Source organism: Vipera berus (genome assembly GCF_964194415.1).
Source record: "Vipera berus genome assembly, chromosome: 1".
Taxonomy (NCBI): Eukaryota; Metazoa; Chordata; class Lepidosauria; order Squamata; family Viperidae; genus Vipera; species Vipera berus.
Genome location: NC_138202.1, coordinates 338,995,064 through 339,139,242, shown reverse-complemented (window position 1 = coordinate 339,139,242; position 144,179 = coordinate 338,995,064). Strand labels below are relative to the sequence as shown.

The 144,179-nt window shown below is 40.9% G+C and overlaps 3 protein-coding genes and 1 long non-coding RNA gene across 4 annotated transcripts in view; 2 read left to right on the top strand and 2 right to left on the bottom strand.

Annotated features, from left to right (window-relative positions):
• Window positions 1-13,497, top strand: part of MKS1 (MKS transition zone complex subunit 1) — an 18,620-nt gene extending 5,123 nt beyond the window's left edge. The window contains exons 2-18 of the mRNA XM_081313561.1: window positions 490-608; window positions 1,141-1,205; window positions 2,565-2,720; window positions 3,302-3,399; window positions 3,552-3,680; window positions 3,880-3,984; window positions 4,101-4,209; window positions 4,302-4,358; window positions 5,707-5,749; window positions 6,207-6,269; window positions 6,999-7,069; window positions 8,002-8,071; window positions 8,774-8,881; window positions 9,850-9,983; window positions 10,117-10,199; window positions 11,617-11,714; window positions 12,975-13,497. Of these exons, the coding sequence (XP_081169687.1) occupies window positions 490-608; window positions 1,141-1,205; window positions 2,565-2,720; window positions 3,302-3,399; window positions 3,552-3,680; window positions 3,880-3,984; window positions 4,101-4,209; window positions 4,302-4,358; window positions 5,707-5,749; window positions 6,207-6,269; window positions 6,999-7,069; window positions 8,002-8,071; window positions 8,774-8,881; window positions 9,850-9,983; window positions 10,117-10,199; window positions 11,617-11,714; window positions 12,975-13,102 (1,636 nt within the window). The 3' untranslated portion in view covers window positions 13,103-13,497. The remainder of the gene's footprint in view (window positions 1-489; window positions 609-1,140; window positions 1,206-2,564; window positions 2,721-3,301; window positions 3,400-3,551; window positions 3,681-3,879; window positions 3,985-4,100; window positions 4,210-4,301; window positions 4,359-5,706; window positions 5,750-6,206; window positions 6,270-6,998; window positions 7,070-8,001; window positions 8,072-8,773; window positions 8,882-9,849; window positions 9,984-10,116; window positions 10,200-11,616; window positions 11,715-12,974) is intronic.
• Window positions 13,498-25,131: 11,634 nt separating this feature from the next.
• Window positions 25,132-66,419, top strand: LOC308659467 (maestro heat-like repeat-containing protein family member 2A; the record flags this gene model as incomplete). The annotated part of the gene is made up of 36 exons (XM_081313084.1): window positions 25,132-25,155; window positions 25,729-25,854; window positions 26,936-27,098; window positions 27,485-27,583; window positions 28,242-28,393; window positions 29,218-29,364; window positions 31,695-31,709; window positions 32,994-33,075; window positions 33,614-33,727; window positions 37,983-38,056; window positions 39,427-39,546; window positions 40,016-40,023; window positions 40,965-41,121; window positions 41,829-41,967; window positions 42,740-42,747; window positions 43,362-43,503; window positions 45,160-45,212; window positions 45,298-45,405; window positions 45,671-45,790; window positions 47,169-47,291; window positions 47,839-47,997; window positions 49,152-49,283; window positions 50,148-50,231; window positions 51,184-51,288; window positions 51,401-51,508; window positions 51,761-51,865; window positions 52,082-52,199; window positions 53,590-53,711; window positions 55,132-55,284; window positions 56,610-56,764; window positions 62,133-62,331; window positions 63,305-63,460; window positions 63,676-63,816; window positions 64,557-64,659; window positions 64,956-65,021; window positions 66,211-66,419. The coding sequence occupies 36 exons, from the start codon at window positions 25,132-25,134 to the stop codon at window positions 66,408-66,410; spliced, it is 4,080 nt and encodes a 1,359-aa protein (XP_081169210.1). The 3' UTR covers window positions 66,411-66,419.
• LOC308663790 lies at window positions 56,870-59,031 on the bottom strand. Its single transcript, XR_014025493.1, has 3 exons — window positions 58,846-59,031; window positions 58,262-58,690; window positions 56,870-57,035 (listed from the first exon to the last, which is right to left on the bottom strand). It is a non-coding gene; the product is annotated as an uncharacterized lncRNA (long non-coding RNA).
• A 2,828-nt stretch (window positions 66,420-69,247) lies between the features above and the next one.
• Window positions 69,248-136,628, bottom strand: FSIP2 (fibrous sheath interacting protein 2; the record flags this gene model as incomplete). The annotated part of the gene is made up of 23 exons (XM_081313074.1): window positions 69,248-69,443; window positions 69,898-69,961; window positions 72,684-72,739; window positions 73,457-73,485; window positions 78,308-78,408; window positions 79,621-79,776; window positions 80,955-81,209; window positions 83,364-91,606; window positions 92,016-98,955; window positions 102,396-102,432; window positions 102,718-102,799; window positions 106,051-106,602; window positions 111,753-111,810; window positions 117,010-117,125; window positions 118,165-118,263; window positions 120,232-120,373; window positions 121,993-122,103; window positions 123,846-123,990; window positions 127,818-127,957; window positions 129,117-129,206; window positions 131,486-131,647; window positions 132,480-132,605; window positions 136,521-136,628. The coding sequence occupies 23 exons, from the start codon at window positions 136,626-136,628 to the stop codon at window positions 69,259-69,261; spliced, it is 17,997 nt and encodes a 5,998-aa protein (XP_081169200.1). The 3' UTR covers window positions 69,248-69,258.
• Between the last annotated feature and the right edge of the window lie 7,551 nt (window positions 136,629-144,179).

Here is a 144,179-nt window from a genome sequence, read left to right as displayed (position 1 = left end):
TCTGCCACAACTGAAGTTTGAATTTCTCTTAAGATGTTAAAATACTGAGTTCTTATCTCAGATTAGCTAGAAATTTTTATCCTACGATTTTGACTGAAAATTCTTATTATTGTAGTTGCCATTGTTAATTTCTGACTTCACCCTATTGATAATTTGAAATTCATTTGTGATTATCTCCATGTATTCTCTTAGTTTAGTGTTACTAGTGGAATATTAAATGAATGGTTTTCTTAACATTTTATCATTTTTGTAAATCCATTTTTTGCTTTGCTCTTGTTACACATCTATATTATTTTCTTAAATATTTTTAAAAGAAAAAATAATTTTTTAAAAATCAGATATTTCTCAACTGATAATGATCAGTAGGGACAAGAATCTAGATATAACAGTCATTTGCTGCTTTGCTGCTTTCCTTTTTTGTTCTTCAAGCAACTGGCTTTGAATGACACATTCCAGATGTCCAAAAATAATATATATTTTTTCTTGCAGGGTTAAAATTCAGCGGGTTACTTCTACTAGTCTTCTACTACAGCAATTACAGCAGTCATTTTGCCAATCAGGCCAACAGCTCATCCGCTTGTCAACTTTTGAGCCTTACAACTCAGCATGTGAGTGCTCTTGGCTGGGCTTTAAGAAGAATGATTTCTGAAAGTCTGGAAAGGTTTTAAGACTATTAAAACTGCAAAGTCTGATCAGTATAAAACCAAATAATTGAAATATCCTTTTTACAGACTATGACCAGGGAACCAAGAAATGTTTCTGTACAATTTTGTTTCATTTTTAAGCTAATTTTTATTTTGGTGGTCAGGGATATCATTTACCTTAACAAAACTAATGACGTTAGTGAGATTGTCTGCTTTCCGCACAGTAATTTTCTCATTTCCTGCATTGCTTTTCTTGTTAAGTTGCCAAAATGCCCCATGATTGGTGCAGTGATTTAGTGTGGCTAACTCCTAAGTTTTTCTTGACTTTAGCATTGATTCTGAATATAAAGACATTCAAAGCCATAAAATAATTATTAGGCCTGCCCAGATGTTCTGTATATTAGTAACAAAGAGAGAAAACAAATTCTGGGAGATTTAGAGCATCTTAAGCCATTATTCTTGTCAAGCACACTTTGGAGACTTGTCTGTATTTCAGGTGGGCATTGTCCTGAAGAAAAAGAGGAGGCTGTTATTGGCTGGCAAGAAAAACTCTTCAGTCAAGTAAGTAGATGGTGTGATTGTCCTACTAATGATTCTAGCAGTTTTTACCGCTTCTGGCAGTGCTTAATCAATTTATTTGTACTTAAACCAGATATCAGGCTAAGCAGTGATTGGAATCTAGTTCTCTTTCAACCAAGCATAATGTTCTAGCCCAGTGGTGGCAAACCTATGGCACACATGCCAGAGGTGGCACTCAGAGCTCTCTCCGTTGGCACACATGCCACTGCCGCCAGCAGCAGGTCCATCAGGCCACCATCGCTGCCCGGAGCAGGAGCCCCGCCCGGCCTTGTATCTGCACCCCACGGCACGGTAGCAGCCGTTTTTGTGCCTTGCAGCATGGTGTCCCATTTTTGCGCTCCCATTTTTTACGTGCCAGAGGTGGCACTCAGAAGCGCCTCCCTGCCCCCCAAGGGTACCACAATGCTGATGTGGCCCTGGCATTTTGCAATAAATAAGTGGGTTTTGGGTTGCGGTTTGGGCACTCGGTCTCTAAAAGGTTCGCCATCACTGTTCTAGCCTCTTGTCAAGCCTGATCATGTGCTGTTCCTGCAAATTTCACATGGATATCTCATGAAATGTTTAAAAGTACAGACTTCTAGGTTGAAAAATATGAAGCCATAAGTCATTTGGATTTCAATAGTAGGCCTACATTTTTTTTCTCAGTCACTCAGGTAAAGGTGCAAAACATTTTGTTTCAAGCCTTCTCAAGCACCAAACTATTGTGAACATTTGGGAGTTTCAATGCTTCTAAAATATTTGAAAGGGCCTATTCTGCTTTTAAAACAATTATTTCATGTTCAGAAGGAATTTTGTATACCTTCACACTTCAAATAATTCAAAAGAAAACATTTTGATTATCACTTTGAATATCACAGGAATTTTTCTTGCCTAATTGAACAAGGCCTTGAATAGGAAGTCAGTTTAACTGTACTGTACATTATGCTCACAAGAGCTTTTGCCATTTCATGTTAAATGAAGAAGACAAGGCTTCCTTTGTATACTTTCTCATTCGGGTTTTTAGAGACTAAATGGCTCAGTCTAATAGGTAGAAATATTCGACCTATTTTTTTGAATTGTAACCTTGGTGGAACACTCTCCAAACTATCCCTTTGCTTCTCCCCCATTCTTCACCTTCATTGCACCTATTTATATATGAGAAATCCAATTAGATATGAGTCCTACAGAAGTTAGTGGCTCTTTTTGTGATTTGCTCATGTACCAAATCCAATTAATTGTCTGCTTTTTTGCTGTGACTTCTGCTTTGCTGTTACTGCCGTTCCATGGGTTGAAGATTTTGCAAAAGGGGGGGGGGCTTTGTGACTGTATACAAGCAACAATGGTTTTCTCTACTCCATTTAGTTTGAGGTTGATCTTTACCAGAATGTGTCTGCCTGCCAGAGCCCACTTGACCGACAATACCACCAGGATATCCTAAAGTTGGAAGAGTTGGGGGGTCGAAAGAATAAGCGGATCTTCACCTACACAGACCATGATCGCTTCACCAACCTAGAAGAGGTGCCAGCTTTTTAACAGAGATGGAAATGGGTTGGAGACTGGATGGCTGACCCAGAGTCTATTCTTTATGTCAACATGAATGATAGGAAGAGATGAATTGTTCCTACCAGAGAATATGTAAAAATATGTTTATAATCCTCAAGTAATAATCATTAATTACAAATATAATTACAAATATAATTTCTGGTTTAGGGAGTAAAGTTCAGATCCCTCCAAAGCTAGACAGGTTTAGATCGTTGTGATGCTTGGATGGAAGATCACCAGGAAAGTCCAGAGCAATCAGTTAGAGTTGGAAGTTGGAAAACTATACTGAAAGATTGCAATATCAAATCACTTTCATATTACTGCCAAGAAAGCATGTAATCAGCAGGTGTTCAGTTCAGTTCAGTTCCTGAGCAGTGTTTCTCAACCTTGGAAACTTTAAAATGCTTTCCCTTGATGGGCTGTCACTCTGGAGCCTTGCTATCTGTTTTTTACCAAACGTACTGCTAAAAAAGATATTTCCGTGGGTTGAATGCAACCTCTTAGGTCACATTTTTCCTGTGTAAATGAGAATAACAAGCTCTCTCCTTACATTCCAGCATGGTCAGAAAGTGACCACTTCTGACAAGGAAGTGCCTTCGTATTTGGCAGAAATGATGGCTAATGTGAGGAGGAGAAGACAAGAACGCAAGCCAGTGTGAGTGCAGCCATGGACACTGCTTTTGTTGTACAAATCTCTTGGGCTTGAGGGATGGGGGAATGCATTCTTCGGCTCTTCTATATGTTCTGCCAAAGCAGAAAGAAACCTGCTTCGCTATAGGCAACAAACTCCTTTGCCTCTCTTGGCAGAGAAGGAAACATCCTGAAGTCCCAAATTATTTCCTGGCAGCCCTCAGAAGAATTCATCAAGAACAACCATGTCATTAATACTCCTGTGCAGACCATGTATATTATGGGGGACCTAGGACCCCAAGGCAAGTAAGTTTGTGTGTTTATGCACCAAAGCTTTCCAGACCATCTTCTGTGGCTGAGGGTTCTCCTTCAGTCATCAGAGTCCTGAATCTGGGCTTTGCATATAATTGTTCTATATGTTCAGAAACATCTGAATGTGTCTTGGACTGCCAGTATTTTAAGACCTAAGAAGCAGGTCATGTTTTTTTTAATGATCTCTCCGTAGACTTGGTTGCAAGGAGTATGAGTATGTTCTCTGCATGATCAAGGTGGATGGCAATGGAGTCATTACAGTTAAGCCAGACTTTACAGGCACAAAAGGGCCTTACAGGTGAGCAGCATTTAGAGCCCTTTGATCTTTGAAGATGAATTGAGTCAAGGGGCACTTACATATCAATTATACAGATCTTTCATCTGAGTTGGGCTGTGTTGTTTGGCACTCTGAAGGATTGAGCTGGAAGGGGAGAAGCGGGAAATGTGGAAATTCACTCTGGAGAATGCCTCTGCTACAGTGGGAGAGAAGGAGGAGGCACGGGAGCAGCGTGTCTTCAAGGATGTAAGAACTCTTTACCTTTTGTTCCTAAGTGGGAACTAAGTTTTTAGAAGGGATATATGTGTTATTTTCTGACCAGATATTTCATTCTTTAGTTGTACAGCCGACATAAAGAGTACCTCAATGGACTTGTTGGATCTGACTTTGAGATGGTAAGTGACTTATTTTTGCACCAGATACGTCTGCTTTACCTGGTAGCTGTTGACCCTAATCCTAACTTGTTTAAGATAGAACCTCAAAACCTCAAATCTGGTTCAATTTTTAGTGAAGAGTGTAAGGTTGGTGGAATTTGGAATTCTGCTTTGTAATGCATTACCACAGCATTCATGATTAGTTTATCATTGTTGGAAACAAATTTTTATATGATTTGAGCAAATAATAAAATTCCTGCAATTCGCAGGTTGTCTTATCAGAATTCTAATAGCGGCTTTTTCATGGAGAGGGAAAAATGGTGCTGCAGTTTTCTTCTTACTCCTTTTCTCTCCCTGCAAATTTTCCATACTAGTTAAATGAGAAGCCCATTTTAAAAAAAAAATTGTGCCTTGGATGATATAAGAAGGTAGCAGGGTTCCATGCTGGCTTGTTCTTGGATGGAGAACCACACAGAAATTCTAGAGCCATTGAGAAAGTGAAAACAAAATATTTCAAAAGACAAAGGCAAGCCACTTCTATAACATTGTTAAAAATTACATAGATTAGCCATCAGGAGCCAAGCTCAACCAAGGATATTTTTACCTTTGAATCCGAAGCACACTGACAATTGAATCTCAAGTCCTGAACTGACCTGCCACCTCTGTCATATATTCATCACATAACCTTTGATATATCTTCTGTTTCATTGATTATCAAAAAAACCCCTCCATCCCTGTGTTCATAAAATCAAGTAGTAGGTAAAGAGGCAAAATGAGAACTTTCTTCCACAAAGTGGTTAACTGTTGCTTGTAAACTACTCTTTATGCAACAAAGTTGTCAAGATGTGTATTAAAAGGCACCAAGCTAGAAACCGGGAGACCGTGAGTTCTAGTTTTACCTTAGGCATGAAAGCCAGCTGGGTGACTTTGGACCAGTCAACCTGTCAGGGTTGTTGTTGGGAAAATAGGAGGAGGAAGGTATACCAGCTTTGCTCACTGCCTTGAATTGTTTATAAAAATAATAAAAGTGGGATATAAATAAATATCTCTGACTTGGGGGGGTTGCATCTGATGTTCCCCTTCTATTATAAAAATATAATTGCTTTATATCTAAGCTACCCTTTGATCCCCCCAGTCTAGATTTATCAAGTCTGATTAGTCAGCAGCTCTCGGTCAGTGGAAAGCTTTTCACGTAACCTTTTAGCTGAAATCCTTTAACTGGCCAGACCAAGTATGTTTTCTAAGTTGCCTAGAGTCACTGATGAGTAGGCGGCCATATAAATTTTCTTTAAAAAACCCCAACCAACAGAAATATTAATGTAGAGCTGCAGTTTTTCTGCTGGGTAATATTCATTCTTTCCTCTTGCAGACTGCCCCTGGTATTTTCCGACTCTTTGTTAATGGTGAAATAGGTAAGATAGCCTTTTATTCTTGGCGTAGTTTTTGTTTCTCCTCCTTCTACATTAAACCCAGGACTGATCCCCAGGACACCTAGGGTCAAACTGTAACTGGAAGCCTGTGCTTGCCCTATGAAACAGCATAGAGGAAAAGTACATTGTGATCCTGTTAACTGATTTATACTTCTTGAGGTTCTGTAATTAGTTTTGATGTTTCCCTAATATTGATTTAGGTGCCTTTTTGCTATTAGGAAAAATGACTAATTTTTTCAGTTTGTAAGCAATTCAGAGCTGTGATTGTAACTAAAATATCCTTCAAGTTTGATTAGCCAACTCACTCAGGTTTTGTTTTAATCTCAGAGTCTCTTTAGCAATGTGTGTGCACCTTCATAGGGTTGGGCAGCTTGGTTAAGAATAAGAGAAAAGATCCAAAGAATAAGACTTTATTACTGTGTTTCCTTTTCTTTCCCAGTTTCAGCCCAGGGTTATGAATATGGCAATCTGTACATACATTTCTTCTTGGAACTGCCCAGCTGTGAGTAGTATAAATTAGACCCTTAAGATTGGGAGCAAGATACGATATGGCATCTACCACATACAGTTTTTGTAGAAATGTGAAGAAAAGAAAAAGGAGCAAATAATTTTATGCCATCTACATATTTTTCCATATTGTTTCATATTAGTATATTTGAAAGAAATTCTTATGGTTTTGAAAAAAAAAGCACTACAAGTAGTCCTTGCTTAATGACCAGTTGCTTAATGACCAGTCATAGTTACAATAGTAACAACCCGATTCCACAGTTCCAACTGCAGCTCGCACGCGCGCGCACACACACACCTGATTTCATTTGGTAGCTAGGCTACTGGCTCACATTTATGGCTGTTTTCAGTATGACCATGATTTTTAGCATTTTTGCTATATTCTGTTTACTTTCTGTTTGGGGCAAAAAATGCCAGCTGGATAAATGGATTCATTTAATCACCAGTGCATTCGCTTAACAACTGTCACATCCAACAAATGTGGCATTTGCTTAATGGCCACCGTAAATAAGGTCACAAAATTAGACCTGGTCATATTGTGACCAGTTTAGCAACCACCATGACATAAGACCGTAATTCCAGGCTTAATTAAAGTCATTAGTCAGGAACTACCAGGTATGCAATGAAAGGATGTCTGGTTTTGGAGCAGAGGTTTCATTCTTTTATCTGCTAATTAATTTTGCTGTCTTTTCTGCAGTGCTAAAAAAAATTATTTTCTTTCTAGGCTGGTCATGTCCCCCATCTCAGCTACTCTCTGGAGTGACACAGACTTGCACTAGCAAAGTACATGGCAAAGTATGTTTAAGGTGGTTCGTTTGTGAGGGAGGGGGACTATTTGCAGAGTCACAGCTTAATGCCACTTTTGGGGTACATTTTTCTTCCATACTTTGAGAAATAGCAGCCTTACATGACTCTGGAATGCAATTCTTGCTATACATTTTAGTTTTCTGATACTCCTAATATTTCAAAGCTAAATTCTAATAGAGCCTTCTTCAACTTACTCCTTTAACTCTTAAATGTATTTTGCTGCCAATTATTTGGATTTCTTAATGATTTACATTAATTTTTGTTGAACCTCAGTTGGCCCACAAATTCTCAGTTTAGATTGGAATGCCCTGGGGATAAGAATTATGGGATTTTTTAATCTAGGATGGCCACCAGAATCACAACTGCAAGATAGGCAACTATACAGAATGATATAATTTTAAAAAGGATAAAAATTAAATCTGGAGAATATCAGATTGGAGAAGATCTTGAGCATATAGACAAACATTTGGGGGAAAAATCTCCCTTGCTTTAGAGTCTATTTGAATTCTTCATTGTTGGTACAAAACCAGTAGAGTGATTCTATTGGTTTAAAGCCTGGATTAGACTTCTCTATCGTCAGGGAATGTATGCCTCTGTTGTCTGGAGGCGGTTGCCTAGCTGTTGCAATTATACCTCTGAAAATCCTACATTTACCCATCAACCCCTTCACAGCATGATCATGCAGCGATGCCTAGGCACAATTGGGGGCAACTCTAAATCAAGCTTAAAGCATATCCATCTTGACAGTAGGTTTGCCTGTTATATCAATTGTTCTGTCTCCCATCATACACACACACACACACACAGAGGGAGGGAGGGAGGGAGGGAGGGAGGGAGGGAGAGAGAGAGAGAGAGAATGAATGTTGTTCTGTTTCCTGCTGCCCCGTGTAGGAGCTGATGCTACTATTTTTCATTCCCAGGACAGGGTGGCTTTTTTTTCCTTCCCATTTACCCTGGAGATGTTCTTTGCCCAAGAGGATGACTCAGAAGGTGAGTCATGCCATTGAAAGTCAGACTTGTGTGTGAGAAAGTAGTTCAGAAATGGTTCTACTCTAATGGATATGAGCTGTTTGTCTCCATCTTTGAGAATTGATTGGACTGTCACATGAAAGATAGAGGGATTTTATTTATGGAGTGTAATTCTTTGGGACATTCTCTAGGTTATGAATGCACAATTTTGTCTAGACTGAAGTTGATAGCCCTAAAATTCTTAGAGACAAACACAAAATTCTATTTAAAAATTGAACACACATTACAAATTAATTACAGCTAAATGTAATTAATGTGATCACTCTCCACTTGTATTTTCACTCACCTTCTCCATTATTAAAAATTACAAATTGCTTACAACTTTTGGAGATTTCTCAGAACTGAAGCCATGGTTTCAGGGGACTATAGACAGCCTTGAAGCCTCCAATTGTACACTTCTGCTCTAGAAAAAAACTGTACAGTAATGGGCGGGATCTGCAGAAGAGCAGGATGTGTTGCATAGCTTGTATTCATTTCAGCGAACACTTGCAACTATGTCAGAGGATTGTTCCTCTGAGCAATGGTTTATTCTGATTCTAGTGGAAAGTTGCATTTCAACATCCCTCCATCAGCAGAATTGCCCTTCTGTTTATGCTGGAATAAAACATGACATTGATGCGAGACTGGCTGGTGTCTTACTCACTGTCTTCCTTCCTCTAATAGGCTCCCTCCCTGAGTGGCCTGTCCTATACTTTGAGGTTCTTTCCTTGGATTTCTGGCATAGGTACCGTATTGAAGGCTATGGGTTTGTAGTGCTGCCAGCAACGCCAGGTAAAAGACAGTGCTGGAACTGAACTCTGCATTGGTGCAACTCATAAGGCAAATTTGTTTATTAATTTATTTATTTGTTTGATTTACTGTATATAGCCACTTTTATGTGACTGAGTGACTTACATAAAACAAAAATCAAAATACATTTTTTACTTGCCTCTAGTAGTGTATATTCATCATGTTTCAGTACTAGATGTTCTTCTGATAACTGTAGTTCTTATTTTCTTTAACTGCTGGAATTCTGGAAAGTCTTTTTAAGATGGCATCTCTTAGCATTTAAGATGGCATGCTTACAATAGATACTCTCTTCATGCATTTCTGTCGTTCTCCTAGCAGACTCGCATTCCTCCTGATTGGTGAAATTTCCTGGGTGGTTTTGAGGATTTGTCATTTGCTGTTGTTCAATTTAACACATTAGGGGAAGATTAAGATACAACAGTTTTGAAATAAAAGGCAGAAGATTCAAGGTTTTGAAAGGATTGCCCTCCTCCCATTCAAATGGGATAGTATATCCTGATGTGAACATCTCCTATGGTCACTGCCAAGAGATGGACAAATTTGCTGAGTTTGTACATTGTGCTAAGCTGTAATGTGGTTGTTTGAGTTCGTCATAGTGTGATACAAACATAGTCACTGTGGTATGTAAACATGGTTTATAGTTCATAAGCCATCTACAGTTACTCTAAGCCTAAGATGTCACAAAATCCAGTAAATATATAAATAAAACTTCACGTGTGAATGGATTATTATGGTATCTTTTACAAGCCATGAAAATGCAGCTTCTCTCTATTGTAGAGTATTTTCCTTGGCTTGTAGTAAACAGTTTCCAGGTCTTGTATTTCACTGGAACTTTTATATTGTGATCTCAGTGGCTAACATACTGGTAGTGGACATGCATGTTCTGAGTAGGCTTTTGATTTTTTCCCCACATATCTCTGGCATCGATCCTGTTCAACCTGATGATTCAGGGGTTCACACTTTGTCTGTTTCTACATGGCGTCCTGTGGAGTTGGGCACCATTTCAGAACTACGGAGGTTTTTCATTGGGGGATCTCCAGAGCTTGAGGATATAACCTACACCAAAGTGCCAAGTACTTTCACAGTGAGTGCCTGCCTCCCCATGCCCACCCACCATGTGCAAAGCATTTTGGTTCAGAGTTTGGCAGATTTCTTGAGAAAGAAGGATGAAAACTCAGCTAGGACTTCCCCTAATCTGATGCTTATCTTCTGTGCAGGGTGATCGTCTCAGCCGTTTTGGTTTTCGTTCTGAAACAACAGGGAGTGTCACTTTCCGGCTGAACTGCCTGCAGCAGTCCAAGTAAGATTTTTCTCTCCACTAGAGAGAGAGAATTTCTGAAAATTCTGAACATGCACAGGAAAGAGATTTGTATTGAAAGAGATTTCAGCAAAAAGCAGCTTCTGTTATCAGCTTGGTTATCTGCCTTTGGATTCAAATGCCTAATGTCAGTATTCTCATTGATATAGACGCAGGCATAAGGAAGCACATACAAGTAGTCCTTGCTTATTGATCACTTATTTAAAGTTGCAATAGCACTGAACAATAGTACTTATGACTGGTCCTCAAAGTTCCATCCATTGCAGTGCTGTGGTCACGTGGTCACAATTCAGGAGCTTGGCAACCAGCTCACACTTAAAACAGCTCCTGCAATCATGTGTTCACTAATTGCAACCTTCCCTGCCAGATACCTGCAAGCAAAGTCTTTGGGGAAACTGGTAGAAAAGGTTGTAAGTCACTTGAGTAAACCCACCCACCACCCCATTTGTTCTGTACCAGCCTGCTACCGGCCCTGCAGAAAAGGCAGGGACAACCCCTTTACAAACGGCAAGAGGCTGGAATTAAGCCTGCCAAATTTATTAACATAAAACAGAGCAAAACAAGACACGAACCATGAAACAGGAGCTATGAAACAGGAACTATTCAAGCGGTTGCCTTCAGCAAACCAGCCCTCCCACGCATTCCCCTTTTATACAGTTCAGGGCGTGGCTTCTCTGCCTCCTTCCGAGGTGCCCCATTGCCTTCCTCTGTTTACTCCTGATTGACTGCCTCCTGCGTCGGGCGTCCTTGAACAGGGCCAGCTGTGGGTCATCTTCATCCACGCTGTCAGGCTCACACAGCTGGGTCTCCGTCGTGACCAGGTGGGAGGGGCCTGGCTGAGGGCTCTCATCAGCAAGATCTCCAACCCCCTCAGCAAGCTCTCCAACCCCCTCAGCAAGCTCTTCAACACCCCCCTCCTCCTCTGAGTCGTCCGACCCAACTGCCGAACCCACAGGCTGACCCTGAATCACAACACCATTTTCCTGCACAACAGGCCATGCTCCCCTTCCTCAGGCTGAGAACCTTAACTTGGTAGTTGCTATTGGATTCATTTCAAGGAATCAGCAACAGTGGCTGCTGAATTTCCTGATTCTTCCTAATTTCCCCTCAAATATTACAGAAGGAATGTGCTAAAAGAAGGTGAGTCCTGAACACTTGATTATAAATGCATTTTTAGAATTGCAACTAACTCTTGTGAAAACATTAGCACTGTCCTTTAAGACCAAGAATTTAATGTGTAGCCCTTTTTCAACAAAGAAGAACATCAAAAATCAGAACATCGTTTGATGGGGATAAAGCAAATTTCTTTTATCATTTGAGAAAAAGCAACTTCCTCTTCCAGGAATCTACAACATATTATAGCATATTGTTGCTAGTTTTAAAACTTGTTTCTTGGCAGAGCTTTTCTGGAGTCCAGCTCCATGAAGAAACGCATGCAGAGTGTTCTGGATCGACTAGGAAACTTCAGTCAGCAAAGTTCCGTTTATAATGTCTTAGGTAAGGCTTTTGACACAAAATCAGGTGGGAATTTTTTTGCGGAAAATAGAATTGTTTGGATCTTGGGCATTACAATTTCCCTATCAGGAAAGGTTGTAATATTTGAGCTTCTTTTGTCTAGAAAGAAGGCAAATGAGAGCGGATATGTCTGAGATGTACACAAGTATGCATGGTGCGGTTAAAGTGGACAAGAAACTATTTTCCCCTTCCCAAAATACTAGAACCAGATTAAATTAAATTGGATTCTGGAAGAATCAGGATAGATAAAAGGAAATATTGATGCATAATTAAATTTTGGAATTTGCTACTATGAGATATGGTGTTGGCTACCAACTAAGGTGTCTTCAAAAATGGGTTGGATCAATTGATGGGAGTCCAAGGGGCTAATGATTATTAGCCTTGATGACAGTATAACTGCTTTAAAGGCCATCTGCTGGGAAACTACTGGGCTTCCTTGTGTCCTGAATTGGCTACTGTGATAATAGATTGATGGATTAGGAGTCCAATCCAGCAGGGCATTTTGTTCTTATGGCCATTTTAGGCATTTTAATTCTAAATTGTTTCATCATTTAGTTCAATGTATGGTAGTGGTTTCTTTAAAAAGCCCAAATTAGAAGGTGGTTATTTTTTTTATTAAAGATGAACATATCTTCTAATTAAATATTATTTTAAATTATCTTGGAACATCAGGATCATTTAAAGAGGATAGTATTTTTTATCTATTTAATGAAAAACATGTCGTATTCTGTTTCTTACTTGAAAAACTCAAATTTGCCAGAAGAGTAATGTTCTATATTCTTTTTTAAAAAACTTTGTAGCTCCTAGGCCTTTAAAAAAATATAGAATAAAATATGTTATTCTGGATGGTGTGTCAGAACAAGAGAATAAAGGGAATTCAAAATCCTTGTTTTGCTTTTGCACAATACATTTTCTGTCTCCCACAGAGCTACTAGAAGTTAGACATACTTTCTAGCCTGCATAATGTATTCAACTCATCACATGCTTTCAATATTTCAGCATGGGATTTTGGTTAAAAGGTCTAGAACAGGGGTGTCAAACTGCCGGCCCACGGGTCAGATGCGTCACACCAAAACTGCGCCCACCCCATTGCCGGCAATGGGAAAAAAGTCGCGACACGTCACGTGACATCGCAAGTTTGACACCCGTGGTCTAGAAGGATGGAATGAGCAGGCAGGGGAACTAGTTGGCTGCGCAGGTTGAACCACCCCCTAACTACCATATTGGTTCTCTTTGTTGCAGAGGCTTTTCAACGGGCTCGTCAACGGATGCAGGAAGCCCGGGAAAGCCTTCCTCAAGATTTGATTCGCACTTCAGCCTCTGAAGCTCATCATGATGAAAGTATCATCAAGCAGCCTGCTGTCTTCTAAGATGTTCTCCACCAGTGCTTCTCAATCCCAGCCACCGGAAGACTTCAACACTCAGGATTCCCCAGTCAGCTCTACGCCTTGGGTTCTCAACTCTGCTTCTGCATTTTATGAGAAACTCCTGAAGCTCAGTTTGAATCTGGAGGTGGGCCACGTGGTCCTGGACATAGGTGCTTGGACTGCTGTTTTTTCAAAGGATGTGACAGAAATCGCAGTTTTCCTCCCTTTCTTCACACAAGATCATGAGATTACAAAAACATTCTATGCCTTAGGAAGGCAATCATGTTGTGCGGTATTTTATTTTGTGTGCATGAATTTGGGTATATTTATATGTACATAGGGATATATATACACATAAACATTTGAAATCAGTAAAAATAAAAACGATGAACTCCCGGATATAAGAAAAAAGCCTTCTTTATTGCTGAGCTTTCGTCAGCTAGCTGTTGACATCATCAGAGCAAGGGCTGAATGATAAGGGAGCAAGTACATACGCTTACATGGTAGTTATAACGGTCAAGTTGTGGAATGTGGGTGTGACATGTTCGTGACACGCTCGCATATAACCACGGTGGTTCCGGCTTCGCTGTAAAAGCCGGTCTCTGGTTGATATTTAAAAGTCGCGCCTATCAGTTGTTTGGCCCATAAGCCTCTTTGCGCCGTGCGCAGTGATGCGCTGGTTGGCAGGTTCCTCGTTCGAAGCAGAGCCAAGGAGGTCGTCTCGTTCCCTCACGTGCGGTCGCCGTGGGTCTGATTCTGTTGTGGAAGAAAGCAGATGTCCTCGTGGGACATGTAAGCAATTCGCTCTCCCTCATGCCTCCTTATGCGGTTGCCGTAAGATCGGCTCTGTTGTGTGACTTGGTTTACCGAATCTCAAAATTCTTTTGGTGTGTGGTTGCTGTGCGTGTCCGTCTTATTGGGCACGATCGCTTGGTGTGTTTGAATGAAGGCAAGTGTCATGTTTGTCAGCTGTGAGTGATTCTGTGGGATGTTTAATCTGGACTGTCATTCCTTGTTTCATTGTATATGGTGAGACAGGTTTCAGTTTTGGTCGTGGTCTCAATACTTTGTTGTTGTTTGGGTGTTGTGTGTGGTTGTTTAGTGATGTAGGATTTGTTTCTTGGGTGTTGTGGTCAGGAGTGGTGTTTTTACATGCAGGAGTGTCAGAGGGTATGTTGGTTATGCAAACCATCATGGTTGTGTTAGAATTCTGTTTGTTGTTTAGCTCAATTGGAGTGATTGTGTTGATATGGTGTTTAACAGGTGGGTGGGGTAGTGTGTTTGATTGTGTTGAAACGTTTGGATGTTTTGTGTTGTAAATGTCTCCTCAGAGTTTGAGATGGTGGTAATAAGTCGATATGCCTATATTAATTGAGTGAGGGTCAGACAACCAAGCCTCTTTTAATAGACAACCACCTTTAGTGGGGTCTTGAGAGATGACTTTTGCACCTTTGAAATCAAAGGTGTGGCCATGTGCAGCCATGTGGACCCACACTTGGGAGCGTTGTTCTTGTCTTTTGACAGCTAATATGTGTTCATGTATCCTGGTTTTTAGTGTTTTGGATGTTTCCCCGACAGTTGCAACAGCGTTTGTTACAGCTGATTTTGTAGACAACAGATGATAAGTTGTCCATGGATAATGGTTCTTTGAAGCGCATTAATTTGGAACGTAAGGTTTGGTTGGGTCTGTGCGCAACGTTGATGTTATATGGTGCCAGGATTCTAGTGGTTGCCTCAGAAACTCCATTAATATATGGGGTGGTTGCTCAAGTTGTGGTAGTCTGTGAATCACGGTTCGAATGTAGTGCATTATCTTTGCAACATCGTTGGATAAATCTAAGTGGATAGCCGTTTTGCCTGCATACATGGTGGAGATATGCTTTCTCCTTGGATTTAGCTATCTCTGTGCTGCAGTGTGTTTTGACCCTCTTAAATAGTATTCTTATGCAGCTAGTTTTGTGGGAAGTTGGATGGTTGCTCAGATAGTGCAAGATGCGATCAGTGTGTGTGGTTTTACGGTAAACCGTGGTTGAAAGATTGCCATCTGGATGGCAGTGGACCATTACATCTAGGAAAGGTAAGGCATTGTTGCTCTCCTCCTCTGCTGTAAACTGGATGCTCGGATGGACTGAGTTAAGCTTTTATAAAAATTTGGTGGTGTCACATCGTTTGATGACTGCAAAGGTGTCATCGACATATCTAACCCAAAACCTGGGTTGGTAATCAGACATGACCATCTATTCAAGGTTCTGTAAAACAGCCTCAGCAATGATGCTTGATATGGGTGATCCCATGGGTGTTCATATATGGTGTTATTCAAAGTAAAATAAGTTTTTTTTAATCCCATTTATATCCCGCCCTTCTCCGAAGACTCAGGGCGACTTACAATATAAGCACAAATCAATGTGCTTAGCAAGTTTGAAGGCAAAAACCTAGTAACTGGATGTAGTCATCTGTATTGGGGGAACTAGGTTGTCTTGGTTCTTCTCTTTGTAATAAATTTCTAAGAACAGAGATGGCTAGGTTCTGAGGGATAGAGGTGAATAAAGATACTACGTCAAATGAGACCATGATCTCATCATCGTTCACTCTTAATGTATGTAATTTTGTTAGAAAATCTTCAGAGGATTTTACAGAGGTCGTAGACTCATCAACTAAGTGTTGGAATTTTAGACTTAGCCATTTTGTCAGGCCAAATGTGGGTGTACCCCTGAAGGACACAATGGGTCTTAAAGGGACTCCTACCTTATGGATTTTGGGGAGTCTATAAAAACGTGCCATGGCTGTATCTCTGGGTCGAGTGGCTCTGTGGTCTTCATCATTTATTTTGTTTTGTTTCTTGAGCCTGTTTAAAGTCCTGTTAAGTCGGTTGGTGAGTGATGTCATGGGAGAGTAGTCTTACATAGTGAAGACAGACCTTGGGACCCAGCCTGGCTCTGACCTACCACTTTTGGCCTCATTGAGCACTTCTTTTTGCAACCATAGATCAGAGGCCTATCAAGCTGAATCTCCATTTCTGAGAGCAGTTTTCTTGATCTTCCCTCAAAATAGAGACATCTGGGGTGACTCCCCAGGACCATAAAGGTGTCCTACAAACACATACACATATATACATACATACACACATACATACATACGGTATCTGTACTCAGTTTATAACAAGGGACAAGAGATAATTAAAACAATGATATTTCAATATTACTAATTGTAAAGAGCTTTATTTCTTTAATATCAAGTACTGAAATTAAAACACAGTAAGTTGTCCCACACAACTTTTTCTTTCCAGTAAGCTAGAGAGCAAAGTTGCTACTGCTATATTGCATCTTTTGTCTCTACCCTTTATCCAAAACTTCTGCGCAAAACTAATATTGCCTTGATTTCAAGCAAAAGGTGCAAAATAGTTGGGAAGCTGTGGGCTCAGTTTCAAGTGGTTTTGCCACTTGTGAATCTCCTAATGACTCATGCAGGGATTGGGGCTGTAAAATTCCTGCTACCAGCTTCCCCTAGGATTCTTGTGAAAGTGATCCCAAGTTGCTTTCCTGATTTGCTGCTAATCCCTTGATTGCTTGGACTCCCATCCCTTTTTTTCATTCAATTTTTTTAATTAGTTTATCAAAATATAAAATACAGGGGGGCGGAGCCAACTGTCAGAGCGGGCGGCTGTGTGAACGGAGCTCTCTCCACGCACAACCTCTCACCCAGTGTTCGCGGGGGCTTTTCGGAGCTTCAGGAGGTCCTGTAGGGACATCCGAAGTTGCAGGCAGCCCGGAGAACCTTCATGAACGGCGGTTCGTGTTGAAGATCCGGAGAAAGTCTGATGCGAGCGAACCGGGGAGAAGGAGGCCAGTAATGGCCGACATGAAGATCTGACAGAGGGACGGAGCTAGCACGTAAGCAGCGGGACAACGGTAGAGCGGAGCTGACGGAGAGTGTATCCGAATATTAAATAGGAAGCGCTTGTAAAAGAGGTACTGGTTCGAAGTGGGAGCCTCACGGAGAGGGAATAAGCGGCGATAGAAGTCTTGAGGGAGGCGTTTGGCAAAAACAGCAAGGGAAAGAAAGCCGAAGACTATATGACTGTATTCTAGCTGGAGATAAGCTACAACAGGTCAAAGTTTGAGCTTTGGAGCCTTAGAGACTGAACTCTGGATTGTCGGGCGTGGAAAGCGATCAGCTTGGTCTAGTCTGGTCTATCCTGGTAAATTTTGAATTTGTGAACTTTTGAAACTTTTGAAATTCTACTCTACTTGTCACGGGCGGCCATTTGATATAGCAATTTAGTAACTGGAGGTTTGCTTAGTGGGACACCTACTGGTCTTTGACAGCAGAGGAAGACGGAAAAGGTGCCAATTTCTGCGCCGGAAACGGGGGGGGGAAAAAAAGAAAAGAAGAAGAACGTGACTTTGATTATATTCATACTATAGAATTCTATTATATAAATTGCTTAGTTGGTAATAAGTATCTGGTGGTAACTGTTTTATATATCTCTTTGTCATAGAGTTAAAAGGTTTATATAAGACTCAGGGTATTATATATTGATAAAACGTTGTTATAATTGGGGAAACATGACAAGTATCTCGGGAGCAACTAAGCCTAGCGCTGGCAAAAAGGCAGCAGCACAGGGACAGGGGATGGCCTCAAGTCCCTCCAATCAGAAATCTATAGAGGATATGCTGCAAAGGGAAAGATCTAACTCGAATTCCTTTAAAGATTTACATGCCCTTTTGCAAAACCTACACGAGGCAATGGCCAAAAACCACGAGGAGATGAAGAGAGAAATAGGCCAAATAAGAAACGACACTGGTGAATTAAAGGGGAAAATCCAAGCGATAGATGATAAATTTGAAGGGATTCAACAGCAATTAGTCAAAAATGAACAAAGACTTCAAGATATGGAAGCTAGAATGGAAAAAGAGGAAAAGAGAGTAGATGATTTAAATGAAACACTCCTTCAGGCTAATAAGGAGTTAGAAACAACAGTCATTTTTCTGGAAGCAGAAAAGGCTGCTCATTATCTACGCTTCCAGAACGTTCAAGAAAAAAGAGGGGAAGATCTGTTGGTCATGATGGCAGAACTGATGGCAAAGGCACTCGGTGTAGGGAAGGAGGAAATGCTGGCGGAAATTGATGAAACATACAGGGTCCAAACTAATTATGCGAGAAGGCACAACCTCCCAAAAGAAGTACATGTAAGGTTAGTTAAAAAATCAATTCGGGATGAGCTTCTGCATAGATCTAGAGAGGAACCATTAGAATTTCGGGGCCAACCAATCACCATCCTTAAACAGATACCTAAAAGGATGAGGGATCTGAGACGCGGCTATCAATTCTTAACATCCAAACTAATAAGAGAAAATGTAAACTTTAGATGGCTAACTCCAGAGGGTATTCTAGTTACGTGGCAGGATAGAAGGCATAGACTGGACACGATAGAGAAGGCAGAAGATTTTTACAAACGCCACTTCCATAGCCAAGAGGAAGTAGATTTAGAAGATCAAGATGGAAGGGAGGTAAGAGAAAGAGATACAATACGTGTGGCAACGGATGGGAAGATCTTAGCTACAGAGGATAGAAGGAACAAATCCGGTGAGTTAACAGAGAAACATGGAACTAGAGACAAGGAAGAGAGAGAGCCCCGAATCACGAGATCCACAAAAACCAGAAATAAGTAAGATGAAGGGAGGTGAGTGTAGTATTATGTCTGTGAATATTAATGGATTGAATTCGCCAGTGAAAAGGCGGAAATTTTTTAATAGGCTTATTCACCAACAATTGGATATCGTGGCAATACAAGAAGTCCATATAAAGGAACAACAAAAATATTTGTTAGTACAACCAAGAATAGGGAACCTATTCGTTTCCTTAGACCGACACAAGAAAAAGAGAGGAGTGGCACTATATGTAAACCCAACATTGACTGCAAAACAAATTTATAACGATAAAGAGGGTAGAATACTGATAGTCGAGGTTATAATAAATCACAGGAAGGTCATGATGGTAGAGATATATGCCCCAAACCATAACCAAGAACAATTTTTCAAAACACTTCACAATAAGATATGTAGCATTGATTATGAGGAGATTTGTTTAATAGGAGATTTTAATGCTATCCTAGATATAAATTTGGATTATATGGGTAAGACGCTTAGGAAAAAGAAGAGAAGAACTCTACCGAGATCTTTTCTTAACTTGGCTGAGGAACTAAATATCCAAGATGTCTGGAGGGAAAGAAATCGTAAGGCTAGACAATATACACATTACTCCAATCGACATAACTCATGGTCTAGAATAGACATGGTATGGATGACGAAAGAAATTAGTTCAGAAATAGACGAGGTACATATAGCGACAGGTACTTGGGCAGATCACAATCCTATTAAACTTATCTGGAAAGGTTCCAAAAAAATACCCAGATGGACGCTTCAAAGAGCAATTTTAAAAGAAGACGAATTCAAATCTAAGATGGAGAGAGAACTAAGTTTTTTCTTTAAGGAAAATAAAGCTATAGACACCTCAGTACAAAACAATTGGGATACAGCTAAGGCAATGATGAGAGGGGTAGCGAGGGCATATATGGTATATAAAAACAAGGGGAAAAGACAACAATGGGAAAGATTAGAAGAGGAATATAAGAGCTTAGAAGTTACACTCCAACAAGATCCACAAAAAGAGAATATCAAGCAATCTATGGATCTGATTAAACACAAACTTAACATTCTAGACAAAGAGAAATTAGCACAACAATTGAGAAACACGAAACAAAATTTTTTTGAAAATGCAAATAAACCGGGCCGGTGGCTCGCATATAAATTGGGAAAACAAAAGGGGAAAAACTGGATTCACGAACTACGAGATGAGGAAGGGAGAATATTCCACCAGGAGGAAAAAAAAAAAATTATAGCCCAGGAATTTTATGAACGTTTATACAAAGAAGATAGTCAGGCAAGTGTGGAGAAAATGGAGGAATATTTTCAAAGAGCCAAACTACCTAAGGTCACAGAAGATACCAGAAATATGTTAAACGAGGAAATTCGACTATCTGAGGTGATAAAAGCTATTAATGCACAAAAGAATAATAAAGCATCGGGACCCGACGGTCTTCCATCAGAAATTTATAAAGAATTACAAAATACCCTAGCTCAACCCCTAGTGGAGGTATTTAACGCAGTATTAGAAGGCGCAAGGACGCCTAAATCTTGGCTAGAGGCAAACATAACCCTTATCCCGAAGGATAACACAGACCATACATTAATCCAAAATTACAGACCCATATCACTTCTTAACTCGGACTACAAGATATTTACATCAATTGTAGCGGAACGATTGAAACGATTTCTGAATGATTTCATACACGCAGATCAAAATGGTTTTCTCGCTAAGAGACACACTAAGCACAACATTAGAATAATATTAGATACATTGGAGTACTATGAATTACATAGCGAACAACAGATGGCATTACTTTTCTTAGACGCCCAAAAGGCATTTGACAATGTTAAATGGTCTTTTTTGTGCCAACAGCTTAGCTTTATGAATATGGGTGAAAAATTTATAAATATAATTAGGGCAATTTATGACAATCAGGAAGCAAAAATAATTATTAATGGGGAAGCATCTAGCAAGTTTCAAATTCAAAAGGGAACACGGCAAGGCTGCCCCTTATCACCATTGCTGTTTATATTGACTCTTGAAGTATTAACGAGAACTATAAGAAACGACCCAAAGATAAAAGGATTAACCATTAAAAAGGAAACCTTTAAATTGCAAGCTTTCGCGGACGATTTGGTTTTTATTATGGAGGATCCATGTCAGACGGGACCAAAGCTATTGGAAGAATTATCTAAATATGGTGAGGTTGCCGGACTGCGAATAAATAGAAATAAGACCAAGATGATTGTTAAAAATATGACCAATAAACAAAAAGGTAATTTGGCCGGAATCATGGATATAGAAATAGTCAAGAAAATAAAATATCTAGGGATTAACATTACGGCTAGATGCACTTCACTCAAAAAGGATAATTATGATAATGTAGTGAACCAAATAAAAGGTGATCTGGAAAGATGGGGAAACCTAAAACTCTCATTATTGGGAAGAATCGCTGTCATTAAGATGAATATTCTGCCTAAAATCCTGTTTCTGTTTCAGAATATCCCAATTCAACTCGACTCTAAATTTTTTCGAAATTTGGATAAATTATCACTAAATTTTATTTGGCAGGGGAAAAAACCAAGAATTAAATTGAAATATTTACAAGACACGAAGGAAAATGGGGGTTTTGGATTGCCAGACTGGGAATTATATTACCACGCCGCGGCCCTGAGCTGGATTAGAGAATGGGTAATCTTGAGAAATAGAAGACTATTAACTTTAGAGGGTCACGATTTGCAATATGGCTGGCATGCTTTCCTATGGACGGAGAAACAAGGTCTTTTCTCGCATTTTCAAAGACACCGGATCAGGCAAGCGCTACTCAATACTTGGAAAAAAATTAGATCTCACAATTACACCAAAATACCGGTCTGGCTATCCACCCTTGAAGCGATAGTTTACCCAAATCTGTTTGACTTGGGTAACATAATCTCATACAAGGATATTCTGAATGAGGAGGGGGAATTGAAACTTAGGAATGAACTAGAATTACAAGGTATAAAACTCGATTGGTGGGCCTACTTACAAATCCAATCGAGATTTAGGAAGGATAAAAATGAATGGGGGATATATACCTCTGAAACAGCATTGGACAAAATATTATTGGGACCGGACTCTAAACAAATAAGGAATTTTTATAAATTACTTTTGGGATATAAGCTGTTTGAAGAGCAAGTGAAAGACCCCATGTTGACCTGGGCTAACAATTTAGGACATAACATCGACCTAGATACTTGGCAAACAATTTGGGATAGGAATAAAAGGATAACACTGGCCTCATCGTATAAAGAAAATTTATTTAAAATGTTTTACCGATGGCATCTTCCCCCAGCCCGCTTAGCAAAAATGTACACAACAGCATCTCCCAAATGTTGGAAGTGTTCTGAAGAGATAGGCACATACTTCCACACGTGGTGGTCTTGCAGTAAAACACAAAAATTCTGGAGAATGATTTGGATTTGGCTGAAAGAAATATTGAAACAAGATCTGGAGTTTAGTCCAGAACTTTTCTTGTTGGGAATCACGAAAGAGAAATATCCTAAAGATGTGCTATACTTAACAATCCATATTATCACAGCAGCTAGAATATCATTTGCGCAAAAATGGAAAAAGAATGAGATCCCAGGACAAAAAGAGGTTATTAGGAAAATTTGGGATTGCGCTGAAATGGACAAATTAACTTTGGAATTAAAGAATAAAGATCAATCAGACTATTATAGAATTTGGAACAAATTGTATCTTTGGATGGATAAAAAGAAAGGTCTTTATTAGGTTTTTTACAGACTAGCTTACTGTTTTAAATATTGTGGTATTTCACCGATTTGTAATCTAAGTGTATTTAAGTGTATTTTTGATGTACATATATACATGTATATATATATATTTAAACATCGTAGACAAAAAGGTTTGTCAGCTCGCTGGTACTGTGTCCAATGTTTTTAAATAATAAATTTAATAAAAAATTTAAAAAAAAAATATAAAATACAGAAATACAAAGAAAAATGAAAATAATGGGGAAATGGAGGGAAAAGGAAAGATAAGGAAGTGTAAGGTAAAGGGGAAAAGAAAAAGAAAAAACATTGACTTAAGACTTTTTGGCACAGTACAATAACGTAACAACATGCAACCTCAACTTTTTTCTTTTACATTAATAGTGTATACATTTCCATAACAACAAACCTGTGATCAACAAAACCCAAAATCGAAGTTTCATTTTTTTTCTACCGGGAGCACAAAGTCTAAAAGCGGTTTCCAAGTTAATTGTGTTCTTTTCTCTAATCAAAGTAGTCAATTTAGCTATCTCAGCTAATGCCATTAACTTTTGTAGCCATTTGTCCAATGTGGGAATCAAAGTATCCTTTCATTTTTGTGCATAAGGTATTCTTGTCAGCACATATAACATCAAGTTCCCTTTTTTTCCAAGTTGTTTATCCGTTAAGCCCAAAAGAAAACACTCCGGTTTTATCTTTATATTCACTTTAAGAATCTTCTGTATTAAGATATTAATCTTGCTCAATATTTCTCTGCTGGACTCTCTTGCTTGACTTGGTTCATATGAATGAGCCAAGGGCTCGCCAGGTTTTCAGTGATGTCACAGTGCTCTGTGAAGGTTGCTGTTCCATTAACCAAGGTCAACTGGAACTTGTCTCTGGGTCACACTGTTCCTGGCCCATCTCAGTCATCAGCTGCTCTTTAGGACTTTGGGAATGATCAAGACAACATTCAACCCAGAACAAAGTGAGCTGGATGGGGGACCCCTGCAAGAACCTTATCAGGTGGGTGGGAGGTCTCTGCTATTTTTCTGCCCAGTCATCTGCCATTTTTGAAAGTTAATTCTTTGAGATATGACAGCCTATTCAGACTACTGCTTGGCTTACTTTATATACCACGATCAAGGCTAATTCCAAGTTGTCAAAATGCAGCAGCATGCACAATTCTATACCCAACAAAGAAGCCATTATTGTTTGTTATGAAGGTCTGGTTCACATGTGTTAAGACAATGACAGGGATACCATAAACACTTGTCCTATTCTACAAGAGAAAGATAATTTCATCTCCACCATAAAAATGGGAAGTGAGATGGGGAGGGTAAATGGAAACCATAATCACTGCTTTTTTCACCATTGACAGAAAACACGAAACAGAAGCAGTATGAGCATATGGCTGATGAGGGAGAACCATCAAATGGAGGTAAGACATTTACACGTTCAGGGCAATGTAAATAAATGCAATAAATACTAAATATTGCAGCAGGACATCAAACATAAAGGATCTTTCCTGCCCCTATTTGCTTTTGCCCTTCTTCTACACAAATGGGCATAGTTATGCTGCAGCTGTCTGCCTTTTTTCCCCTAACATTTGTGAACCAAATTTGTGGTCTAGAAGCACTTTGGAATATTTTGGATTTTTATTTTTGCATACCAATTTCCTGTGTGTGTATGCGTGCACGTGTGAGTCAGTGTTGATTCCTAGTGACTGCCTAAACTAGTCCCTGCAGTTTTCTTGGCAAGATTTCCGAAGTGGTTTCCCATTGCTTGGTACTTAATGACTGGCCCAAAGTCATCCAGTTGGGTTGGTACTTAAGACAAAACTAGAACTCATAGTCTCCCAGTTTCTAACCTAGTTCCTTAACCACTACTCGTAACTGACTTCCTTTTACTTTTCAAATTTCAATTAAGTTTTTAATTAAATGTCAATCAATCAGAATAGAGCTGGAAATGACCTTGGAGGTCTTCTAGTCCAACCCCCTGCTCAAGCAGAAGACCCAATACCATTTCAGATAGGTGGCTTTCCAGTCTTTTCTTAAAAATCTCTAGTGATGAAGCACCTAAAACTTCTGAAGTCAAGCTGTTCCACTGGTTAATTATTCTCATTGTTAGGAATTTTCTCCTTAATTCCAGGTTGCTTCTCTCCTTGATTAGTTTCCATCCGTTGTTTCTTGTCTTGCCTTCTGGTGCTCTGGAAAATAAGTTGACGCCCCTCTTCTTTGTGGCAGCCCCTCAAATACTGGAATACTGCTATCATGTCTCCCCAGTCCTTCTTTTCTCTGGACTAGCCAAACCCAAATCCTGCAGCCTTCTTCATATGTTTTTGTCTCCAGCCCCTTAATCATGTTAGGAAGTTTACTTTTTAATTAAAATACATATTTAAAAATTCAAAGAAGTCCAGTTGCACAGGTATCAAACTGCACCCAGCACTTCCCCCATGAAACCAAGGGCATGTTTATTGTTTTACCTACTTAATTTTGGGACTTTTGCCCAGGACATCTCTGTTCCATCCGTCAACTGCTGCAATTCCCAGAAGAAAAAAACCAGAAGGAACTAGTATTTCATATTATACATGCAGCTCGTAGCCAGCCAGCTGTTGTGATGCCAGCACTCATGACGATCCTTCAACAGGACAAGGTATGGAAAATTGCTCTTTACAACTGTGGAGTGTGTTCAGTGAAGGCTCCACCAAGGCCTATAACTTTCTGCAGCCTAGTCTATTCAGCCTAGTCCAGGGATCAGCAACGTGAAACAGTGAAAAAGCCACTCGGAACCGGTTCCCTCACAAAAGGAAAAACTGGGAGCCGTAAAAAATGTGTGCACATGCACGTACATGTACGGATGTGCAGAACAGGGTTTGACTGAAGAGTGGAGCCAAGGCGAGATATGCACCTACCCTGCATATTTGAATGAATTGGTTGAAATTCTTTAGTCCTACTTTTTTTTTTTGGACTGCACATGGCAGAGGACTGGGAGCCACAGGACACGGCTGAAAGAGCCGCATGCGGCTCCGGAGCCGCGGGTTGCAGACCTGTGGCCTAGTCTATTCAGAAACAGCACTGCAGGGCCAGTAGAAAAGTGACTCCCTTTTTTATCACAGAGATGCCAGCTTCTGAACCTGCAATTTGCTATGTTCTGACTTTTGGTTCTGTCAGCAAAACATGGCTTTGTCTCACACCAAAGCAGAAACGATCTTTCTCCCACCTGCAGGGCTCTATCTGGGAGAAAGTGACCATTTACCGCAGCCTTCGGGCTATGCTGGAGCGAGGCCTGGAAGTGGAGCCTGCCGGCACCTTTGTTCTTACAGCCTTGAAGCAAGTGAGAGCATCTCTGTTGGTAAGCAGGAACAATAATTTCTAGCTAAACCAGGGGTAGGCAACCTTGGCTCTTTTATGACTCGTGGACTTCAACTCCCAGAATTCCTGAGCCGGCTGGCTCAGGAATTCTGGGAGTTGAAGTCCACGAGTCATAAAAGAGCCAAGGTTGCCTACCCCTGAGCTAAACGTTCTTCTCCACCCCACTCCACAGAACTTAATATCTACTTTGTTAGGATATCACATTTGGTAGCAACAGTGAAGTGTACACAATGGGCCAGAAAAGACACAGTTGTAACTGATTGATTGGAGAATGCTGGCTCCTGCATGAGGCAATCTACGCTATGATTGGTTGCTGTGGGTGTAAAGGGGGAGTTTTCCTCCCCCCCTTTTTTTTCTTTTTTGTGCTCTGTATCCTATTTGATTTACCTCATGAAGTTTCTGTTCTGTTCCTGATAATCTGTCTGCTGTAAATATAAGTGTTAAATATATTTATTTATATAAAACTGCAAGTTTGTGTCAGTGTCTCTGACTTCACTTGGACAGTTGCTGCTCAATTCCCTGACATACTTTAACTTCCAACCATCTGAGCAGTGTGTAGCAATCATTCAGAGAAAAGAGGTGAAAACATTGTTCAGATGGCCCAGAACATCTGCTAAATAATTAAATTTGTGTTCTTGGATTCAAACATGGCTGAATTAAGCTGCCTTTCTATAATTTATCCTGCACTGTGAAAACTTTTTACAAGTGATAAATCTGCTCCCTTTCCTGAATATGTGGATGCTGACAGAAGCTATTTGTTTAGTAAGAGTGATGCGTAATTTCTGCTCTTAAGTTTTGGATAAAATCAAGAGCCATCTATATATTTGGCTGTTCATTTGCTGCCATCCCAGCAAGTGGCTGAAACTAGGATTCAGGAGGCCTTGTTTCAAATTCATCCTGAGCTATGAAAATTTGGGGCCAATTGCCTTTCTTCAGCCCAGCCTATTTAACAAAGTTGTTGTGGAGATGAAATGAAGTGAGATCTTCAGTGTAAGCTACTTTAAATAAGCTGCATTGTTTTAATACATAAATTTTTTATTTCATTCTTTTTTTTTTGACAGGAAGTGCCTCGAGAGCTGCAGGTGGCTGTCAGCAATGCACTGGCTAGTTTTGCTCGTCAACATTTCAATGTCATCATGAACGAGCTTCAGCAGCACCTCAGGCCTTTTGTCCAGCCTGATGAGTTCACTCTTCTCACTTTGGGCAAGATCACAGCCATGAATGGTAGGTTGTAACTCAGAGTGAATGAGAATGACTGTCCTCAGTCCAAATACATCAGGACCAAAGAAGGATGTCCAGTTCTTGTCTTAGAGGGACATACGGTAATTTAGACTTTTAAAAATTGTACTGAAGGGATTTTATTGTGCTTATGATTTTATTATGCACAATAAAATCCCTTCAGTACTTTGCTCTTGCCCTTGAGATGGAAATAGTCTGTAATGTAGAAGTCAAAAGTAGCTCATGACTGTTCCCAAAGAGCTACTCAAAGTTCTTTGTTTCTTGATTAATTCCCATTTCAGAGTTGCAGATTTCCAAGATGATCAGAGCAACGCGTCTCTTTTGACAAGCTCTCTCTCTCCCTCTCTTCCTTTCTTTTTTCCTCCCCTTAGTGTACAACTGTGTCCCCTTCTTTGGCATCACCCTAACCACCATGCAGACAGTCACACGTAGAATTGAGGATACCAGGAGACGCTGGGCCCTCTGCACAGGTGAAGCTTCCAGAACTGATTCGTATTTCCCCATCACAAACCTGCAAACTCTTTGGCTGGCAGCTCTGGGAATCACACGAAGACTGAGACCCCCTCACTACAAGATTTAAACTAATCAAGTCAAGCACTTTAAATTTTATTTTATTTTATAAAGATTTTATTAGTTTTTCTCTTGCATACATATTTTAATTTTTCAACCAGCGTGCTGTGCTGTCTGGATTCAAAAGTGCTAATACATAGTCAATTCCTAATCCTTGGTTCTTTTCTCTAGCCATTTGTAGAATGACTCCCAGATTTGGTAGTAAGCACTTTGAATTTTAATTGAGCTATTTAAATGTATTGTGTGAATGAAGCCTGTAAGAAATGAAAAACAGAAAAATATGAATTGAGTGATTGACAAATAACAATTTGTTCATAAAACACGCTAAGCCAAATTCAAACAAACCAGTTATGGCTAAGGAGAGATGGACCCAAATCGGATCCTGCAAGCAGAAGTATCTTTGCAGCTTTTCAGAACTGGACTAGCAATAGTTCTGAAGACTTTGAAGGAAGAGTTAGTTGAGCTTCCCCATAGGCCACACTGAGTAGCGCTCTATCAGAAGCAGAATAGCTGTCTTCCACCAAAATCCTCACTTTCTCTGTTTCCCCTACATACAAGCCCTGAAACAGATATGCAAAGCAATTCAAATTTATCTTCGGACCTGGGAAAAGAGTTCCTATCCCCGTATCAGTGTCCAGCAATTCTCCATCTACCTTCTTCCACTTTATGCTTGTATCACTCGGACCTGGTTACCTGGAAGTCACTCCAAGGTAAGTTGTCAACTCAGATATCCTCATGACCCTGTCCCAGAATGCCTTCAATTCTATGTAGCAAGGCAAGGTGGCAAAGCTCTCTGAATGGTATTCATGTCAAAGGGACATATTAATCGGAATAGTGCTGGAAGCGGCCTTGGAGGTCTTCTACGTCTAGCCCCTTGTCCAAGCAAGAGACCCTATACCATTTCAGACAAGTGACTGTTCAGTCTCTTTTTTAAAAACTCCAGTGATGAAGCACCCAAAACTTCTGAAGGCAAGCTGTTCCACTGCTTAATTGTCCTCACTGTTAGGAAGTTTTTCCTTAAATCCAGGTTATTTGTCTCCTTGATTAGTTTCCATCTATTGTTTCTTGTCCTGCCCTCTGGTGCTTTGGAAAATAAGTTGACCCCCCTCCTCTTTGTGGCAACCTCTCAAATACTAGAATACTGCTATCATGTCACCACTATTCCTTCTTTTCTCTAGACTAGCCAAACCCAAATCCTGCAGCCCTTCTTCATATGTTTTAGTCTCCAGACCTTTAATCATCTTATTTACTGTTCTTTGCACTTTTTCCAAAATTTCAACATCTTTTTTTGTAATGCAGTGACCAAACTGGACACAGTATTCCAGGTTTGGCCTTACTAAGGCTTTATAAAGTGGTACTAATATTTCACGTGATTTTGATTCTGTGCCTCTGTTTATGCAACCAAGGATTGTATTAGCCTTTTTGGCGGCGGCTGCACACTCTGGCTCATATTTAATTTTACTTGAAGAAAAAATTAGGGGGAGGGGGAATTTACAATCACCATTAACCATTCCTATTCTATCCATCTTGGTAGGTCAGGCTAGCAGTTCTGAAGGCCTTAAGCCCCATGCTGAGCATCCTGCTTCCCAGGAAGGAATTCCAGACTCAGATCTATGATGACATCATTTTGCTCTCATTGCAGTATGACAACAGCAGCACTGAAGCTTTTTATATCTCTAAGGTAAGGAGATTTGAGATTCCCACTGCCTGCCATACAGATGGCAGTCATTCCTTGAAGGAGTCAGCAAGCTAAGATGCTAACTGTTTATTTAACTACGGTATATTCCCACCCACACATCACTTTAATCAGAGATTCAAATTCTGTAAGCAATCTCCAACCCTTATCAATATAGTACAGGTAATCCTCGATTTATGGCTACAATTGAGCCCAAAATTTGTGTTGTTAAGTGAGACAGTTAAGTGAGTTTTGTTCCATTTTATGTCCTTCCTTGCCACAATAGTTAAGTGAATTTCTGCAGTTGATAAGTTTATAACCCAGTTATTAAGTGAGTCTGGCTTCCCCATTGACTTTGCTTGTCAGAAGGTCGCAAAAGGTGATCACGTGACTTTGGGAAAGAGCAACAGTCATAAATATGAGCCAGTTGCCAAGGTTCTGAACTTTGATCACATGATCATGGGGTTGCTGCAAAGGTTGTAACTGAAAAATGGTGATAAGTCACTTTCAGTGCCATTGTAACTTTGGACGGTCACTAAATGAACTGTTGTAAGTCAAGGACTACCTGTACAACTAAACAAAAGATCAAATATATGAAATACCTCTCTGGAACAAAAAGGCAGCCCTGCCCTATCCTTTTCTGAAGATTCAAATATGGTAGGGAGGGAATCTTAGAAAGGGTGTCTTAGAGAGTTAATTCAGAAAGTTGGAAGCCATCACAAGAATGGACCTGGATCTGCCAGACTTCTGAGGGACCTTCTTATGTCAACGGGAGCAAAATCAAGTTCCTTCCAGTGCTACATTTGAGGAAAAAGTGAGCTTTTTCTTTCATCAAATATTAATAATTAATGTTCCATTTCACGATGCTGGGTTTGTCACAGCTACATACCGTTTTTAATACAGACATATCCAGTACCACAAATGTTAAGCCATCATGGTCCCACCATAGTTCCATGGTCTGTAAAATTCATAAGGACTGGAGCATAGTTGTAACTGTTGCAGCATTCAAACTAAATGATATTCTCATGTCACTCAAGACTTGTTTTTGTTTAACTTATTGCATTCACACCCTGCCTTTCCTTCAAGAGCTCAAATGTTTATGCAGTGGGGGAGGGGCAGAAGTGGTTTTTTTCCTCCAGCAGTGTTGGGATGTATATTGGCTTGGAGAGAATTGGCCTAGAACAGGGATTTTTCAACCTTTTCACCCACTGTACCACTTTTAGGATATGGCAACATCCGAGTACCACCAGTCGCCTAGCAAGGTGTCAAAAACTTGATGACAAAAAAAGGAAAAAAGTGATGAAATACAGGTAGTCCTTGACTTATAACAGTTTGCTTAGTGACTGTTTGAAGTTACAATAGCACTGAAAAAAGTGCCCCCCAAGCCACAACCAAGCAAGACACCTGCCTGCCTGCCCGATGGCACTCTTTCTCCTCTCCGAGGTTTTCATTGTTGTGAGCATTTTGTTGAGGATTCGCAGCGGGGGTGAGGTTTTTATTTCCCGCCTCTGCTGGGTGGTTGCAGCAGGTTTGGTCACTTCACATGACCCTGGGACACTGACCATCATAAATATGAATCAGTTGCCAAGCATCTGAATGTAAATCACAAGACCCTGGGGATGCTGCAACATTCCAGCTGATCGGCGCTTCTTCTGGGCTCAGCAGAAGCACCGAGATCAGCGCCAAGGTCCAGCTGGAGCCTGGTGCTGATCCTGGTGCTTCCGCTGAGCCCTGATGGCCCCAAAGAAGCAGTGATCTTGGCGCTTCTGCTGAGCCCTGACAGACTTGCAGCTCCAGCCGTTTCTTGCTCAGGTTTGTGCGGTGCTGCCACCAGTTCAGCTCATTCCCCTCCCCCGCTACCACTTTTCTAGGATGGTCACGTACCACCTGTCAGGTGCCAATGTACCACAGGTGTTACCCGTACCACTGGTTGAAAAGCACTGGCCTAGAATCTCCTCATGAGCTTTGTGGTTGAGCGGAGACTTCAAAATGGTCTTCCGGATCGATACCTATCAGTTTGAATCTGGTATTGCTCAACTTTGGCTATGTGGACATCAATTCCCAGAATTGCCCAGCCAGTACGCTGGCTGGGGAATTCTAGAAGTCCATGCAGCTTAAATTTGCTAAGATTCAGAAACATTGGGTTAACCATTATATAACATTAGCTGTCACTTGTCCATTCCTTTCTTCATCCTAATTTCTTTGGAGTACAAGAAAAAAAGAAAATAAAATATATATTAGTTTGATATTTATTACAGATCCTGGGCCAGATTCTGGAAGCTTCTCTAGTGAACAAAAACCCAATGCCAAATATGTATGTGGTGCCCCTTGCACAGAATCTGATCCTGCAGGTAAGAATGAACAAATTACAGATTGTAATTTTGTAGGTGGGTGACATTTTTCTTGTTATAGCCATGAACACCAGTGAGATTTCAGAAGGGTTCACATTAAATCAAGGTTTCATTTCTTTGGAAAAATGTTAGACTTAGAACAGTTCTGCAATGTAAAGAATATTCATAAAGAAAGGTTGATATTAAACTAGGCAATCAGGATGTTCCATTCCAACTGATTTCTATTCCCTGCCCAATTCCATTGATTTTTCTCACAAACAGTGTGCATGGATGGCTACTACAATATTTGTTGCCCTGAACAAATTGATGGAGAAGCCAAATATACACACACACGTGCATGCCCACACATACACACACACTTAACACTTTTATCAAATTCATATAGCTACCATCTCATCAAAAGTGACCCTAGGCATGTACACAATCAAACAAAACAATAATATACAGATAGTCCTTGACTTATGACCACAAAAGTCCAAAATTTCTATTGCTAAGCAACACAGTTAAGTGAGTTTTCTCCCATTTGATGACCTTTCTTGCCACAATTGTTAAGTGAGTCATTACAGTTGTTAAGTTAGTAACACTTAAATGAACCTGGCTTCCCCCTTGACTTTGCTTGGCAGAAGGTTACAAAAGTCGATCACATGACTCCAGGACACTGCAACCGTCATAAAAACTTACCAATGGCAAAATGTCTGAATTTTGATCACGTGACCATCGGGATGCGTGGTCATAAGTTTGAAAAACAGTCATGTCACTTTTTTCAATACCATTGTAACGTCAAATGTTCACCAAACAAATGGTTGTAAGTGGAGGACTACCTGTAAAAGCAGTCATAGTCAAAACACTCAATATTAATATATGAGTAATCATTTCTTAAAATTAAATATTATTAAAAATAAAGAATACAAACCACAGAGTAAGTATATCAATCGCATCCACCACAATAAGGGAGCCACCTTAAAATTTCATCAGTACTCCGGGAACTCCAAGCCTGATGACATAACCAGGTCTTGAGGGCCTTCCTAAAAAACATCAATGTTCCCCTAAGCCAGGGGTAGGCAACCTCGGCTCTTTTATGACTTCAACTCCCAGAATTCCTGAGCCAGCCAAGCTGGCTCAGGAATTCTGGGAGTTGAAGTCCATGAGTCATAAAAGAGCCAAGGTTGCCTACCCCTGCCCTAAGCCCATCAATCTTTAGCCAACCAAGGCAGCTGAAGGGCAAAAGGAGTTTCGTCCTCCCAGTTCACAAGAACAGGGACTTCTGACCTCTCCTTTTTCTAGATCTGCAGCAGAGAGCAAAAGGAGCATCTTCAATGGCAGAGCCACCACTCTGTTGAAATCAGACAGCTCTTCCTAAAGCTAGGTACAAGCAAGAGCCACTTATTTGATGTTTATTTAAACTTAATTTAAATGAAGTAATGTTAGAAAGATTCCTTCTACCCATTTATTTGACAATATTCCTGCCGCGTTAAAATTTACATTTTGATAACTCTGTGGGAGGTCTGCAGGCTCTACCAGAGGCTTCTGAGCCCTGAAGACCCCAGCTCACTCTGAAGAATGAGTATGGAGAAATAGTTAAGTTCTTAGGAGTGGGGAAATCAATAAAATATATTACAAAAAAATGGTTTTAGGAGTGGTAAGTCTGTATTCCAAGGCAAAGTTGGGAAGTTATTCCTCCCAGATTTTAAACCCATGAATCAGAAACAAAACAAGCTTGTTAATGCTCCAGTTGTTTTAATGCACCTCTTTTTTTTAAAAAAAAAGTCTGCTAATCTCCCAACAGCCAAAAGATTAGATCAGATTTTTGTGGCATTGCTATCTTATACAACTCCCCCTAAAACAGAAAAAATGATAGAAAGCCACCACCATGATATAACTGTTATATTTTTGCTTTCACTCAGCACGTTTGCATCCTTCAGAGCTGCTGGGTTTTTTCCTGAGGAAGCAGGAAGAAAGCCAAGAAGATGTGCGTGTGGTGGTACTGTTGCTGCTGTCTGAAATTGTTGAAGCCCAATGTAAGGATTGGGATAGGAAGGTGGTTATGCTCAGGACAGGTAGTCTTGAGTCCGTTCGTTCAGTGACTGTTCTAAGTCACAACTGCATTTAAAAAAAAAATCAGGCCCGTGGCTTAGGCGGCTCCTTCAGCTGACGGGGCTGTAACTTCTGAGGGGCACCAGAGGACATCTAGTCCACCCCGCTCTGCTTTCAATGCGCTACCTTGAGACAGAGCTTGCATTTTTTCCCCCAAAATTGACTTGATTTAAATGGTCTTGGTGCCTTTGCCGGGTTGAATGGGAAGCTTGGCTTCCTTTTCTGCTTTAATGGAGTTGGGCAGCCAATGAATGGTGAATAAATAAATAAATAAATAAATAAATGATCTTCCAACCCCGCAAAAAAAAACAACAACCACCTTACAACTAGTCCTTGCACTTATCCCAATGGTCCTGTGATTAAAATGGTCCTGTGTACCTTTGCAACTCTTTTTTTTTAATTGAAAAGTTTTTCAATACATTTTATCTTTAACAAAACAACCCCTCCCAACCCACCCACCCCCTTCCCAACCCAACCCAACCTTCCCCCCCTCCCCTTCCCCCCTCCCCGACTTCCCAGAGCTAAATACAAGGTATAAAAGTAGAAACAATCATAATCTACCATATGCTAACAACAATGAATTATTAAGTCTACCGCACTTTAACTCTTGTAAAATGACTACAAGCAATATAAATATCACATCAATACTTATTCAAATGCTAAATGAAACTTTTTAGTCCCATATTTATTCTGGATATAATCAATCCATTTTTTCCACTCCACAATATATCTCTGTTGCGAATGGTCCTTCAAATACGCCGAAATCTTTGCCATTTCCGCCAGGTTGGAAACTTTTAGAGTCCATTCTTCTATAGTCGGCAGTTCTTCCTTCTTCCAATATTGCCCTACTAAAAGTCTTGCTGCCGTAATTAAATTCAACATCAATTTAATGTCCACAACAGTAGTATCAGTAATAATACCCAGTAAGAACAATTGCGGAGAAAACTTTATCCTTCTCTTAAATATCTTCTGCATATTCCACCAAATTTTAATCCAAAAAGCTTTAACCTTTTTACAGGTCCACCATATATGAAAATACGTTGCATCTTCACCACCACACCTCCAACATTTAGGCTGGTAGTTTGGATACATACTTGCTAATTTTTTGGGATCTAAATGCCATCTATAAAACATTTTATAAAAATTCTCTCTTAAATTTTGGGCTTGCGTAAATTTTACATTTCTCACCCAAATCTTTTCCCAAGTATCCATTGTAATAACTTCTTGAATATTCTGAGCCCACTTTATCATGCAATCTTTAACAAGTTCTGTCTCTGAATCAGTTTCTATCAATGCAAGATATATCCGTTTGATATGTGCTTGACCCTGATTTCTAATTTGCTTTACCAAATTTTCATCAGTCATTGAAAAACCAATTTTCTGATCTTCTTTCCACCTGGCCTGTAGTTGCCCATACTGAAACCAGGTTTGAACAATCTTTTCTCCTCGTAAAAGGTTAGGTAAGGTAAAGGTAAAGGTTCCCCCGCACATGCGTGCTAGTCGTTTCTGACTCTAGGGGCCGGTGCTCATCTCTGTTTCAAAGCCGAAGAGCCAGCGCTTGTCCAAGGACATCTCCGTGGTCATGTGGCCGGCATGACTGGACACCAAAGGCGCACGGAACGCTGTTACCTTCCCACCGGAGTGGTCCCTATTTTTCTACTTGCATTTTTACGTGCTTTCGAACTGCTAGGTTGGCAGAAGCTGGGACGAGTAACAGGTGCTCAACTCTGTTACGCGGCACTCGGGATTCGACCCGCCAAACTGCCGACCTTCCGATCGACAAGCTCAGCGTCCTAACCCACCGAGCCACCGTGTCCCTTGTAAAAGGTTATACGGCTTCAAATGCCATACATTCCTTTCCAAACTTAAAATTTCCTTATATGTAGTCACATCATGTTTAAACCCAACATTTATATTTTCTATTGTGTGTTTCGGTATTGCCCATAGAGGTATCTTATAATTTAACTTGTGTCTATACTTTTTCCAAACTCCCAACAGAGCATGTCTTAAAATATGCACCTTAAACACATTATCCACCTTCTTATCATACAATAGATATGCATGCCAACCAAATAACAAATCATGACCTTCAAGATTTAATAATCTTCCTTGTGTTAAATTAATCGAATCACTTATCGCTGACAAAGCAGCAGCTTCATAGTATAATTTAAAGTTGGGCATTTTGAGACCACCTCTTTCACGCGTGTCCTGCATGATCTTAAATTTAACTCGTGGCCTTTTCCCTCCCCAAACAAATTTATTAATATCCTTTTGCCATTCCTCCAAGTTTGAATCCTTTTTAAGAATAGGTATCATTTGAAATAAAAATAGAAATTTCGGCAAGACATTCATTTTCACTGCTGCAATTCTTCCCAATAAAGACAATTGTAATTTTTTTCAGCTATCCAATTCTTTTTGAACTTTTCCCCATAGCTTTTCATAATTATTTTTATATAACTTTGCATTTGAGGGTGACAAATATACCCCCAAATATTTAACCCTTTTAACAATTTCAAATCCAGTTAACGCTTCTAAAACAGCCTTTTGTGATACTGTCATGTTCTTAGACAGCATTTTAGTTTTTTGTATATTAACCTTGAATCCAGAAACTTTCCCATATTGCATTATTATCTCCATCAGTTCTACAACAGACTTTTCTGGCTGGGTCACCGTAACAACCAGATCATCTGCAAACGCCCTCAATCTGTAATCCTGATCTCTTATTTGAATTCCCTTAATTTTTTCCGAATCCCGTATTTTAATCAATAATATCTCCAATGTTAAAACAAATAATAGAGGTGATAAAGGACACCCCTGCCTTGTGCCCTTTTCAATATTACATGCTTCGGTCAAACTATTATTTACTATTATATGGGCTGTTTGCTTTTGATATAATGCCCTGATTGGTTGTAGAAATTTATCCCCAAAATTCATTTTATCTAATACTTTCATCAAGAATTGCCAATCCAATTGATCAAAAGCTTTTTCAGCTTCCAAAAAGATCAGCGCAGCAGGGATCTGGTTGTTTCTTTCCAGAAATTCCAACAAATCAACTATATGCCTCACGTTATTTTTCATTTGTCTTTGCAACTCTGAGACATGGACTTCAACTCCCAGAATTCCCCAGCCAGCTCTGCTGGGAGTTGAAGTCTTCACGTCTTAAAGTCTCCAAGGTTGGGAAATCCTACTCTAGGCCGAAGATTGTAGTAGGCATTTGATATTACCCTGAAGTGAATTAAATTTGATTTTGTTTAACTCATCTGGGGATCTAACTAGAATTAACAGACTTACAGTAATATATTCTCCAGTTATGCATTTAATGATTTTCTCCCTCTGCCTTTCCTTCTGAATTGAATAATTACTTTTCAGAGTCTATAGTGGCAGCCTCTAAGGCTTTCAAGGGCCACAAACAGGCAGGGATTTCAAGTTGTACTGTCACGGTTCCGATAGATGAAACCCATCAAAAGAACTTCAAGGCAAAATTCTTCCTTAAAGGACATTTTATTTGGGAAACAAAGTATCAGTACTAATAGTTGAACCCAAAAACAAAATTCCCTTCCCCCAGATACATAATAACAAAGTGCAATTCCCACCCCCAATAAGGTGTCATAAATCACATTCTCCAATTAGCCTAAAACTTGGGCTTTCTCCCCAGCTCCTCAGCCCACCAAAACGTTATCAGCTTGTCCTTGAGTTTCCACAAAGCAGAGTTGTTATTATTATGGTTAGTCGAGCTCGAGTTCTCATCCCAACCCCCCTTACTGTACCTAATTTCTAAATACCAGAAAAAGCGTGTTAAATGAAAAGAGAAAATGGCTGCATTTTCATCCATTGTCAGAGCGGGAACATCCAATGTTAGCAGCCTTGACATCCAGCCCCCCTTACAAAAAGGATAAATCCTGTAATTCAAACAAAAGTATAGGTGAGGGGTTGGTCCTTGGCTTATTTGGGTATTTCTCATAAAATTTACTAATAAGTCTGCCAGCTTTTACATCACTAGATTTTACCCATGTGGCCTCAGACAATGGATTCCCCTTCCACTGCACTAAGTACTGTAACTTTCCCTTAAAAAGAGAAAATGGCTGCATATTCATCAGTTGTCAGAGCAGGAACATCCAAAGTTATCAGCGTTGACAGTACATCTTGTATTAAGCTTTCCTTTGCCCTCATCTTTTTCAGTGCCTGAGGTATGGAACAGGAGGCTGCTGTGTGTAAAGGTGGTGAAGGCTGTCCTGGTTGATGATAGCACCCTGGTGAGAGGCTTGTATCTCAGCAGTTCTAAAACCTAATGTGTGCCAATAGCAATTTTCTGGTGAAAAACATTGTAATTATTTCTCAGTGGAATATGGGAGAAAACAATAGCAGCAACAAATAGAACATAATGAGATGAAATTAAATAGAATGAGATGTTTTTGTGGAGATAGAAAATAATCTGCTGGTTGGTCTGGGGACATTCAGGGGAGGTGACTGCTGGATTGATGGCAGACTTCATCTCCTCCCCACCCCACCCTGGCTCTCTGCTCTCCACCCATCCATCTTTTTGTTATCATATTGATGTACTCTGCTTATTTTATTTTTAATTGTTTATTGTATTGTTCTATTATTTTACTTTTGTTTTGTTTACCCTCTTTTCTTTTTATTGTTGTAAGACGCCTAGAGTAGCCCGACCTTGAGAAAGGCGGCAAATAAATTTAACAAATAAATAAATGAATAAATAAATAAAGTTGTCAGATAAAAATAATACAATTTATTTATTATTTTATTTTATTAATTTTATTTATATACCGCCCTTCTCCCGAAGGACTCAGGGCGGTGAACAGGGCAGTACATGTTAAAAAACAAAATACAAAAATTAAAAGAGATTAAACAAAATAAAACACATTAAAAGTAATAAAAACCCAACCCCATCCCATCAGGCCAGGCCAGCTTGTTCGAAGAGATACGTCTTTAGATCGCGCCGGAAGGAGCGCAGGTCGGGCGCCATCCGGAGCTCAACCGGAAGATGGTTCCATAAATCCGGCGCGCCCACAGAGAACGCCCTCCCCCTGGGGGCCACCAGTCGGCATTCTTTGACCGGTGGCACCCTGAGGAGGCCCTCTCTGTGGGAGGCCCTCTCAATTAGGCATCACAATATGCCTAGAAAATATTATAAATATTATAATCATCAAAGAATATTATAATCATCAAAGAATGGCATAAAATCATTGATTAAACAACATAGGAAGAGAAAAGGTTGTTGAACAATCTCTCCCTTACGATTTTTGAATACAATTCAAAAATTCAATACAATTCATTTTCATAAGATTCTTTTGCTTTTTTTAACATAGAATGGGTGCATTAAACATCCCTTAGCACACTTTGCCTTTAATTGCACAAATAGAGGGGGGGGGGAATAAAATTTTTGCAGTAGCTATTTTTAATTTTTATTGCAATTCTTTAAAATGAAATACAGAAAAAATATGAAAAATTGAAACCAAACCAAACCGATATGTTCAGGAAGATATTAGAACTGCAATAATACAACTGTAGGAGTGAGGACAGGACTGCATGTTTTCCATCTTGACAACATAGCATTTTTTTTTCTCTCACTACCATCCCCTACCATCAAATCTCTGGCTGCTAGGTCTGTCTTGCAACACTCCAGGCTATTAGAAAACTGCTGTCTGTCGGTTATTTGGAGAAAATTGAAGGATGGCCTTTGAATTATATTGCTCTGCAGCTGGCCAAGTCAGCCCATCAGCTGGTAAGACTAATCTGAAATTTCAGCAGTGGAGCCATTGCATTTGGGGGTGGGAATAAAGTGGATGAGCCCAGTGACATTATATTCTGGACAGGTTGTTCTCTCTTAAAAGCAGCCACTATTACTTTTCAGGTTGTTGTTTTTTTTCCTTCAAAACAAGAGAAGACTCCCTGGCCTGAAGAATGTGGAGCAGCAATAAGACTGAGGAGCGGGGGGGGGGGGGGGGAGGTGAACAAAGGAAAGAATAAGAGATGAACTCACACTCATGTAATATATGTTTATTTTATTTATTTAGGAGCGTTATTCTTCCATGGCTTCTGGATGTGCATCATATGGGCTTCTTTTCCTTCATTCTTTCCTTGCCCAAATTCAGAATTTGAAATAGAGATTAACAAACAGGCCTGCTGCTGTTGCATAACACACTAGGCTCCATCACAAAAACTCACTAGCTTGACATAATATCCATATTCAGATGTTAGGGCAAGGGCTACCTTCCCACAACCGTCTGTCTTTACCAACTACCCAACTCCATTTAATGTAACACAGCAGACCCCAAACTTTTCATCTCATTGACTGACCCCTTCACAAAGTTTCAGATTGTTCATCAATCCCCAAATATTTATTATGTAATAATAATTTAATGAATACTGATTTTAAAAAAAACTATGAATAATAATAAGCAAAGCTAATACCAATGGTAATAGGTGCCTTGAGTGCAATCCCAAAACAACTGGAGTGCTATTTGAACACCATCGCTATTGACAAAATTACTATCAATCAATTGCTAAAGGCAGCTATACTCAGAACAACTTATATCCTGTGACGATACCTTTAACTGTGTCAAACATCAACATTTGGCTATTCCAGATCCTTGGGAAGAACTCAGTAGGTCGATAAAAATGCCAAATTCAGTCTAATCTAGCTGACTATGCAATAGACCATAATAATAATAATTGGAGCACCACACGAACACCTTTGGCATAGACAAAATCACCACCAGTTAATTGCAAAAGACAGCTTTACTCAGAACAGCTTACATCCTGTGACAATACCTCTAACACCATCAAACATCCACACCTGCCTATCCCAGATCATTGGGAAGGATTCCATGCTTGGATAAAAATGCCACATCCAATTTAACATCTGGCTAGATGTATGACGGACCATAATAGAAATAACTCAAGGCTGTCCCTGCTGGCAGCTGACCTGGGTAGCACTCTCTCATCACTAGCCACCTCTTCTTCAGGCATAGAGACCGACATGGAGCTCTACAGAGAACCCCAAAGATGAATTGACTCCAATCAACCAGCTATAATTTATCAGCCATCTACTGATCTCCAGACATTTATCAAGTCCCTAGGATTGTCCTTTTGACCTTTGGGGGTTGATATTGACCACTTTGGGGAACCCTGATCTAGCAGGATGTGCAAACCCTGGTATGGCTGGATATCCCATTTTCTCTTTCAGACATACCCAACATGGAGTCTTCCTTTGGGTGGTTTAAACGAGAAGGCCATGGAGAGAGTCAGTGTGGATCTTCTTCATTTTGCTGTAACTTCAGGAAGAGGTGCAAGTCAGGTCAGAAGCCCCTTAAGACTAAGCTAGCTATGTTTAATTTCTTTGCAATCATTTATCTTAGCTTTTGCTTCATTCATGACGTGGTGGTGTTCATGTAAATTCATTCCTACAAATGGTCTTTATTTGCCTTGATATTTTGTTCCTTTTTTTGTATTATCATATAAATTGAAACATCTTGTAGGGGAACCTGAAACAAAATGCAGGGAAAAATTGGCACAGAGGGAAAGATAGAATGAGACACAGTAACAAACCTCATGTAAAAATGCTCTTAGTACAAGGAAAAGGAAATCTTCTGAGAATAATATGTGCAGATTCACTTCAGAAAACTTAAAAAGCCATCCATGCTTCTTTTAGTTCAGAGTTTCTCAATCTCGGCAACTTTAAGATAAATGGACTTCAACTCCCAGAAATCCCCAGCCAACCAAAGTTTCAGGAAGGAAGAGACATACTGAGTGATTCTTTTAATCTGATGCAACATAGTATCATTTTAGCCACTTTAAACCTTTTATTTATTAGGAAAAAAAGCATCTTCACAGTAGGTAAAATAAATACCTGTGAGCATTTATGATGTGCATTGTTCGTTTTATTGAATAAGTCATATACTGTGAGGATGGACGGACGGTCAGACAGACATACTGTACATATATAGAGATTTGATAGAGCTAGAGAAGAAGCAGACTGTTTAACTATTCTTTCCCTTCTGGTAGGAATTATGGAAAAAGTTACTCAATTATCTAATGCAGCCACATTACACCAGCTTGGCTACACCTCTGTGCCAAGCCTTGCGGCTCCTGGCTGAACACCGCCTGAGGTGGATTGTTCCAACACAGGCTACATTGGAGCCAGGTGAGTATCACAGGTCTAACACTCAGCTGGGTTCCTTCATTCCTTGTAGGGAGAGATGGTAGAAGCAACCTACCTCAGGCATCTGCACTTTTCTAAGAGATTCAGGAAAACCTTGCAGATCTCCCTGGCTATGAAGCAATTAGCCACCTATCAATGTCTCAGGCTATCATATTATGAACTAATGCTGTCCATTAGCCTGCCCATTGGTCAGCTGATGTCTAGATACAAGTAGATAAATGCCACATTGTCATTAGACCTAGGAAATCAGTTTCCATCACTTCATAATATACTGAAGTTTTGTACTTGTCTTGCTCATCCACATTTCTCTCTCTCTCTTTCTCTCTCCACCTCCCAGTAGATTCACCAACTCCCCAGGGATTGATGGCTCGCCTTATAGTAAGTGATGTAGCTGCAGGGTCCAGGTTTATCTCTCCTGCAACTTCACATGCCTTGTTTTAGGAATTTTGTCCCCTTTGATGCAGGAAGTCCATCAGTTTCCCAGGTCCCTAAGTCTTCCTAAAATAGACTAATGACAGACAAGATGGGCTCACAGGAGGAATTTTCATAACACATCTAACCAATAATGGCCAGAAAGGCCATGCCTAGACTATACTGACAAAAAGCATTCCTATTTATATTCCAATATATTATCTCCAATGTAGATATTTGAAGGTGCACGGAGGAAGAACCTTGGCAATCTCCTGGACTTCAGCCTGTCCAGCCGGTCTGCCAAGTTATCCAATTACTGGATTCTTCTCTATTGTCACGTTAGCTGTGACTGTGAGAGAGACCAGATACCTAGCTTCTTCAACCTATTTCTTCTTTTTTGTGGAGGCAGAGGGGATACGGACATGGGATTATTGACCTCATGGAAAACCAAATAAGGGTCTTCCAGGAGATTGATATTCCTATAGGTAAGTGAAAATACAACTTAAATGTATTTTTCCCTTACAAGTTTCTTAATGACTAGGCCAAACTGGCTTTCACTTGCTCTCCTGAAAGTACTTGCATTATAATATGTGAAGAAAGCAACATTACCAGTTTCATTGTTGAAGTGTCACTGTGGGGCAATGTTTTTTACATCCCCATTTATGTCCACATATTTTCATACATCTCAAGGACAGAAAGACAACACATTCATGTGGCTATGGAAGAGCCTATTGGTAGATGGATGGTAATGAACTCAACAAAGAGTTTGGGTGGAAGAATCTGAGAGGGAAATCCCTCAATTATACATAACCTGAAAGCAGAAGTTAGCGGGTTACATTTTGCCTTGGTTGGAAATTCCAACTGCTTTTAAAAGTAGTCTCAAATATAATTAGGGCAGCATTGGGAAAGGTTTTGAAAATTTGGATATAAAATCATGTTGTTCCTTTTATTGTCCTAATTTGCAGGCCCTTGCAGTTTGCCCTTTAGAAAGAGATGGCCAGGGAACTGCAGCACTTCTTTTGCTAAGTGCCTTACGCCCAGAATTCTACAAGGATGTGGGTGAACATTGGTGGGTCGAAGTGCCCCTCCTGGTTCATTATCTGGAAGGTGAGATGAATGAAACCAAAGGTACCTTGTCATTTACAATTTTCTGTATCCTTCTAACATTTAGTTAATATGTGGAGAATTTTGACAAGACAATGGGGATGCAGATCAAGTTCTAAGCCATACTCTTCCTGACTTGCAAATGTTGGGAGATCTGAAAGAGAAATTTATTTGGTTTGCTTTGAACATATGATGCAAGACCTTAAGAAAACAGGGTCCTGGAGTGTATTAAAAACATTCAAACAAACATAAGTACTATATACAGTTTTCTATCCAATTGAAAGACATTCCTGCATTTAGGAAAATACCATACCTGACTTACCATAGTCCTTGATGTACGACCATAATTGAGCCCAAAATTTCTGATGCTAAGTGAGACACTTATTAAATGAATTTTGCCTCATTTTATGACCTTTTGTGCCCCAGTTGTTAAGTGAATCTTTGCAATTGCTAAGTTAGTAACACGGTTGTTAATTGAGTCTGGCTTCCTCTTTGATTTTGCTGGTCAGAAGTTTGCAGAAGCTGATCACATGATCCCAGGATACTGTAACCTTCAAAAATATGGACCAGTTGTCAAGTATCCAAATTTTAATCATGTGATCATGGAGATGCAGCTGTGTCTGTAAGGCTGAAAAATGGTCATGTCACTTTTTTCAGCACTGCTGTAACTTTGAATGGTCAATAAATTATAAGGTGAAGGCTACCTGTACATTTGTTGATGAAAATTCCATTTAAATAAAACATAGTTTGTACAATGCAGTAATCTCAGAATATATTTCTTAGGTTTTTATATCTCAAGTGTGACAATAAGAAGAATTGTATAAAAAGGTTTTAGCCGTGGTGTGCAACTTTTCTAAGGCTGAACGGGTTGTCTAACTCTGAATTTCCAACTACTACAAATAAAAGAATTAACTCCAGTTCTAAATTTTAGTACAGTATGTACTAAACAAGGTGTTTCTCAGCCTTAGCCATTTTAAGATTTGTGGACTTCAAATTACAGAATATCCTAGCTAACAATGCTGGCTGAGGAATTCTGGGAGTTAAAGTCTCATCTTAGAATGGCTAAGGTTGAGAAACACTGTGCTAAACAAGAATGGGGCCTACTTCAGGTTTGGATAATTCAATTAGCCACAATGAAGCCTAAGATGCTGGTTTAAGCAATATATGGGTTGGAAAGTAAAATCCCAACACCTGTCCTGTGCCATCAATGATAAGCACAGGATATCAGACTTAATCATAAATAGTTATCTATGGCAGCTGTAAATCTCTACAGTGTAGGAATGTGAGAGCTCAAGGGAAAAAAAGTTTATTTCTGAAGCCAAGGGTCCATGCCAACAATCCAATATTGAGAAATAAAAATGATTTTGGTCTTGTCCCTGTCCAAACATCCCTAAGGATGTGAGGAAAAAAACCTGCAATGTTAGGCACATCCAATCCATTCAGACTTCAAGGATTTACCGAACACTAACATATTTGGAATTTGTGGAAGTGATGGCTTGTTCATGTGTAGTTGGCATGTTCATTTCAGTAGTTTAGTTAGATATCCATTTGGTGCCCATATTTTTATAGAAATTCCTCTCATTTCCAAAGGGTTTTAAAAATAATGATATTTCCTCCTGATTCTCTGGATAACGTTGGTCTCTTATGCTCTCCCCAAAGGCCACAGCAAGTACACATTAACACCAGCAGCCTGGGAGCAGAAGCTACTGGAGGTAACCCCACTGATGTGAGCATGAACGTTTCCCATGGCACTGATGACCCTCTCTAATGACCTCCATTCTCCTGATGCCTCCACAGTTCCTGAAGAAATCCTTACAGAGAAACCAGGAAGAAGGCTGGAATCTAATCTTTGGGCAGGAACTCATGAAGCAGATGGGTGTCTATCACAACTCCTCTAAAGAAAAAGTCAGTGTGATAAAGAATATCGGTGGTGTCCTTCATAAAAAAGGCTAACCAGTTCCACCCTTTAACTCATACACTATGTCAGCCTTCCCCAGCCTAGAGACTCTTCAAAATGTAGATTTCACCTACTGTAAATCCTCCACTATTGTGACCATTGTTGAGAATACTGAAAATTAAAGCCTACAGATGGGATATTGGTTCTGGATGGGTCTGGGTTTCTGTAGGCCATGTTTAAAGAACCTCCGGCTGTTTCATTTCTCTCCTCCAGGTCTTCCTCTACAAGACTTTGGGAATTGCTCTTTCTGCCACAGGGGACATAGGTAGGGTGACCCAGCTGCTCCTGCATCTGCTCTTGCATACAGATTATACTGAGGAAGCCCAGCAAAAGGCAAGAACCACAGTCTGCTCCAAACTAATGAGAATTCTAGACGTGGCTCAGTGGGTTAGGACGCTGAGCATGTCGATCAGAAGGTCGGCAGTTTGGCGGGTCGAATCCCGAGTGCCGCATAACAGAGTAAGCGTCTGTTACTCGTCCCAGCTTCTGCCAACCTAGCAGTTCGAAAGCACGTAAAAATGCAAGTAGAAAAATAGGGACCACTACGGTGGGAAGGTAACAGCGTTCCGTGCGCCTTTGGCGTCTAGTCATGCCGGCCACATGACCACGGAGACGTCCTCGGATAAGCGCTGGCTTTTCGGCTTTGAAATGGAGATGAGCACCGGCCCCTAGAGTCGGAAACGACTAGCACACATGTGCGGGGGAACCTTTACCTTTTTATATTGCTATTTCTTCTGTTATAATGTGGTCTGCCTTGCTCATACAGTACATGATGATGTTACTTTGTAATTCTAATCCTGTTTCTGACTCTGTATTCTGGTGTTCTGGGAATAACTTTCATGCCTTTTAACTATGAATTTACCTGGAATTATGTAGTATTCTGGTCTCTTGATATAATTGGAAAAATATGCCTATTCAAAAGAGGTTATTGTTGTAAATCATGCGGTCTTCTCTTTTGCTCTGTTCTGTATTTTATTTTTCCCCTGGATTCTGCTTTAGTAGAAGGCTTGTTCTCTTATGATAGAGAGAAGATTTTTTAAAAAATGTTTTATTGATTTTTTTAAGAATTACAATCTTTGGTGCTTAGTAAACAGCATGTTGTCTGGGTTCATGTATTTAACATTAACTTTTTCAATATAAATCTTTTCAGTACTACACAATTCAGTATTTTTTTCCCTGATTTTTCTTTCTTCCCCCTGTTTTTCCCATTTTCCCCTCATTACACAGTTATAATTCTTGGTACTATTCACTCACAGACACACAGACACATAGACAGACACACACACACACACACACACATTTATATATATATATATATATATATATATATATATATATATATAAAGTTGAATATAAACATCATCATATTTTACTGAAATTATACAAATAACAATAACATCAATTCATAAATCATATCCTGTTTTTCATGCTCTTGTTAAAATTTAATTTCCCATCAATAATTGAAGTATCTTTGTCAGTTATGATTTTCTCAATATATGTCACATTTGCTGTTAATTTTATGGATTTTTAAAAATGTGTTTGATTTCTTCTATGATGGCAGGACATGGAACAGAATGATCCATTAATGGATAGCTTAATTTCTCTAGGAGTGAGAAAATGGGATGGAAAAGATCCTAAAGGGGAAAGAGGGAAAAATGGATTTGACAGAGAACCTCTTCTGGTTTCTGGCTATCTCTTCTCTTGTCCTCAGGGTGTTCGCTGGTGTCTGTCATACTGTGCAGAGGGGCAGCTGGTGGCAGTGCTGGAAGCTCTACACAGCTTTGAGAAAGAGATTTTGGAAGAAAAAGATTTGGCTTGCTTTCAGATTGGCCAGGTTTGGAGATTTACCACTACCTGCTATCTTCTTGCTCTTGAATAACACCTGGGAAGCTGGCCACATAAGAACATGGTGCCCTTTTAACAGAACATGCTTAAAGCATGTTTCAGTCAGGCCTAGAGAGTCCACATAACACAACACATGTAATCATATAGGCTAGGCTCCCCTCAACGGGCACCTTCTCTATGTATTGGCACTGCAATTCCCAGAAGTCCTAGCTCACATGCCCTTTGCCCTTTGTGTCTATCTCTTTGGTTTGCTAGCCTGAAAAGAGAGGTACAGAAGACATTCTTCTTCAACTTGGATTTTAATTACTTTGAGCATTCTTTTATAATTTTCTTTTTTTTCTGAATCAAACTCAAGAAAATTTATCTATCTCCAAGCATGAAACTCAGACAAATGGCACTTGGAAAGAAAAATATTTATTGAGCAAGAAAAACCAAAATTATTTCTGCTTAACTTGCCATATTTTCTCTGAAACAAATTTGGGATCACAGCAGAATATGGCTCTGTCATTAGAGTTTGTCTTCTTTATCATCTGTAGGCCTTGCCTCAGCCAGAGAAAGAACATGTGATGAATACCCTCCTTCTATTATATAGTAGTGTGACAATCCGTGTTCCCCAGGAGCAGTTAATGCCTCATCTGGTCAGTGAGATTGTGCCAAGGATCCTACACCATTATATGACACCAAACAATTCAGAGGTGAGTTACTAGGGTAGCAGGATTCTGCTTCTTTTAACTGGTGGTATTGGATTTTGAGAGCATGCTTTTAGGGATAAAAATGGAGAAATGGGTTCTGGAATCATGAAGGGTGTAAGTTACAGGGAGAGATCTGTGTTTACATGCCACCCAGCCCAAAAGTTGAATGGATGTGTGTAATAAGATATCTATCCTCTGGCTACTTTATTGTATTAGATCATTACGTAAGTATATTGCTAAGCACATTGATTTGTGCTTCTTAGATTGTAATCCGCCCTGAGTCTTCGGAGAAGGGCGGGATATAAATGGGATTAAAAAAAAAGTAGCCCCTTAAAAGGTATAACATAATTTCATCTATAAAAAAGAATCCTGGTTGATTGCTAAGCTATATTTTACGGTCCTATCTTTTGGAAGGGCTAGTGTTCCTTTGTGGTATTGTTCAGAAGGCCTTCAGGACTGTTAGGTATATATCTGTTGCCTAACTGGTTGGGTTGGCAATATATAAACTACTACTGTATGATTGCAATAAAAACTGTAATGCATAACTTTAAAAGTAAATGTATTGCATCATACCTTCTGCCAATTGGCTAGCACTGATCCCAATGGCCATAAGAGGGAGCTAGTGACATGGCTTATCTCTCTCTGTTACAATCAGTGATGTTTTCAAGTCTCTCTGCTATTCTCTCTGTTGATCGTGGTTTGTGGATTTTGCTACTGTTTGTAAAGTCTGAAGAACTCTGTTTATTGTGGTTGACTTAAAGACTGGTAAGACGGCTCTGTAGTGGATAATCCTTAGACTGTTGTTATTGACTATCATCTAATTACTTATGAATGACCTGGACTATGCTTTATTCTACAAGTAAAAGTTTTACACATCCCAGTGCATCTGTATGGTTACTGTGCATAATTCACTACTCAAAAATCCCGTTTTTCTGTGCAAGCTCTTGCTTACTCAAGAGTAGCTCTGCACATCACTAACAAGGACTTTCCTACAGGACTGATAAGGGTTCTACAAATTAAATCAGTATTGATAAGTAAGACTGTTACCCATCTCTTACTCAAGAAGAATAGCCCTTTGATTATTCATTGCTTCCTGTTCTTTAATCCAAGTTCCTCTTGGAGTCGGCCTTCATCATCTTTTTCCCATCTCCATCCAGAGGGCCAGTGACGCTGAGCTGGTTCTGAGTTTTGCCCAGTCTGTGTCAGAAATCAGCCTTTCTATGCAGAGCAAAGGGAATTCCACTACCTTCCAGCTGCCTCAAAAAAGAGTGTTGCTTGACCTTCTCATGGTGAGTACAATTTGTTTATTTTATTTAAAATACTTGGCTTGTTGCTTGAAAAAATCATCTAAAGGGATTCCTTATACCTCGACTCAGGGAAAATTACTGTAAAGAGATGGAAAGATCACATAAATTTGCCATGTGTTTTTTTGTTCTGGCTGTAGCTCTTGCTGGAAGGGACATTAAAGGCATGAGCATTTTGACTTATTGGTTTCTCCTCCTCCTCCTCCACTGTAGAAAGTGGCTTCTTTGAAGGTTTTGTCTTCCAAGACTCGTGCTGGGAATGGTCCCGAAAGCTTGGAAGACAAAATCTCTGGTCCCAGTGACTGACCCAGACTGGATCCTGCAAAGTTGCCTTTGCCTCAGAGGTTCTTCCACACCAAGGACCATACTTGGCATATGAGCTGACACGATGTGGTTAATTTATAGATGCAATGTTTATTGTTTATTTATTATTAATTATTCAAAATTATAGCAGGGCTTAACTTTTATTTTAATGTTCTTTTCTCTAGTCATATCAAGGTTTTATTCTCCACCCTGAGTTCCTTCTAGCTAGATGGGTGGCCATATAAATTGGATGGATGGATGGATGGATGAACAGATGGAAGACAAAGTTTAGGTTTGAATTCATTCCATTTACATGTCATTAAAATTAAATATAGTCAATCTCATACAATCATTACTGACCTTTCCCAATTGCTTTAAAAATGACTATATGGTGACATCTTTGGAATGTTTCTGGGTTATGGCCTAAAACCCCAACTGCTTATTCTGGAATGTTCCTTACTGAGAAATAATTGCTTGGGAACTCAACAGAATGATCCCAATCTAAACAATGCCCAATTTATTTCATTCCTATGCTGTTTTCTCCAGAATATTGTTAAAACAGAGTCCCTGGAGGTGCTTGTAACTCCTGTCTGTCAGCAGGTGATGGTTGCTCTTCGGCATCTGAGGCAAGTAGCCATTGCTATGCCCTTTTTAAGGTCAACCCTACATGGATCAGTTAGAGTCCAAATAAAGACTGGGAAACCAGATTTTATAGCCTACCTTTAGTTCTGGCACACAAAATGCCTTAAAGCATGCACAGATGCCAGATCCTCACCTCCAGATAATAAGAAGCCCTCGTTGGTTGGGTTTGGACAATATCTGAAACTAAATTACTGAATTAACACAATCTTTAGCTTATGAAAGCTAGCCAATGTTACCATGATTCAGGTTTTTGATATTTTGTGATGCAGCTAGTAGGTTTTTAAGTGAACTGTAAAAGAAGCTGTTATGTGAACCCAGAAGAAGGGACATTACCTCTCTCTGCCACTCACCAATTCAGAAATTAATGTCTAGAACTTGCATTTTTTCTATTTCTGTCCATTTGATGGCTGATAGGTGTGTAAATGAGATGCTGTCAAAAACTCCTTTACTTTTGGGATGTCATATAAATGTTCTAAATGTAGGCATTCACAATAATTAACTAATCAATCAGAATAGAGCTGGAAAGGGCCTTGGAGGTCATCTAGTCCAATCCCCTGCTCAAGCAGAAGACCCGGCCTATACCATTTCATACAAGTGGCTGTCCAGCCTCTTAAAAACCTCCTGTGATGGAGCACCCACCACTCCTGAAGACAAGGTTGGCTGTTCTCACTGCTAGGAAATTTCTCCTTAGGTCTGGGTTGCATCTCTTCTTGATCAGTTTCCATCCATTGTTTCTTGTCTACTGATTATAACTGGCATCAGCTGGGGAATGTGGACATATAAACCAGCACATAGAATTTTTGATTTGTCTGACTTGGGAACCTGTGGTGAGATATTTGATACAGGAAAGGAAAGGAAAGCGACTGGATCATATTATGGGATCCAGTGAGACTCTCAAGGAACTGCTTTTTAAGCAGAGTATTATTGTATCCTCAGCAAGGTGCCAGAAATGCTGAGCCCTGAAGAGAACTGGAAGCTGGCAGAGGCCTGTCTGAGCTACGTCTTTGCTCTTCCTCCTTTGAGGGTTGCAGAAGGTGCCAGTCAGGTAAGTACTTACGTTGTGGGGTAAGGGTGCCTCCCTAAAGAAAGAGGGTTAGGGTCTTTGCAATCCCCTGCTTTTTCTATACTAATAAGTGCTTTTGTCTTCTGTATTTCAGACTCTATATACTGGTACTTTGACTTCCTTGTCAGAGCTGATGGAGACCTTACTGGAGCCAGGAGCAGGAGAGAATGACTTTTCAGATTGGTTCAAGCAGATCTTCCAGGTGAGTTGGCCAGGAGAAGTACTTCATGCTTATTTCAATATTACTGCCTAGTATTCAAAAGAATGCATATAGTGTCATCAAGACTAGCAGTAATTTAGACTTCCATTAAGTTATCTAGTTTGCTACATAACAGCAAATTATATACTTGCTGTATAAAGAAACACCGCTTTTTACTGGTGCTAAATCTGCATTTAAATTTGATGAATAACCCTAAATGGCAGATGATGATGTAGCCTTCCATCTTCTCCACAGCTCTTGGGCTACTGGCTGGTGTCAGAGCATGAATGGGAGCGTGCTCGGGCTATGCAGCTTGGTGTCCATCTACTGAAAACTTATTGCCAGAGGACTAACACTTCTGTGAGTATGGCCCAGCATCTGCCAAATGAAGCCTGGCCCAGCAAAGTATTCCCAGGGGGTATGTACTCTTCTTGGGGGAACCACTCCCATGAATATTGGTCCAAGTTTCACAAAAGTAGCTTTTTGGAATAGTTGCTTCCAGCAAACTGGTTTATTCTGTAAAGATGAACCAAAGTTTACCAACCCATTGCTTTTTAAAAAAATAATCTTTCACAGATCTCTCAAAACCAGTTCAGCTACTTGATGGCACTGTTGGGTCCTTTCACTTATGACACCCTGGGCACCATTCGTCATGGTGCTGGTAATTGCATTAGACTCCTGCTAAACATCCAAGGTGAGTTTAACAGTGGAAGAGCTCTGCATGTGTAAACTTACATAGGATTGCAGCCTCAGTGAATGAACCATTCAGCGATCTCAAACCACTAGACCATTGAATTCTGTGCCGAGCCGATGTTCAAAACAGATAGTTCTTGGGCTACATCCCATTTGTTCAGCAACCGTTCAAAATTACAAAGTTGCTGAAAAACTGGACTTATGACTGGTCCTCACATTTAAAACCATCATGACATCTCCACAATGACATGATGAAAATTGGGATGCTTGGGTGACCAGCTCACATTTGCTATCATCGCAGCTTCCAGTCCTTTTCCAATCCTTCTGCCGGAAGGATTTCTAGGCTCCTGCAAAGTGGTGGGGATGGTGGCAGAACACAGTGGCCTTTTCATCTCATCCCTACTGCTCAGGGTGGCCAAAAGAGCAGAGATAGCAATAGCAGCAGCACTTAGACTTATATACTACTTCACAGTGCTTTGCTGTTGTTAGCTGCGAAGTGATGTCCGACCCATTGTGACCCCATGGACAACGTTCCTCCAGGCCTTCCTGTCCTCTACCATCTTCTGGAGTCCATTTAGGCTCACGCCTACTGCTTCAGTGACTCCATCCAGCCACCTCATTCTCTGTCGTCCCCTTCTTCTCTTGCCCTCAATCTTTCCCAGCATTAGGCTCTTTTCCAGTGAGTCCTTCCTTCTCATTAGGTGGCCAAAGGATTTGAGTTTCAACTTCATCACAGTGCTTTACAGCCCTCTAAGTGGTTTACAGAGTCAGATAATAATAGTAATAGTAATAGTAATAATAATAATAATAATAATAATAATAATAATAATAATAATAATAATAATAATAATAATAATAATAATAATAATAATAATAATAGAATTGGAAGGGATCTTATTGCCCCCAACAATCTGGCTTCATTTTTACCAACCTCACAAGGATGGAAGACGGAGTCAATCTTGAGCCGGTGAGGATCAAACTCTTGGCAGTGAGCTGAATTAGCCTGCAATGCTGCATTTTAACCACGGCGCCACCACGGCTCCTGGAGATGGAGATGGAGGAGGTAGATAGACAAGTAGGGGAAATTGAAGGACAGGCAATTTGTAGAGGGCAGGAGAGGCATGAGGTCCTTACTTAATGACGGCAACTGAGACTGCTGGGATTGCCATTGCTAAGCAATGTCATGTGATGTTTTGCTTGACATCTGCTTCACTTAGCAATGGAAATGCCAGTTCATTGCCTCATTGTCCTTCCCTTGGTTTTAGGGAGATCAGTTTTCAAATTTTGATACATCCTTACTACACTATTAAAACTTATTGAGAATGTTTTTATATCTACAACATGAAATAACAGAGCATGGTATTCAGCCAATTCCTTCCTTGTTCCTTCAGGAGCCACAAACTTGCGTAAACCAAAAGTGCGTGTCAACCAACAGCGATTGTATTGCATCCAAAGGGACCTTCAAAGTGAGAGTACTGAGACAATGCACACTGCCTCTCTCCAGTTGGCCAAAGTACTAAAAATTGGACAGCTTCTTGTGTGTGACTGCATATCTGTGTGCATGAATACCTGCAGATGTTTTGACAACTGCCAAAGTGATGATTGCTGAGGACTATGGGAACTGACTTTCACAACATTGAGATATCGTAGAGAACAATTCATGGCATCTCTCTCTGACTTTTAAAGAGAGTTGTCAGTTTTTAGCAAGGGACCTGATATAGCATATTGTATGTGTTGCTGCTGATAGAATTAGTATAGATTAAGAAACTGAAGGTACCAGCTTTTCATCAAGTTTCTTGGGCAGTCTTCCCCAACTGGGGCACCTTCTAAATATGTAGACTTATCGTCCAGAATTTTCAGCCGATGCTATTTTGGCTGGAAATTCTGGGACTTGAAGTCCACATAACTGGGGGCACCCAAGTTGCTCTCAGAACTTCAACAAAACTTCAAAAATGTAGGTACAGTCAGAACAAAATGAAATTTTCATCCTGGCCCATTTAGATAATATGATCTTGCCTGTTTTGTTTTGTTGTCCCACCTAGTGTTGAAAGATTGTCAAAACCTTGTTCAAAAATAGGCATCTGACTTGGAGAAAATAAACCCCCCAAATTGGTAATTTGTTTTAGAAGAGTCAGATCACTTATAGCCTAGTTCAGGGGTCAGCAACCTGAAACAGTGAAAGAGCCACTCGGAACCGGTTCCCTCACAAAAGGAAAAACTGGGAGCCACAAAAAAATGTGTGCACATGCGCGTACATGCGCGCATGCGCAGAACAGGGTTTGACTGAAGAGTGGAGCCAAGGCAAGATATGCACCTACCCTGCATATTTGAATTGATTGGTTGAACTTTTTTAGTCCCACTTTTTTTTTTTTGGACTGCACATGGCAGAGGACTGGGAGCCGCAGGAGATGGCTGAAAGAGCTGCATGCAGCTCCGGAGCCGCGGGTTGCAGACCTGTGGCCTAGTTGGATACACAGTGTAATATGAGAATCTTCCACTGTGGTGATATGTGAGAATGACCTTGGGAGACAGGAGGAAAAGCCACAAACCAGACAACCATCATGTAAAAGATATCTCAGTACCCAGGAGAGGAGTGAGGGAAGCACTTCATAAGGGACCCTCCCTAGTTTTCCGGAGAGTAAAACGAGAAGAGGGGAAAAACACTTTTAGTCTTGCAAAATTCTGTTAATGTAGCCTTAAAATAGAGTTAGTACTTATAATTGGGTATGTCTGGGCTTGCAGATCCAAACTAAACCGTGTGAGGTAGAAGAGATCTTTCAGGATCCTCGAAAGCTCTTGATGTATTAGAGGGAAAATTGTTCTGCCCATGCTCAGTCTGAGTTCATAGTGTATGCTCAAGAAAGAATGAGGTGATGGAGCTCTGGCTTAAAATGAAGCTGCTTTGAACCTTCTTTCCTTCCTTCCTGATTCAGATTGTCAGCTGTGTCCTGCCTGTCCAAGGAATCCTAACCTTCTTGCACACTTTGCTGGAGCAACTGAGGACTGTGAACAGTGCCTGTGACAAGGCTATCCTCTTGTGGTTTGAGATGGCTGTGAAGGAACGACAGCCAGATCTAAAAGACAAGGTAAAGCCTAAATCTGAAGAAACTAGGCCAAGAGCGACGAACCTGGATCTTGTCCAAATGCAATTTTCAGCAGTTTGGCTGATAGGGAGGGGTGCTGAGAGTTGTAATTCAACAACTGCATGGTCACAGGTTGTCCATCCCTTGATCAGATGATGGCTGGCAACAATTGGCTGGCAAGGAAATTTTTACTCCTGCCCTGCTGTATATTTCTTAAGGCTGATAAAAAACGACAACATTCTTATCTCATTCAAATTCTAAAAGAATGGCTAAAATAAGAATTCAACACCTTTTATAAAAGGAGGAAAGTGGGGTCTGAATGTATCTCCAAGGAACACATTGCATAGTTTGTGAACAACATAGACCCTTGCCCAACTGACTGAGAAGTGAGGACCTTTAAAAGAGCTTCTCCTGCTAACCTTATAGGTGCAGACAAGTTCAAATTAAGGCAGGTACTCCTTCAAATGGGTGGCTCCAATTTCTGGTACATCTAAAGGTAGCCCAATGGAAGGTACATTGATGATGTCCCTAAAGCGTGTGTGACTGCTGCCAAATCCAACTGGCTTAGATATCTATGGAGATTCTCAGTCATCCAGGTCATGGCTTTCCCAAAGGTGCTTTTTCAAAAGGCAACTGGACTTTGTTTTTCCTTGAAGACATTTTTCTTCTCATCCAAGAAGCTTCTTCAGTTCTTCAGAACTAAAGATACTTCTTGGATGAGAAGCAAAATGTCTTCAAGGAAAAAAAATGTCAGTTGCCTTTTGAAAAAGCACCTTTGGGATGACTGGCTTAGATGTAGTCACAGGATGTCTATGAGATGAATTTGTCAGCACTTCTTACCCTGATTGCCATCTGGGACTCCAGAAGTATCTGTCAGACACGTCAAACTCGCAATGTCACATGACGTCGCGCAACGTATCGGGACAGTTTGCCATTGCCAGCAATTGGGTGGGCCTGGCCTCTGGATGACGTGTCCAGCCCACGGGCCGGCAGTTTGACACCCCTACGTAGATCAAGGAGCACTCCTAGCCTGAAGACTTCCAGTAGCAGCTGTTTTCTGTCAACCAAAAATACCTCCATCTTATCTGGATTTAATTTAAACTTTGCTACCAAGTCAAAATCTTTGCAGGTTTAATCCTGAAGGATTACGATATTAGCATCTTTCTAAAACTGAAAGTTGCTGGTGAATTGGGGGTATTTTATAGAGCTTTCTTAGAAAGAATAAAACTTAATTTGTTTTAGGCTCACATTTATCTAAATACATTCCAGTCATGAAGAAAAACCTGCAGATATAATTTCCTTGATAATGATGGCTTCTCCTTTTTCAGGTTCACAATGTCGTAGATATCATTTGTTCCTTTTGGCAATATTCTGAAGACTCAGCTCAGCGCCACTTCCTGGCCCAGGCCATCTGCATTTTGGCTGAGCATCATCGCAAAGCAGTTTGTTTCTCTCTCCTGGAGCAACCCTTGCTTCAAGACAAGTGAGTGGTAGGCATAGGGCTGGCCTTAACCCTTGGGTAGAAAGGCATGGAGTGGTCACAAATCAATGAAATATGTTACTGTTGTATTTTTATTGCCTGACAATCCTGGATATTTCAGCATTTATATTCCGCACATTTTATGTTTCACACAAAAATGTCATTGTAGGTCTTCCTTCTGCTTCAGCAGTCGTAACGATCTCAAATATGGAAAGAGACTGTCTCTTTTCATCCATCCACTGAATTGATTCACATAACCTGCTAAACCTTGATCCTGGGTTAAGAAAAACATCATTCATAGGTGTGCAACCAAATTACTTGTATTCAAATATAATAAGACAATAACTACATCCACAACAATTATGAAGCATCCTGTTTTAGTCTAACCTAGGTTAGCATGCTGTGAGGATCCAGCCAATATATTGAGATCTATGCCAAGGAATTACAGGAGAACTCAACTATCCTTTTAGGTTACTCTGTACTCTGTACTCTGTACTCTGTTACTCTGTAACCTACTCTGTAACCCAGCAAAGGCTGGGGGAAGCTACATATTTTTCACTTATTTATATTGCAACTGGAGCAGAAATCTCCCTTCTTTGTTAATTCATTTATAACATGTCATGCATCCTGCTGGTGTTCTATAATGGTAATGACCCATCACCATTTTTTTTATTATGTATGTTTTCGAAAATGGAGGCAAATCTTGGCACAAGATGCTTTTTCAAGTTCTTCTCCTTGGCTAAGGAGACTTCCTCTTCTTTGTTTAATGCCTGCTTTAATTTATATCCTGCCTTTCATCAAAGGCATTCAAGACATTGTAAATGGGAGTTGTTCTCATGTTCTGTTCATAAACTCAGTGAAGTAGGTTGGACTGGGAGATTGGAGCAGGGCCAAGTGAGTTCCCTGGTCATATTAAAATTCCCAGTTCCAGTCTAACACCACCATATCAATCAACATAACCCTAAAGAAATAGTATGTAGAGGCCACCTTTGTTCTCCTTACTTAGCTTATTAAAGAACCAACCAAGAAGTAGGAAGAGTAAAGTGGAAGAGCAGAAAATTTTTGAGGTCCTAAAGAGGAGGAGGAGGAGGAGGAGGAGGAGGAGGAGGAGGAGGAGATGATGACCACTAGGCAATGGTCAGACAAGAGTCACTCTCCCTACTGTCTTGGACTGTAAAGCCGAGGAGTAGGGGAGATATTCGTTCAGACTTGCATGATTCTTTTACTGTAACCTTACAATAAAGGTAGTATTAGTATTCATGGTTTGTGCTGTTTGTTAGGATTGTTTCCAAGAGCTGACTACAAGACTTCCAGCTGCCCTCCTCCTGGGACATCGGTCCTGGGAATATCCACGAATGGTAATTCTTGGTACTGGACTGGCAGACTACTATTGCTCTAACTTGTCAACTTTTTTTCTATCTTCAGAGTAAAGAAGGAGCTGTGGGCATCACTTGCAATTTATAAAAATAGTGGTCCTTCTGTCTTGAAGTGTTTACTCACCTGGATGAGAATGGAAAGAAATGACACCCGCAGCTGCCTTTGGGTGAGAGCTCTGGACTCGAGAGTGAGGGACAATCAGTTCATCCAAGGTGGGGAAGCTGATTTTCTGCGGATGTCTGGGAAGAACGTGGAGTGACTAGACAACTCATTTCTTGACAAGTTGGGAGAATTGCATTGTCAAAGAGTTGTTGCTAGCCAGGGTCAACAATACAGGGGTAGGTGGACCAATGATTGACCCAAGACAAATACACTTCAGATGTTCCATTCAATCTCTGTCCTTTTCAGGGTCTTGAGGCTCTCCAGGATGTAGTCTTGGCTTTGGATGGTTCTGCCACGTTGTTTCCATTACTGACAGAGCTGTGCTACGTTCTTCTGCAGCAGCTCAGCAAAGATCAGGATGATAAGATGCCAGTGTTCTCTTTTTCTCCTCTAGAAAGCAATGGGAGACTTGAGACAGAGTACATGACGCCTCACGGGTAACATTGTGCCTTTCCTAAAAGTAGACGGCTTCTTCTAAACCCCTCTCTTTCACGTTTCTGGCACTTTCCCCCCTTAATACATGTTTGCCAGGAAAGTTTCATTACCTGCAATCTGATTCTTGCAAGATGTTGAAGATTTGTGTGCCACTGTCCAGCAGCCATTAATTGGTTAGCAATCTGTTGTCTGGAGAAGAGGCCTCTTGACAATCATCTGGGGGAAATGGCTTCATGGTTTTCTTCTAGCAATAATTAAGCTGCTTAGTTGTGTTTCTACTTAATTATTAATTTATTACAATATTTATTACAGTATTTACCGGTGTTGCTGCACTGATAATGGCAGGGGTCTTTGGTTTGGGCGATAAGGTGCGTTCCTGCCATCTCTTAAAAAAGCATGGTTCCATAGGAAGGACCAGGATCTTTCTAGTGGAAAGGCATGAAAGAACCAGCCCTGTCCTCTTCCCTGTTCTGCCATAGGGTGGTTGTTGGTGGGACTTTTAATGGAGCCATTGTAGTTTTAAGCATTTGCTGTTCATTCAAGTTGTGTGAATGCTCCCTCTTTTTATTTCTGTCTAACTGCTGCCATTTTCAATATAATTTGTAAAGCTGGAACATAAAATGTGGACTTAGAATGGCTCTTCCAGATGGGGCTTCAATCTGATAAAGAACTGTAGTAAGCCTGCTCTGATTAAATGAAGCTGCAGCCGATGCCTTGTTCCTTTTTCTCATGCCATTAAGGGAATAGCAAGAGCAGGAACAAAAATCAATACCCTCGCACTTGTTTGCAATTCCTGCTTCTAAGAGGGGAAATCTATGCTTTGGGGTGGGGAATTCAGCTTGCCTATAGCATGCTGGCTTACCAAGGAGCCCAAATGCAGAACTCTTGGCATATCACCATCAGTAATATGCGAGGGGCACAGAAATACAACAATACGTATCTTTTTAAGAAGTGGAAAATGGATATGTTCATCTGGGAACCAGAGTGAAGGGGGCAAGACTGTCTGGCAGCTGAACTGTGATTGGCAGATGGCATCTTGCACATAATGTTGTCTGTGCTCATAGCATCCAATACCTGCAATGACATAATTCAAATCTTGAGAATAATTTAGTATCTGTATACAAAGGCAAATGCCTTAAATTCAAATGGATACACATTAATCTCTAATGTGAAATAAAGTAAAACAGTTTCCTCTTAAAACTGAAGCCTGCTTGCTTTATGATCTCTTTTCCTTTAAATTCATATCTCAAAACATTCAATCAAATCATTCAATTTGCCTTCATTCAATCATATCTCTTATTTGGGATCTGAGTTTGTTTGCCTGATTACTTGCCCAGAAAAGATTGGCCTGTTTGGCAGGTTAATTACATTTATACTCCAGCTTTAAATCTAAGAGAAGAAAAAGATGTAGTTCAAATCTAGAAGCTGAGGATTCACCTAGCACTGCCTTTTGCTGCAATCTGTAGATCTGCTTTCCCTGACTTGAAACACAGATATCTTGGAACTATCTACATTCCTAGTCAAATGGAAAGAAAATTTGTGTGTTTTAATCCCAGCCTTTACAGAGGTTACTAAGATGAGGAAGGTTACTGTAAATTCGTAAGGTTCTCCCTTTTATTCTGCAAATGCATTCTTTGTCTGTCCCCTCCCTGTGGCTGCTCTTCTGGCTACAGGACAGTTAGGTGCCACTGACTTGAACTTGACTTCTGGTGATGAGTAGATATTTTCCATCTTGATTTATTCAGATTACTATGAATAAAATTTGCAAATTGTTTTTCTGTCCCTGCTGTGTCCTTTGCATTCCAGGCTGGCTGTTGCGGTACTGCAGGCTGTGTTCAGCAGAGCTGTGCCAGAAATTGCAAAGGAACTGAACTCTGGAAAGACCTGGAACTTCCTGAGGGACCCCAGTAGCAGCCTCAAAGGTGTGGCCTTGTTGGCAAGGTAAGGGGCATTTCCCTAACATTGGAAATTTCCATTTTTTTTACTCACGACAGGAAAAGTCATTCTCTAGATCTTTACAAGTAAACCAAAGAACTAAGATAGATGTTCTTAAGTTGGTAAGGTCTTGCCATTACCAAGGGTTTAGATTTGAGCTCAGCGTTTTTTTAAAATCTGAAGTTCTATGTAAAAACAAAACAATTCCACAATGTCTTTTGCTTTGAACTAGCACGTTCACCCCTGGAACTTGGAATTTGAAATACGATGAAAATGAAATTACACAAAGTAATGGCAAAGTTGTCATATTTGAACGTTGAAAGGGTTCAGAGTTATAATAGAAAGCTTTTGGAAGATTTGGGGAAAACAGTTTTGGGGTAATTTTGAGAAGAGACAGATCCTTTGATACCAAGTTAGTTGGCACTTGATTGCTTCCTTCATCAGGGCCTTGATGCACACAAAGAACCCCTTTTTAGATGGGCTACTCCTTCGTCTCCATTCTTCTCTGCAGTCCTCCAGAGCAACATCTAGAGATCTTAGCCTGATCTTCTGCACAGAGGTGAGATGTTATTTCAGGCAATGCAAGACAAAAGAAGTAGGAGAAATGGCAACATAGGGCTGGGGTGTGATAGCCTTAGTCTTGTAGAAAAGGGAACAATCAATAAATCATGTCCCATTGTAGAAATAATTAAGAAATATACTGTATATATATATTTTTTTTCTACTATTTTTCAGTGGGGAAAAATAATGAACTATTAAAACATCCATTTCCAATGGCCAGTTTGAAAATTCAGTAACTGTCATTTTGGTGTTCCAGCTGATAGGTCATCCTCTCCTGAAGAAACCAGAAACGCTGGACCTTCTTTTGCATTTATTACTAACCCAAGTTCAAAATGGAAACTATCTTATGCGTATCTTGTCAATACGAGGACTGGGGAACATGGCAAAGGGTGCTCCAGAGGAGGTAAGCCAGAAAGTGCAAAACTGAGGCATCTTGTTGTAAACAGGAAGGTGAGGGAGAGGAACAATCATACTCTAGTGGAACAGGGACTTTGTGGATTGCGTTAATAAATATGGATTTGTTGGCAGTGATTGGCTGAGCTGCTCTTCTCAGAGGGAGGTTGGCCAGGCAACACAATCTTTGGCTGCCCTTGACTGAGCTGTTTATTAAGGGGGACCAAATAAAGAACAAAGAAGTTGTCTGAAGAAGGAATAACCCAAAAGGGAGAGGAGTCCAAGAAGGTGTGTTCTCAAAGATGAAAGAAAGAGGACACTACTAAGAAGGGAAGGAAAACGGACAGTAGCACACTGGACCTGTTAGTGGGAAAAGAGCTTCTGGTTATCATATTGACCTGAAATAGTCATTCCACAATCTGTTAGTTACTTTTAAATACCTTCTGCTAATAATAGATATTAGAAGTGGATTGTAGGGGATAAAGGCAGTCCAGGCATTGACAAATAGAAGAATTGTTTCACAGGCAAAGAAGTACCAGAAAGCTTTGCTGAAGCCTCTTATCCAAGCTCTGCATGACAACTCCAGCCCAGAATTAGCCACTGAAAGTCTACATACCTTATGCAACTTATGCAGATGTCTTGGGAAGTGGCCTGCAGATTGTACTTTCCAGATCGTGGTCAGCCAAGCCTGTGTGCATCTCCAGCATGTAAGTTAGGCCACAGAAGGATCATTCTCCTGTTATTATTTTAGTAGAAAAATGTTGGACCAGGTCCTAAACCAGCATTATATTTCCAACTCTCTCCAGGGAGTTTATAAGTGGAGTTAGAAAGGAAGAGTCTTCCCTTTTGGTTGCTGTCCAGCAGTTAGTTGTCATTGAAAACAACAGTTATTCCTCCTCCTCCTCCTCCTCCTCCTCCTCCTCCTCCTCCTCCCCCACCCCCACCCCCACCTCCTCCTCCTCTTTACTGAATTTTACCTGAAGACACTTAAACCCACCACTATTACTACAACTTATGACAACAAACATCTTGCAATCAGTTACTCATTATAGGAATACTTCTACTCAGTTATGAAACTGGAATTCCACCTTTCTTGTGGGGAAGGTTGAAGCCTACATTTAGAGTCAGTGAAATATTTGGGATGTTATATAGAGGAAGCAGGAGGAATATGAAGGGGAAATGGAGGCAATCAAAGTATAAAATGATAAATATAACATGTTAATGGGGGCAACCAAACTACAAAATAATAAAGTGATAAACTATAAACATTCACCATAAATGTTGGTACTAGCTGGATCCTTAACAAATTCTCCATTTCTCATAATAAACAGATATTTCCCCTCTTTCAACTCACACTTTCCCATATTTTATATGAAATAAAAGGAGAAAGAGTTTGACAGGTCCGAAAAAACGACATTGTGAAAACAATTTTCCAGCAGCAATTGTAAATCCCACTGAAATATCACTGATAACAGGAAAGAAGCAAGAAGTCTGCATGAGTAGACTTGGGGAAGGGCACATGTATTCAGCATATCATATGTTGTGCACCCCTGATCTTCTAGCAATAGAGGAATTGCCTGGTTCTACCCCAACCCATCTTGGGAATGGATATTGAGTTTCCTGCTGTCAAAGGAAACCTTATTTCCTGAAGATGGGCTTAATTTCTCCTCTCTTTTGCAGGCAGATGATGCTGTCCGTGCTGCAGCCTTTGAGCTGCTTGGTGAACTGGCCAAGACAGTTCCACTGAGGTTTTCCAAGTTTTTTGCCAAGAAAGTGGGAGGTGCTTTGGCTGCCCTCATGTTACACTTCCATGATCCTTGCCCACATGTGGCCCAGGTTTGCTTGGGAACAATACAACCTTTCCTCTGCGCAGGGCACTCTGTCCCTCCACAACAGGGCTTCTATTGAGATTTCAGATTTCAATTGCGCTAGCATGGGCTGAAATGTAATACAGTACTGGGCTGGCAGAGTGCCATTCCTGGGCTAGGAGGCTTGGGTCTAAGTAGCAGAAGGGATGTAGTATAGTAAACCTGCCTGTCTTTTTTGCTTAGGCTTGCCAAACAGCCTTTATCGCATGTGCTCCATTCCTGGGTCTGTGTGGACTCTTAAAAAGTACAAATTCAGAATTACTGCTGGTGGACCTTTTAGATATACAACATTCTCACCTCATGGACAGAATTTGTCAACAGCTGGTAAGCAGAAAAATTTGAGCCAGGCAATCTCTTTTGGCATGGCCAGGTAGCTTAAACTTAAGCCTAGGTTCCTTGTGGCAACCATATATGAATTTATTCCTATGTCTTTGCAGATCTTCTTACTAGGTATTACTACCTCACATGCTGAACTAATTACAGTGATAGTTCACATTCCACATTTGAATTCTAAGCTGAATTCTAAACCAATCAACTGAGCAAGTTTCACACAATGTGCTAAGCCCAAGAAAATCTTTCCAAGATTAATGCCAATCAAGCTTAGTATGTTGCGTAAATGTACTTGCCATACCATTACCTCAGCTTGGTAAGCATATTTCTGAACAAAGTCTTTGGGTCAACTGAGAGACCTGTACTTAAGAAAAACAATGAGTAAAAACTACTTCTACAGTCCTGAGGAAGAAACTTAGAGGTATCTTTTGGCTTCCATTTTCTGTAAATGTTTATCAACTTCTCTTCAAACCAAAGTGGACTTGAGCTAATGGCCATGAGGCTCTCAAGGTTAAGTAGGAGTTGAATGGGTCGATTGCTTTTTGTAAATTGATATATTATTACAAAATAGTTTTTTGCTTCAACACATTGTAGATTGTTTTCAAAGCTGATCATGCCTCCCTTCCTTCAAATATTTTTTCTTTTTTTTTTAAGAAAACCTTGTCACACTTTCCAAATAGATGACAATTTCTTCTTCTTTCTTTCCTGCATTGCCTTTCTCATTTGTCCCTTAGGCTCAGAGAAACCCACTGCTGCTGGAAACTGTCATGGCAGAGGTGGCTCAGTATATAGGTTGTAACTGGGAAGGAATCAGGCTTATGGCTTGCAAGCTGGCAGGTAGGCCATTGTGGCTAGATTTCCAAAATACTGTAACCCTGTGCCCAAGTTAACAAAACTGAATAAACCATAACGTGGTACCCTGGTTTACACATTATGTGAAGACTGTCGTCAGGCTCGCTACAATGCACTGACCTATCCAATTCTGTATAAGCTAATGGTGGTGTTCACGCATGTTGATCTTCAAACTACTCAATTCCACTTTAGCTTAAGACTGTGAAATCCACATCTGCATACTGCAGGCATGCACGTTTATGTCTTGTGAGAAAGAGGCCTCTTTCTTTTATTTATACTAGGAATTCTTGTAGAGAAGGTGGAAACCCAGCATCTTGGACAGTTTGATGTAGAACAGCTCTTACAAGGTGAGCATTGTACACAAAGTTCTTTGATTAGAGCAGAGGTAATAATAATAATAAAAAAGTTGGAAGGGAACTTGGAGGTCGTCTAGTCCACCCCCTGCTCAGGCAGGAAACCTTATACCATTTCAGACAAATGGCTGTCCAGTCTCTTCTTAAAAACTTCCAGTGTTGGAGCTTTCACAGCTTCTGGAAGCAGGTTGTTCCACTGGTTAATTGTTCTGTTAGGAAGTTTCTCCTTAGTTCTAGGTTGCTTCTCTCCTTGACTTGTTTCCATCCATGCAGAACTATATTCCAGACACAGGTTATAATGGTTCGTTGAAGGTCCTGTTAGAGACAACATTACCAAAGATGTATTTGATTTAAATATTAACAGTATTTTAATAATCCCACTCCATGCATTTAACCATTTTCCCCTTCCGTCACATTCATGCTAAAATCTATTAGCATTTTTAGAAGGGTCTCATAAGCCATATGTTGTTCTAAGAGAGGGAGCCTGATGGAAAACCAAGCACAAAACAGTAAAAGAGAGATCAAATAGATCATTACAATATGGATAAAATCCATGGCCATGTGTGATATACCATCACTGGGATTGGAATTATTATTCAAGTTTCCCATCAAAAATCTTGGTCCTTGTTTCTTGAAATCACTGTTTTCAAGATGTGCACAATGGGAAGATGGGAAGATGTGCACAATGCAGTGAAACCTAACTTTTCCTAACACGTTGGGTTCACACAATATAAGCTCTACACCTGGATTAATAAATTGCCATGTTCATATACTGTAACATGCAGTGCTGAAGCTAATATTGTTGCTGCAAAATGGCTTAACGCTATGGTTTGGTTCACACAGTCCACAAAGATATGGCTTGGTTTGCACAATCTACCGAACCATAAATTATCCAGTTGATCCTTAGTCTAACCTCATGTGTGGTACAAACCCAAGCCGTGGAATTAATTTACCCCAGAATTCTACCATGACCTGACATAGCTGACTAACAAAAAACCAAAATAACCTTTAACTGAAAGGGAGTCTGATTAAATATGAATTTCAGGCTAAAGTTGCAAGGGATGCATAAATAGCTTATGCACAAAAGACTTTTCTCCAGATGGTAGGAAGGAGGACCCAGAAACATGGCAGCCAGTTAGTTTTAGCTAACCTGTCTCAGTGCTTCTCATCTCACCCTTCACAGCTCTACACTCCGCGAGTCGTGATCCCAGCACCACTGTGATCAGTGCAGCCTTAGAAGCCACTCACACTATCCAGCAGAAATGGCAGGAGAGCCAGACGAGGTTGGCCTCTGGACACCAAAGGAGAGCTGTGCTTTTGGGGTGGTTCTTCAGGAGGCAGCCCAAAAGAACCCTGGGAGCTGCAAGGCCTAGGCCAGCTTAAAGACAAGAACCATCGGAAAAGAAATGGAAATATAGCCTCTTTCATAGTTTGTGTGAGTGGTGGTGTGTATTTTCCAAAGAAGCATCCTTTGGTCTCTTGGCTATTTACCCTTCAAACTTGAGAAGCAGCAATCAAGGAAATGAGTGGGGTTTGTGGAAGGGATTCACTGAGATCTCTGTGCCTTTTTCTGGTTGTCTTTATTGGGGGGGTGGGGGTGGAGGGGGGTGGAGAGAGGATCTGGTGTCCCAGGCAGAGATCACTGATCTAGAAAGTTCAGACCATTCTTGTGAGGGAAGGAATTAGCTGAGCTGCTGAAGAGGAGAAGCAACAAATGGAAAAATAGCTTGCAGCAAGTTCCTGTGATATGTTCAAAGTTACTCACTCAACACTGCAATATTTGAGTATTTCCATACAGCTTACACTATTATCTAAGCTTTCCTAAAGTAATATAAAATACATTTCGGTAGGTAGCAAACATTGACATATTATTTATTTATTTATTTATTTATTTATTTATTTTTGTTTGTTTGTTTTTATATACCGCCCTTCTCCCGAGGGACTCGGGGCGGTGTACAGAGCAAGGTAGGTATACAGTTAAACAATAGTAAAAAACAAATGAAACCCCAAGAGCTATCAGGCCAGGCCGGACTGCTGGAACAGGTAGGTTTTTAAGTCGCGCCGGAAGGTGCGAAGGTCGGGGGCCATCCGTATTTCGGTAGGCAGGCAGTTCCAGAGGGTTGGCGCACCCACTGAGAATGCTCTCCCCCTGGGGGCCACCAGCCGGCATATTAGTTGACCTACCAGTGTCCTTGCTGCCTTGCAAGATGCTTAAAGATTGTTGAGCAATCTTGAATTCTTCCTCCATTGCATCTGAGAATATGTAGACATTAGAGCTGACTACTGCTGAACCCTATGACAGATTGGAGCAGGTAAGAGAGCCTTGAAATTCTCTTACATGATAAACTCTCCTGGGAAACAGTTGAGAATGAAATAGATAAGATTTTCACTTATGAGCCTGGTTGTGTAGTGGTTAGGATACAGTATTGCAGGCTAACGTTGCCCACAGCCTAGAGTTTGGTCCTGATGGGGCTCGAGGTTGATTCAGCCTTCTATCCTTTTGAGGTCAGTATAATGAGGACCCAGATTATTGGGGGCAATATGCTGACATTGTAAACCGCTCACAGAGTGCTGTAAAAGCACTGTGGAGCAGTATATCAATCTAAGTGCTATTGCTCTATGTAAAGAATTTCTCAGATGAGAGTGGGGAAGAAACTGGAATGGGTCAAGGAGTTAGTAGGATGGAAGTTGCTGTCGGAAGATGCTTCCAGACCAAGTGGTACTGTATTTGGGTGTTTTCAGACTGCTGATGATATGTAAGTCCTGAAGTAAACTAAGACCATTGAAGATAATTCCTGGGTGATTCAAGTTCACTGAAGAGACACTGCAATATAGGATCACAACCATTAGGTACAGAAATGAGGAAAAATTTTACCTGACATATTACCAGTGAAGTTGTTGCTGAACTCTAAGGAGAATTTCGAATAAACATTAGTGTGGTAGAAGTTTTATTATTTCAAGTAGGGAGATGATTGAACTCAGAATGATAGAGAACTTAGGCAATCAAACTGACCTTTAGCAGAAGGGGGGATTTGTTTATCTTCGGTGCTGCTTGCCACTTACAGAGCTATCTACTGTAAAAAATAAAATTCTCCGGGAAGCTATGGTACTAATAAAGAATGCTGCTATACGCCAATCTTCCATGCCCTAGGTGACAAAGCCTACTTTGAACGAAGGCAGATATAATATTGCAGGATCCAATCTGAGTTGGTCACCGGGACTAGAGGTTTGTTCTTTCAAGCTTTTGGACTTGTGCTGGGGCCCATCCTCAGGGAATTTCTGAATGTCCAGGATGTGTGGGAGTTTGAGAAGTTCTCTGAGGATGGGCCCCAGCACAAGTCCAAAAGCTTGAAAGAACAAACCTCTAGTCCTGGTGACCAAGTCAGGTTGGATCCTGCAAAACCTATTATGCTTAATAGTACAGTAGTTTACAAGCTGGATTCCCGCACATGGTATTATCTAGCTGGTTTGCTCTAGTTTGTACAAACCAAAGATTTTTCTGAAAAGTTTATCTGGTTGGAGATGGTGCACACATTGATTCTACTGCATTGCTGGGTACTTCACGGTTTCTTCATGCTAGTGGAGAAGAAAAGGCAAGACTTGGCACATCTGAGATATCCACACAATCCCTATTGTTGTGGCAACCAACACAATGTCTTCCTGCAGATCTTGTTCAATAGTTGCAGTTGGAAAACCTAGTGTTGCATCTTGGTTTTGGGCAGCCTGCCATGCATGGAGGCTGCTGCTGCTGCTACTACTGTCACTCCCATTCAGTGAAACCACCATAGTCACTGTACTGCTTTCTTTTGGTCAGCTCAGGCACTTTGAGAGTGAAGAGCTGGTTGTTGCATGGTTTAAATAAAAACTCTTGCGTGCACCCTTATTATTTAAGAAAGAGGGCTAATACAAATGTACATTTAGATTAACAAATGTCTTGGGCACTATTGATGAACTGCCTTTCAGGAAGAAAGGAACATTATGAAATTTCCAATGATAATGAATATTGGGTTACAGACTTTCTGTGGTATGGGAAAATATTGGAAGATGAGCAAATAGTGGACTACATACTTGATGACAGGATCCAGGATAGACACCCCATTTTACTTATGTAGATTATTCTACAAATACAGTAAGAGGACTGCCTGAAGGACCTCTTACTTTATAAGCATAAAGCAAAGGTCCCTCTTTCTGATGAAAATATTTATTCTTTCAACTATATAAAGAAAACATTTTATTGGGGGTCCTTGTCCCCTGGGGCTTTCTCTTGAACTGTTGCAGATTGGGTCAGGTTGCTGGCTGACGTTCGAGAGAAAACTTTTGAAAGAGCAGTGGAGACCTTCTCAAACACAGAAGATCGTTGGCGGGGTGGTACGCTTCCCTCAGGGCCAGTAATTGCAATGACCTTTCCATCCTCTTCTGTGGAATGAAAAAAGAGCTCTTGTCATGGGTTTGCATGCCTTAATATATCACTGGGGCATATAAAGAGACTAGGAAAGTTGTTATTTCAAGGAGTTTAGTATTCCTCCAGATTAAGAAAAAGTCTGCAGTAGTAAGATTTTTTTTTAATTACTTTTTTGCGAATGATTGCTAAACAAGGTATCTGCTAAATGAAGAGTAAGTGTAACTCAGCAGAATTAGCAGTGACTTTTAAGTGCATTTCAGAAGCACAAAATGATCCTTTTCAATACTGAGTAGCCTTTCCCTTGCCAGTTATTTGGAATCCAATGTTTTTTAATCAATATACCATAAAACGTACTAAAGTAAGCACCAGGAGAATGTCTGGTGGTTATTCCGAGCTCAGAGGCTCTACTCCCCTTTGACTTCGACTAGAATTTAAAAAAGCAAAGGTTCCTGGAAGCTCACCACATACCTGTCTGAGTTTGTGATGCAGAGTCTGGGGCATGGAAACTTTTGTCCTGATAGACAGAGGTAATCTGCAGAAGCAGAAAAATATGAGAAAATAAGAACACATCACTTCTATTTTAAATGTATTCAGATTCTTGGTCCAGGCCAGGGACTAAATTGATCAGAATTTGGCTGCATATCCTTGAACTGCCATTAGATGGCAACAAAACAAAATAAAACCTACCATACTGCCATTTTCATTGGTCATTTGGATTTTTGTAGTCCATATCTGATAGTCCTAGATCAAATACTGTCTGCCCACATGGGCAGTAGCTCTATAGAATCTAGATTCATCCAATTGATTAAAATATGGATGGCTAGTTTCTGCCTAGGTTTGATCCATGAATCCTAGTGGTGTACGTAGTTTATCATTCAAAAAACACACACAACGTAATTCAGTAACCATGGCTGCACTTACAACATGTAAAACACATTGATGAATTAACCCATTTTGCGGGCTTTACTCAAAATTTAATAAAATTTACTACATACCAACCTTTAGAACGAAGGTGGAGGGTTATTTACCTTCTTTGGCTTTGAGAGTCACGGAAGGGGCTACATTAACAAAATGTTATTTAATTTAAATATTTAAATGACCCATCCCTGTGCATTTAACTATTAACCCCAATACAGGCTGGGGTTGCATAATACTGAGCCCACAGGGGAATGGTCTTCAATAGACCTATTAAGTACGTTATGTGAATTCAGCTTATCAGTTCCTATGTTTGGTGATTACAAGGAAAGGTATTTTATGAGCCTTCACAATATTGGCAGGATTAATTAGAGACAGCATTTGAGAGGATGGAGAATAGCCAATCAAGTTCCAATGTAGAATGATGATTTAAGTGCTGGAGTAAGGGCACCCAGGTTCTAGTCTTCCCTTAGACACAGAAGCCAGTGGGGTGACCTTGTCCCGGTCATTCCCTCTCAGCCCAAATCATCATCAGACACAGTGACAAGGCACCTGAAAAAGAAAATCTTTCATCACATCATCCATGTGACCCAGGTAAACTGTGAATAACAAGCATATCTTGCAACCAAGCAGGCAAACATCAAGAAGCAGAAGATATTGAACAGTTAACAGATGCCAGGCATCCAAATCTCTAGGATATTTTGGCTTTAATATAAACACATAAATGATAAGGGGTGAGCACTGGAAAAACCCTTACGTTCTCTGATGTAATGGAGCCTATAAATTGATAAAGAGTCATCAATGAAAAATCGGTTGCACCAAGAAGCACATGGCATCTTCTTTGCCCTCAGCTACTATCTCTCATCTTGCATCCCCCCCTCTCTCTCATCTAATCTGTATCCTACCTTTATTATTTTTATACATAACTCAAGGTGGTGAACACACACATTAATCATTCCTCCTCCTTCTATTTTCCCTACAACAACAATCCTGTGAGGTGGGTTGGGCTGAGAGTGTGAGTGACTGGCCCAAAGGCACCCAGGTGGCTTTTATGCTTAAGGCAAGACTAAAACTCAGTCTCCTGGCTTCTCGCCTGGTGCCTTAACCACTACACCAAACTGGCCCTCAAATGCCCAGGATTTTCCATTAATAGCCTTTCTAGGACAGCCATATTAATCGGGTAGCACCTTTTCTTTTATTAAAAGTCAAACGCTTTTGCATAGCTCATGAAAGCTTATCACATCACACTTGAGGCACTTCTGAGGCACTCCAGGTTGACAAGCTTGATGGAAGCCAGAGGTGTGAGGAGCCGGCCTGTTCCAGTCTTCAAGGCTGCAGAGCTGGGAAAGGAATGCGAACTCTGCCAAATGGCACCAAATATCCCAGCGGTTCCAAAAACACATATGCAACATGCCATTGGGCAAAGAAGCACTGGTCAAGGGGGGAGGGCTGGGCCTGGGGAGAAGGGAAAACTTTGTAACCCTTTACATGAGAATTTTAGTTCTAGCCTTGCTTTTGCGGCAACCAGTAATCCTTAGTAAAAGAACCTATCCCTTCAATTCAACAGAGTCAAGGTTCTTTCTTTCCTAGGGACTTAGCAGGGGCAGGCCTGACACTGCCCCACAACAGCACTTGGGTCTCGAACGTGGGCTTGCTAACCTCCAACCCAGTATCCTAATCACGTAAGCCACCATGCTCCTTATGAAAGTTTATGACTTTTAATAAAAGTCTTAGTCAGAAAAAGTGGTACTGAACTCCTGATTTTTACTCAGTACCAGAGATGGAGTTAGAAGCATATGCCCCTTCTAATGCCTTTACCAAGCTCCATTTTTACAAAGTTCTAAAACCAGAGGATTTTTTTTCTAAGAGAAAGGTAAAAAAGGAACTCTTTCTCCACAGACAAGGATACTGTCAACGCTGCTAACATCGAATGTTATTGCTTGACAAGAGATGAAGAAGTAGCCATTTCATATGTTAAACTTGTGTATTGCTTTAAGAGATTGGGAGGGGGAAAGAGGAGGATTGTACCTTCAAGGCCATCTGAAATTAAAGAAGATAAGAACTTGGTGGGTTTTCTAACAGAAGGGAAACTGATTCTTTAAATTAATTGGAGAATATGATTAATGACAAATTTAGAAAGGTGGAGAATTGTGTTTTAATATATTGTGCAAGGGGCGAAGATTTCAGATTCCAGCTTCCTTCCTTCGAACAAGCATTGCCGGTGTATTACCGTAGGCTAAATAAAGGACTTTGAAGGTAAACAATGCCTCACAGTCACTTGAAAAGCCCATACATCGGAAACTTGACAGATACTTTTATGTACATTAAGAACACTTTACCTCAAAGGGAGCTGTTGTCTCTTCTGTATCCCGGGAAAGATGCACGCCAACAACAGCTGGAACAAAATTGCAAAGAGGCCCCAGTTAGCATTTAAGTCCACTGTTTTTAAGGAGTTCAATGTTCCTCCGCTCACAGAGCATGGACCCTGTAGTCCTCACTTGCCTGAAGGCTCTTTTAGTATGGAAGTGTTCATATGAACTTTGCAACTAAGGCAAAGATGAGCAAAATTTTGGTGGCTGGGATAGACACACTTAGTATTCTGGAGGTACCTGGATGAGTGGATGATAATACAAATAAAGCAGGACTATGAAATATCTGAGGATATTCTGTTTTTCTCTGTTGGGGGTGGCTTTTTTCCTCATAGAATGCTCAGAACGGAGTTCCGGCACCTTTTTTGGATGGAACCTTGTAGGGTAGGCAAGGTGGGTTGTATAACATGTGTGAGTTCCGGCACCTTTTTCTTTTACAAAAAAAGCACTGCGGGTGAGAATTGCTAATTGTTTTATGTGTCTCTTAATATTTACATGACAATTTCTGATCACTTTTCATCTCTGAACATGGGGAAAACATGCCATCACGTTTGAGCAATTATATTACTAAAATTTGATGGCACAGCTGGAAGAATCTATAACACCACAAAAAGGTACCTTTTAGGCTTTCTGTAACTTTGAGACCACATGTTGCCCACCCCTATTTAAAGATGACAAAAAATAGCACACAGCATTGGCACACACAGATAGCACTTAACTTTCAAATCAGTTATGATAGTTACCTTCTTCAATTGATGTATCTTTTTCATCACTGAAAAACAAGCAAAATAATATGAAATAATAAAAATGTCACTGTTCCTCTCCAGCCACCCCATATTTTCAATTGCCTGGAGGCACTCCCTTCTCAATTCAGGCCTCAGGGAAGATAAAGTTATTTTCTATGTGGACCATCTATTAAGGCAGTTGTCTGAACAGCTTTACAGAAATTTACCTTTCTGCCTCTCGTTTTTGTAAATGTTACGATTGCATTTAGCGATTTTACCACAGTTCCCTTCCACATGGTGGAAGGTTACAAGAACCAGATAATGATCTGCAGCTTTTTAAAGGTCTTTCTGCTTTCTCCACTTGTGTTGTTCAAAAGCACTAGCAAGCTAGTTTGAAGTGCTCATTAAAGCATACTGAAGTATTCAATGTCTGCACAAAGCAGATGCACCCAAGTTTTTCTCCTTTTATTTGTAATTCCAGAACCTGGAATCATCCAGTGAAGCTGGAGATTTAGGACTAATAAAACAAATCACAGGTAGTTCTCAACTTACAACAGTTCATTCAGTGACCGTTTGAACTTACAACATCACTGAAAAATGTAACAAGACCATTTTTCACACTAACAACCATTGCAGCATCCTCATGGTCATGTGATCAGATGCTCGGCAACTGGCTTATATTTATGATAGTTGCAGTGTCCCAGGGTCATGTGTTCCCCTTTTGCAAGCCCAATTCACTTGACAACCGTGTCCCTAAGTTAATGACTGCAGTGATTCACTTAACAACTGTGGCAAGAAAGGTCATAAAATGGGGCAGAATTCACTTAACTGTCTCACATAGCAACCAAAATTTTGGGCTCAATTGTGGTCATAAGTCGAGGGCTACCTGTATTTCAATCTACACGTAATTTACTTATTTATCTGCTAAAATTAAAATGTTGGCTTTTTGTTTTATAATAGTGTGAAGTATAAAGTGATTAATCATACCCGCGGCACTTTTAATACATTAAAAAGGGCAAAACAGACTCTGTAAAGCACAGAGGAGAGGATCACTGTAAACTGAAAGCTAAACCAGTGTTTAAGCCCCTTGTTTGCCTTCTCTGTGAAGCCCCTGAAAGGCCTGGTTATAGCAATAGCACCTAGACTTATATACTGCCCCATAGTGCTTTACAGAACTTTCTGGGTGGTTTACAATGTCAGCATATTGTCCCCAACAATCTAAGTCCTAATTTTATCCACCTGGGAAGGGTGGAAAGCCGAGCCAACCTTGATCCCCGTCAGGATCAAACTCCAGGCTGTGGGCAGCCTGCAATTCAGCATTCTAACCACTGCATCAGCAGAGCTCATTTCTCTTAATTCTCATATCTCATATTCCTCTTCCACCGGTAGCTTAGTTTGGCAGCAGTCTAGTCCTCCTATACTCCCAAAACCAGGATGAGCCTTGTGCCATTTCTCCCCAATCCCCACCTGGGACCTAACCAGAAATCATACCAAACTATATCTTGGTACTAAGCACGTTCAAGTACGTGTGAAGTATGGGCTTGCAATGATATATGGGAATGACCTTAAGGAATAAGGGAAAGAGGGCCTGCCTAGGGAATGATGAGGTAAAAGGGAGAGGAACCTGCAGTTGCTTAACAGTCAGAAGAAGAAGCTTAGAAAAGACCTGCCCTAATTGATCAGGCTGTTAAAAGTGACAATAGGAGATTTGTACTTTCAGATTTGCAAGATTCTGTTAAAGTAGTCTTACAACAAAGTAGAATTAGCTCATCTGATCATGTTCCCTGTCTGATTTACTTGGAAGGGCTGACAGGACTAAACAATTTTAAGGCTTTGCACTCTTCAGGTTTACCGGTCAATTAACCAGTTTAATCAAAATAAAAAAAGATGCAAAAGGTTTTGAATACCTTTGCAGCCAAAAATAGATTGAAGAGGTAACAGCAAAATTGAAAGGTGTGATCCTGTTAGTCTCCACACAACTAGGAGAACTAATTCTACTTTATTGTAAAGCTACATTGACAAAATCTTGCAAGTCTGAAAATACAATTCTCTTGCACACACACAGACCTAATCTCCTTTACAACCTGAGAAACTAAGGAGGGTCTCTTCTGAGCCTCTTGCCTTACCTACTGTACAGAGGTGGGCTATGCTGTCTGTTATCTGACCATCCCCTTGTCTTCCCCAAATACCATTACAGATCCCACAAGAAACCAGCAGAACCAGCTGCAGCCACATCAATGTGCTTTATATCTCCTGTACAGGTAGTCCTCAATTTATAGCCACAACTGAGAACAGAATTTCTGGTCTTGTTAAGCAAGGCACTTATTGAGACATGCTAGATTTTATGATTGTTTTCCCCCCCTGGTTATTAAGCAAATCACTGCAGTTATTAAGTGAAGTGGTCATTAAGCAAATCTGACTTCCCTCATGACTACTCAGAGGTTGACTGCGAAAGTCGCAAATGGCGATCACATAATCCCAGCACACGGCAACTGCTGCAAATACTTGCCATTGCCAAGCACCTGAATTTTGATCACCTGGCTGTGGGGATGCTGCAAGGCTGCAAGTGCAAGGACCTTCATAAATATTTTTTCCAAGTGCCGTTGTAACTGTAGTAGTAACTGTTCAGTCACTAAATGAATGGTTGTAAGTCGAGGACTACCCATAAATCACATCCTCAGGTGCAGTGTCAGGGGGAAAAACCCATTTCCAAAACATGGAATAATGTATGTGCAATGTACCATGTGGGTAATTGCTGGAAGGTTGCTTGAGCAGGGAAGCTGGCTAACGGCTCCCAGCTCCTCAGACAACCCATCTCCAGTGCCGCTATTGGTTGCTTCTAGGGCGACAATAGGTTGCTTTAAACCTATTGGCTGCCACCTAGAGACCAGGGTATAAATTACTGCATTTGCAGCCCTGTTTCTCAGTTCAGATCCTGCAAGCAATAAACAATGATCTTCGCTGGGCCCTTTCAGGGACAGCTCTTTCTTATAGTGGTCGACAGCCACTCTAAATGGCTAGAAGTTATACCAATTGTAAACATGACTACTGCTAGGACCATCCAGGTGCTTAGGAAACTCTTTGCCATGCACAGGCTGCCGGACATTGTAGTGTCCGATAACGGGGGCCAATTTACTGTGGCACAATTTCAGGCGTTCCTGAGAGCAAACCTCATTAGGCATGTGACATCGGCCCTGTTTCACCCATCTACTAATGGTCAAGCTGAACGTATGGTTCACACCACAAAAGAGTCAGTGAGGCGTATAGTGACTGGGGACTGGCACCACAGACTGGCCGACTTTTTGCTTTGCCAACATTCCACGCCTTGCATGGCTACAGGGAAAAACCCAGCGGAGCTGAGCTGGGGGAGGCGACTAATCATGAAACTGGACAGGTTGCACCCAGACCGGGTGGCAGCAGAGGCCTCTCACCCAAAACCCCCAAGGGGGTTGCAAGTGGGTGATGGGGTGTGGGCCAGGAACTACAGGCATGGGAACTTGTGGGTGCCAGGAAAAATCACTAAACGTCAGGCCCTCTCTCATACGCATAGGAAACGTTTTCCAGAACAGCCACAAAGCAAGGACTTCGTCACAGGTCCTTGCCTCGGGCCACAAACTGGCAGCCAGTCCAGTCCATGCATAGACTCTGAGTGCCCAAACAGCCAGAGCAACTAGGAGATGGCCGTAGGGGAGGAAAGCCCAGAAGTGCAACATGGGTCCCCTGACAGAGAAAGCCAACCTGAGTACTACAGCCGCTGTGCTAACTCTGCAGAACAAACTGACTCTGGGGTGGGCCAACCTGGAAGGGCCAGCCAGAGATTGCCGAGCCAACCTGAATCACTTGAACTGAGAGACACTGGTCTACCCAGCCCGGCAGGAAAGCTGGTAGGCCAAGAAGTGCCTGCGTCCCCCAGGCATTCCACAAGGGTTTGCAAACCTCCTGCTTATCTACAAGATTTTGTCCTGGAATAATGAAGCTATAACGTTGTATGTACCTTTATTGTGCTGCTAGCTAAGAATCACCTGTATTAGCTAGGAGGGAAACGTGTTAACTCACACTATTGTTATACCTTTTGTAAACTTGTATTGCTGTAATTACTTTTCTTCTGTTGCTATAATGTTTGTTCATTCTAGGGGGGAGGGGTGTAATGTATTGGGCTTGCTTTGTTAAGGGAACACCACGTGGGTAATTGCTGGAAGGTTGCTTGAGCAGGGAAGCTGGCTAACGGCTCCCAGCTCCTCAGACAACCCGTCTCCAGCGCTGCTATTGGTTGCCTCTAGGGCGACAATAGGTTGCTTTAAACCTATTGGCCACCGCCTAGAGGCCAAGGTATAAATTGCTGCATTTGCAGCCCTGTTTCTCAGTTCAGATCCTGCAAGCAATAAACAATGATCTTTGCTGAACCCACTCGCCTCATCTTCGTCATTAAGCAACAAACCCAGTACATAACAGTATGTTCAGACTGTCTCAGCTGCAGGAGGACACTGAGACACAGGCAGTTGGCTTGTGCGCAGGAAATGGCTAGTGGGGTCTTTGTATCAAGACAAGGAGGCTGTGTGAATTGGCAGCATTCAATAACTGTAATGATTAAAACATTCAGTAAAATAACGTTTGAAATAGATTGGGTCCGAAGGGAAAAAAATCGTAAGTATGTGCCCCTCACACATTGAATATAGCGTGCATATGTGCATGCCTGTGAACTGTTCAGAGTGATGGCTGTCATCGCAAAGAAAACCTGTCTCCCTGTCACTGCCTGTCTTATGGAGCCTAGAACTCAGGACTTCCTCTAAAGGTCTTCCTTTAAAAACTGCGTTAGGAAAGTAATCTTCTGAATCACTTTATAGGCCTAACCAGTCCCCAAATCCTTACCTCTTGGTAGCCTCTGCAGAATGCACATTAGACTGCAAGGTCTTGGAAGTGGTGCTCTGGCCTCTTTCAATAACAGGAGCAGCAGTGGAAGAGGCAACAGCCTGGAAGGGGAGTGGGAAGAGAAAGAACATTACAGTTAGGACCTCAGGGTTCTTAACACTCCAGCCAGCGCTTCATTTGGAAAGCAGAAACATTAAAAAAAACACTTTTAAATGCATGAAGCCATTTCTCCCAAAACTACATTCAGTGGGTTAGTTTATTAGTTCTGTGCCACTGCTGGGCTTGACCCCTGGAGACTGCATGGACAAATGCTCACCGTTAAATAGTGGGCTCCGGACCGCATGGCCAAGATGGATGACTCAGGACATCAGAGTTCAGCATAACAACTCTTTATTGATGTAGCACAGACTGGCAAACAAAGGGGCAACTGCCCCACTTATATACCTAGCCAGGTATACTCTGGAACCAATCCCATTATCTGGATTTCCTGCCAAAGGCTACCCTGCCAATCCTGACAGGGCACCCTGCCACCTGGTGGTGTCAGTGGCTTATGTCTGTGTAACATCCCCTATATCAGGGGTCAACAACCTCAAACAGTGAAAGAGCCACTTGGAACCGGTTCCCTCACAAAAGGAAAAACTGGAAGCCGCAAAAAATATGTGCACATGCGCGTACATGCGCACATGCGCAGAACAGGGTTTGACTGAAGAGTAGAGCCAAGGCGAGATATGCACCCTGCATATTTGAATTGATTGAACTTTTTTAGTCCTGCTTTTTTTTTGTTTTTTGGACTGCACATGGCAGAGGACCAGGAGCCGCATGCGGCTCCGGAGCCACAGGTTGCAGACCTGTGCCCTATATACATAACACCCACCATCATAGCCAATCTCCAAGCTACAACTTTGAGCTCCTCTTTTTTTGGTCTCCTTCCAGTTTTCATTTTGGGGCTGTTGTTTTTCCCTTAAGTGAACCCACTTCCCTCATCTTCGCATGGCCTCATCCCCTGTGGCAAATTCCTCTTAGCTTCTCTCTGCCCTTATGACTTTGCCAGTAAAGGTGAGGCTATCATGAGCTCACATTCCCATTAGGGTCATTTTTAAAGGTCACAATGACTGCGAAGCCTGCCACCACATCACATTCCCAGTGGCCTGGGAAGGGAACGTCCCTGAAACAATGCTTTAAAAAGAAGGGGAACTGAATAGGGCATATTTTAAACTAAGCAAGCAAAGATGGAACTCATTTAGTTTTTCTTCAAAAAAACAACAATGGAGAGAAAGATCATTTGAGTCAGAGAAAGTCTTCTTTTGCCTTACCTCAGGTAAACGCTTTGTCAGAGATGGGGATGAAAGAGGAGATTCAGATTTCTTATCTTTGGGGACCAAAACTCCACCAATGCTGGATCCAGCACTCATCGAGCTGAACCTTTTCCAGAGGGATGGCTTTGTTTCCACAGAGTCGCGCAGAGTCTGCTGCATTAGAATGAGAAGAGACGGATCTCAAATCCCTTGGGCCCACTTGGACCACAGATCATCATTTCCATGGAGAATGCAGTACGAGGATGATTATTTTTTAAAAAAAAATTCCTTCTTTCTTGCTGTGGGTGCATGTGGGTGCTTTTGTTCAGCTGAATGGCTGTGCCCTTTGTATCTAAAATATTTCTGACTGAAAATAGCACATTATGCACCAAAAGGTCTGTAGAAGCTCGTTACCCGATAAATGTGCTATTGTCTAAGGGGCTCAGAGTTTTCTTGTAAACACCATATTAAAATTTCTGATTCCTCAAAAGGATTTTTCTAGAACAGAGGTCAGGCATATGATATTCATAGGAAAATACAGGTAATCCTCATTTAACAAGCATTCACTTAACAACCGTTCAAAGTTACAAGAGGCTCCAAAACTGTTATTTACTACCCATTTTCAAAGTTATGACTGCTGTACGTAGCCCACAGTTACATGATTGCATTTTGTGCACTTGGCAACCAGCTCACACTTATAACCAGTTATAGCAATCCCTGGTCACATTACTGCAATTTGCAATGATGTAAATTTAATTATTCAAGGACAATTTACAATTGTCATAAAAACAGTTGTAAAACCAAATCAGGTCACATATTAACAACTGCTTAACAATTGCAACAACTTACAACCAAAATTTGGGGCCCAATTGTGGTCGATAAGTGAGGACTACCTGTGTAACAGTTTCAAGATATTGATGATCTTGCATGAGATTTGAGATTTTAAGCAATTTTTAGAGGCGGTGGGAGAGGTCAGATGCTTCGCAACTGACTCATATTTATGACGGTTGCATTGTCCTGGGGTCATGTGATCCCTTTTTGCAATCTTCTGACAAGCAAAGTCAATGGGGAAACCAGATTCACTTAACAACCATGTTACTAAATTAACAAAGGCAGTGAATCACTTAAAGACTGTGGCAAGAAAGGTCACAAAATGGGGCAAAACTCACTCAACAAATGTCTCACTTAACAACAGAAATTTGGGGGTCAATTGTGGTCATAGGTCCAGGACTACTTGTATAGAACACACTCTCCCAGTGGTTTGTTAAAGCCCCAGCTGCGAATTATCTACTTGTAGAGTTGCCCATAGAAATTCTCCTGTGAGGCCTCCCTTGGCTGAATTATTCGCTTACTGAAATCACTGTACTTTCATGTGGTGGATGATAAGGTGGAACTGCAAAATAAAAAGAGGTGTGTTCCTTCAGTACTTGTTCCTCCTCGTCACTCTCACTATCTTCGAGAACCAGTCTTCTGGGGTGGTCCCGGGTGTCAATGTCGTGAGCTACCAGGCGAATGATGAGGTCCTGCTTGCTCTCCACATCTTTTAACAGTTCCACTTTTGTGATGTCCGGCTTCATCAGGCTTTGGAAGGAGTTTCTGCAGACAGCCTGAAATCCAAGAGGGAAGCCAACCCACATATCACACGGATATCCTGGTCCATTTTCTATCAGTTAGTATTTAGGACAGTGAATCCATTAAATCAGAATATTAGAACAGAATTAGAATATTCTTCATTGGCCAAGTGTGATTGGACACACACCAGGAATTGGTCTCCAGTGCATAAGCTCGCAGTGTACATACAAGCAACAAAGTGATAAATCATAAGATGCAATCATAAATCGTAACAAAGTGATAAATCGTAAGATATCACTAGGAGAAGTTACTAGGAAAGATGAGAAGGATAATAGTACTGTAATGGAGCACTACTACATGGGTAAATATCCTTGGGCATAAGACAGTGCTGTGGGAATTCGGTTTTTTGCAGAGTGATAATGAGGGGGGGGAACCTGTCTCTGTGTCTGGTTGTTTTGGCATGCAATACCCTATAGCAGCAACCTGAGGGCAGGAGTTGAAACAATTTATGTCTAAGATGTGAGGGGTCTGTGGATGTTTTCTCAGCCCTCTTTCTGGCTCATGTACTATGGAAGGCAGGCTGGTTGCAGTTGTTTTTTTCTACAATCCTAACTATTTATTGAAGTCTGTACCTGTCCTGTTTGGTTGCAGTACAATAGTTTCTTTGCTAAGCACATTGATTTGTGCTTCTTAGATTGTAAGCCGCCCTGAGTCTTCGGAGAAGGGCGGGATATAAATGGGATTAAAAAAAAATAGTTTCACTTAATGACTGCAGTGTTTGTTTAACAACCACTACATTTGCTTAACAATTTCTATGTTTGCTTAATGGCTGCAGCAAAACAGGTTGTAAAAATGGGTATGGTCACATGGATCATAATGGGCAGGGTCCACTCTAGTCATAGGGTGAGGATTATCAGTATGGTATTTTAATTCACCTTTAATAATATGATTAAAAACAACCATTAAAATAATGCAAACATGCATTGTTATAAATTTATTCCATTCACTTTCACACATAACATAACATGACTTGTTTATTTTTGGCTTAATGTGATGATAAGTCCACTCCAAGAAAAGATCCACAATTTGGAATCCGTGATTGGATTCATACATCACATTAAATGAAAGAAACCTATTACCACATGTCTTGTTGCAATGTGTAATGTCAGATAATGGTAAAATTAATCATGACTGGTTTGACTAAAGTGATGCAAAAGGAATATTTTATTGTGCCAGGAAAGCACCTATTAGAGAAAGTGTCCAGACATATGACGGCAATTCTACAGTCATCACCAGGTCATGCTTAGCTCAGCCCTGGAAAGAAAAAAATACTAGAAAATTAAAAAGACCTGCAAGGTAAGGAACAACAACAACAACAGTTATGTGTTTGTGGCTCTAACACAGTGTTTTCAAGCTTGGCAACTTAGAATATAGAATAACAGGGTTGGAAGGGGCTTTGGAGGTCTTCTTGTCAAGCCCGCTGCTCTAGCAGGAGACCCTATATCAGTGATGGTGAACCTTTTAGAGACCGAGCGCCCAAACTGCAACCCAAAACCCATTTATGTATCATTGGGTGCCGGGTGGGCGTGGCCCACTGGGTGGCCATGGCTGCGATGGTAACAGCAGACTGCGTGGGACTAAAAAGTTCAATCAATCAATTCCAACTTTGCAAGATCTTTTTTTTTCCCCGCAAGAAGTTGAAATTGATTGATTGATTGAACCTTTTTTTTTTTTGCACACAGCAGAGGAGGCCTAAAGCGAAAAGGTTTTATAAAACCCAGCTGAAGGCCTAGGACTGGGGCAATGGTGTGCGTGCCCACAGAGAGGACTCTGCGTGCCACCTGTGGCACCCGTGCCACAGGTTCGCCACCACGGCCCTGTATCATTCAGGACAAATAGCTGTCAATCCAATTTCTTCCTGAAAACCTCCAGTGATGGAGCACCCACAGTTTCTGAAGACAAGCTGTTCCACTAATTGTTCAGTCCCAATTTTGAACAGTTACTAAGCCCTGGTCGTAAGTTGAAGGCTACCTGTATTACAAAGGAAATTATATGGGCCTATCCACAGTCATCGGGGAATATTTGGAACCAAATAGTATCTACTTGGGCTGAGGTAACATACTGAAAAGGAAAAAGATAAAGAGCATTCAACAGCAGCCACTTCAGTTCATGCAAGCAGTCTCACCTACCTCCTTTGGTTTCACCGCAAGGCGTCCGGTCATATCCAAAGATGGGCGCCTTTCCTTCCTTTTGTTGGCTTCTGGAACACTTGCAGCCCCCAGATTATGGGATAAACTTTTGCCTGATGCAGAGGCTCTTCTTAATTCTGCTAAACTGAAACCCATCCTCGATAAACACGTCTTTTTCAGTTTCTCCAGGGGTTCTGTTTTTATGGACAGCACTGCTAAATGGTCTCCAACTATGTCTGGGTCAATTTTCAGAGGCCTTTTACCAATATAAGGGACAATCTTCAATGGCATTTCATCTGCCTGCAATAGGCTGGCTGGGGTGGGTTCATCTTGACCTTCTGACAGGCCAGAGAGTTCTAAGAGAGATGGATTTTCCTCCAGTTCCATATGTGAGTTAACTTGAGCAAGGACTTTGCTTACAATGCGGTCCAATTCCATGGCACTGTAGGTTTCGTTCTCTGAATTATCGCCCACAGGCTTTTCTGGGTTGCTGCTGGAGATCTCATTGATAATGATACTGGCTACTTGCTCCGGGAATATCACCTGCTTGGTTGTCATATCTTTATGTAGTTCTTTCTGAGACCCTGATTTCTCCAGGACGTTGCTAAGGACTGAATGAACAACTTGGTTAACTGCCTCTTCATACCGTGGATCCAGCGCTAGCTGATTATTTGAAGCTATCAGATTGATCTTGTTCTTGGACATCTCTTTTTCCACAGATGTTTTTAGCTGGCCAGCAATTTCATTTACATCTGTTTTAGATAAGCTTTTTTTCTTATGAATTCCCAAATTATATTGGGCCAATAGGATTCTTATCAGGAAGCGGCTTATGATCTCTTCCAGGAAAGCAACAGACACTGCAGGAGTTTGAGTGACCGAGATGTTGTTCAATTTTTTTCCTGCTTCTATGTCAGAAATAATTTTTTTGAGAATTTTTTCAGATTCCAGCTTTATCATACTGGGACTGGGTATCTCTTTCTCTGAGTCACTGACTGGCTGAAAGTCATGTTTAGAAATCTCACTCACCATGAAGCAGGCAACTCTATTAGCGAAGTCTTCATTGCTGTTAGTTAAGTCTTCATAGAGAAAAGTTTCAGAGTTGGAGTGTTTTAGGATATCAGAGTAAACGGAGTCAACCACTTCTCCAACAGTTCGGCTATCTTCAGAGGCTAAGTCTTCTGAGTCATCATGCTGCCACACTGTAAGTTTACCATTTGAGAGGAGATTCTGCAAGGAATTAATAATCTTTCTTGCCAGTTCCTTCATAGATGCTACATTGCTTGTATCCACTTCATCCAGAGGAAGAGAACTGAACATTTTTGTGAGAAGTTTAACAGCGATCTCCTCTAAGATTAAAGAGGATAAACCTTTCAGGTGGGATCGCAACTGTGACTGGCCCTCTGATGGCTCTGAACTAGCTCCATACTGATCCTCAAGAGCCTTCTCAGCTTCAGTGGCTGCTTGCTGTCGGTTTAACTCTTCTGTAAAGTACGTCTGTATTTGATTCCCAGAAATCTCTTTGATCACAATGTCCACAATCCTGTCCAGAAGAATTGTACAGCCAGTTCTGATGCACTTTTGAACATCTGAAGTACTTCCAAATTCTGGCAAAAGATTGTTATAGATTGAGTTGGCTACAGTTTGACTAACAACACGGTTGGGCTGCACACGGTCAAGATACTTAACCTCTGCATTTTTGTTTTTTGAGATTTCAGCCATCACTTTGCTCAGAAGTTTCATGTGAATAAAATCAAATTCTGCACATTGATCTTCTGTATCAGTAGATGGAGAGAGAGTTGTAGGAAGAGGGAGGATTTTAGATAAGAGGAAAGCAAGGACATCAAAGATAAATCTCTGAGAGACTAGAAATGGACAAGGAATATCTATCTGGGATGGAGTACTGATTTTCTTTACCTCTGTGAACACTTTTTTAGCCATCTCTCCAAATTCAAAAGCTTTAGAGGCTGGATCTTGGAATGTCTTTGATTGTACTTCCTGAATCTGATAGCCTAAAATTTCTTTCTTTATTGCACTAGCCAATCTTTCTGCAAATGTGTGAACATTTTCCTTGTCCATGTAGATTGGGACTCCAGATCTCTGATCTTGCAAAATGCTACATAAAGAAGCATGGATAATTTTAGCAATCTCTGCTTTTTCCACATCTGGGAAACTCTGCCCACCTTCAGGTATTTGTAGCACTTTTACTGGGGACTTTGCAAACTCCTTTAAAATGGATTCGATTAAATATTTAAGTGAAGGCTCAGCCTCAGCCCCTTGTTTCTCTAGAATACACACACTGGCTGTAGATTTGAACAATTTGCTAATTAACCCACTAAAGATGTCCTTCAAGAAGGATGCTGAATAAGTATCACCTCCATTCTCAAACTGCATTAACTGGTGTATTGTATGATAACCTTGTTTTGTTTTATTGAGAGATCCTGTTTCCATTAGCTGTTCAGCTGTGCTTTCCTGTTTTCCATTCAGAGATCCAGACTTTACATAGATTGTTTTACAAATATTTTGTACTATGTTTTCAATACTTTTGCTGGCATCAGAACTTGGTTCTTCCTTCAAATGACTTATAGAGGGACTTCTCTTCCCTTCTTCATTCACTATTGGATCAGGAGAAGCTGATCTACTATCAGGGAGTGAAAATGGAAATATTCGATGTAATATCTTAACAAATATATCTCCAAATACAGAACCAGAGGATGGAGGTTCTGGGAGGAGAGTTTCCACTCTGTCAACAATGGTTTCAGCTTCCACAAATGAGAACAAATATGGAGAAGTATCACCAGTAAACAAAGGCAACAACTGGAAATCAGAAATATCTCTTAATATGATCAGGGCCAGTTTTTCTGCTAACAGACAGCTGTTTGTTTGAAAAGCTCTAAAAATCTCAAACTCTGACCCAAATTGTTGCAATAATTTTTCATAAATAGAGTTACTTATCTGAATCACTTTTTCAGCACCTATCTGTGGAAGGCAGATATTCTCTCCTGCACTCTGCATGACCTTAACTTCTGACATTTTTAATTCAATTACCAAACCATTTACAAGTTCAATCACTAAATTTTTCATCTCGTTCTCTGATAAATTAGTGTCCTTAGAATATGCCAAAATATTAGGGGAAGATAAGAATTTGCAAAAGAAAGCAACAACCACATCCTCTAAAAGCTGGGCAGAATAGATGCGCCTGGAAAGTTGTTGCCTTTCTTTCTGCCACTTAAAACACTCAGAAGAATCATTGCTACTCAAAAACGGGTGGAAGTGGAAGTTTAAAATTTCTCTTATGAGTAATTTGGCGATTTCATGCACAGTGCCATTCCCTTGAACCATGAGAGTATTTTGAAGTTCACCTTGAGATTGATACTTTTGCAAAATCTGATTATAAACTGAATTAGCAATGTCTTCTTCAGTCTCCTGATCCATGTCTGGGATTCGCTTGGAGACATTTTCCATCTTGACTTCATGTGCTAAAATCTCTGTAAGAACATAGCCTTTCAGGTTTGCAGCCATCTCGGTGAAATCTGTTTCAGAAAAGTCATCATATTTCCCAATATAGTCAGCAATATTCTCTGGATTGGGGAATAATTTCTCCAAGAGCTGATTAAGCATATTTTCTAAGACAATGCAAGGAAATACAGTTATTTCAGAGTCTGGAATGTTCCTAGCATCATGGTTTGTGTAAAATGGTGCATATTCTGATGTTAGAAATTGAAGATGATGCTTAAACATTTCATTAATAATGAAACAAGCTATCTGTGTGACATACAAATTATTTAAGCTTTCTCTGTCTTCTGAGAAAGGCTGCTGCAGCAGAACCTCATGGAGAACATCACAATACACAGATTCCACCATGTTCTCTATTGCTTTTTCTGAAATGCCAGTTTCTTTTTCACTGCCATAAGTGCTGGTCCAGATGGCCTGTTTCAAAATTATTGCCACGATGTCCGTCTTAATCTGGGCAACTCTATCTTGCAATTCAGGTCCATTTAGACCTTCTCCTTTATCAGAAGTTGCAGCAGCAGTAGAAACTAATGGGAAAATATGTGCAAATAACCTATCAATGATAGCTTCTAATACTGGATAAGAGATCACAGTTATATAGGGCGAAGCTGAAGGCTTCTCCTGAGGACCACATTGTTCTTCCATCAGATTTTCCTGAATGAGGCACTTTGCTTCTAATGCATTTGATGGGCATGCTGAATGAAGCAGGTGATCTACAGCTTCTTCAATTTTTATAGTGGTTGTTTGACAAGGTGGAGCATGCCCTACATCTTCTGTATCTTCTTTAGACAGAGAACTCCCTATAGAATCCTTGCAAGATGAACCCTGGTCTGCTACATTTGTATTTGGCGGAGCGGATCCAAGAGGCTCATCAGGACCCTCGTGAATATTGATGTGAGCTTTGGCAAGCTCTTTTGTAACCGTTTTTGCCAACCTCATAGCTACATCTCCTACATCTTCCCCAGAGGCACTAAGAGGGATATCTGAGAATGTATCAGAAATTTTTGAAAGCAATTCAGAAATAATATTTCCCAGCAAAGAAGTAGGTGAACTTCTTTTTCTCTCAATTGCTTCTCTCAGGTCCAAGGGCTTGATAGCAGTTCTATAAATTTCTAATCCTCCCGTAGAGTCTCCTGCAGCAGCTCTATCCCAACCAGAAGTCTCGTCTCTGGATACAAAAGCTTCAACATGCTGCTGGAGAAGGTCTCCAACCAGAAAGCCAGCTAGTTGATCAATAAGGGCATTGCTCTTATTTTTCACCTCTCTCTGGACAGCTTCAAGGGAGCCTGATTTCTGTATGATCTTGCTGCATAAAGAATCTGTCAGGTTCTGAACATCCTCCTCGGAATATTGGTACTGTTCAGGGTGTGTGTCCTTTATCACCCTGATTTCATGTTTTAAAAGTTTCAGCCGAACATCATTGAGCAATTGAGTGGAGAGCTTGTTTAAGTCAGATTCTGACATGGCTGTTTTATTCCAAGTGGATGAAGCATCTCTGGGTGGTATGGAAGGGAAAATCCTTGTGAGTAAACCAGTGATTAGATCTTTTAGGAACCCTGATGATAATAAGGTGCTAAATGGTGGCCAACTCTCATCCTCGTGGAATTCTTTGTCTTTAACAGCATCACTAACCTCTAGTGTAGGTACACCCGAAACCCTAGACAAATCTCCAGAAAAAAGGGGATGTAAAAGACTATCAGAGATGCCTTTTTCAATCAATTTTTTAACGTTTTCATAAAGTATATTCTTTCTTATGTGGCTGGAATCACCTCCTACAATCATCTGTTTTTCTCTCGCTATATTGTTGTATACAGAATCTACCACATCATCCATGACAGCGGACAGTGGGGCTCCAAGACTTTGTTCTTCTCCTTTTTGTGCCCCTGTAACTGAAGCTCTGCCAAACTGCAAGTTGATTGAACTGGCTATCCTTTTAACCACTTTACCAAGCTCAGTTTCAGGCTGTCCTTTAGACATTTTCTTATCATCTAAGGTAGCAGAAAATATTTTAGATAAAACCCTGGAAACAATTTCTTCTAAAAACTTAGCTGGGAAAACCTCAGTAGAAGACACTGAAGATTCACTGATACTATCCAAAACCGTCCTGACTATATTTTCAGACAAAGCTTCAGGCTCAGGATTTTCCAGAAAGTCTTCATCTTTGGAAAGAAAAGTCTGAAGATGATGGTTAGTGATTTCTCGAATTATGAAGCTGGTCATGCAATCAATAAAAGCAGTATTCCTGCATTCCACATCCTTTTGTATAGAGAGTTGTGAGCCAGACTTTTTTAACATGTTTCTGTAGACTGAATCAACCATGTTCTGAATCTCTTTCTCTGAATGTAATCGGCACCGGTCATCCTTTTTTGCTACCCAGATTTTGTGCTTTGAAATGGACTTCATTACATGTTTGATTATATAGGAACAGAGCTCATTAAAGTCAACTTCTGACATCTCTCTTTTGTCTTCGTTGCAGGGAGCGTCCTCTGAAGGTGGGAAAAGCTGAGTCAGGAGTTGACATATTACTCTTTCTAAATATTTCTCAGACAATATGGTAACGTATGCTGGAGCAGGTGGCTTGCTCCTTTTTACTTTAGGAAAGCAGACACAGTGCTCAATCTTTTGTATGATGGGTCCAGGTTTAACATTTCTGAAAGCACTCTGAGGTAGTCTCCTAAACACGGCTGGTGGCAACTGGTAATCCAAAATTTCTGTCAGGATAATTTCAGCTGCCCTCTCAGCCAGAATCTCTATGTCCTTTCCTGTGTGTTCCTCAGCTGCTAACTGGAATCCAAACTCTCTTAAAATGGAGTCAGTTATTTTGCTGACAGTATGACTATCCACAGGTGAGAAGTATGATTTCTCCTCAGCTCTTGGCAAGACTCCAACACCAGCTTTCTTAAATTCCTCCATCAGTGCGTGCACAAACAATGTGTTCATCTCATGAAGTCCGATACAAGAATCTCGATCATATTTGTTCTGCAGTGAAGAAAAGATCTTGATCAAAAGCTGAGAAACAATGTCCTCCAGAAACAGTGAAGAATAAATAGCAGAAAAAACTGGCTGGAGTTGATGATCTCCATGTTCTGTCACTGTCACCACTTCTCTTCTGTAGTACTTCTTTTTGCAGCTTACAAACAAAGGTTTTTTTGCAGGTGATGTGCAGATGGGTACAGCTGGTCTACGCTGGATTGCTGCATCCAGAACAGACCGGTTTCTTTCTCTTTTTCTCATTTGACGCCTAGTTCCCGGACTAGTTGCCCTAGATTCTGCTTTTCTACTTCGTGACGAGGAACACATTTCACTTTTACCATAGCGGGCATGCCTTTTATTAAATCCTTGACCATGTCCTTTTCTAGATCCTGGCTTTATGAATTCAACCATCTTTTTTGAAGAAGGTTTCATTTGTCTGGTACGCTCAATGTTGAAGGAAAGCTCTGTCATTACAGGTTTCACCAGAGTGTGAGCTAAAACATCAAGGGCTGATTCACAGGAAGATACTCCTGACTGAGCCTCCACCCATGGCTCCTCTGTGTATCTAACATCATATGTGAAAAGGGAGGTGCTTGAATCAGCCTCCTGGACTTTAATCTCTTTATATGAACAAGGCAAGACTTCATCATCACAAACACACTTCCTCATATCACGAAGCTGTTCATTTTCTGGAAATTCATCGAAAGCAAAAGTGCCTGTAAAATTATCCGTCAAGAGGCATTTTTCCAAAAGTGCCCGGATCAGTTTTTCACTGACAACATCTAAGAGAACAACAGACTTGGGAGACAGACCCAAGTTGCTGCAAAATACATCATTACTAAGTTTGCAAGCATGTGGACACATCGAGGAATAAAGTAGCTGTTTTTTAGTTGATCTATTCGCATTTTGATAAGGCATCATATTTTGAGATCGGGCATCTGGGTAGGACCTGCCAAAATCATTCTGTGACTGATCAGGCCATAATGAATCTAAAATGATGTGCAGAACTTTGTTGACAATATTTTTTGACTCACTAGTTTTCAGGCTACGGATGAAACTGTCCAAATTAGAAGCAACATTGTTTAGCCTCCTGTTTTTAAGGGCTATTTGATCCATTGTGGAGACACAGGAGGTTCTTTTGACATCACTGGATCCTCTACAATCACCCCTAGAAGCTCTACTTAAGCGAGGTGAAGAAATCAAATGCTGTTGAGACAAACTATCTCCGATTCTCTCTCGGTTTGCATATCTGCTTCTCAATTCAATTTCCAGGGACAATATATTATTAACCTCTTTCACGAGAGGTTGATAAACATTATCAAAGTCAGCCAAACAGAGAGGTGGAACAAAAATTCTTCTTGATTTCCTAGTGTGAAAACTTTTTCTGTTGATACTCTCTTGCAAAATGTTTCGTTCACACAGGCTATTGATGATAACCTCAGAAACGTGGAATGCTAACTCTTCAATGTTCATAGGAGGGCTTTTAGAGCCTTTCAGCCCACTTTCAGGACAGCAAGCATCCACACAGCAAAACATTGAAAGGGACCTTTCAAAACACTCATTTCTTTCTGGGATATTGTGGCGTGCACTGGGACTTGAAATGCTGTACAGCACATTGAAAAGAACTGCTTGAGTCAAAGGTTCCCAAAACACATCATGGCATGAAGACTGCTTTCTACCAGATGGCAGATATGTATTTCTCAAGATTTGATCCTGAAGCCACTTTGATTCGGACTGGATTAATTCTTCATCCAAAGCATCTGGGGAAGTAAACATGAACAGATTACTATTTCACACCGGGGTCACAATAGTTGACATAATTTGGGAGATGAAACATTAGGTTGCATGGTTTTCTTGCAACTGGTACATTTTGAACTAAATTAATGGATTTGTCAAAATCAATTTATGGCAAACACCACTTGTCACAGAAACATAGATTCATGTACTGGATACACACAAAGGAATTATTATACAACACTAGAAAAATAGATCAATGTCTACCATATCAGTGAATTGTTGATATGTGTGAGTTGGTTCTTTTTTCATAGGGGGCAACGAAGAGGATTTTCAAGCATTTTGGTTTAAATGTTTTAGAATAGAAATGTGTTTCTGATCTAAGGGAATGTGAGCTATACAATTTATTGGACATTAGCTGCTACAAAGACTAACCTCTAGTTTGGAAGGTAATCAGTTCTTTGATGACACTCAAAACAATGTGGTTGGCTAGCAGAAGAGTCTCACAGGGATCTGGAACATGAGCACAGGCCAGAAGTTCTACGTCTTTACGTCTCTCTGGACTCTTGCATTTGAAGATATGCTGTTTGCTCTCCCATTTTGAGAGAAGGTTGCCACTTTCCAGCATGAGGTAGCTTTCCTCTGTCAATGTCTTGTCACTGGAATCACTCAACCTGATTTCCCAGCGATTGAGTAAGCTTTGCCTCTTCTGCTTTGGTTCTACAAATCTGGAGGAGCCTGAAGATCTCAGGTGAGATTTTTCCTTCAATGGAGAAAGATGTTTGGATTTCTCACTGTAGCTGCTTTGCCCCACAGGCTCATCTTCCACTCCAAACTCACATAGGAGAGTGTTGACAATGGTTTCAGCTGTATGGCCAAGCTTCAGAGGACAGAAGACAGAATAGCAGGTGTTTTCTGGACCTGTAATAGGATATTTCCCTGCAAAGGATTCATGGTGAGGAAGGGGGTTGGCCTTCTTCTGATGTCCCATTCCAGTTTGCCTAGGAGTAGCTTCAGCCGTTTTTTTAAAGAGCTTTTCCAAAATGCTTCCCTCAGGGATAGAGCTTTGTTGGGGAAGCCAATCTTCCTCAAGACAATCTAGTTTGATTTGACCTTTATCCTGTCTTCGTCTTCTGGGATGTCTTGATCTACATTTCTCTCTTTTTGGTGCACCATGAGTATCTCGCTCAGAATACTTAAAGACAGAAGGAAATTTAGCTGGGACCTCTTCTTGAACTTCATTCTCCTCTTCTGAGTAGATTACCATGCCAGGAACATTGATTGGTGGGAAGCTATCCCTCGTATCTACCCTTCTATACGTTTTAGAAGTTGTTTTCATCCTCGGTGATTTGAACTGATTCTGGGCAAGAGCCCTGTCCTTTGCAAACGCTCGGCCTGACATTTCTAGCTGGACGTTCTCCACCATTAATTCAGAGGTGATCTCGGTAAGGCTTTCGTTGCAACGATCCAACATGACACTGATCGTCTCACTTACCACCAAGCTTTCAGAAGAGCTGCTAAATAGATTGACCTCCTTGTGGATTAGCTCTCTGTCCAAAGTGTGCTTAATAATTTCAAGAATGCTGCTGACAGCATTGTTGGCGTACACATTCAATTCAGAGTGGAGCCTTTGCACCTGCTGGATAGCAGATTCAATGCACTCCCTGGTAATAGCACCACCCAACTTGGTAAAGTCCAGAAAGTTATGGGTAGATCCCAAAGTAGGCAGGGTTCCTTTCCCAGTGTCTCCCTGCAGCTTGTTTCGTAATGCTTCCACAGTTGTTTCTGCTACATTTCCTACATGAGTTGAAAGAGAATCTAAGGATTGTGTCAGTTGTGCAAAAGAAAGGCTTTCTAATGGGAATTTCACTATTTCCAAAAAATTACATTTAAAGTCCCGTTTAAAATGTCGAGCTACAAAAGTCTCCAGTGTGATGACAATACATTCAACCGTTTCTTTGGCTATTTTGTCAATTGTGTCCATAGCACTTTTCAGTGAAACATTATAAAAAGGAAATTCAGGTTGAGTGAATCGATGTTTTGGAATTTTGGCACATCCTTTGGGTCCTGCCTGGTCTTTTCTTCCCAGAAAGCTATATTTATCTTGAGAAGCAGGAACACTGCATAATAAACATCTATGAACATTTTCAAACACACTTGCTACAATATCTCTGGCAACAGAGCCAATCTCTGCCTGAGAATCGCTGTGAAAAAGCCCAGGGCTGCCAGCCTTTTTAAAACTACAACAGAATAATCTCTCATTGACCTCACCTGGAATCTTCTTCAAAATGCAAACAGAAGGTTCTAAATCTTGGGTTCTCATGTAAACCTCACTTACAATATTCTCTGCCACCTGCAGCATTTTTAGGGTTTCACTTATGTTTGCATCTGTCAATGGCTGCTGTTCAAAAATTTCTCTTAATATGCCTTCCTTTGGAAGGATTTGATTGAGGTAACATGCATAATCTTCATAAAAAAGACCCTTAGGCTTTCCATGGATGTCTTTAGTTGTCAATTCAAACTGGAAGAACATCTGGGTAGAAGGAAGTCCATTGATTTGGGAACGTTTCAAAGAAGTATGTTTATGCATATGAGAAATCTGCAAATCATCAGTGTGTAGATCTTGCACGACAGAATTAATGAGTTCACTTGCTTTAGAGATCTGCTCTGATGACAAAGTATTAACTTGAAATATGGTTCTGTGATAATCTTCTGTTTTGAATTCATCAATAATAGTTCCCAAAACTTTGCTTACTACGTCTTTGGCATATACTGTCAAGTCAGATTTTGACAAAGTCCCTGTCAGGACTGAGCTTTCTGAATCATCTGACATTTCTCTTGGCCTATTTATTGTGTTACTACTGCCAGCTTGCATGTCACATTGAAATGATGACTGCCCTTTCCATCTCTGTTGCACAGACAACGGAAGGACCTCTTCCAAATGAGATGCAGCAAAACAGGCAATTTTATTCAAAACACTTTGAATAAGTTCTTCACTCAAGGACTGTGGAGAGGGTTGGAGTTGAGATACTGCCAGAGTAATCTTTTGGATGTCCGATGAATCTTTATTGCTGCCTGAATTATTTGTTTCTAACTTCGATGCACTGGAGCTAAATAGTGTATCCACAACAGCTGAATACATCTTATTAAGTATTCCATCCACAATCTCACCAGCTACATTACATGCATTTGCCTGAGATGCAGTTTCCATCATTCCATTATAGTGTGAAGACTTGGGTTCGGAATTAAAAAATATACAATCATTATTAAAAGAGGACAAAAGCCCCAGATCTCCCATTATTCGTTGGGTAACTTGGTTGAGAACATCTTCCACACTTGTCAACAATGGAAAACCTCCATGCTCTCCAGGTTGTTGTTTCTTAAAAATCCTTTTCAGAACTCTTTTTTGAATTTCATTTTCAGTCAAGGCTATCTGAACAGTTATGATTTTGAGGAGATCATTCATAATTTCATTGGCAGATGCATTTTCTTCAAAGGGGAGGAGATTTTGACAAGACAGCATCTCCCGCTCCAGATCCTTCTGAATTACTTTAATAATGGTGCAAGTCAGTTTTTCAGCACAGAGCCTTAAATTATATTGAGAGTCCTGAACTGCTAATTTTGCTTTATCGCAGTGGTTGCCTGTTTTGACCTCCGTGGGTTTTTGTGCACTTGACATTGCATATCCACTTTCAAGATGAGATTGCCTTTTTTGTTTAGCAGACATTCCTAGTTCAGATTCCAGTTTATCTTCAACAAACATTTCCAGTCTGAGGAAGACATTATCAACTAAATATTTTGCTATGCCTTCAGGAGAAAAGTCTTTTATATCTGGAAGCTGCTTAGCGCTAAATTCTGCCAGTTTTCTGCTAGATGTTTTTTCAGCTTTTGATACACCAGGGGCTTGATGCTTACTTCTTTTGAGATCTGGAAAACGACTCTTATGTCCAGCCTTGGATCCACGTTCTTTCAACTGAGCCAGAGGCTCTACTGTCTTCTGCACAAAATCATAGAGGAGAGACTGGAGTCGAGATGAAAGTTCCCCCTTCATATTCAGAGCGGCTGCAAGACCAGAACTCAGATCTTCAAACACAATATCCACCAAGTCATTGGAAACTAGAGAAGCAACAGATTTCACCCCAGCAGGGGTGGACAATGATTTTTTTGTGCCGTCATCTGCAGCCTTGGGAAACTGTAATTCCCCCGTTCCAGAATCATCCATATCTAGCATTATTGTCTGAAAGATTTCATTTAAAAGAGTTTCCACTGTGTTTTGAATTTGGGACTGAAGATCTCTTTTATAGGTAGGGTTTTTCTTGAAAACTTTTTCCAATACACTTTCTTTCCGTGGTAAAGAGGTCTTTGCTTCAGAAAGATGTTCTTGGGGGGCAAAAATAGTCAAAACCATGCTGACAATTTGGGTAGCAGCTATGCTTTCAGAGAATATAACGGGAGGAGTTGAAATTTTATCCACTTCCTTATCAAGCTCGTGCTTTAGATTTTTCAAAATCAATTTAGCCACATCACTGGCATACGATTTTAAATCTGAGTAAGACAATGATACTTCCTGTTCTGGTTTTTCTTTTGCAGCTAAAATAGAATTATTGTAGGACTTAAAAATATCCTCTAAACAATGAGGCAAATTACCATCTTGGTTGGCTAGGATTCTTTTGAATTCTTCTTGTAAGGCAGAGGAAAAGTCTGAACTGATTGACATTTTTACGTTTTGCACATCCAAGCATAATTGAGATTCCACTTTGGATATGACAAAGGATTCCAGCTTTGCTATCAAAGTTTGCACTAAATCATTAGCCAGATCTGACTTAGACAGATGTTCTGATTGACTAATGTGCTTTGGTTCATGCATGGGTTTTCTGCTATGCCGCACTTCTTCTTCTGGGAATTCTGAATCAAAGGACTTCTCAGGGTCCCTGAAATGCACTGTTGGTAGGCTTTTGCCAGCTTCTGTGGGCACACTTAGAGGAAGAATATCAGTGAAAACGAGGCTAGATTGCCTATTCCTGATGTCTTGCATGTCAGTTTGAGCAACGCGGGATAGAATCTGGAACACAGTTTTTACTAGATCATTTACAAAACTACGTACTTCTGTATCAGAGATTACAATCTCACCAGTGATTTCACTTTGTCCTTTGGAGGTAGGTTCCTCCTCTGCCTGTTGCATGCTCATGTTCACTTGGGTAAGAGATGAAGGAGGAATATGGGGGGGGCAGGCTGTTTGCTGTGCCCAAACATGCTGGAATGTTTCCTTTAAAAGATTCCGCATGATTTCAATGATTGGCAATTGTTCTTCCCCTTTAAAATCTTCTTCCATTTGTTTCAAGGCCTGCTCTAATGTCCATTCATGAGCTGTTGTCCCTTGTCTTGTCTTCGACACTGGATCAGTCGGCAGTGTAGCAGTTTGCTGACTTTCCATAGAAGAAAAAATGGCATTTTGCACAAGAGTGTCCAAACTACTGTCCGTCTTCTCTAGATATTTTGATTGAACCGGCATATCTTTGTCCAGAAATTCCCCCTCATCCTGCAAAGCAGATTTGGGGCGAGACCTGCTTCTTTGTCGTGGTTCAAGACCAAAACCTTCATATGCAAGTTTTTGCTCCTTGTTGATTTTTAATTTTCCATCCTGATCCCTCTTCTCTTTATCTTCCTGTTCTGCTTCGGAGTAAATTACCATGCCAGGAACATTAACAGGGGGAAATGGTTTTCTTATATTTTTCTCAGTTGTAAAGAGTGTTGTCATGGTCAATGCTGCTGCTGGAGCTGAGGAAGTCTTGTGGCTAGGAGACTCTTTCTGTATTTTGGGGCAAGAGCTAGGTCTTGCTGATGGAGAGAGAATCCTCAGTTTTTCAGTACTCAGATCATTGAATACATCGTTAATGATCTGGATGATTACTGAGCTCTCTCTGGATGGAATAATTCCTTCTTGGCTCACCTGCTGCTGGATGTAGCTTAGGATGTTGCCAATCATCTCTTCCACAAATTGAAGGATGTTTGTCTCTGAAGAACCAACTGTTTTGGAAACTATCTTACGAATTGTGTCTTTCACAATTGCATTTGCTGCTTCAGATTCTACTGTATGTGGTGGAATTGCTGTGTAAAGTTGTTCAAGAGGTATGCCAATTGCCTTGATTTTAGAAAAGAGTTCAAACTGGGACACTTTTTTTTGGCTTGACAAAGCAAAGACCTTCAGTTTATCAATAATAATCTGAACAATCTCCTCAGCAATGCCGAGCATAGACTCAAAGGAGAGGGGCATCTGAGCCCTCCAAAAGGCTGGATCCGGGTCAGTATATTTCTCAGTGGCTGTAAGGCACATGGCTTTCCATTCTGTGGAGAAGTCATCCCTGGAAATGGTTTCAAAATATTTCTTCTGAGCAGTGGAGTGGAGTTTACTGAGCACATTTTCAACGATATCATTGGCGACAAAGCTGGCCACCCTTGAAACCGAACCAGCAACTGGTGGCTCTGCAAAATGGGTGCCTAGTAAGCTATCTGATATGGATTCAAGGAGGACTTCCATTGAAATAGAGACAGAACAAACTGAACTTCCCAGGTCACCTAACATTTTTTTGAAAATGTCATCAAGAATCACTGCAGTAACTTTGGCAAGAGGCAACTTCAGGTCATTGAAAATACTCTTCAGGTCTTTTACATCGATGGTCTCCCTTTGGCGAGTAGAGCAATTTGGCGGCTTCTGTTCCCCTCCAGCAGATGGCAATTCTTCTGAATCAGTGGCCATAGTAGAAGTTTCAGTTTTACAAAGGAGCTCTTTTGGCATTGTGTGCTTTTTTTTGCTGTGGCACAAAGTACTAGCATTTTCTGGATCATCTGTAGAACTTTTCTGCATCTGGGAGAGATGGCTGTCCGATTTGGAACTCTTCATGCTTGCTGTGGTAGACAGAAGACCATTGTCTTTAGACGGAGAGAAAAAAACAGCTGTTTTTCCTCTCTTAAATTTTCCCTTCAGAATGTCACTATCTAGAGAAAGGTGGGTGCTCTTAGTAAAAGAGGTAAAGGAAGACTTAGAGGAGAGCAAAGAGGTTGACACTGGTTTCCCACTAGTAGAACAGAATTCACTTGGAGAGCTGGTGGTATGCTTTATACTTGTGTTAGTAAAGCTGACTTTCCTAGCAGCAAAGGCTGGGAGGCCCCCATAACTTTCACAAAGTTCTTCATTGCAACTGGTACAGCTGCTGGAGTTCTCTGAAGATACTACAGACTCCTCAGAGATGGTGTACACCCGTGTCCTGACCCTTTCTTCAAATTTGGTGAGAGCTGGATAGAGGATACTTGTGACTGCTGACACCACCCATGTCATGATATTCTGGATGATGTTATTCAGCTCCGAAGAAGAAACCTAATAAGAAGAAAAGTGTTATATAACAGGCAAAAGACCCACACATAAATCCAAATAAGGAGTTTTGGGGAAGGTGGTACGTCTATACCATAAGGAGCCTTGGTGGAGCAGTGGGCTAATGCCTCCTTAAGTAACACCAGCTGCCTGCAATTAGTGCAGGTTCACATCCCACCTGGCTCAAGGTTGACTCAGCCTTCCATCCTTCCGAGGTAGGTAAAATGAGGACCCAGATTGTTGGGGGCAATTAAGCTGACTTTGTAATAATGCCGCTTGGGGTGTGTGTGAAAGCCCTAATAAGCAGGCATATACATAGAATGAAGGCTATTGCTAAGCACATTGGTTTGTGCTTAAATTGTAAGCCGCCCTGAGTCTTCGGAGAAGGGCGGGATATAAATGGGATTAAAATTAAAAATTAAATTAAATCTCCTCTGTATTTCTGCTGAATCAATAGTTCTATATACTGTGTTTCCCCGAAAATAAGACCCAGTCTTTTTTTTCCCCTCCAAAAGAGGCAACAGATCTTATTTTCAGGGGGTGTCTTTTTCACTGACCTCCGGCATCGACAGCCCCACCCAGCTGGCCCACTTCTTCTGCGGGTGAAAGAGCAGCTTCATTCTGCAGCTGAGAATGGAGCTTGGCCCTTATTTTGCAGTCAGAGGCCTTTCCAGAAGGCCTATGTAGCTATGTAGCTTGGTTCTCAGCTGCATGAGGCCTTCCAGAATGCAGGCCGGAGTTCCATTCCCAGCTGCAGAATGAAGCTGCTCCTTCAGCCACAGAAGAAGTGGGCCAGCAAGGCAAATGTCGATCCATGGGAGGCCTGGCTGCTCCAACCCCCACCCTAGCTTGATTTTTCAGCGTGCACCTTGTCTCAAAACTAGGGCTTATTTTGGGGGGTAGGGCTTGTATTAGGCCCACCCCACAAGCTCGGGCTTATTTTGAGGGTAGGTCTTACTTTCAGGGAAAGTCGGTAGATGTTTGACCTTGATCTATATGAAGGTCAAACATGATGACATACAGGTAGTCCTTGACTTATGACTGGTTGCTAGAACAATTCCAAGATAGGATGGATCTCTGAAAATTTGAAGTTATGATGGTTGCACCTGCCCCATGATCATCTGATCGCATTCTGGATGCCTGGAAACCAGCTCACTTTTTTAGCCATTTGCTACATCCCAAGGTTACGTGACCGTGATTTTGGATGGTTTTTTCTGGTTCCCGGCATTTACTTATGGTTTCAGACACGCACACAAAAACCATTGGGTACAATAGATTCATTTAATGAACATTGTGTTCACTTAATGACCAATGCAAAAAAAATCATAAAATTGAGTCCAGTCACATGATGATCTTCTTAACAACCACAATAATTTACAACTTAATTCTGGATTCAATTACCAATCATAAGTCAAGAATTACCTGTTCAGGCTATTAGTGATTAGATCTCCCAAGTTCATTTTTAATCATCCAGGTGGATGGTGACTGGAGTAGCACCAGACAGATGGGATATTTAATCCTTTTATTACAGTATTTTAGCAATCAAAATCCTATTTTCTACATCCTGGTTTTTAAACCCATTGTTGGAGAAAAACACTTGGTGCTTAGAATAATTATATATTTACTTGATTTTTATATAGCCACCCATCTCACATTCATTTATTCATTCATTTATTTATTATTAAATTTATATGCTACCCATCTCACTATCCAAAGCGACTCTAGACAGCAGTTACATGACTATAAGTGGCTTTAAATTTCAATTAGCAATAATTGTGCCTGAGATAAACCTCATTGGCTACAATACTGCCGCTGTGCAAGCTTAGTGGCTTTAAGTTAAACAAATAAAAACACAAAATGCACAATATAAAACAAAAATAAAAATACATTAAGAGCCAGGCATGATCTAATGTATCACCCATATAGTAGGACAAACTGGGGCTGCACAGCATGTATAACCAATTCATTCCACAAATTGTTAAGTTTTGCTAGAATTCACTTTGGTTAGGCTTTTTATGGGTTCCTGCACAAGTCTACCTAACTGTACCATAAACATTTGTTTGTTCATTCATTCATTCATTCATTCATTCATTCATTCATTCATTCATTCATTCATTCATTCATTTGATGTTAGCTTTTTGCCAAATTCTGGGTGATTCATCCCAATAACTTTTAATAAAGCCTCCTAACAATATAAACAATATCAAAATTATTGGAACTGAATAATTTCAATAAGACTGAATGACTAAAGGAGAATAGTAACCTCTATGAAGATATTGCCCGAGTACAAGCCGATTCATATTTCCAGAAATAGCAAGCTCCATTCTTCCTCCACATAAAGTAATCACTTGTTAAATGAATAACTTATATATACGGTTCACATTTAAAAATAATGGCACTGGTTGGAAATCTTGTGCTGTCCCTTTGCAATCTTTGCAACTTTGAAATGCAAACTGGCTGAAGAATTCTGGGAGTTGAAATCCACACATCTTAAAGTTGCCAAGTTTGAGAAACACTACCTTAAATCTCTTCTCAATAAATCTAAATAATCAAACCTTTGAGTGACTTCTTTCCTGGGTTATTCATTTCCATTTCAGTTTTTTGCTATTATTTTAACAATGTTCACCTAACAGCTAAAAACATAAAATGATACCATCTGGGGAAAAAATAGCAGTCAATATGCCGTCAATCCACCATCCAAAAAGATTCAACAAAAGAGTCAATTTTCATTTGCTCCCAGAGCTTCTTTAAGGAGGCAACCATTCTCCATTCAGGAATAAGGGGGTGGGGTGGGGGGGAGGCAGCAGTGGAGAAAGCTTGCTTGTGGTGCTGTTGGACTCCAGGTATGGGGATTTAAAGGGGAAGGCCTCTTTAATTTTCTTTTTGTCTCCAAATCTGGATCAATACACAGCCCTACTTACATGATGTTACAAAGCAGGCAATTTAGTTAACGCACTGTGCAAAGCCAAAATTGAGTTACTCGGTTAAACATGTTGTATAAATGCGATCACATTATACCTGCATGTTTCCCCATATGCAGAAGTTTTATTAGGGGATAAAATTGGGGATAATTGGCAAACAGAGCTCCAATGTCTAATTAGACTCTTATTAACATTTAGGTTCTCTATGATTCTGAATCAGGTGGTTTCAGCACCAATAAGGAATAGCAATAGGAATAGCACTTAAGACTTATTTACTGCTTCAGAGTGCTTTACAGTCCTCTCTAAGTGGTTTACAGAGTCAGCATTTTGTCCCCAACAATCTGGGTCCTCATTTTACCGACCTCCGAAGGATGGAAGGCTGAGTCAACCTTGAGCCTGTCAGGATCGAACTGCTGGCAGTCGGCAGAATTAGCCTGCAATACTGCATTCTAACCACTGCACCACCACGGCTCTTACAGGTACACAGTCACCTCAAATGTATGAATGATTAATTGAGTGACCTACTTTTCCTTTGAGGCTCTCTCGAAGTGCTGATTGATCTCTGAAAACAAAAAGTTATGGGGGAGTCAATGGAAGATTGTGGAGGAAACTACTACTACTACACAGACAGAGAGAGAGAGAGACAGAGAGACAGAGAGAGAGAGAGAGAGAGAGACAGAGACAGAGACAGAGATACAGGTACACTCAGACATATATTGCCCTCCAACAAATACCCTGGCAACATTCCTCTGATCAGAATGATAAAAGAAACGTATTGGCAATTCTGGGATTGTGGTTCAGTAATACAAGTGTTAGAAATGGATGTTTTAGGATGTCTGAGACTTACGAAGTAGAAAGCAAGCGCTGAAGATAAGCTGAGTAAGATGACTCACAATCCTCATTGTTGTGAAATTTTGTAGTCACGTGCTCTGAAAGAAGGTGAATACCAGCATTAACATGCTGTACAGCAATCTAATTAATGAAAGGAGCCTTGGAAATGCCAAGGTTCGTGTCACTTTAATCCACAAAACTCTAACACAACTGAATGTCAGATAAGGGGAGTCCACTAAGTCAGACATGGGATTTTGATCCATAAATGGAGTAGATATGCAGCCCAACGTATAACTCTTGAAACAGAACACCCTGTTGAGAGCTCAAGAATGCCTTGTTCTCTTCCACTCACCATCCCAAATGGGATTATTATTATTTGGTGGAATAGTTTTAGGTGGTCAGCCATTCTGTCATCAAAGTGTTTTAATTGCAGAATGGAAACTAAGCCTGAATCATTTTCACCATTTTACACACCAGGATGCCACAGGCACTTCTGTTTAAGTCTGCAATACTTCCTGAAAACCAATAGCTCGTCAAAGCATGGCTAATAAGTGATATTTTAATCAATCAGTGCTAAGCTACTGGCTAGAGACTGTCTCACTGTTTCCTTTGAGTTCCCCACAAAAGCCAGTTCCTCTTTCCCCAAAAGCAGGGGAAGCGAAACTACTTGCCCACCATATTGGCCTATCTCCTGGCCTCACAATCCTGCATTTTGGCTTTTTCACCCAGTTTTATCATTTGCTACTAGGGTGAAAAATCAGGACTTGACCCTCAGGCATTCCCACCAATGGCCACACAGATTAACAAAATGTAAACTGCAGCTGCTTCACAACATCACTTGCTGATGGAAATGGAAATTCCTCCTAAAAGTCTGCCAAAAGGGAGACAAGCAAGATAGAAGGACAAATCAATGGCATTGACAGGTGACTATTCATATCTAGTACAGCTAGGCCTCAAGTTTCAACAGTTCATTTAGTGACCATTCAAAGTTACAATGGCACTGGAAAAAAGTGACTTATGACCATTTTTCATACTTATGACCTTTGCAGTATCCCCATGGTCACATTACAGGGTGGCTTCATTCCCAGGCGTGAGATTTGTTTGCAGAAGGAATTTCAAAACTTGTAAGACATTATGACAAGTGCCTCAATTTGAATAAAAAGGTAAAGGTAAAGGTTCCCCCGCACATGCGTGCTAGTCGTTTCCGACTCTAGGGGCCGGTGCTCATCTCCGTTTCAAAGCCGAAGAGCCAGCGCTTGTCCGAGGACGTCTCCGTGGTCATGTGGCTGGCATGACTAGACGCCAAAGGCGCACGGAACGCTGTTACCTTCCCACCGTAGTGGTCCCTATTTTTCTACTTGCATTTTTACGTGCTTTCGAACTGCTAGGTTGGCAGAAGCTGGGATGAGTACTGAGCTTTTGGGGGTTTAATCACGTCTGCTGCTAGAGAACTAATGGTTCTCCAGCAACCCAGACAGGACGTCTCCAGTCCTGGCAGCAGTTAACATGGCAGGAATAATGGGTTCAATCTGATTGGTTGTTCAGAGCATGTGGACTATATATATTGTGCAACGTTACCCCAAAGCCCCAGTACAGTTCAGTCTGACTTACAATAAAGCTATGATTCTTCTGTACTCATCTGCCTGGTGTCTTTCCTGCTCTTCAGAACCCACAACAACAATTATGTCGAAAAGTAATGTAATGTTATAGTTTTCTAATGTGTATAATATAAGTTCTGTATCTGCAAGTGTCTGTCATTGATAACCAAATGGAGGTTTATTTCTGTATTGCCCTTCTATTTGCAGTTATTTACACAGAAGGATCCTTTCAGAGTAGGAGTGAGTTCTTTGTTTTGTAAAAAGATTATCTAGATGTGGAATCACAGGCCTAATATTAAATGTTCAGCTGCTGCAGCAGGCCTGAAAAAGTGTGAATTAGTTAAACCCAGCAGGAAAACAATTTGGCCCTTACCTGTTTTCCCCTTAAGAAGTCGTCTCTTCTTCTCTGAGTGTTTTTCGCGTGGTTGACTTTCTGGTTCATTCTAGCAAAATTTTTAAAAAAGATTTTAAAAAAATGTTATCAATGATTTGCATGCAATGGTCAGTCAGCCCAGAGTTTAAACTACTTTTTGTAGTCTATTTGCTATTTATTTAGGCCCTTCCTCAGCCCAAGCCTAGCCTCTCAGCTTTTTCAAGTCCAACAGGCGGTGTTGTACCATTAAAGTTGCTTTCTTCTTTTGCTTCACTTTACAAGAGCCCTCTTTAGCAGCGTGATGAGGGGCTGCTGAATACACGGATGCTTTGCCTGACGACTTCAATGGAGTTCGGTGAGATGCATTTGCTCCTACTGTGAAAAGCACAAACAATAACTTGCATTTGCAAATGCCCAGGACTCAAATTTCATAGCCACCCAACTATATTACTCTGATGCAACAAATCATAATTTGGCACAGGCCAACAGAGCATCATGAAGCACTTTGGGCCTTTCAAGTTGATGAGGACACAGCAGCATTAGAGATACCAGCAGCACAATCAGAACAAGGTTTGCACATTTAGATGTGTCGTCTATATCAGAGCTCATTAGCATCACTGAGACATGATTTCTCTACCTTTAATTGGAAACAGAATGAAGTACATACAGGCGGGCCTCATTTAGTAAGCATTCAAAGTTACAATGACACTGGAAAAAGTGACCTATAAGTGGACCTCACACTTACAACTGTTCAAGTGTCTCCGTGGTCACATGATCAAAATGTGAGCATCTGCCAATGGCATGTATTTACAATGGCTGCATTGTCCTGGGACTATGCGATCACGATTTGCAACCTTTCCAGCCAATTTCCCAGAAGCAAAACCAATGCGGGAAGCCAGATTCACTTAACAACTGCATAATTGACCTAACAACTGCAACGATTCACTTAACAATCATGGCAAGAAAGGTCATAAAATTGGGCACAACTCACTTAATAATCACCTTGCTTAGCAACAAAAATTCTGCTTCCAATTGTGATTGTAAGTCAAGGACTTACCAGCATTTACTTCCAGATTTTGCAAAACCACATTCAGTGAACAATGGGTTCACACTGATGACCACTGCATTTGATTAATGACTGCTGCAAAAAACATAGTCAAATCAGATTGGTCACGCAATGGACCCATTTTATGGCCGCTAATAGTCGCAACTCAAGGACTCTATCCTTCATCAGCTATGGGTATCTAATGACAGCCCCCCCCTCCATGCAATGAACATTTTCTCTATAGAATCACTTTATCCTCCTGCCATTTTTTTAATGACTGTTTGTCTCATTTCAGTCCCAGGACATGACACTGCATCTTGAGGTAAGACTTACCACCTGAGCATGAGAAAATGTGCTTGTTGTTGCTGTTGCTTGTTCCATGTTTGCTGCTGCCACTTGAATCATAACCACCACCTGCTTTTCCATTGCTGCTCCCACACCCAGCTGATCCACAGCAGCCGGTCTTGCCACTGTTACTGGAATATCCTCCTGGCCCACAACCAGAACCACAACAGGAAGTTTTGCTCCCACATCCAGCTGATCCGCAACAGGAAGTCTTGCTTCCACAACCAGTGGATCCACAGCAGGAAGTTTTGCTCCCACATCTGGCCAATCCACAGGTCTTGCTCCCACATTTGGTTGATCTGCAAGCTTTGCTTCCACATCCAGTTGATCCACAGCAGGAAGTCTTGCTTCCACAACCGGCTGATCCGCAACAAGAAGTCTTGCTTCCACAACCGGCTGATCCAGAACAGGAACTTTTGCTTCCACAACCGGCTGATCCGCAACAAGAAGTCTTGCTTCCACAACCGGCTGATCCAGAACAGGAACTTTTGCTTCCACAACCGGCTGATCCACAGCAGGAAGTCTTGCTTCCACAACCGGCTGATCCGCAACAAGAAGTTTTGCTTCCGCAACCAGCTGATCCGCAACAAGAAGTTTTGCTCCCACAACCAGCTGATCCAGAACAGGAAACTTTGCTTCCACAACCAGCTGATCCAGAACAGGAAACCTTGCTTCCACAACCAGCTGATCCAGAACAGGAAACTTTGCTTCCACAACCAGCTGATCCAGAACAGGAAACTTTGCTTCCACAACCAGCTGATCCACAGACTGATGCTCCACCATCATTGCTGGCACATGCAGCTGAAGCAGAGGTTGGAAATTTATCTTTGCTCATTCCTGCCATGCCAGACCCAGGATTCACTGATGGGTTGTTACTAACCACACTGCTGGTCATTGACACAGCATCCTTGGTTGAAGAGAAGGAAACTTTGCTGCTGCCAGGTTGAGGAACAGCAGATTCGCCTGCACCAAAGGACAAGAAGTGGTATCTAAGATAGGAGGACTTATGAAAAGGAGAAGAAACCTACTTATTACCCTGCCAGTTTCAATTCTCATGGCTGGGACTGCTCAATGCACAAGAATAAAGCTTTTAAAACTGAAATGCACAAACTAAGGCCCTGAAAATCTTGAACATGGTATTAAATACTTCTAAAAGTTGTTAGTAAATTCAAATTTTAAATATGAAAGAAAGGAAAATGACCAAGTACAAATGGGAAAGTCTTCATACTAACTATATTTTACGTTAATTAAACCTTTGAATTTAAATAAAATTAATCCAAATGTAGTTTTGTCCCCAAAAGTGAGTGCCTGTTACTCGTCCCAGCTTCTGCCAACCTAGCAGTTCGAAAGCACGTAAAAATGCAAGTAGAAAAATAGGGACCACTACGGTGGGAAGGTAACAGCGTTCCGTGCGCCTTTGGTGTCTAGTCATGCCGGCCACATGACCATGGAGACATCCTCAGACAAGCGCTGGCTCTTCGGCTTTGAAACAGAGATGAGCACCGGCCCCTAGAGTTGGAAACGACTAGCACGCATGTGCGGGGGAACCTTTACCTTTTAGTTTTGTCCCAGCCCTACCAATCAGGGACCATGTATGGGCCTAATCTGAAATGTGAAGAAAACCCCCCCACAAATCTTCCTTTTAGACTTGCAGTTGTACAATGGAGGAGGCACACTAGCTGTGTTCACACTATATGCTTAATATGCTACCTGACCTAACCCTTTGTCTGGGCTTGTACAATAGATTGTACCATACGCTGACTAAATGGCCTCTAAATTATCTATCATGCTAAAGCCACAAAAACTCTAACCAGTTTAACATGTTGCAGTGAATGCAGTTGCTAATTAGTAACTGATTTAATGTATTTATTTGATATGCTGCCTGGCTCCCAATGGTTCTAGGCAGTAAAGGATGTTCAAGACAGCAAAACATCAATGTGAATGGAGAGTGGAGAGGCCAAAAAAAAAAGGAGAGAAATATTGGGGATAGAAGTAAGTCATGGAGGACACTCACAGCTTCCCATACCCTCCATTCCTCTAACCCGGCTCTTTTCCACCTTGATTTCCTTAGCCACCTCTTTTTTTCCCCCATTTTCTCTTTATGCCTTTATTGCTCACCCAAAATCAGTGAGAAGGAAAAGTCAGGATAGCCATTTGTCCTGAACGTCAAACTAAAAAGCGGGCTCAGATTTAAATGCTATTTTTTTAAAAAAAACAACCTTAAATGTTGAGATTACCTTTTATTTTTCTACATTCTCATTTTTAAATTTTACTAAGGCTAAGATCCTCAAAAGCTGGAAATGGTCTGGGCCTTTCTGCAACTTCAGGCAGGATTGCATAAACTCATGCATGTGCACACAGAGAGATACACACACAAACACACACACACAAGCCTCTTGCTTACTAGGCAACAACTATTTTTTTACAGTTTTATTGTTCATAAAAGTCTACGAAACTACAATTATATCCATCAGCTTGATTTCTCAAAAGGCCTCAGGATTCAAAGAGTCACATGGGATCATCTAAAGCAGTATTTCTCAACCCTAACAACTCTTAAGATGTGTCAACTTCAACTTCCAGAATTCTCCGCATGCTGGCTGGGAAATTTTGAGAATGGAAGTTCACACGTCTTTAAATACATCTAATGTCTGCTGGGGGGGCGCATGTAGGATTTGGAAACCTGCTGCTGGTTGGGGAAGGTAAGGTGCAAAAACTGAGGAAAACAACAAAGAACAAGGGCACTATTATTGATGATTTTAGAGAGATTAGTAGAGGAAAGAGAAAAAGTGGAAAGAACAGTGGAGAGTTCCCACTAAGCCCCATAAGGTTAAATTAACAGTATATGGCAATGCTAATAGTAAAATAACCAAAAGGGAGAATATGGGAAATAAAAAATACCAAACAAAACGCCATGAAAATATAAACTTTCAGAATCTGCTGGGAGAGGATAAAGCTTTTAAAACTATCAGGATCATCTCCATAGAATGAAAACAGAAGACAAAAACCAGATTGGGAAGGATGGGGAATAGAATAGAATTAGTAAGATACATCTCTAGTAACAAAGTGGGGGAAGATAGACTATGCTGAAATTATACCCTATTAAACCAAAAGCTACCCTGGATATCAGAAAAGTTTTAAAGGATGAGACTGTCCTGGATGAAGGACTACTATACCTCAAACGCATCCAGACTTTTCCAAAACAGACGGAATCCCACTACCAAATTCCCAATAAGTTTAAATAGGTGAAACAGAATAGTGTGACTGATGATCTAAAGATGTACATATATGAAGTCAGTATGCAACCTTCAAGTTTTTGAATGTGGCCCTCTGAAATCTTGCAAAAGTTGCCACCAAATTTTAATTTTTAAGTGATAAGGGAAATTATTAAATATCTAGAGCATAATATTAATGTCCATACTACGTTATTTTTAATATTACTTAAATAAAATGTAGTTACTGTTCTGCCTACATCCATTTTATTGGCTGTGGCCATTTCTTTGTCCTGGCCTACTTTGGGAAACACCAATTCCATCACACAATGCAAAAAGTTAGGTTTGCACAAATTAGTTATGTATCTCTAAGCTAAATGCCGGATATAGGAAATCCATCTTCTCATTTCTACTCCTTTTCCACATAGTCTATTCCACAGAATGAAGTTGTGATTTTGGAAGTGTTCTGAGCATCCTGAAGGAACAACAGGTGGGAAATAAAGGGACCTTCAGATTTGTAAGAAACTTTGCCTGAAGTGGGAATGAAATGCCAGTCCTTTTTCTTGCTAAAGGCTGGATTAAAATGGGATGAATGAGACAACTGTAAAAATAGTGTAAGGGCAAAGTGGCCTTCCGAGTCATGAAAAGATTGTCTACCACAAACTTGCGTTCAACAGCAAGATTATTAATAGTGTCATTCAAGCAGAAAATTGTGTTCTCCGTGGGGTAGACGATGACCTCAGCTACAGCATTATGAATATTGACGGTAAAGTGTGGCTAGACACCAGGTGGTTTTGGGGAAAGTGAGAAAATATGTCATTCAGAAGGGTAAGAACAGAGTTCTCCTGCATTAAGTACTCCTTAAGGCTCATAGCTACAGGTTTTATGCCCTTCCTGAGTCACAAGGCAGGGTAGCGGACTGCAGAATTTTGGCAATTGTAATCAAGCCACTGAAATTCAGAGATGTGGTTGGAGGGGATTCTGGAGGCTGTAAAAAGCAATTATAAGTTGCATATGATAAAAATGTAGGTTGTGCTCTGTGTTACCATTGTGTGTGATGACATTATGTACTAGGGTGGTATATAAACACTGCAATAAAATTATTGATATATTTTAGAAACAAATAATGGTTGCTTTTCTGGTTAGGGCCTTCAGAATTACTTGGGTGGCAAACCCTCTCTGGGCTCTATGTCTGGCTCAGAGGCGTTGTTGGAAATACAAGTGATATTTTGCTTTGAGGTATGCTGACTTTCTATTCATTTTCTGTAAATAAAAAGAAATAAAATTAGCTAAGGCAAGAAGACTGGTAGATGATAAGGAACTGGTCAGCAGCATAGACATGGGGGATTTTGAGCTGACTAAATATTCCCATATTAGATCCCATGGACCTTTCCTAATAATGAATACCTAATATCAAGCTGGAGACTCTAACCTTGGGTCTCCAGCTTGATATTAGGTATGTATTAAAGAATGAATAAAAGAATAAAGGAAATTTATCAATTAAAGCAAAGACAATAAATAGGTTTCCAACAATTGCTAACCTATTCGCACATTTTAACACACAAATTGCAGCCCTTGATCACTTATCAGTCCAAGGAATTATGTCTATAGTGTCTCTAGCTTGCATATTTTATTTCTTATGATTTCACTACAGATATCTTTGTTTTAGCATATATATATATATATATATATATATATATATATATATATATATATATATATATATATATATATATATATATATATATATATATATATATATATATATATATATATATATATATATATATATATATATATATATATATATATATATATATATATATATATGCTAAAACAAAGATATCTGTAGTGAAATCATAAGAAATAAAATAAAATATTAGTAAGGCATATTCAAATGACTTGACAAATATTTAACATATATATATATATGTATGTATGTATGTATGTATGTATGTATGTATGTATGTATGTGTGTGTGTTAAATATTTGTCAAGTCATTTGAATATGCCTTCCTAATTAACTGTTTCTTTCCTGTTTTGGCCTAACTCAAGGCTATCCACAGGGTATAGTCACAACTTATGACAGCTCATTATTTGTGTAAATTATTCAAATTGCTAATAAAGAATTTTAGGGAGGCTGAAATGATCATTTCGAACTTCTTATGTTCTCATCAGTCAGTCATACCCTTTTTATCTGAGATTCGATATATATATATTTCAGATGACGATATGGACAACAATTTTTGCCATAATAGTTTTTAGTTTTCAAGATGCCGCAAGATTCAGATTTTTATCTAATTTACATCATATAGTTTGGCCCCAGTCAACTAATTTATGCACAAATTTTAGCGTCTATGAAGAACTGAAACTCCCCCACTTAATAATATGTTATTATTGCAACAAAAGACGCAGAAAACTCCGCAATCTGTGCCATCTTATTTATTTTAAGCCTTGGGGAAGGAGACTGCTCACTGATTACCTGGCTCCAAGTCACGGCTTCCCTTTCGGTGCTGGTCTTTCTCGACAACTGTTTCCTGCTACAAAGTTTAAAATATATATATTTTTAAAAAGTAGGGATGAGAGTATTTAATTGAATATTTCAACTTCAGAGTAGACTTTAAACAGCCCCAATCTTACATAATTGAGCTTAAAAAGAAAGACTGAATTTACTCCACTCTTCTGTATTAAAGCAGTATTTCTCAGCCTTGCCAACTTTAAGTTGCGTGGACTTCAACTTCCAGAATTCCCCAGCCAGTATGTACGCAAAATATGTCTGTATTACAATGTTGTCTGATCCAAACATTCATCTTGCCCTGTCATTAGTATGGGCCACCCACTATTACCTGCATGTGAGAATACATCTTTCTGCTACACACTCCCAGCTTGCTGCAAATCACATCACAAATCACATCCCACTACTAGTCTACCACATTTAATTCCAATCTAGCAAAATGAGTTGTAGTGGCACAGTGGTTAGAATGCAGTATTGCAGGCTAACTCTGCCCATGGCTAGGAGTTTAATCCTAAAACTGGCTCAAGGTTGATTCAGCCTTCCATCCTTCCGAGATTGGTAAAATGAGGACCCAGACTGTTGGAGGCAATATGTCAACATTTGTAAATTGCTCAGAGAATGCTACTAAGCACTATGGAGTGGTATATAAGTCTAAGTGCTATTGGTATCTCCAATTAGTTACTAGATTCATCCTTCCAACATAGCTGGTCACTTCCCTGAATGTCCTTTTCATCTTGTGCTGTTGAGTTGCTATATTCTCAGCTGGTCACCAGGTTTATTTTTCTTCCAGTTGATCCAATGATGGCCAATAAAGTCTCTTGGCCATCATATATTCCCTGTCTTTTATGCCAGTATTGTTCTACCCTTTAAACTCCCAAATGGGCATCTTTTGTGTTCTGTTCAAGCTGAGTGAAGCAAACTCTTCTTTCTTTAAACTATTTTTGGCACTTATCTTCCCCCCAAATTAAAAAGAGGCTAAAAGGTTTGGACCTGTCTATTCTGGGGCACTCTAAAAACTGGAAAAGAGGTCCAAAGGAATATTAATGCAGCTCCAGGGTTATGCAGTTAAGTAATCTGGCTATTTTTCTGTCCTATTCATTCTATTGAATGGATTACATGGACCTCTGCACCACATGTCTGCCACACCTTTGCTGGATCAAATTAAAGTTCCATTGAGAGTCTAGAATATTATTTCTCACTGTGGCTAATCAGATGCCTCTGAAAAGGTTACTACCGTAGCATAATATGAAAGCACTGACATTCTCTTACTATTACAAGTAGTCCTCAACTTACAACCAAAATTGAGCCCCAAATTTCTGTTGCTAAGGTGAGACAGTTAAGTGAATTTTGCCCCATTTTATGACCTTTCTTGCCACAATTGTTAAGTGAATCACTGCAGTGATTAAGTTAGTAACATGGTTGTTAAGTGAATCTGGCTTCCCAATTGACTGCTTGTCAGAAGGCTTGCGAAAAGTGATCACATGACCACAGGACACTGCAACCATCATAAATATGAGTTAGTTGCCAAGCATCTGAACTTTGAGCACATGACCACGGGGATGTTGCAATGGTTGTGTGAAAAATGGTCATAAGTCACTATTTTCAGTTTTAACTTCGAAATGTCAGTAAAGGAACTGCTACAAATCAAGGACTACCTGCATTCTTTAGTGTTTAGTCATTCAGAAACATGTTCCCTTTTAATCCAGACATATGGTGTACAGCAGGGGTTCCCAACTGAGGGTGCGAGACAATATTCCAGGGGGTGCGAAAACTTGGATTTTTCAAAATTATAGCATACATGCATAATTCGTTATTTTGAACTTTTGCAAGGGGTGCAAGAATATATCAGAAGCGTTCTAGGGGTGCAGAGTATAGAAAAGGTTGGGAGCCGCTGGTGTACAGACATCATGATTGCTAGATAAACTGGCAGCTTTTCCTCCATGAATTATCTCCCCTGTTCCTAAAGATCTACAGCCATATCCCATGGAGATGGACCCCACGGGCTGTTTTCATAGAACTACTGATGCAATTCCCCTCCACTTCTTCCTGCATGAATCCTTCAAATTCTTTCTGAATGATGTGAAGGCCAATGATTATGGTCAAATCTTATGACCAATAATTCTATACATGAACTCTTTAGTACAGGGGTGTCAAACTCAATTTTATTGAGGGCCGCATCAGCATTGCGGTTGCCCTCAGGGGGGGTGGGTATGGCCAGGGTGGGCGTGGCCTACTGGGTGGGCGTGGCTAGAGTGTGTATGGCCTACTGGGTGGGCATGGCCAGCTCTACATCATTCGCATCAAGGGTGCCTATGGGGGCCTGGGCAGGAGTGGTACAGATCTGAGGGTCTCTGGCAGGAGGAGGGTCTCTGGGCCAGGGCCAAGGCAGTGGGGGCCCTTCCCTCACTGTTTCCAGGATGGCTTCGCGGGCCACATGAAACCACTTCGCGGGCTAGATCTGGCCCCCGGGCCTTGTGTTTGACATGTCTGCTTTAGTATGTCATGATTGTTCTGACCATCAATTTAATTGGGTCACTTCAAACCCCTTTGATTAAATAGTGTCAATCAAGGAAATGCACCTAAAGCCTGCCTCCTAGAATAAAATCTTACCAAGTTCCACCCAGCTCCCATCCTGATGGTATTCCAAAAGTCCTTAAAAAACTGGCTGTCCTCTCAGGCCTTTACAGTACTTAGGGTGGGTGTTGACCCCTTCAGTTGTTTCATTGCATATGAGTGTTAAGCCTATCCATTGTTTCATTGGCATGCTTTGCATTTTTTTCCTGGACAATATTATTCTGTTTATCTATTTTATTATTCCTAACTTTTTTTCAAAAGTGTAAGCTACCCAGGCAAGCTCTATATTTGAAGGAATTGAATGAATGAAGCAAGCAAACATCCATTCCAGACAATGGAAGTGAATGAAAGAAGATGGCCTCTCTTCCAGTTTATTCTAGAGAAGATTTTGCAATATTGATACTGGAAAAGTGAAATCATGGAGGCAGCCTGTGACCCACAATATATTTTAACAATACAAAATAATACCCATGTACATAAACCCAAGTCATTTTTTATTCAATGCCATAGACATCATGAAAGAGAAGTAGTTGTTGATGGCAGCAAAAAGAAAATCCTTTGGATTTTTGCAGCCCAGCTTTAGTCACCCTATTTTGACTAACAGAATGGAGCAATCCTGAAAACCAGGAAGCAGGCTGGCTGGGGAATTCTGGGAGTTAAAATCTACGCATCTTAAAGTTGCCATGGTTGAAAAACTTAGCTTCGAATTCCAAGTCAGAGACTTAATCACCCAGCAAAAGGCAAAGAGCAGAGGAGCAAAAGAGTACTTAGAGAAAAGGAATCTATGTAGGAATAGGTTATTGCTTCTGAAGAGCTGGATTTTGGAAACTGAACCAATCAGTGGCAGCTGTATTGAGATACAGTTTGAAAGCCGCTTCCTGAAAGCAATCAGATAATCCCACACCTTTTGCAACAGCTTAACCTTACTCTAATCCTGCAACGGATGAGTATCTGAATATGACAATACCATTTTTTTTTAAAAAAAATCTCGCCTTTCCAGCTAGTCCTCGACATACAGCCATTTGTTTAGCGACTGTTAGTAGTTACAATGGCATCCGACAAGTGACAGGTGGTCATTTTTCACACTTATAACCACTGCAACATCCCCATGGTCATGTGGTCAAAATGTGGTTGCTTTGCAAGTGAGATGTATTTATGACAGTTGCATAGTCCTGGGGTTATTATGTGATAACCATCTGTAACCCTCCCAGCCAGCTTCCAACAAGCAAAGTCAATGGGGGAAATCAGATTCACTTAACGACCGCATGATTCACTTAACAGCTGCAGTGATTTGCTTAACAACTGTGGCAGTAAAGATCATAAAAGGGGGCAAAGCTCACTTTACAACTGCCTTATTTATCAACAGAAATTTTAGGCTCAATTGTGCTCGTAAGTCAAGGACTACCTGTATTCCTTTATGAGTTATTCAAGGTGGTAAACATAACTAAGGGACGCGGTGGCTCAGTGGGTTAGGACGGTGAGCTTGTCGATCAGAAGGTCGGCAGTTTGGCGGGTCGAATCCCGAGTGCCACGTAGCAGAGTGAGCGCCTGTTACTTGTCCCAGCTTCTGCCAACCTAGCAGTTTGAAAGCACGTAAAAATGCAAGTAGAAAAATAGGGACCACTACGGTGGGAAGGTAACAGCGTTCCGTGCGCCATTGGTGTCTAGTCATGCTGGCCACATGACCAGGGAGACGTCCTCGGACAAGCGCTGGCTCTTCGGCTTTGAAACGGAGATGAGCACCGGCCCCTAGAGTCGGAAACGACTAGCACGCATGTGCGGGGGAACCTTTACCTTACCTTTAAACATAACTAACACTCCTTCCTCCTCTTATTTTCCCCACAACAACTCTGTGAAGGGAACTGGGCTGAGAGAATGATAGGCCCAAAGTCACCCAGCCAGCTTTTGTGCCTAAGGCAGGACTAGAACTCACAGTCTCCTGGTTTCTAGGCCGGCACCTTAACCACTATATCAAACTGATTCTTTTGTAGATCAACTCTGCTGATGCTGAACTTTTGCTATTTGAATCTAGGTCTTTGCATATTATTTATACTTTCAGTACCTTAAATAATATTCATTTTGAAACATGGCAGCTTCAAACAACAAGTTACTTTTGGGGAAGAGAAAATACAGGTAGTCCTTAACTTACGACCACTATGGATCCCAAACTTTCTGTTGTTAAGTGAGACATTTGTTAAGTGAGTTTCCCCCATTTCAGGACCTTTCTTGCCACAGTTAAGTGAATCACTGTCATTGTTAAGTTAGTAGCACAATTGTGAAGTGAATCTGGATTCCCTATTGCCTTTTTTGTCAGAAGGTTGCGAAAGATGATCACGTGACCTTGGGACGCTGCAACTGTTGTAAATATGAATCACTTGCCAAGCATCTGAATTTTGATCATGTGACCACGGGGATGCTGCAATGGTTGTAAGTGTGAAAAACGGTCACAAGTCCCTTTTTTTTCCAGTGCTGTTGTAAGTTTGAACAATCACTAAATGAACTGTAATAAGCTGAGAACTACCTGAATATGGAAAGGTAAGGAGATTAGCCAGATGAACACTGGATATTCTCCTAAGTCAAGGCAAGACAGAAGCGGCCATTTTAGGGGCTTCGCAGTGCAGACTTCTCCTTTTCATCAGACACCTCTTACCTCTGCAATGCTGGTAAACTTTCTTGGGATCAGTTCAGAGCTGGGCTGATGGGTAGATTTTGCATCACTTCTTTCTTTGGAAAGTGATACCTGACTCCCAGGCATAGTCACATCACCTGGGATGTGGGGAGGAAGAGACAGAACTGAGCAATCAAATTTTGGAGTTATGAAGCCCACCCTTAGCTCTGGTGCTTCTAACCAAAGGAGAGGTTTGCTAGATATTCCAGAAAACTAGTAATAGTATTGCTAGATCCAGCCTATAGCCAGAGTCTTTTCCCAGCACACACTCCACCGTTGTGCTTTAGGCCAAGTGAAGGATAAGAGCAGGAACAGAGATCGCTTTGTTTCCTCAAGGGCTTGCATGGTGCCTGTGCTGAATGAGAGGGAGGGGAACCTCTCTTTCTCCCCACCTGAACAGAAGCTGAGTGAGCATCCAGTAGAGAAAAACAGATTGCTATGGATAGTTGTGGGTGGATAAATGGGAATGCCAAATGTATATGACTGCGCTTGCATATTATACAAAGTGAAAAGGTGACTTACTTTGGCTTTGTACATTTTATGAAAACAGTCATTTCGTTGGTATGTCATGGTTTATGGATTAACAGCCATTTAATCCGATTGCCAGATCAGTTCCATTTCTGGATTGGCAGAGAACTACACTGAACCATCAACTAACTCAACAACTTGGGTTCATATAAGCTAAGGGACAAACTTTCCAAGTTTAGATAGGTGAAATGCAGCCACTGGGTTTGTAGCCTCCTTCGTTGCTTCTTTGGCCAGCTTAAAAGCAGCCATCCGTACTGTTACTTAGTCTTAATGAACCAAGAAAGTTAATTCATCCCACCCAGGCTACTTCAGTCAAGACCTTTCTTAAATTTGTCTGTAGACCAAAATTCTGAAAAAATATGGTGGTTGGAGGTATGGATACATAAGGTGTGTTCCTGCTGCCCATACATTTTCATTTTCTGCAGTTCTGACTTGCAGCGATCCTTCACTCAACCTTTGCAATAAAGCTGTTATATCCTTAGCTTTGAGCTGTTTTTCCCCCTATATTTTTCATTTCACTGATTCTCCTGAAAAGTGGTTCTCATTCCAGACCCCAGACCGACTATTCCAGCCCAATCTCTTTTCTTGCATCACAGAACTGAAAAGTACCTTTGGAAAATTCTGTTTCTTTATCAGGGAGACTAGTTGATGCATTCTCCAGCTCCATAGGATCACTAATGTCTTCTGTATTTTTCATAGACTGGGATTCTTAGAAAAAAAAAGATCAACATTAAAGTAGAAAATACATAAAAGGTAAAGGTAAAGGTTCCCCCGCACATGCGTGCTAGTCGTTTCCGACTCTAGGGGCCGGTGCTCATCTCCGTTTCAAAGCCGAAGAGCCAGCGCTTGTCCGAGGACGTCTCCGTGGTCATGTGGCCGGCATGACTAGACGCCAAAGGCGCACGGAACGCTGTTACCTTCCCACCGGAGTGGTCCCTATTTTTCTACTTGCATTTTTACGTGCTTTCGAACTGCTAGGTTGGCAGAAGCTGGGACGAGTAACAGGCGCTCACTCTGTTACGTGGCACTCGGGATTCGACCCGCTAAACTGCCGACCTTCCGATCAACAAGCTCAGCGTCCTAACCCACTGAGCCACCGCGTCCCTTTAGAAAATACATACACCAAAGCAAAAAAAAAATACTGATGGAATTTGCAAAATCAGAGAAGATGACTCTAGAGGATTTCCATATTAATTTATGTCACACAAGTACTCATTATGGTTACTAGTGAGAGTGACCATCATTGTTCTATTAGCGCCATCCATCTGTTGCTTATCAAACATGTCTACAGCCTAAGGACTCATCTTCACAACCAGCTCTTGGACCAGCAGAATACTATGCCAGCATAAAATTTGCAGTCTCAGCTGGCAATCACTAACTGGCACAACTGCAATAGTGAGAAATGTTGCTATCCTTATTTATTGTGGAAAGGGCACATTAAAGAAAGGGTTTGGTTGATTATCCTATCTTGGTTGTCTAGGCTTCCACCAAATGTTACCAGCAAGTGGGAAAACAACCATTATTCACTTTCCTTAATATGGAGTTAGTGGAGAGATGACTTGTGACCTCTGGTTCTATGCGAGGGTTTTGCACGGGTTCATTCCAGGGGAATCTGACCACTAGCAGATATCCAGTGACAGTAGGTTAGCGCTATTTCTGAAGAGCATTCAACCTATGTTCAAAAAAAGCTTAATACATATTTAGTGCTATTCCACAACAGTGCTATACTCATAAGAAGGAGCCCACATATCAGCTGATAGCCTTCTTCTGTACACAGATTTAGCATTATTTCCAAAGAGCCCTAATTCATTGTTGAAAAGCAACTTATAATCTTGGGTAGGGTTGCACCATGAAGGGCAGCCAATTCGCTCACTCACTCACTTCAGTACACAACCCCCACCACCATCATAGCTGATCAACAGATCCAGATCTTTGAGTTAGGGATCAGCTCAAAGATTAAGAGGGTGGAAGATTAAGGAGGAGAGCCTATAACTGAAATGACCTATAGGAGAACAGTATCTGGGAATAGGAGGGACAATGTGTTATTCATGTCAACCTAAAATGCTGATAGGAGCTGCCTGATCTCACCCCTCCTAGCGGTTAGGGGCTGAAAAATAGCTTTTCTCTGTGGGCTGTTAGGCTTTTAAATAGGACATAATCTTATGCAGAATTGACTTGGGAGGCCGGTGTGTGGTGTAGTTGGTTCACATGGTGTGGTGGGATGGAGGGTTTGTTGTCACTGTGTGTTGGGGGGGAGAGAGCACGGGGGGAGGCTCAGCTAATCTCAATGTACACATGTTGTACTTTGACAATAAAGGTTTATTATTATTATTATTATTATTATTATTATTATTATTATTATTATTATTATTATTATTATTATCTGATCACACAATCTGAAGAATGGTTGGTAGAATTATATTAATGCCAAAGTCTGCTGGCTGCCTAAGGAGAAACCACTACTTTTTTTTTAAAAAAAAAGAACAAAAGTTCATGTGAGGTTGACCCAGGTATGAGTGGGAGGAGAGGGGATAAAGACTATGCTATTAGGATATTACTTAAAAAAAAGAGTTTGTCAAAATTCTTAGCTGAAATTCTTTTCAGAATTGGCTGCAATTTACGGATGGAACAATGGAAGCAGATAAGGGAAACAAGCAGCCATTCCAACTCACTTACCTTCTTTTTTATCTGACGAGCTCTGGTCTTCAGGGCTGTTTTCGAGGAAGATTTTGGAAGAGGGCAATAGGCTCACTCTTTGGAATCGAGCCTGCAGTTTCATCAGGTGGTGTGCCATTTTCTTCTCTAGCATGACTTGTTTCTAAGTAGACCAAGAGGGGAACCAACAATTATTCCAAGTATCTCTCAAGAGCTCTAAGAAAAGGACCGATGGCTAAAGTAAGGGAAATAAGAATAATGGAAATGATCAGGGAGAACCAGAGATCCAACTCTGAAGACAAATCTGATGTGATAGGCATCACCGAGAAAATTCAGGAATAAGAGCATGGAAATCCTCTTGAAAAAAACTTGGGTTAGAAAAAAATTAGAGAGGAACAGAAGCAATATTGTGGAAGGAGTTTGTTACAGACCACCCAAGCTGGCTGAAATGTCGCTTTTCTGTATCTAATGACCAGGCTTTCAAAGAGACACACAATAGGAATAGTACGGGATTTAAGTTACCTTGATATTTGCCAGGAATCTAACTCTGCTAGGAATCAAAGGACCAACAAATTGTTCTCTTATCTCATGAACAACTCCCCAGAGGAGTATGGAGAGAACAATTACTTTACCTGACCTTTCCAAGTCAGGTTCCCCCCTCACCCAGATTTTGTAATAATACATTTTTTTCTAACTAGATGCAGAACTTTTCATTTCTCACTGTTAAATTCCATCCTATTCATTTAGGACCACTGCTTAAGTGTGTCTAGATCTGAAGAAGAAAAGTGGGAGAACCTGGGGTGGGGGTGGGGGAGGAGAGTTAGGCCCGGGATATTGACAGGACCGTCTGCTGCCGGGAACGACTTCCCATCACCCAGTGCGCTCACACAGAGAGGGCCTCCTCAGGGAGCCGTCGGCTAGACAATGTCGGCTGGCGACCCCCAGGGGGAGGGCCTTCTCTGTGGGAGCGCCAGCCCTGTGGAACCAACTCCCCCTTGAGCTCCGGATGGCCCCGGATCTCCGGTCCTTTCGCCGCGGCCTTAAAACATTCCTTTTTCATCAGGCTGACCTGGACTGACGACAGGGATTTTTAAAAATGTTTTTTAATTTTTAATTTATTAATTTTAATTTATTTTATTGGGGCTGTTAATTTAATTCTTTTTAACTTTTGTATCGCTGCATTTTATTGTTGTTAGCCACCCTGAGTCCTTCGGGAGATAGGGCGGCATATAAGTCCCAAAAATAAATAAATAAATAAATAAAAGAAGGATCAGCCTAGAATACCCACACAACCACAAGCGAACTAAATCCCACCCACCCCCCCTTGAATTCCATTGACCCTTATCTAACCCCAAGCAGGTGTTAACCATTAGTTGACAAGATTCTTGTGCATAGCATGATTAGCAATAAACTAGTTCAGTTGGACCTTAACATGTGGGCCTGATCTTTCACACCTGACAAGATCTTTTTAAACCTCTTCTCTAAAGAGGAGGACCCAGCCTTCCCAGCTTCGTGTCACCTGCAAACATTGTGACTTAAACATTGCAAACTGGTGGCAATGCTTTTGGGGGCCAAAATGCAGTTGGAGGACGACATTTACGTCCCTGTGGATTAATAGGTTTATTTTAGTTTGATTCAGCTTGCAGAAGGAATATCTTGATTTATATCTGGGAATACTCTAAAATAACATGGCCAGACTGAGCAGAATTTGACTATTAAGAGGCCCCATAGCTATTTCAGCTTCATTACACAATAACACCCTTGCTCCTTGTAGCAACTTACCCGTTTCAGTTTATCTTCCTTGCTTTTCCGTTGCTGTTCTTCAATCCTCGCTTCTCGTTTAACATCATTACCAATTTTTATTAAAAGTGACATTTCTTTTTTTTTCCATTCCTGAAAACCAAAAATTGAGCTATTGGTTGCTCTTTCTCTCTGATAATTCAAGACAGTTATTGTTACTGATTTTTGGTATGCTTTCAGACAGTTTAGTAATAATCTTACCTAACAATACCTATCAGATTTATCGGTTTATAAGTCCCACATACCGTAGTCTGGATAGAAATTTAGGACTTGATGAATAACATGCAATTTCTAATCTGTATAGGATTGTGGCTAGGGTATCTTTGATCTACCTAGAACAGTGGTATTGCAAGACTTGAATATAGCTCCATAATTTTCCTTTTGTTTAAAATTTGCATATTACTACTTTTGCTTATTTTTTAAAGTATGTATTGTTCTAAGTTTGAGCACTCTCTTAACTGAAGAGACCATAACTCTGAAACCAAGGGGGATCCATCATTAACCACATCCTGAAAGGGTTTATTTGTTATTTAAATAAAAAATGTTAGCAGAGCCAGAGTAAAAAGTGATGAACAATCTGGCAAGCAACCAATCATGTTGGCAATGGATGGAAACTAGTCAAGGAGAGAAGCAACCTAGAACTAAGGAGAAACTTCCTGACAGTTAGAACAACTAACCAGTGGAACAACCTGCCTCCAAAAGTGGTGAATGCTCCAACACTGGAAGTTTTTAAGAAGAGACTGGACAGCCATTTGCCTGAAATGGTATAGGGTTTCCTGCCTTAGCAGGGGGTTGGACTAGATGACCTCCAAGGTCCCTTCCAACTTATTATTATTATTATTATGAAATGTGCTCCTAATGTTAATCCCCCAGGTCACTAGGCTTTTCACAGAGAAAAATCCATGGTTACAAGGAAGAAAAAAACCAGATCTTCCCAATCCTCAACACCAGCGATGGCAAACCAATGACACACCATGATATTTCGGGTATGTCCATCAATAACAACTCTTCTTGAAAGCATGCCCCATTGTGGAGGCTACAGAGGCCATACGAATATATGTGGCCTGTGGACCCTCTGAAAATCATGCAAGAGGGATGTGTTCTTGTGTGGCTCTGCAGCCTCTGAAAATTGCATGAGAACGGAGTGGTTTTCAAGTGGTTTTGGGAGGCTGAGAGGCCACACAAGAACATTTTCTGCTTCAAGAACGAAGGCCCCATGCAAGGTGGAGCAGCCTCAGTGCTGATGCCTAGTGCCATTGTTCCAAGGGTGGCCTAGATGGGGTAGCAGGGTGGAGATAGAGAATTGTTTCTCTTTTGTTTGGAGGCCGGGTGACATGTCAACAAAGTCAAAGTAGGCATTTTCCATATTTTTGACACACAAAGCCCAAAAGGTTCACCATCATTGCCCGACACCAAGGCAATGAGTAGAGCAAAGGACATTGAGATGGTTTGTCTATAAGAACACCCACACTTAAAGTCATTTGAAAAAAGGGGGATAGTGGCTCTTTTAAGACTAGCCGCTTTTGTTTTTATCACAAGCTTTTGTGCTTCAGAGCATAGTATTTTTAAAAGCAGTAAGTTAGGGTACCACAAATCTCTTCAAGGTAATTTTTATTCCAAAGGAAAACATGGCTATCTTTTGGAAAACATAAATCATTGGTGAATTATGGAATTTTGTAGGCTAAGTTATTCCATTTGATAAGGCAATAAGGATTTCCTTAAAAAGCAGTCTTAAAAACAAACATTGAATGCATATGCAATGCCATAAAACATCCAACATTCAGCATGGCTGGTATATGACCTTTTCCTATTCCCTTCTGCCCCAGACATATTACCTCTTCCATTTTCTTACGAAGCAGAAGCTGCTTTCTCTTCTCAGCCCCCTGCTTCTTTTTGTCATCTTGAGCCAAGCTGAGGCGGCGGTTCTCTTCAGCAAGCTCTTCAAGTTTTTCCAGTTCTTGGCTGAGTAGCTCTAAATACCTTTATTTTTTAGAAAAGAAATATGAAGAATTAAAAGTGTAGTAATGCCCATCTGAGATTCAACCTACATTCCCTTCTCTTAGATTTTGGAATATATTCCTGGGCCGCGGTAGAGAGTAAAGAAGATGAGGGAGGGTGTATCAGTTACTATGGCAACGAGCAGATAAACATTTTTTAAATCTGTATGAGGAGGGAGAGTTACATAAATCTCTCAGATAGACAATCCTTAATTCACATGATATATAAGAAAAGGAGAAGGGGAAGCAGATTCGTACTTGCCAGATTTTGTTACTATATTCAATCTTAAAAGTAGTGTCAGGTCTACATTGGGTCTTTTTCTTGATCTGGTCCACCTTGCAGGGCTGACAGATACCAACAGAAGAGAAAATTTGTAGCTTATCAAGACTGTGGGGTCATTGGTGCTCTTTGAACTTGGTTGTGTTCTTCTAGACATATCACTACCGAACTAGGTGAACTAGGTGACATATCAGTGCACCAAGGACCCCACAAACGTTCACCGTAAGTGGGCAGATTGGAACATGGACAACATATTGAGAGATATATCCCAAAAGAGCCTTGGTGGAGCAGTGGGCTAATGCCTCCTTAAGTAACACCAGCTGCCTGCAATTAGTGCAGGTTCGCATCCCACCAGGCTCAAGGTTGACTCAGCCTTCCATCCTTCCGAGGTAGGTAAAATGAGGACCCAGATTGTTGGGGGCAATAAGCTGACTTTGTAATAATGCCACTTGGGGGGGGGTGAAAGCCCTAATAAGCAGGCATATACATAGAATGAAGGCTACTGCTAAGCTTGTAAGCCGCCCTGAGTCTTCGGAGAAGGGCAGGATATAAATGTAATAAAAAAAAAACAGCAGCCCTCTGACCAATCATCATTGGCTCCCTCTCTACTCCCCAATAGTTGCTCAGTTCACAATTTTCTTTTCCAGATCAGGCAAGCCTGGCTCAAAAAAAATGGGTTGGCCTGTAAACATCCACCTAAGGCAGGGGTAGGCAACCTCGGCTCTTTTATGACTCATGGACTTCTGGGAGTTGAAGTCCATGAGTCGTAAAAGAGCCGAGGTTGCCTACCCTTGACCTAAGGCGATGCTTGAAGCCAATGCTTTAACTGTATTTTTTAAGATTATTTTTATTTTTAAAATATCAGGTTAAGGCAGCACTGAGCCTAATGGTTGCCAAAAAAAATGTGCTAGGGGCTTGTCTGGAAAGATAATTCTATTTTCTGCATAATATAACAGAAAAATATATATACAGTATCTACCCTTTGTGCTGGTCACCAGTGGAAACTCCTTTCCACAACAACATTTTTATTTTTTATTTTATTTTTATTCCATTTATATCCCGCCCTTCTCCGAAGACTCAGGGCGGCTTACAAGCTTAGCAGTAGCCTTCATTCTATGTATATGCCTGCTTATTAGGGCTTTCACACACACCCCCAAGCGGCATTATTACCAAGTCAGCTTAATTGCCCCCAACAATCTGGGTCCTCATTTTACCTACCTCGGAAGGATGGAAGGCTGAGTCAACCTTGAGCCTGGTGGGATGCGAACCTGCACTAATTGCAGGCAGCTGGTGTTACTTATACTTAACATTATTTCCCATTATTCATCAGTTTAAAACCAACCCATGACTACTCCATGGTGTTGCTGTACTCTGAAGCTGGTAGAAATGAAGACAAAGAGTGTTCATCCTGTCCCCTTAAGAAAGTGTTTCCCAGTGTTGGCCACTTTAAAATATGTGGGCTTCAACTTCCGGAATTCTGGCTGGAATTCCCCATACTGGCTGGGGAATTTTGGGATATGAAGTCCACATATCTTAGAGTTGCTAAGGTTGTAAAATACTGCCTTGGGGGACTAAGAGGGACTTAAAACAAAGGTGTCGTATCAATTATCATATCCTCTAAGCTACCAGCAGCCCTCAAGTCTGAGATTTGAAACTATTCTTTTGACTTTTACCTTGTTAATACAACACCGTGATTACCTTCACAAATATTTATGGTTCTAGCCTTTCTGCACTTCTAAGCACTATCTAAAAAGGTAAAGGTAAAGTTTCCCCCGCACATGTGTGCTAGTCGTTTCCAACTCTAGGGGCCGGTGCTCATCTGTGTTTCAAAGCCGAAGAGCCAGCGCTTGTCCGAGGACGTCTCCGTGGTCATGTGGCCGGCATGACTAGACACCAAAGGCGCACGGAACGCTGTTACCTTCCCACCGCAGTGGTCCCTATTTTTCTACTTGCATTTTTATGTGCTTTCAAACTGCTAGGTTGGCAGAAGCTGGGACGAGTAACAGGCGCTCACTCTGCTACGCAGCACTCGGGATTCGACCCGCCAAACTGCCAACCTTCTGATCAACAAGCTCAGCGTCCTAACCAACTGAGCCACCGCGTCCCTTAAGCACTATCTAGCTCTCCTTAAATCAGAAAGTAATTCTTTGCTATCCCATTGCTGGGCTCTGTTTTGTATCTATAGTTTTACTACCAAGTCATTGCTAAACGGTGTTGCTTTGATTCAAAGGTATCGGTTTATCATTCTAATTTTGCTATGCCCCCTTTTCCAAATGCATTGGCTAGTAATTAGAATTGAATGGCTGAGGCTTTGTTTGTTTGTTTGTTTGTTTGTTGATAAGAGAAAAGACGATACATGGAAAGAAGAGCTCTTTTGTTGAAATATCAGGGATGGGGATGCGTTTGTACTTCTTTTGATGAAGGGGGAAAGTAATTTATATATCTTTATTCCTTATTCTTTCCTTTTCTCTGTACTTTTTATTTTTTATACTTTTTATATTTTTCTTAGTTTGTGTTTTTTAGCTTTGTATTTGTAAACTTTAATAAAAATTATTATTCAAAAAAGAGAACAATGGTGATAAGAACTGTGTATATGTAGTGCAAAGAAGAGAAAGCTAAGAGGAGACATGATAGCAGTTGTCCAATACTTAAAGGATGGTCACAGAGAAGGACTGGGAATTCACTGTATGCACTGCCTGAAGGTAGGAAAAGAACCTTAGCTTTACAGAGAGAGATCCAAACTCAAAATACGGACAAATTTCCTGGCTATAAGAATTATGAAGCAGTGGAATAGCCTTGCTCCCAGAGTTGCAGGTGATCTATTACTGGAGGCTCTCAAACAAACATCGGGCAGCCGTTCACCTGCAATGGACTGAGGGTTGCTGCAGGGATTGGACTACAAGAGCCTGTGGTTCTATGATAAGACGGTGTAGTGTATGCTGGGCTGGCATACAGGTGTGTCAGCCGCATCAGGAAGCGCAGAGCTGGACAGCTCTGTGCAGGAACTACGTTCGGCGGGAAAACCGGATTTAAAGGGATTGGTTGCCTGGCCGGCGGGAAACCAGGTTTCAAACCTATTGGTCAGGCATTCACCTGGGCAGGTATAAAGCATGCCCAGGTAACCGTTGTCTGGCAGTTCAGACCACGCTACCTCCAGTAAAGATTATACACACACCAACACCTGCGTCTCATCGATCCGCGAACCCGACTTAACAGACTGGAAATGGGAAAGGGATGGGGATTTTCCTACATAGACCAAAACACACAAGATACAGTTTCCTGCATAGAGGTGCAAAAAAGGTTGCAAAAAAAAGAAAAGAAAGAATAATATTAATGCCCCTAGAAAGAGATGCGATGCCAGAATGCTGATTCCCAGCACAAGTTCATTTCAAGCAATTATCCACGATCGGCTCTACGATTAAGCAAATTGACACAATTACCTTGGGCAACATTTGCTCAGGGAACTCAGCAAAGTATCGGAAAAGAGAACCGTATGTACAAATGCCCATCCTCTCTGTTGCGTTCTTTACCTGTTCCTCATTACAGTTTCTTGCTCCTGTATTGTAGGTCTTTCTTCTTTCAACAGCCAGTCTCGGTATTTTGAGGTTTCTGCAGCCTCTGGAAGAACATGAGTGTCTTGCAGCTTGGTGACTTGTTTCTCCAGCATTTTCTGGAAATCGGGTAGGAAACAAAAAGTGTGCGATGAAATTAAGAGTTTGTGCAAGATGCTGCCACCATTTTGACATTATGATAATACCACATAATAGCCTGACTTGGGACCAAGGAACCTTTATGGCGTAATTCCTTCAGATTAGAATCAGAAAGTCCCCATAGGTTAAACAATATTGCTAAGAACTAAACACATGGCACAACATAGAACAAACCCATCAGAACAAGATTCAGTAGTCCATCTGCATTTAAAAGACAAAAGCCACTCTTTCAAAGACAGCAAAGTTCACGTTTTGGACAGAGAGGACTGCTGGTTTGAAAGAGGGGTCAAAGAGGCCATCTATGTCAAAACTGAACAGCCCTCTCTCAACAGAAGGGGAGGGATACAACATCATTTATCCCCAGTCTCCACACAGTCCTTTCAGCAGTTCCAAGAAGGCTCCACACCCATTTGCACTACTCAGGTGACCCTGATGACACAGATAAGCCTCCAGGTGGCCTCAACGACTCTCTAAAGGAATGCAAATGACCAACTGTCTACAAGGAGTATAAATCCTTCCATTCCCCACCATCCAGTCAGAGCTGAAGAAGCTTCTTGGATAAGAAGCAAAACATATTCCAAGAAAGAACAAGAAAGTCCAGTTGCCTCATGAAAAAGCATCTTTGGGTCTACAAATGATACTTTTGTCTTTGAAAATAGAAAGACATCTCTATACCCACACCAAGATCACAACCTACTAACTACCTTCCATGCAATGCACAGTTTAACTGCAGAAATCCCTACCAGCATGAGTGATGAAAACAACCAATTTGGGTGATTTTAAAATGAACAGATTTATCTGATCTTCAATGACTACTAATACTGATAGCTGTTTATTAAGTTTTGAATTATAGGCAGCATGCTCTATATATTAGTTTCTAGATAACCCGCAGAAGTCAGAAATGAGTATTGCTATTTAGTCAAAGGTGATGAGGTTCCCAAATGCATCTAGAAAGTAGGATCAGATGAACTGTGGGCTTGATCCAGCCACACTCTTCCTGTGCTCCATACCAGCTAGATTTTCTGAACAGTACATATTCAATGGATACTAAAACAAGAAATTATATTTGCAATATTCTTGTTAGCATAGGAGGAAACGTCAAGTGGTTCCAGAACTTACTTGTTCTCTTAGGTAGTGTTTTTCAAACTCCAGCTTGCGGGTGGTCAAATACTGTCTATATTCATTAAATTCCTTCAGGGTGCACACAACCTAAGTAACAAAAGGTGTAGCAGCTTGCATTGAGAAGCTTACCAAGCCAGTTTAATGCTTATCATTGCAGCAACATCAGAAACACAAAAGGAGAAACCTAATCCAAAATGTATCTAGGTCTTGCTTCTGATAAATACATTTAATGTGTTTGTCTAAAATGTCACTCTTATTTTCTTAATATATTTTGTATGCCTCTCTCTACTTCCTAGTCCAGGGGTAGGCAACCTCGGCTCTTTTATGACTCATGGACTTCAACTCCCAGAATTCCTGAGCCAGCTGGCTGGCTCAGGAATTCTGGGAGTTGAAGTCCATGAGTCATAAAAGAGCCGAGGTTGCCTACCCCTGTCCTAGTCCAATGAGAGATTCCAGAGGAGTTTCATGAGGTGTTCTAGGCACCATCATTAGTATTGGAAATTGATCGTGATTAGGAAATATGTGATTATACTTATTTAATGTATGTATACTAATAAATGCAGAATATACTGAAAATAAATATTCCCAAAATGTCTGAAAAAGGTGTATCATTTTAAGTATTTCTTTATTAAACTCTGACCTTGAAAATACAGATAGTCCTTGACTTACAACCACTTGTTTAGTGATTGCTTGAAGATACAATGGCACTGAAAAAAGTGACATAACCATTTTTCACCCTTATGAATGTTTGTCACATTTATGACATTTTTCACACTTATGACCATTTCAGCATTCTCTGGTCACATGATCAAAATTTGGATGCTTAGCAACTGACTTATATTTATCATGGCTGCAGTGTCCCAGTGATCACTTTTTGCAACCTTCTGAAGAGCAAAGTTAATGGGGAAGCCAGATTCATTTAACAATTGTGTTACTAATTTAACAACTTAACTGTGGCAAGACAGGTTGAAAAATTGAACAAAACTCACTGAACAATTGTCTCACCTAACAATGGAAATTTTGGGTTCAATTGTGGTCAAGGACTAACTGTGGTTAGGTTTAATTGGAATTTAAACCATCTAATAGTGCATAGAATCATATTCTGGAATCTGGCTTCCACAATGACTTTGCTTATCAGAAGGCTGCAAATGGTGATCATGTGACCCTCAGAACACTGCAGCCGTCATAAATGTAAGTCAGTTGCCAAGCATCTGAATCATATTCTGGAATCAGAATATGTTAATACTATATATTTACACTAGTAGCTTAAGGCATAGCTATGTGATAAAGTTCATGAACAGCTTTACAGATGTGCTACTATAACAATGGACTTATATTTTTAATGGACTATTCAGATATGCCAAATGTCATTTAGTATTTGCAACAATTATGATTATATGCATTGTTATGTCACAGATTGTTAGAGATTGAGGGGTCATTAAGTTTATCAAATGTTCTGTTCGGGAGTCCCATACCACTGAAAGGCATTAGGGTTTTCCCCCCAGGATGCTAATATAGAGAATAGAACTTATTGTGGCTTAAGACATTAGCTCTAGAGTTGGATACTCCTTTTAAAGGCAGCAATCTTCATTTTTGTGCAAATTGACATGAATCATTCAACGATCAAAAAAGGGAAAGGGAAAGGGAATTGAGCTGAAATGCAGAATGCAGAATGAAGAAAAGTTCGTTGAAAAGGTGAATGAATACGTCCCCACCCATTTATGTACTTGCATGGCATTCTGAGTCAAATTTAAAATATCTGAAACCAATGTGAAATATATCCATTCGTCTAACATTAAAAGAAAATAACTTTGATTAAAACATGTTGTTTTTCAAAATCATTCAGTAAAAACATACCAAAATCCATAAAGTGCTCAGCAGAAGCCACAATGTGCTGGTCGCTTGTGCTGAGCATAAGTGATATGAATAAGAGACATGGACAAAATGCCTGCAAATAACTAAGCATCAGTGTACATATTGTTTTCAATCTGTAAGCCATGAATACCTGTTGAGTATGTCAGAATTGGGGAAAAATAGACTTGGATGTGTTGGCATGCTTTCCGCATCTGTTTGCAAGATTATTGCAATGAATCCTACACAAGGTCCAATTTGAGACTCTCTGGAGAATTTTCCAAGAGTTAGGTCCTTGTGTCTTGACAAGAAAAGTCTATTTTTCCAAAAAAATATATAGACATTGAAGGCACCCACTCTGATAGCAGCTCCAAGTTCAAAGTTTGTATTTAACATCACAAATAGACTTCGGAATAAGACTGTTATTTAGTTCAAGGTGTAATTTTTCTTCTACCATGTTACTGATTGTTGCTTTAATAACTTTAATAGTTATTGCAGAATGGAAACAAACTTACTTTGTTTTTGTCAGTGATCAGGCCAGACTTTTTCAGTCTTCGAAGATTGTCTTTACGCTTGTAGTAAGCACGCAAGTGGGGGTCATGAAGACTTTTGTATTCGGGGGCCATGATCTTACAGTACGGATCACTCAGATCAAAAGTAGCTGATGGCTGATAAAGCTGCAAGAAACATAAAAGTTTGATGAGAACAAAGAAAGAAAGCATCCCTCAGAACTTATTGGGATTCCCCTCTGGGGAAAGCACCATGTCTAATCTATCAGTGGCTTGAGAAGTCACTAAGAAGTATTAGGAAATGTTATGCTAGGAAAGAGCCTATGAAAAAAAATTACATATAGAACTATGCCAAAGAGTCCTTCTTTGAGGGAGATGGATGATTTAGAAATAGATAGATAGATAGATAGATAGATAGATAGATAGATAGATAGATAGGTAGGTAGGTAGGTAGGTGGGTGGGTGGGTGGGTAGGTGGGTGGGTGGGTGGGTGGACGGACGGACAGACGGACAGACAGACAGACAGACAGATAGATGTAGGTAGGTAAGTAGGAAGGTAGGTAGATAGATAGATAGATAGATAGATAGATAGATAGATAGATAGATAGGTGGGTGGGTGGGTAGATAGCTAGATGGGTGGGTGGGCGGGTGGATAGATAGATAAATAGCTAGCTAGCTATACAGTAGGTAGGTAGGTAGGTAGGTGGGTGGGTGGATAAGATAGCTAGATAGATAGATAGAGTATTCCCACACTGGTTTTTACTAAGAAAGGTAGCTTCAAGAGAAAGTGCCAGGAATCAGAAAAATTAAGGGTTCTTTCCCACTTCTATTTCTGAATTTCTTTCTCAGGATGGTTTCAGTTTTTAAAAAAAATAACACTGGGACACTTCTACAAGTTTTTATGCAAAATGCCCCATAAAAACGGTTTCTTGTTCCATTCTTTCGTGTTTTGTGTCCACAACATTTCACGGAAAGCAGAACTGAGATAGTCTCTCTTCACCTTTTCACCCAAGCTTGCTCTGTAGAACATGGTATTGGAGCCAGGCAGAAATGGGATCTTCATGAAAAGTGGCATGTCCAGAATTTGGTTGGGTCCCACAACTGGCATTTGTTTCCCAGGACCCAACTAGAAGAAGAAAAAACACAAAGGAAGCATGTTATTCATTATCTGTTTTGCATAACTCAACAAGCAGCAGTAATTTGCTTCAGTAGCTTTTTAAGATCTCCAAGAATATGCACAAGATTTGATCCATTAGTTTTGATTTGGTCTCCTCTTCCAAGACAGGTTTTGTTTGTTTTCTTGCTTGTTTGTTTATCGAATTTATTTGTCACCAATCTTGTGGTTCTGTTGACTCTGAGCAGCTTACATCAAAATAAAACCCACAAGCATTCAACAATTATATGTTATGCCACATGCATAATAATACTCTTGGATGTGTCCTCCTAGGGGCCTTCAAAACTGTCTGCACCATTGCATTCGGGATCAATTGTACCTTCCGAATGCTCTTCAAGGGTAGCCCATGTAGAGAGCTGTCAAAGGAGTAAATCAAAAACTCCTTATCAGAGGCCGATGAACCGTGGTTCATTTGACACATGGTGCACAACAGGTAAAAGAAAGAAAACCCGAAACGTATTCTACTGTAAAAACTTTAATCAGAAAAAAACAAAGAAAAACACTTAACTGACTACATGCTCTATCTCACCAGACAGCACAGAGAGAAAAAAAACAACTTAAAAAAACTTTTTGTTTGGACATGCGCACGGTAGTAGAGCCAGACATGAAACCAAAACATGGTTGAACATGTGACACTCACCATGGTTACAATGATAACATAACAGCACAGCTGGCAAAGAGCAGACTGCAACGTGCTTAGCTGACAAACACATAAAAACGCAGTGACAAGAGCTAAGCGCAGAGCCTCACATCTAGAAAAGAGTACAATTGGTGCACTGCACAAAGTGGTGTGAAGGGTCTACAATCCATGACTGCCACCTGCTCTTCAAGCAGGAGTCATGAATCTAGGAGAACCCCCAAGTTGCACACTGGATTTAGTTGAGGTAGTGCCACCCCATCCAGAACTAAAGATGATAAGCCTCTGGATCCCCAGGCTCTGCATACCCACAGCCACTCCCTCTTACCAAGGTTCATTTGAAGCCTGTTGTCCCCCATCCAGGCCCCCACAGCCTCTAGGCTCCACAAATTTTCAGAACACAACTGTATTTACTGCATTTTCCCCATTTCATTCATCTTTTCTCCAAGAAGCTCAGAGAGAAACCAATTTTTCCTTGTCATACATTAACTTGGCTATTGGGACTTTATAAGTTTTGATTACTTTTACATATTTCTTAACATGCCCTATTTGTCTGGGGGAAAATAATCTTTATTTCCTAGTCCAAGTAAATCCCATTATATTTATGCCTTTTACATAAATAAATATTTCAGCAGAATTTACAGACACCTTGCTTGGCTTCTGACAGACGCCAAGGCTCATCTAATTTTTTAAACCTGTTCAGTTGTTTTAATTAAAGAAATAAGCATAAAATCTAAAATGCATCAATACAGCACCCCTCAATATGAGAAATGAAGTATATTACATAAATATCATTGTACAGAAATATACTGCATTAAACCAGAAGATGGAATAATAGATGGCCTATCTGGTTAGATTTAATATATTAAAGGATTGAGCTTGTTCTATATTGGTGTTTCTTATTTATTCAGTTTCTATGGGTTCTTTTATATTTCATTATTTATCTTTAGTTTCTTCAAACATCACTTATTTACTTACTACGTTGTATATTCTTTTTGATCATATTAGCAGTGCTATATTTTAGTTGTACATCATAATTGCTACAATCTACCAATAAAAAGGGACGCGGTGGCTCAGTGGGTTAGGACGCTGAGCTTGTCGATCAGAAGGTCGGCAGTTTGGCGGGTCGAATACCGAGTGCCGCATAACAGAGTGAGCGCCTGTTACTCGTCCCAGCTTCTGCCAACCTAGCAGTTCGAAAGCACGTAAAAATACAAGTAGAAAAATAGGGACCACTACGGTGGGAAGGTAACAGCGTTCCATGCGCCTTTGGCGTCTAGTCATGCCGGCCACATGACCACGGAGACGTCCTCAGACAAGTGCTGGCTCTTTGGCTTTGAAACGGAGATGAGCACCGGCCCCTAGAGTCGGAAACGACTAGCACGCATGTGCGGGGGAACCTTTACCTTTACCTTTACTTACCAATAAAAACTATAGAGGCAGGACTAGTTTCTTACTCCCCAAACAAAAACAGCTCAAACCACCAATTTCATAATAGAGCTGGGAAGGATTAATGTTATCAAGTAAAATATGCCCAAAAAATTCCACCTTTTTTTATATTCATGTAAGCAAGTAATTGGGACGCGGTGGCTCAGTGGGTTAGGACGCTGAGCTTCTCGATCAGAAAGTCGGCAGTTTGGCGGGTCGAATCCCAAGTGCCGTGTAACAGAGTGAGCGCCTGTTACTCGTCCCAGCTTCTGCCAACCTAGCAGTTCGAAAGCACGTAAAAATGCAAGTAGAAAAACAGGGGCCACTACGGTGGGAAGGTAACAGCATTCCATGCGCCTTTGGCGTCGTCATGCCGGCCACATGACCATGGAGACGTCCTTGGACAAGCGCTGGCTCTTCGGCTTTGAAACAGAGATGAGCACCGGCCCCTAGAGTTGGAAACAACTAGCATGCATGTGCGGGGGAACCTTTACCTTACCAATAAAAAAATTAAAGGTTAAAAACCAGATCACCTTTCCTTCCTCACATAGGCTTCATTAATATTCCTATAAACTAAAAGTTGTGTACGGCCACATTACTGACTTGTCTTTAAGTGAATGGTTACATGTTAAATAGCTAGCTGCCATGGCAGGCATTTTGTGACAGCACCCATTACACACACAGACACTCACACACTCAAGACACCCCTCTCAAAAGGGGTCATCAACCCTAAAGCTTTGGGGATTTCTTTTGAGTCTTCTTTAGCAGAAGCAGCTAAAAGATGTTCCTGTTAAACTCGTGTATTCAATTTTTCTTCTTAGTGCAGTTTCTCAATCTTGGCAATTTTAAGACATGTGGCTGTCAATGTCCTCATTTCCCTGGCAATATGCTAGCTGGGGAATTCTGTGAATTGAACTCCATACATCTAATAAGTTTCTGAAGTTGAAAAATACTGGTCTGAGCTATCTCAAAGATGCTTTTTCATGAGGTAACTGGACTTTGTTTTTCTTGAAGACATTTTGCTTCTCATCCAAGAAGCTTCTTCAGCTCTGACTGTTTTAGGCCATCTATGTCAAAAATGAACAGCCCTCTCTCAACAGAGTGGGAGGGATCTGACATCATCTACCAGTCTACAACACAGTCCCAACAGTTCCATGAAGGCTCCACACCCATTTGCACTATTCCGGTGACCCTGAAGACACAGATAAGCTTCCAGGTAGCTTTAAAAACTTGCTAAAAGAATAATAATAATAATAATAATAATAATAATAATAATAATAATAATAATAATAATAATAATAATAATAATAATAATAATAATAATAATAATAATAATAAAACAGCTGTCTGCAGGAGTATAAATCCTTCCATTCCCCACCATCCAGTCAGATCTGAAAAAAACCTCTCGGATAAGAAGTGGAACGTCTTCAAAGAAAAACAAGTAAGTCCAGTTGCCTCTTGAAAAAGCATCTTTGGGATAACTATGACCTGGATGTCTGAGAATCTCCATAGACTGGTCTGAGCTACTTACCAAAAGGAGAACTAAGCTAGTAAATAGAATAAGCCCTAAGTTTATACGGAGAGCCAATTTGGTGTAGTGGTTAAGGCATCAGGCTAAAAATCAGGAGTTTAGGAGTTCTAGTCCCATCTTAGGCATGAAGCTAACTGGGTGACCTTGGTGCTGTCAGACACTCCTCCCTAGGAAGCATCCACATATCTTAAAAGTTGCCAAGGTTGAGAAGGAACACTGTCCCACTGCAATAAAAAGTTGGTTCAACTGCAGTTTTTCCTCCCCCACTTACTTCTATCACATCCTCTTCAGGTTCCATGGCCTCAAGTGCTGTCCGGGCACTTTCTGTTAAGTAATGTCCCATGGCTGCCTTTAGGACCCCTGGGTTGGGGTACGTCATCTTGATGGTTCACGGTGAGCTGCTGCCCTTGGAGGACATAGCTTCCAACTGCCACCTTTTAGCAACCCTTCTAGAACATTCCTAGACGTTGTTAGCAACAAAGGTTCTACTAGTTTGGTCCTAGTTGCTACCTTCACATTCTCTGTGGAGCTTTCAACATCTCACAGGAAGGAATCTGATGCTGGAATCCCATTCTGTCAAGTGATCCAGATGCTTCCTTACTTATACGACGTAACATGGAAGCAAAACTGTTGCGTGAATACAGTAATCATTATACAGTGGTTACTCAATGATACAAGATACTTAGATCATAATGAATCAGGTATTTCTTGAGTTTATTATTTCAGAAATGAGCCTCTTTGTTGTGTCAGACTGTCTAATGGGGTTGATGCTAAGTGTAGGGGCAAATTATCGAGAATAAAATCTCCAATCTTGACTTGATTCCTTTCTGTCAGTGACAACTAACTCTATTTCTATCCTGATTTCAAGCACCTATGGCTTGTTAGGATGCTGAGCTTGTCGATCAGGAGGTTGGCAGTTTGGCGGGTCGAATCCCGAGTGCCGCGTAACAGTGAGCGCCTGATACTCATCCCAGCTTCTGCCAACCTAGCAGTTTGAAAGCATGTAAAAATGCAAGTAGAAAAATAGGGACCACTACGGTGGGAAGGTCACAGCGTTCCATGCGCCTTTGGCGTCGTCATGCTGGCCACATGACCACGGAGACGTCCTCAGACAAATGCTGGCTCTTTGGCTTTGAAATGGAGATGAGCACCGGCCCCTAGAGTTGGAAACGACTAGCACGCATGTGCGGGGGAACCTTTACCTTTACCTTTTATGCTCTGCATAAGGAAGTATGCTGAATGAAATAAAAAGCTTCTCTAGTTTATTCTTGAAACTTAACATTAAGAAAACCAAGATCATGGCATCCGGCCCTCTCAATTCCTGGCAAATAGATGGGGAAGAAATGGAGGTAGTGACAGATTTTATTTTCCTGGGCTCCAAGATCACTGCAGATGGGGACTGTAGCCAAGAAATTAAAAGACGCTTGCTCCTGGGGAGGAAAGCAATGGCAAATCTAGACAGCACACTAAAAAGCAGAGACATCACCCTGTCAACAAAAGTGCGTATAGTCAAGGCTATGGTCTTCCCGGTTGCAATGTATGGCAGTGAAAGTTGGACCATAAGAAAGGCTGAGCACCAAAGAATTGAGGCCTTTGAACTCTGGTGCTGGAGAAGACTCCTGCGAGTCCCTTGGACTGCAAGGCGATCAAACCGGTCAGTCCTAGAGGAGATCAACCCTGACTGCTCTTTAGAAGGCCAGATCCTGAAGCTAAAACTCAAATAGTTTGGCCACCTAATGAGAAGGAAGGACTCACTGGAGAAGAGCCTAATGCTGGGAAAGATTGAGGGCAATAGAAGAAGGGGACGACAGAGAATGAGGTGGCTGGATGGAGTCACTGAAGCAGTAGGCGTGAGCTTAAATAGATGGTAGAGGACAGGAAGGCCTGGAGGAACGTTGTCCATAGGGTCGCGATGAGTTGGACACGACTTCGCAGCTAACAACTAGTTTATTCCCAGAATGGCTATCCAAATGCCAAGAATAACAGCACCTCCCACTTATATTCTCCAGAAACTAGTACTGAGCTACATTGCCTCTGGATATATCCATCATGATTAGTAGCCCTTGATAGCCTTATCCTGTATGCCAGACATGTCAAACACAAGGCCCGTGGGCCGGATCCAGCCCGCAAAGTGGTTTCATGCGGCCCACGAAGCCATCCTGGAAACAGTGAGGGAACGGCCCCCACTGCCTTGGCCCTGGCCCAGAGACCCTCCTTCTGCCAGATACCCTCATATCTGTCCCACTCCTGCCCAGGCCCCCATAGGCACCCTTGATGCGAACGATGTAGAGCTGGCCACGCCCATCCAGTAGGCCATACACACTTTAGCCATGCCCACCCAGTAGGTCACGCCCACCCAGGCCACACCCACCCGGCCCTCTGAGGGCAACCGCAATGCTTATGCGGCCCTCAATGAAATTGAGTTTGACACCCCTGCTGTATGCAGTTCCGATTCTTTTGAAACCATCAAAACTGATATAAAAATGTACCACTGCATCTTGTGGCAGTGATTTACATGTAGTCAGAATTCTATATTCTAGTTGAGCTTTTGGTGATCATAATGGCTCATGAAACCCTCCAAATCACATATACCCTCCATGTAGTAAGCTATGACTCCCATATTTTTATAATCCAGGTTGGAATTCGAGGCACCATAAACCAAGACATGGTGGGGGGCTAGTTTGGAAAATGAAGCTCAGCTCACCATGGAAGTGTTCCCAGCCCCATTTATCTTGGTTCATTAATTTCTTTTCAGTTCTACATCCTCCTTCCTGAAAGATGGTAACTAGAGTTGTAGCAAGAATCTTGTCTGCAACTGTATGATGAAGTCGTATTCAGATTTGTATTTTTATTTCAACCTTTCAAAACTTTCAGTGCGTTACACTTTGCCTACATTTTCACTGATTTATCAGTCATCTACTAACATGTATTTCCTGTCTGGCCAACATGTTCAATGTAGCCTGTTATCTATAATAAAGCTGGGATCTCTTTCCTGGTGCAATCACTTTATTCAGTACATTTGGATTCATATTTTGGGAGACTGTTAGAATCCAAGTGGATTTCTTCACCAGCAAGAATAATATGCTGTTGAATGAGGACTTTTGCTTTGAAACTAAATAGCTTTGTGTTAAAAAGCCCGAGACAGGATGTGCTATACATCCATGATGAAGTGGAGCTCAGAGTCAGACACCTTGTGGCTAGATGGGATGCTGTGATGAAGCTTTAGCTAATTCAACACTTCATCTCAAATTTACATATCTTCATGGACAAGGTTAACAACTTTTGATTTTTTAAATTTTATTTTGGTTGACAGCTGTAAATCCAGATGCATAAGAGACCTAGAAAAAAATGCATGTTATTAGAAGGACCAAAAATAGTCAGGCAAACGATATATACATAAAAATATACACAGAAATACGATGTATGCTCATTGACACAGACGCACACCCATTTGTTCCAATAAAAATGCACAACGTATTTATTTTTTATTTGTTTGTTCAGTTTCTATGTCCTCCCATTTCAGTCAATGACTCTGTGCAGCTTATAATTCAGAAAATATATTACAATTATACTTTTAAAAAGCATTTTAAAACAAGAAAAAGAAGAAAACCAGTAAAAAACAACATTAAAAACATCCAATTCAACATATACATATAATGTATTTGGCCAGTTAGCAATATAGCCAGGAAATGGGGCCCTTGGCACATTCAGCATCCCAGGCTTGGAAACCCAGCCAGGTTTTTATGAAAGGCTAACAGTGTTGGGGCTAACACTGGGAGAATGTTCCACAGACATCTCAACATAGGAAATTCGCTGCAGGGACACCTCACTGCAGGCACCAGATGGTTTTGAGACCATGTGCCCAGCTCTTAATCTGGTGCTGTCCCACCGACCACTGCTGCCCTCTGACAGCCCACTTGCCCACCCACCCGGCTCTCCATCCAGCACCCACAGCAAGTTTCATACAACAATAGAATCTAAGAAGCTGACAAAGAGATCAAGGCAGCCCTCCTCTCCTATTGTTGCTCCTGTCCATTTATCGTTTTTCCCTGAAAGTAAGCCCCCCCCCAGAAAATCAAGCCCCAGCTTGATTTCCGGGGGTGGGCCTAATATGAGCCCCACCAAAAGTAAGGCCTAGTTTGGGGTGAGGGTGGGGGTAGGGGAGGGCAAACTTGCCCCATGTGCCCTGCACCCACTTACCTTATCGGTAGGACCACCACCACAAGACCTCCCATGCCCAGACACTTGGCAAGCCATGTGGCTCATCACGCCAGTGCTGCCGCTCATGGCAGGAGGTTGCACAGTGCTTTGGGCCATTGTTGCTCATGGCAAGAAGCTGAGTGGTGGAAACGGCCCAAAGCACCAGGCAGCGTCCTGCCACAAGCGACGGCAATGGCCTGAAGAGCCGCTCGGCTGCGCAGCGGAAATGGCCCGAAGCACCATGTGGCATCCACTTGGCTTCTTGCTTTGAGCAGCAGCAACGGCCCAAAGCGCTGTGCTACCTCCTGCCATGAGCGGCGGCACTGGTGTGATGAGCCACACAGCTTGACAAGTGTCAGGGTGTGGGAGGCCTGGCCGCAGCAGTCCTACCAGTAAGGTAAGTGGATGCGGGGCACATGGGGTAGCTTCACACACCCCCATGCCCCTTAGAGCGGCAATGGCGCAATGCGCCACATGGTGTCCAGCCACAAGGGGCAGCAAGCAGCTGCTAAAGAAGTCAAGCAGTGGCATGACAGGTGTTGGGGTGTGGGAGGCCTGGCTGTGGTGGTCCTAAGGTAAGACACCCCCAAAAGTAAGACCCAGTGCCTCTTTTGGAGGCAAAAAAAATGTAAGACTGGGTCTAATTTTCGGGGAAACATGGTAGTATGCAGAAGCAGACTGCCCATGCCACCATGCCTGCATGCAGGACCCAATCATTAAAGCCACTGATCAACTTGCCCACTAGGAACTTGTCTAGCCCTCTTCTAAAGCCATTCAAACTAGCGGCACCACCATAGCATATGCCACCTGTTGAAATTACAGGTTGATTATCCACTAGGTGAAGAAATGTTTTCTCCTATTGGCTTCAAATCTTCTACTGGTCAGTTTCATTGGGTGACTTCTAGTTCTAGTATTATGGGAGATGAGGAAACTCTTATCCATGTTTACACTTTTTTTACTTTGCTTAATATTATGAACGTCAGTCTTTCCTTACAAACAACTTTTCTCTAAGCTAAACAGTTTCAACTGCTGCATGTTGACCTTGTAAAGAAGTTGGTCAAGTTCCTGCTCATCTTGCTTGCCTACTTCTACAAGCCCTCCAGCTCCATTACATTCTTGCGATGTGGTAACCAGAAGAATACACAATATTCTAAAGATGACCACCCCATGGACAACTGAAAGGCTTATCAAAGAATTTCTCAAATACTTGAAAGGGGGACACCACCCACCCCAAAGACTATTATCTCTGTTGTCCCAGAATGCAAGTTACAGGAAAGCACATTGTAGTTGACTGCTAAAGAAACATCTGATTAGGCAGAGCAGCTCAATTATGGAATTGGTTATCAAGGGAAGTAATGGTATCTCTTTTCACTATTCACTATACTGGACAATTAAATTCTTGCAATGAGTAGTAAGTTGGACTTAGTGGCTCTTCCAATCTTTAGAATTTCTACTAATCTTACTACTAAACAGAGTAGCAAATTGGGATACCAATCAATTAAATAAATTAGACTTAACCACCTTTTTAACATGGCACTCAGGCTGTCACCTCTGATTTAGTGCAATGGAGTCCTGTATTCCATCATGACCAACCGGGAGATACAGAAGTCTCAAATTTTTATATTATATAAAAATTGAGGCTGAGGGGTTTTAATTTTTATTGGGTTTTAGCTTTAAATTTCAGGGACTTCATTTAATTAATTGTCTTAATCTGATTTTAATTTTTGTATGTTTGTTTTAATCCTCCCTGTACACCGCCCGGAGTCCTCCGGGAATAGGGCGGTATATAAATTTAATTAATTAAATAAATAAATAAATAAATAACTTTTCATAAATTGTACAATAGAAAAAAGGAAGAAATGTAGAGAGGACAAAAGGGGGGTGGGGGTGGAAAGTATGTGAATTGATTTAATATACATATACGTATATGCAGTGCTTTTTTTGTAAAAGAAAAAGGTGCCGGAACTCACACATGTCATATAACCCGCCTTGACTACCCTACAAGGTTCCATTCAAAAAAGGTGCCGGAACTCCGTTCTGAGCGTTCTATGAGAAAAAAAGCCCTGCGTATCTGAAATTTTACCTTTAGGTTATAATGGAATAAGAGGAATACTGCCCAGCCACTAAGCCAGGGGTGTCAATTTCATTGAGGGCCGCATCAGCATTGCGGTTGCCCTCAAGGGGCCAGGTGGGTGTGGCCTACTGGGTGGGCGTGGCTAGAGTGTGTATGGCCTACTGGGTAGGCGTGGCCAGCTCTACATCGTTGGCATCAAGGGTGCCTATGGGGGCCTGGGCAGGAGTGGGACAGATCTGAGGGTCTCTGGCAGAAGGAGGGTCTCTGGGCCAGGGCCAAGGCAGTGGGGGCTATTCCCTCACTGTTTCCAGGATGGCTTCGCGGGCCGCATGAAACCACTTCGCAGGCCAGATCCGGCCCCCGGGCCTTGTGTTTGACATGTCTGCACTAAGCAAACTGCTTCTGAATATGAGGGCCTCACTTTTGGCTAAGCCCCTTTTAAACTGACATCTTCATATTTTTGCATAAAAAGTGAATTAACTTCTGCAATAGCTTCACCTTCCCGCCAATCAAGTTGGAAAAATTTCAGCTTCTACAAAAACATTTTCCTGAATCTTGTACCCACCTTAACCATGTAGGGAGGGTGATGTGCTGGCAGGGATGCAAGCTTCATGCTGGAGAATAGTTGAAGAAATAATAACCTCCATAGGCCACAATTCCAAACCACAGCATTGCTCCAAAAAATTGCATCACATTTTTGTTCAACTGCACTAAATGGGGTTTAGGGAAAGAGAAAAATCATTTATTCATCATATCAAATGAAATAACAGAGGCCACATCGCTGCTCTCTAATAAAACTTGTGCCAAAGGAAACAACAGAGAATGAAGGAGACAGGGTCAGATGAGGAGGAAAGAATAAAAGAAGGTACATGTATTTCATATATATGTGGTAAGATTTATAAATTGGATAAATAAATAAAATAAATATGGGCAAGATTTGGGTTTAAATTGGCAGGAGAAATACAGGTAGTCCTCAACTTTTAACGACAATTGGGGATTTCAGTTGTAAGTTAGTGTGGTCATAAGTTGAGTCATCATGTGACTGGACCTGATTTTATAACCATTTGTATGTCAGTCATAAGGTGAATTGAGCTTCCCCAATGGGTGTTTAAAAGGTCACCTTAAAAAAAGTGAGTTGCTTGTCCAGCCTCAGAATTATAATTGTGTGACCATGGGATATCGCAATGGTTTAAGTACAGGTTATAAAGCACTTTTTTTGAGGCTGTCGTAACTTTGAACTGTTAATCAAGCATAAGTTGAGCACTACTTATATACACTAATGGCTCAATTCACATTGTCAGCCTTTCCCAATTAACTGGGTGTGTCTGGACTACAATTTCCGGATTTCCACATCAGGAAGGAATTCCAGGAGTTGCTCTGATCAGTACCCCCTGCAGATTAGGAAAGGGTGCTGCATATAACAAGTGATTTTGAAGGAAAATTTTTACGACAGGTCTGAGAAGGAGAAAAGCGTTTCTAAATTCTCTGTGAATTTGGCATCATTTTGTCAAAAAGTTCCAATCTCTGTGCATCTGCAACAATACTCAGCTGCCAGGGTCCACTTCTGGAAATATAGATTTGAGTTGGGGGGGGTTGGAGGGGAGCGAAGACCACCAGGTCAAAAGTGTCAAGATGTGGACTACATCTTTATGATGA